At 58.7% G+C, this 128,645-nt stretch overlaps 4 protein-coding genes and 1 pseudogene across 28 annotated transcripts; 2 read left to right on the top strand and 3 right to left on the bottom strand.

Annotated features, from left to right (window-relative positions):
• Positions 1–8,538: 8,538 nt before the first annotated feature.
• PRRX2 (paired related homeobox 2) lies at positions 8,539–52,612 on the bottom strand. Its single transcript, XM_070596911.1, has 4 exons — positions 52,214–52,612; positions 11,023–11,210; positions 10,207–10,385; positions 8,539–9,018 (listed from the first exon to the last, which is right to left on the bottom strand). The coding sequence occupies exons 1-4, from the start codon at positions 52,473–52,475 to the stop codon at positions 8,883–8,885; spliced, it is 765 nt and encodes a 254-aa protein (XP_070453012.1). The 5' UTR covers positions 52,476–52,612; the 3' UTR covers positions 8,539–8,882.
• A 2,459-nt stretch (positions 52,613–55,071) lies between these two features.
• Positions 55,072–57,711, bottom strand: LOC103551902 (large ribosomal subunit protein eL32-like; annotated as a pseudogene).
• Positions 57,712–68,934: 11,223 nt separating this feature from the next.
• ASB6 (ankyrin repeat and SOCS box containing 6) lies at positions 68,935–74,433 on the top strand. Of its 5 annotated transcripts, none has more exons than XM_070596880.1 (6): positions 68,935–69,168; positions 70,775–70,956; positions 71,981–72,087; positions 72,184–72,292; positions 72,729–72,815; positions 72,943–74,433. In XM_070596880.1, exons 1-6 carry the CDS (start codon positions 69,056–69,058, stop codon positions 73,608–73,610), a joined length of 1,266 nt encoding a protein of 421 aa, XP_070452981.1. In that variant the 5' UTR covers positions 68,935–69,055; the 3' UTR covers positions 73,611–74,433. The 5 variants fall into 5 exon arrangements, with proteins under 5 accessions (XP_070452981.1, XP_070452984.1, XP_070452982.1 ...); XM_070596881.1 differs by lacking the exon at positions 68,935–69,168 and adding an exon at positions 69,226–69,578; XM_008521597.2 differs by lacking the exon at positions 68,935–69,168 and adding an exon at positions 69,381–69,695.
• A 162-nt stretch (positions 74,434–74,595) lies between these two features.
• NTMT1 (N-terminal Xaa-Pro-Lys N-methyltransferase 1) lies at positions 74,596–84,807 on the bottom strand. Of its 20 annotated transcripts, none has more exons than XM_070596888.1 (7): positions 83,611–84,807; positions 82,981–83,165; positions 82,455–82,541; positions 80,318–80,411; positions 77,247–77,460; positions 76,226–76,478; positions 74,596–75,389 (listed from the first exon to the last, which is right to left on the bottom strand). In XM_070596888.1, exons 5-7 carry the CDS (start codon positions 77,406–77,408, stop codon positions 75,133–75,135), a joined length of 672 nt encoding a protein of 223 aa, XP_070452989.1. In that variant the 5' UTR covers positions 77,409–77,460; positions 80,318–80,411; positions 82,455–82,541; positions 82,981–83,165; positions 83,611–84,807; the 3' UTR covers positions 74,596–75,132. The 20 variants fall into 20 exon arrangements, with proteins under 20 accessions (XP_070452989.1, XP_070452990.1, XP_070452987.1 ...); XM_070596889.1 differs by having other exon boundaries at positions 80,273–80,411; positions 83,021–83,165; positions 83,611–84,265; XM_070596886.1 differs by lacking the exon at positions 82,981–83,165 and adding an exon at positions 83,193–83,305 and having other exon boundaries at positions 83,611–83,748.
• A 133-nt stretch (positions 84,808–84,940) lies between these two features.
• C26H9orf50 (chromosome 26 C9orf50 homolog) lies at positions 84,941–91,195 on the top strand. 2 transcript variants are annotated; one of them, XR_545110.2, is made up of 8 exons: positions 84,941–85,610; positions 85,880–85,970; positions 86,082–86,198; positions 88,447–88,559; positions 89,312–89,420; positions 90,183–90,348; positions 90,494–90,668; positions 90,968–91,195. XR_545110.2 is itself a non-coding variant. In XM_008521602.2 (7 exons), exons 1-7 carry the CDS (start codon positions 85,085–85,087, stop codon positions 91,073–91,075), a joined length of 1,296 nt encoding a protein of 431 aa, XP_008519824.2. In that variant the 5' UTR covers positions 84,941–85,084; the 3' UTR covers positions 91,076–91,195. The 2 variants fall into 2 exon arrangements, 1 of the variants encoding a protein (XP_008519824.2); XM_008521602.2 differs by lacking the exon at positions 89,312–89,420.
• The last annotated feature ends 37,450 nt before the right edge of the window (positions 91,196–128,645 follow it).

Genomic DNA, 128,645 nt, shown 5'->3' with positions numbered 1-128,645 from the left:
CAGCAGAGCTCAGCCCCCTGGGGTCTTGCGGCTGGGTAGTGGAGGGAAGGTGTGTTGGGGGGGGCGGGTGGAGGTAAGGTGGGAGGGTGTGTGGGGGGAACGAGGCTAAAGGGGTCAGCAGCCGGCTCATTCGACACTTTGGGTCTTGTCAAGGGGGTCAAGCAGGAGCGGGATTGGTGCCGTTGGGTCTGTGTCCTAAGAGGATCTCTGAGGAGGCCATGGGGAGAGCAGTGTGGTGGTGTTGACAGCCGGCCAGCGGCCTGTACCTCCAGGTGGACAGGCCTCCAGGTGGTCAGTGCCCCGGCTGCCCACCCAGGAGCTGGAGGGCCTGGGGAGAGGCAGGTGCCGGCCGAGGGCAGGGAGGGGCCAGCCCAGGGTTTGTCAAGGGGCAGCTGGCAGGAGCAGAGCAATTTTTCCAAGGGAGAAAGAGGCCCAGGGAGCCTGTTCCACTCCTGCCCCCAGGGGACACTTAACCCTCCAGGAGGGGAAGGGCTGGGAGTGGCCCCCTGGTGGCCCCTGTCCCCGGGGCTGGACACCCAGGCCCAGGAGAGCCACCGCTTGTCACCTGGCAGCAGTCGAGCGAGCACGGCATGTGTATCGACATGGTAGGGGGTCCCTGAGACCATGTCTGCTGACCCGGCCGGAGGCGTGTGACTCGGCCACCCCCAGGACCATTGCAGGCACCACGTTCACATTGACCTCAGGCGCTGGCGAGTTCTGACCTCCTCCTTTCACCTGCAGCGCACATTCTGCCCCCTCTCCACCCAGACTTGGGGCGACCCTCCCGGCTGCCTCCCCCCTGCTGACCCAGGGTTGGGGGTGGTGTGAAGTGCAGGCAGTGCTTGGGTGGGGGGTGCTCAGCGGCAGCCGAGGGTCCTGGAGCCACAGCCTTGGGAGGCAGGCAATGACTTTTGGGCTGAGCCCAGGCCTGGAAGCTGGGGCTGTCCCTGGTTGGGGCCGGGCCTCTGGGGGCATCTTCTCCTGGGCTCTGAGGGAGCAGAAAAGGCCAGAGCCGGGCGGGGGTGTCGCTTAGTCCCAGGGTCAGGGCGCTGGCCTGCGAGTTGGGGTCCTCTCTTCAAAATATTGCCAGTTTGGTCTCTTGCTATAGAAACTTTCACCCCACCCCTGTACACACCTTCTAAGGAGGAAGCCCAAGACAGGCGACGGCTGGTGTGCCCCGTCCACCCAGGCCCCCCAGTCTCCCATGAGGGCCCCTCCGAGGAACCCCTGGGGCTCCCCCATCTAGTGGATTTCTTAGCTCGAGACTTCCAGGAGCCTCCGTGGTATGTGAGGGACTCGGAGGAACAGGCAAAGGTGACAGGAAAAAGGGGCCTGGTTTGCACAGTCCTGGAGGAAGGCACAGAACTGGGGGACCCCCTGGGGAGGCAAAGCCTTGTTCCCACAGAATCCAGGGGCTCCCGGGGCCTCTGTGTGTCCCCAGGAGGCCGTTGCCCTCGGGATTGGGTGTCCAGGCTGGCCCTGGTGGAGACTGCCCCTTCTGATTCCAGGCAGGCTGGGCCTTGGGCAGTCACAGAAGAGGGGGCTCTGTTGGGGCTGGTGGGAATCCAGGCAGGCCTCCCAGGAGAGGCGTCATTTGAACTGGAACCTGAAAGGCAGATGGGATTTTTAAAAATTGTGAATTATATGTACTCGTGAGTAATGGTCAATGTCAAAGGGTTAGAAACTACAGAAAAGCTTAAAGAAGAAAATAAACACCTCCCAACCTCTCACCACGCAGGGGCTGCCCTGGGTCATGCTGCGGGGGCCCTGAGACACTTGTTTGTGGACCTTGCCGTGAACTCCTGGGTCATCACAACAGCCTCCCAACCACACCCCTGCGTCCACCCCGGGCCCCCCGCACGGAGCCAGAAGCTTCTCCTGTGTGCTGAGCCCTCAGGTGGCTTCCGGCCCACTCAGAGGGAGGCCTCATTCTCATAAGGCCCCACTCTATCTTTATCTTCCTCAGCGTCCGTCTCTTTCCCTAGAATGCGCGCTGCCAGGGCACAGGGATTTGGGTCTTTTGTTCCCTGCTGCGCCCGTGTCCCCAGGTCTTGGAAGAGCACCTGCTCCTGGGGCGTTTCTGTGAAGTGAATGACTGGTGTGTATAATGAATGTGTGTGTGTGTGAATGTGTGTGTGTGTTTGCACACACAGAATAGAGAGAGGGAATCAGCATTATTTTTATGTAGGATGGAGTTCCACAGCAAAAAAATGTTTATCGAGGGTTTCTTGGCACTGGGGAGACGTCAGTGCGTCACAGATGTGGGTGGCGTCTGTGCTCAGGGGCTCACAGTCGCCCAGCAACACCTCAGACTGGCTCTTTGTCATTTCTTGAGATTCTCCTTAATAACCCATCCGCACTTCCTCGCAGGGCATTTGATGGTCAGTAGTGTGAACTGTAACAGCTCGCTGGCGTCCGGTCATCCTGGATCCCTCATCATTTATTTAACCCGCCCTCGTTGTTGGATAATTGCGTTTCCAGGCCACGTCAGCATAAGAAACGCTGTCCGGGCATCTTTGTACATAAATTTCTGCGCACGTCCATTTCTTTAGCGTACGTTTCTAGAAGTCAAATTACTGGGCCAAAAGGCATGCTTGTTTTTAAGGCTCGTGGCATATATTGTCCTTCAAAAAGATGGTTCCAATTTAGATAGGATTTTAAAAGAGTTTTGTCAAGTTTTAGTACCCACGTAGGGAAGTTTACCAGTGTGTGTACAAAGAATAGAGACCACCCACAATCCGACATCCCGAGACCATCACTGTTCACGGTACGCTTGGGACTTGCCAGGGTTTTTATTGTGCATATTATATGTAATATGATATTCTTGTTGGTGCTGCTGAGTCAATTCCGACTCCTGGCGACCCTGTGGACAGCAGGGCGGAACCTGCCCGGTTCTTTTGCGCCATCCTCTCACCTTCCGGGCTCTATCAGACGCTGTTCCACTGCATGGGCACTTTTTCTGGAAGTGGGTGGCCAGGTCCTTCTTCCTAGTCTGTCTTAGTCTGGAAGCTCTGCTGAAACCTGTCCATCATGGGTGACCCTGCAGGTGTTTGAAATCCTGGTGACACAGCTTTCAGCATCACAGCAACATGCAGCCACCACAGTGTGACAACCAGGGCACGGAGGGTGATTCCCTGACTGGGAAATGAACCCAGGCCAAGGTGGTGAGAGAGCCAGATCTTAACCACTAGACCACCAGGGCTGGCTAATATGCATAATATACTTATATATATCTATGCATATTAAAAATATAGATGTATATATAGATCTCATATGTACATGCAATCCTGCCATGTGGCCACCCGTGAGATAACGGTTGCTGCTCTGGGTATCGGTGCCAGCCAAGAAGATTTTGAGTCGCTTCACTTTTTAAAGTTTGAATGATGAAAATGATAGAGTTTTTCTTTCCATTTTCCAAATATAAAATGATGACATTGAATTACTCTTTTTCAAACTACACACATCTCCCCAGACATGCTGATGCATCTGCTGTCTAGAATTTAACTCGTTTTTTTTTAAAGTTGACACTATAATGTGGCATGGACTTTCACTGGCAGAGAGGGGCTGGGTGGGGAGGATGTCGCTGCATGGAGACAGCAGGAAGAGGGAGCTCGGTGGGGAGGGGGCACTGAGTTGTCGGGGCTTTCCGAAGAATCTAGGGTGGGGGCCAGAGGTGGGGGTTAAGGCTGAACATGGAAAGCAGAGCTAGATGGTGGAGCCTCACACACCTGGCCTGGGAGGGCCCTAGGGTGCCATAGGAGGCCTTAGGCAGAGGAGGGACAGGACCAAGGCTGTTTTAGGGCAGTCTATCAGCTTGACCAGAATGGCCCAAAAGGGGATGAAACAGGAGGCTGTTACTGTGGCCTGGCAGATCATTTGAGCCAAAGCTTCCTGTCTGCCCTGTAGTGGGCCTGGGGGCTCTTTGGGTGTCCCACCGGCAGAGGGAGGCCAAGCTCAAGGTGCAGGTCCATGTTCCATCGCCACCTGTGTTTCTTTTCTATGCTGTGCAACAAGTTGCCACAAACGTAGCAGCTTAAAACAACATCTGTTTATGATCTTCCAGTTTCTGTAGGTCAGGAGTCCGGGCATGGCTTCACTGGGTCTTCTGCTCGGGGTCTCACAGGGCTCCTCTGTCAGGGGCCCACCAGGCTGAGGTCCCAGCTGGACCTCAGTGTCCTCTTCTAAGCTCACTCAGATTGTAGGCGGAACTGAGTTCCTTGCGGTTGAAGTCTGAGGCCCTCAGCTGCTAGGGGCCACCCCTCCACAGGCGGCTCACAGCATGGCTGTCTGTTTTCCCAGGCGAGAGAGAGAGCATCTCCTTGCTTTCAGGAAAGACCTGGACTCCCTTTTAAAGGGCTCACCTGGTTAGGTCAGGCCCACCCTGGACGATCTCCCTTTTGATTAAGTCAAGCCCTACTGATTAGGGACCTTAATGACATCTGCTAAATCCCTTCATCTTTGCCACATTCTGTTGGTTAGAAGCAAGTCAGAGCGTCCACCACACTCAAGCAGAGGGGACAACACAAAGGTGTGGCCACCCCGGGGTGGGAATCCCGGGGCCATCTTAGAATTATGCCTACACACCACCTCTCCTTCGAGTTCTCATTCTGAGTTCAAAGTGCCCCTCCTGACCCCTCGTATCCCAAGCTCCGTCCATCCCCACGTCTCCCGCGGTGGGAGCTAAGAGTGAAGAGGCTCTCAAATACGCCCTTTTCAGCACTTGCGATAGAGACGGGAGTTACTGCTGACCACAGAGCCTCAAGATCTGGAGGACTAACGGTGGAAAAACAGCGGAGTAGTGATCTTTGGATGGGGGCCACTCCCTTACCAACAGGTGCTGTCCCCCACGGGGGACAGGGAAGGGAAGAAAGCGCGTCTTTATCTTTGAAGAGCTCCTTCTGGATGGAGACTATTACCTCGGGCTACTGCTCTTGTTTCCCTCTGAAGTTAGCAGCTACATCACAGAAAATACGTAGATAAGTGGATTGTGAGCCACTATCAAATTTAAACTATTTACATTTTGGTTTGTGTCTTCTCAGATTTTTACACTGCGTGCATGAAATGTGTGATAAACATCTTGGGACATGTCGGCTCCCTCCGCCTGCCCCGATTATGGATTATTTCTGAAAGTGGGGCTTAGAGCAGGAATCACTGGGTGAAAGCATGCCAACGGTTTCAGGGCTGTTGGGCCATTTTCTCGAAGGCCTGTGCTCATTTTTGTGCTGTGACCCCTGCTGGTGATTGGGGATTTGCTTGTTTTCTTTGTCTTTCAAAGGAAGGCTGGGTCAAGAGCCTGGGGCTCTCTGGTGATCCGGGTGCGGGTGGGGAGCCAGCGGTGCTCCCCCAGCTCCAGGCCTGACAGTGACCCCACAGCGCCCTCCAGGGGCGGGCGGCAGAGCTGCGGGAGCTGGGGCGCCATTTTGCTTTGGTCCCACTGGCACTGCCAAGGAGTGTGGGCACCGAAGGGACAGGGGGCAGAGCCCCTGAACTGCATGTGTCAGGTTCTCTGGGCAGGGAAAGGCCATTTCGCCCTAGGATGGGGGGTATTTTGACTTCCTCAAACTCCACCCCTTACCCAGGGCTCCTCCCCCGTGAACACCAGAGCCCCTGTTTTTGCAGGGTGACTCGGTGCCAGCACCTCTCAACTCAAGTCCCTTTATTTCAAATGAAAAATAGAAGCAGACACACACAACGCCCTCTTCCAAGCTTGCTTGGCCAAAGAGGCAAAAGGAGGCGGAGAGAGCAGGATTCCAAGTTCTTCCAGCCTAGGATGGGGCCTTGGGCACCTTATCCTCGTGGAAAGTTATATCCCGGGACGGGTGCCCAGGAGGCTGCCCACCCAGCCCTGCAATTAGGGCCACAATAGCGACAGCGGTGCTTGAATAGGTTTTCTTTTGCAGGGAGGGCCGCCTGCCCCCGCCTCAGCTCTCAGAGCCGCATGTGTGAACGATTAAGCCGGTTTGTTTTCTCTGGAGCGCTCCGGAGGAAGTGACATTGACATCCTCACGGGCTGACGGCAGGGCCAGTGCCTCCGTGGGAACCGGGCCCTGCTTTTTCCAAAGCTGGCATTCTTGGGAGCTGCCTTCCAGGCTCGCAGCCCGAGCCCCCGCCCAGTGTGACCCCATTTCTGCTGCAGGCCGCCCCAGCCTGGCCATGCTTCGTGGCACCCTCCGCCTGGACTGAAAATAGAAGAGACCAGATTTGCCTGCCTCTGAGCGGAGCACTGGCCAGGGACCTGGGCGGCCTGTCCCCTCGCTCGCTCCCAGTTCAGTGCTTCTGGGGAAGAAAGAGGCCCCTCTTTCTGGCTGCCCACGAGGGCACTGCTCTGGGCCCCATGGGCCAGCCCTTCGCTGGTGCAAATCCCCAGGATGGGGGGAGTGGGGAAGCTCCTTGGGCGGGGGGACCTTGCCCAGACCGGCATGGCCCCCGACTCCTGTCTGGGGGGAAGGGCAGCCAGCATCTTCCTGACTCCCATACCAGGCAGGTCTTCTTTGAGGGTCTCTAGGCCCCAGGTACTTCCATGTACCTAAGCCAAATCCTGGCCCCATGACCGCCCCCTTCTCCCGCAGCCCATCCTCTAGTCATCAACCCTCGCCCCTCCTGGATCCGGAACACATCCCAGACCCGCCCACTCCGTCCCCACCTGGCTCACACTGCTGCCCCTCCTGCTGGACCTCCGCCTCAGCCTCCCCAGGGGTCTTTCTGCCTCCACACAAGCCCAGGGGCTGGGTCCCTCCACCCGGCAAATCCCCTTCATGCTGCCAGGATGACATGCAAACTTCTAGATCTGGCCACACAAGCCGCCCATCCTGCACCAGGAGATCCGGCCTGGAACTGTCCCCATGGGCCCAAAGAGACAGCTTCTGGCTTGCCCCATGGCCTTCACACACGCTGTTCCCTTAGCCAGAAATACGGTTCTCCCTCCCCTCTTTGTCTAGTGAACTCTTGCTCCTCCCAGGACACCTCCTCCAGGAAGCCTGCCTAGATGCCTGAGACTGGGTTTGGAGCCCCCTGTGCTTGGTTTGGCCTCTGGACCTGGGGCCCCTGTGTCAGTTCTCTGCTCTCTCCATAGGGCTGTGACACACAGCAGGTGTTTCATAGTGTCTGTTCAGTGAATGAATGGGAAATGGAGGCTAGAAAGCATCTACCCAAGGCAGAGGCCAGCCTGAGCAAGAACGCACAGCTCTGGCTGCCCCCTGGGCCCCCCAGGCCCCCTGGCCCTGGCCCCACGGTCCAGGCAAAGGTCTTTCCCCTGCTCTGGCCCCCGAGGCAGGTGGGGCCCGAGCCAGCTCACAGAACGCCCCTCACCCCTTCTTCAGCTGGAGCCTGTGCCCCCCTCACGCTCATCAGTGCCCACACTCTCCCGCTGCCCAGAGTCCCAACCGTCCAGCCACAAGGAAGCCACAGGGCGAGTGGGTCACCCTTCCCCGGGCGCATCTGAAGAGGGCCACGCTCACCCCATGAGAACCATGTTTCCATGGTGGAACTCCGGAAGCAGCACGGGAAGAATAACGGGGTGAAATGGGGGAGGGGGGATGCGCCATTCATGGGTGTTTAGGAGGAATTTAGGAATTACCATTCTTTCTAAAACAAAAATGGGGACCGTCTGTCATGCAAGGATTGTCATGTGGCTCTGGCCTGTTTGAGGTCGCCCAGGAGAGGCAGCCTTTGGGTGGGAACACGGGCATTTTGGGGACACCCTAATGTGGGGCCGGCAGGGCAGACTGTGGGACTGTGAGAGGCCCAGCCTGTCGACTCCAGGAGGGTGTCATTGCTCTGTCACCATCAGGGCTGCCCCTCCGGAGGGGTTGAGCATCTTTGTCCTCTGGGGGCGGGGAGTACTGGCCTGCTTCCTGGGGGCTGGGCGAGGTTACTTTTAGCAGAAGGATCCCTTACCTTCCCTGGAGGGTGTGCCCCTCAGAAGGGGTGGCATGGGGCCAGGGGGAGGGCACTGGCTTTAGACACTGCCCCTCACCCCACAGTTTTCGGCAGACTCCTCATAAATGATGTCACCAGCTGGTGGCACCTGTGTCCTCTGTCGCCTCCAGTTACCATCTGCGAAACGCTGGGTGGGGGGACTTGGGAGGTCTTCCAATGGACGTGACTGTCAGGACCACTCCTCTGCCCTGTGAGCCGCCCAGGACCTCCACTCTGCACCCTACTTTCTGGGCCATGTGCCCAGGCCCCTCCACAGTCAAATGCCCAGAGGGTCCCACACCTTCTGCACGTCCACAAGCAAGGGATTTAATTCCAGCATATGCCCCACACACCCGCTGGCCACTCCAGGAATCCATGGTCACCCACTTTGCCCCCCTATAGGGCACAGATAGGGGAGGGGTCCTGCCCAGAGTCACACAGCACCTGGGTGTCCGTGGGGTCCAGGGCAGGTGTCTGTCCCTCCCTCACCCCCCGCATCCCCGCCCCTGAGCTCTGCAGGGTGACCGAGGACTACATTTCGAGGAAGGCACAGAGAGGAGGGCAGCTGGCCGTGCCATGGCCTGTAATCGGTTTGCTGCCCTTAGCTGCCCTCCCACAACCTTTTGGGGCTTAAAAAATTTTTTATTTTTTAAAGACAAAGCTTTTTGGTTTTAATACACAAAGTAAGTGATGTCCTCGGCGAGCTCCTGCTCCACCTTCCAGCCCAACCCCTGCAGGGGTCACGGGCCGAAGTCTCCAGTGGCCGTGGACAGGGGCTGAGCTGGGCTCCAGGCGTCTCAGCAGCTTCTCGAGGCCCAGGAGTCCGGGCCGGAGAGAGGGGCCAGGAGAGCCCACCCAGCCTGTCCTGGGGGCGGGGGCCAGAAGAAGGTCACTTTCCTGCGTGTCTGCCCTCTTTTTCATTGCTGTGAGGCCAGGGGGCAGCTGGGTCCTGGCGGGGCCGGCCGTCAGTTCACCGTGGGCACCTGGCTGTGGTGCAGGCTGAACTCCTTGGCCTTGAGACGCAGGCTGGCGATGCTGTTGGCCATGTTGACCCCCGGGGTCGTGGGCCCTGAGCCTCCAGGGCTGTAGGGTGGCACTGTGCTGGGGCGACATAAGACACAAGGACATGTTGGTGTGGCCGGCATGCTGCCCAGAGCGGACCACCGCTGGCTGTCGGTCCTGGCCCAGCCTCTTCCACCTGCCCCTCTCCTTAGCTGGCTCTGCTGGTAAGCCTGTCCCTGAGGGTGGGGGCGACCTGGCTGCAGGATTTGGGGAGGAGGGAGAGCGCCCTCGGTCAGCACTGGACACGGAGCCGCCTCTGTGCATTTGTGGGCATTCCCTGCTGGACCAGGGGCTTCCCGAGAGCAGAGCCTGGGTCCTGTTCACCCCCGGCGCCTGCACTGGGCCTGGCGCACAGCAGGATGGAGGGGGATGAACACGCACCTGCATCTAAGGATGCTCTTGGTCGTTGTCCTGCCCAGGGAAGGACGAGGCAGGGAGGGAGTTGGGGGAGCTGTGAGGCTAACGTGGGGTCACTAGGACTCAGACCCTACAAGCTGACCTGCTGGATCTCGCCTCTGACCGGACTATGGCTCCAGCAGAGCTGCTCACACAGATCAAGGGGCGGACAGCACCCCCTGGAGTTGTGGGGTACAGAAACACAGCTCCCTCGCCCCTCTTCCCTCTTCCTGCCCTGCCACCTCGGAGCCGTTCCAGCTTTCACTGGGGCAAAAGTGCCCCCAAACTTGGCTCTGGGCCCCTGCCAGGCCCCCGGGACAGGGAGGCCACTCCCTCAGCCCTCCCAGCCTCAGTTTCTCGCTTGGAGGGTCCACACAGGGTGCTGGGGCTCCTGTGCCAGCCTAGACATCCTCCTCTAGGGTCTCCACTTCCTCAAGGTGACGGGGTTCTTCCTTCCTCCTCAGATAGTCCTTGTCTTCTCGCCACTCCACACACGCACACACACGCTAACATTCGTGTGCACACGTATGCACACACACACTCCTGTGCACTCACAGACACATGCAAGCACACTCACATGCACAAGTTGATGTGGAAATGCACACACAGTTGTGCATGCATGCTCGCACTCGTGCAACACACACGTATATCCTTACACACTCACACGCACACACACACACTTACCCACACATCACTTGATGGACCCCAGGCCCAAAGGGCACCATTCACGGCTCTCTTCAGATCCTCAAAGGAGGCTGGGCCCCAAAAGGCCCCATGGGGTCCCCTGGCTGCTGCCCCTCCCTGCCTGCAGGGGGGGGTCCCAGCTCTCACCTGTAGGGGGACGAGGCTGTCCAGGAGAGATAGTCAGGACTCAGGGCAGTGGGCCGGGGAGCCACGGGCTGCTCGACGGCGGCCTCCTGGCTGTAGGACTTGAGTAGCGAGGCCGAGTGGCTGGCCAGCATGGCCCGCTCGTTTCGGCGGAACTTGGCCCGGCGGTTCTGAAACCAGACCTGCGGGTGGAAGGAGTGGTGAGCAGGGCCAGCGGGCTGCAAAGGGGACCAAGTCCTTTTGACCCTGGTGTATGCCGGCTCTGCCACCCACCCTGGACTGGCAGCTTCACCTCCCTGAGCCTTGGTTTCCTGCTCTGTCAAGTGGGCGTGATAAATGGTGCTTGCTGTGGGGTAGGGATGTGTTGGGGAAAAGGGCAAGTGAGTGAATGAAGGAATGAGTAAATGAGCACAGAGCGGGCGCGAGGCTGCAAGGAGAGCGTGCACACCGGGCACCCAGCTCAGCTGGCACAAGGTGGGTGCTGAACACTTTAAAATGACTTTTATTTATCACAACTCTTTGTGCCAGGCACTGCTCTAAGCTCTTTACAAATATATCAAGTCCTTTAATTCTCATAAGAACCCTACAAAAGAGACCCACGTGATCCTTATTTTACAGAGAGCCACCTAAGGCACAGAGAGGTTCAGTGACTTGCTCAAGCTCACACAGCTAGTAAGTGGAAGGGCTCGGATTTGACCCTCAGCCCTCCCGGCCTCCAACGCTCCTTGGTCGTAGGACACCTCCCCTTGGCACCTCCATGACCCTGGGGGGACGGTGGCTGCCCGCTCCCAGGGGGCGCCCGCGAGGCCCAGCGCTCACCTGGACGCGCGCCTCGCTGAGGTTGACGCGCCGGGCGAGCTCCTCGCGCACGAAGGCGTCGGGGTAGTGCGTGCGCTCGAACACGCGCTCCAGAGCCTGCAACTGGCTGCTGTTGAACGTCGTGCGGTTCCGCCGCTGCTTTTTCTTCCGCTTGGCGCCGCTGCCACGCCCCGGGCTGGGACACTCGCCTGCGGAGGGGCCCGAGGGTCAGAAGGGGGAGGTGGCACGTGGCGCCCCAGCGCCCGCTGCCCGAGGGCGCCGTACCCCTGCCGAGTCAGGCACCTTCTCAGCACTAAGCGCTGTGCTGGGGTCTCCCTCTGCAGACGGATGGTCCGGCCCCCCGGGCAGGAGCGCTTCCCTTAACTCACTCCTTCATTCATTCCTTCGCTCATCCCTCAACACGCATGTACAGAGCGCTTACCATGGGGCAGGCGCAAAGCTGGGGGGTGGGGATATAATGGTGAACAAAACAGCCAGGCCCCTGTCCTGTGGAGCGAGGGCACAGGCACCTGCTCCCATGAGGGACAACTGACCCGGTCAGGGAGGGCCCAGGAGACACGCGAGTGTCCTCAGCACCTGGCCCAGGCTCTGGGGCATGGTAAACATCCTCCCACCCCCACCACCCCATGGATATTTGTTGTTGATTATAACAGTACATAATAAAGAGCAGTAAGAGTCACAGTTCTCAGGGTCCACTGCGTGCAGGCTCTTTAGCCCCACAGACACCGGATGCTCATGGGAACCCTATGGGCCGTGGCTGCTGTCTCATCACGCCTAACGCATGGAGGGCGGCACCAGCGAGGCCCGGGTCTGCAGCCCAAGGTCAGGCACCCAGTAAGTCACTGCTAGAGGAGGGATTGGAACCACCATCTGGCACCAGAGTCCTGGTCCTGTTCACCAAACCACACCTGCCAGCTGCCGAGAGCAGCCTTCCAGAGGGCCCCGCGATGCAAGAGGTCATGTCTGAGCACCCGGAGCACCTCTGTGTGCCTGGGGCTGTGCGGGGTACTGGCGAGAGACGAATCGGGTGGATTCATCGGCAGGCCCCAGAAGGAGACATCCGGTGCCAGCGGATAAGGGCTTTGCCAGGGCGCGGGAGGATGCTCGGCTCTGGTGGGCAACGGGGAGATGATCGGGGAGGCTCCTCAGGAGAGGTAGTGCTTGAACTGGGTTTTGAAGGATGTACATGAGTTCTCCAGTCAGACCAGAGGGAGGAAGGGAAGGCACTCGAGGCAAGGCGCAAGAGGTGGGCGAGACCGGGGGGTGAACCCCAGCGGGGGAGCTGTTCAAGGGTCTGTGCCGGCCTGTGGTGCAGAATTAGCTGCTCAGGTGAGGACGTCCAGGGGACTCTGGGGAAAGCAGTGCCAGTGATGACACCGTCAGGACACTTCCTGTCCCTTGAGGGGACAGCTTGGAGGGCGGGCAGCTGACCATCGCCACATTTAAATTATATCCAGGAGCAGAGCTGTTGACCCTTCATCCCCGAGGGCCCAGCTTGCTGCCCACTCCTCCAGGGAGCCCTCCCGACCCCCTGGGTCCTCATGGGACCCCCTCCCCTCCGCTGCACGCACGCGGCACTTAGCAACAACACTGCCCAGTTCAGCGCTTCCTTCTGGAGCTGATTTTCTCATTAAAAATGTATATTTTAATAACAGAGGAATATCACTGCTTGTCACGGTAACAGATTCAAACACCAGAGAAGGGAAAAGAGTAAAACGAAATACTCCCCTCTCCCCAGCTCCGCTCCCCAGGCCTTACAAGATTACAAATGCACATTTTAAAAAATTTACAAGCACGGGGTCCTGATAAAAACACTGTTGCCTCAACTTGCCTATTTTTATTTAATAATATTCCCGATGCCGTTCCATCCCGGTACAACAAACCTAACTTCCTTCATTTGGGTTGTTTTCCATACTCTATGTTCCCTCTTATTCCCTCCCTCCACCTGCTGGAACTCGCTTTTTAAACTAGTTTATCCTTCCAGAACTGCTTTTTGCAAATACAGTATGTCTATTTTTTCCCCCTCTTTATCAAAAGGTAGCATGCCATGTACCATCCTGCACCTCACTTTTTTCCCACTTAGCAGTAGGTCCCAGGACCCTCCCTGCAGGGCACAGAGGTCGTCCAGGTTCCTCTCACAGCTCCGCAGCCCCCGTTGTACAACGGTACCGCGCCTTATTCACCCGGAGCCGTCTGATGGCCACTTGCCGTGTTTCCAATCTTTTGCAACTAAAAGAATAGCACAAGGAACAGCCTCGTGCAAACATGATTTTCTATTTTTTGCCAGTGCATGTCAGGGACAGATTCCTAGAAGTGGGATTGCTGGGCCAATGAGTAAAACGCTCGATGTGGCCAAGTTCCCCCATCACGCTGCCCACCAGCGGCGTCTGGGAAGGCCTGTCACGCCCAGTTTGGTCAACAGAGCATACTGTCAACTTTCTGGATTTCATCCATACCTGCAGTTTTGCTCCCCAGTTACACGTGCCCTCTATAGGTCCTGTGTTCTTTGCACAGTGTCGGGCATTTGTTCATCCGAGCTTCTAGAACATTCCAGGCCCAGCAATGGCTACCACTGCACCCCTGCTTTTACACAAGCTCCCAGGTTAGCAGGGCTTACTGACTCTTGGGCAACCGACTGATTCAATTTGAGGCTCGAGTGTTCCCTGAGACTCGTAAATGCTGGTGGCGGGGAGGGTGGGGGTTGTCAGGCAGGAAGCAGAGGGTACCTGGAAAAAGATGACTTTACAGCTGGGTTTGGACCAGTGGTTCTCAACTGAGGGCCATTTTGCCTCCAGGGGACATGTGGCGATGTCTGGAGACATGTGTGATTGTCAGATATATCCACAGTGCTGGAGGTGAGAACCTTGCTTTAGACGGATCACCAGGAGTCTGTTTGGGACTTTGTCCCCTTTGGGAAGTACTTGCACACACAGGAGACACATGTGGGGGTGGGGGAGGCAGTGGCAGGGGACACCGAGTGGCCCCACGCGAGCTGGCTTCAGGCTTCACTCCTCACCTTCTCCTCCAAGAAGAATCGAAGATGGATGAGAATGCCTTTCCACCCCCCAGCCCCTTGAGCGAGAGGAAACCTTAAACTGAAACAACAAGGGTCCGAGTGCTGAAAACCTGGTGGTGATCAATAGCCGGAAAGCGGGATGGAAGCTTCTGGAACACCAGCCATCGCAGAGCAGATTTCAGTCCCCCGTCAGGCAACGCTGCTTGGGCACACACCCAACGCAGGAGGCATTTCAGCCAAAAAAGGAGACTTTTCCGGACCTTTCTGAGCAATACAACTGAGGGTGTTGAAATGAAAACCATTTTGCAGCTTTTGCCCCGCCAAGTGGGCGCCGGAAGAAACAACTCCTCTTTCGCCCGCGCCCAGCGACCTGGAGCCAAAAGCCTCACGCAAAGGCATTTGTCGCCAGCCGCCCGCCAGCCCCAGGCCCGGCCCCACCCCGACGCCAGCTGGGCTCCACGGGGGCCCGGGGGCCCGGGCTCGGCTCTCGCCTCCTTCCCCCCCGAAGGCGGCTCTGATGGGATGAGCTCAACAAAAGTTGGTTTGGGCCAGGAACAGTGCCAAGCGCTCCAGATGCCTCCACCCACTGGCTCCTCGCACCCGCCCCATGAGCTGTTCCCCGATCTCACACACAGGGAAACTGAGGCTCTGAGAGTGGCTGGCCCAAGGTTGGTCAACTGGGATGGGAATCTGTGTTGCTCAGAAGGCGCAGCCCGCCAAGGCTGTGAGCCTGTCTCCGAGGGGTCTCCTCCCTCATCTGCCTTGCTCCCAGGGCAGGTGACGCCGGGGTCTGTCACTTTCTGAGCCCCGGCTCTGGGAGGCGCCGTGGAGAGGCCCTCTAGACTCACGTCATCTCGCTGGTGCGGAAATGCCCGTGGGTCTCCAGCCCAGCCCATGGGAAGTCCGGCCCTGGGTACCTCTTTGTTCTAAAGGAAGACCTCATCTCTGGGAGCTGTGAGGGACAGTGGCTTGCCCAAGGTAACCCAAAGTAACGGCGAGCGGTTTGGCTTAACTTAGTGCCAAGAGCCTAGTAACTGTGCGAGACATGCTTGCTTGTGCGCAAACGGCTTCGCGCCAGAAGATAAGGATCTCGCTCACTGGTCCTTGGGTCCCCTCACACCAGCCCACAAAGAAAGATGGGTCTGCAGGCCCTGCTGTGGGCAGAGGCTGAGGGAGGGGCAGCCAGGGTTGAGGAAGAGGCAGGCAGCATCTTGGAGGTGACCCAGGACTCGAATCCACAGCTCTGGACTCAGCCAGGGCTCTGGGTCAGGCTTCTGCTCCCCAGCGGATGTGCTGGATATTTATTACCACAAGTTCCTGAATCACCTCTGACAAATGCATTGTGGTGGGCGTGTGTGTGTCCCTGGGGGGGGCTCCACGCTTGGCCTTAAAGCATTTGGAAAATAAATAAATACTCACTAAGCCTCAGACCAGCCAGTGCTGGGGCCTGCTCTGTCCGAGTCGGATTGTGCCCAAAGTTTCCTTTTACTCAATAAAAGTTCTGCTTTTCTCTGAGATTAAAAATAATAAAGCCTGGGACCGCCCCCACTTTCACGGTATTGTGAGGGCCTGGATGGGGGGTAGGGATAAACGTATGCAGATGGGGGAGCCCTGCCACGTGCTCCCTCCCTTAAAACCCAAATTACTTCGTCCTCGATTACATTACAAGGAAAAAAAAATGACTGGCGCACAGTTTTCTGCCATTAAATTATTTCACACATACCATTTATTTGGCTGACTTGCGGGCTGAGGCTTAAAATCTCTGCTCTCAGCCAAATGATCAAGTGTGGCTGGCTCGCCTCCCCTGCACCCATGGTTTTTCTTATTCCGTGTAATTTAAGGGTCTAAATAGTCTGGAGGGAATTAACTGCAAATTCTTCCTAAGACAAATAAACCCAGCCTCTTCGTTTCTGCCTTTCTCGAGCTGCGGAGAGAGACACTCTGTTTGTTTTTGCTTCAAATAGTCAGTTTGCGCCTGACCCCAGGGCCGCGGCGAGCTCCAACCCAAATAAATAACTTTTATTAATTAGCATTTATTCTGACCAAATAAGTAGCCCCGCCCCCCCACCCCAGTGTGATCTCTGCCAACACGTTCTCAAAAATAAATAGCGGTCCCCAGGACCTTGATGTGGATTTAACAAATTAACACTGGGCCTTGGTCAAAGGAGCTTCGGGGCTGCAGAAATACTTACGGCCAGGAAAGTCTGAGGAAGGAAGTGGAGGTGGGGGGCATGAAGAGGCTGCACACGCTTCGGCTCCCCACTCCCAGCCCGCCGAGGTCTCTTGGTAGAGATCTGGGCTCCTTGGAGGGACCCCGGGGAGAAGAGCTCAGACAGGAATTCTGGAAACTGTGTCCTTAGCTGCTGCACAGGCGGCATCCCCGAGGACATCAGTGCATTAGGGGAGACTGGAGGGGGACCTCTCGCCCCACCCAGGTAAGAAGTGAGAGGCAGTGCAGTCTAGTGGTTAAGGAGGCAGGCGGTCCCGGGTTAGGATCCAGGTGGGCCGGCTCACCAGCAGAGTCTCTGTGGCTGAACTCCATCGCCCCTCCCAGCCTCCGGAATCTCACTGGAAAACGGCAATAACCGGAACTATCTCATTTAACCCTCACCACAACCCTATATAGGGGCTCTTAGCCTGATTTTACAGATGAGGAAACTGAGGCACAGGGGGTTGAGCAACATGCCAAAGCCATGTGGCTAGTAAAGGCTGGAGGTGGGATTTGAACCTGCAGATCAGCACAGAGTCCAGGTTCTTAACGACCTCAGCACAGCAGCTGGCCCCCAGGGTCCCCACCCCCAAGCCCGCCCCGTCCCCCTGCAGTGAGATTCTGAGGGCCTCTCAGGGGCTTAGGGTGCACGGAACACCCGAGAGGATGGATGCTGAAGGCAGCCGCAGCATCTCTGGAGTGGGGGCTCTGCTGGGGTTCTGGGGCACACAGGCCAGCGGGGCTGGGAACAGAGTGCAGTCTGCTTGGGGTGGCTTCCAGGAAGGGGAGGCGTGCAGGCTGCCCAGCCTGTGACACCTGTGAGGGCGGGGCCAGGGGCAGGCCTGGGGCCAAGTCAGGCCAGCCACCTTTGAAGGAAGAAAAGAAGGAAGGACAGAAGGGAGGAGGAAGGAAGAGAAACAGGTCCCTGGAGCCCTCTTGAGAAGGGCGCCTGGGCTTCCCCCGATGGCCAGCCCCACCCCAGCCAGAATCTCAAGCAAGTGCTCCAAGGGCTGGTTTCATCTCTGGCCAAGCCAGCCTCGGTCCAGGACGCTCAGGGACCAGGGCTCCGGCAGGAAGGAGGGGCTGGGGTCCTCCACTGAGATCACACAGGCTGACTTCCCAGCATCCCCTCCCTGGAGGCCCCCAGCCACCTCGAGAGGGGCAGGCAGGGCTGTCTCTGCCTCACAGAGAAGACTGAGGGAGGCCCAGAGAGGGGCCAGGACCTACCCAGGGTCACACAGCAAGTGAGAGCCCTCCCCTGACAAACCCCAGACCCTTCCCTTTCTTGCTACACCTCTGCTGGCCACTCACCACGGGTACAGGAGGGAGGAGGAAGCCCCGGCCCCAGCCCAGCGCTGGGCAAATCAGAGGATGAACACAGCAGAATGCAGCCTTTCTCTCCGGGGCCTTTCTGGCTCTTTCCACTGGATGGGGTCACCCACCCTGGTGGCCTGGGCCTCAGGGGGTCTCAGGGCTGCTGCCCCAGGTTCCCGGGCTCCTTGAGGTCAGTGCTCACGCTGGACATGCACACCCTGTCCCTTGTGGACCCCTGCCCGTTCCGTTCCTGGGCATGCAACTTCTCCTCTCTCCCGGGCACATCTTCAGGTCTCAGCAGAAGGAGGCCCTCTCCAGGAAGCCATCCCAGATCCCCCATCAGAGCTCTGTCACACTGGATGCTAAATGTGGGGCCATTTGTTGAGCAGGGACTGGAACTGACTCTTTTCTGTCTCCCTGGGACCCATACAGTGTCTGGCCCAAGGGAAACTCTTCACAAATATTTTTTGAGTGTTGAGTGAATGAATAATAATGAATGAATGAATGAATGAAGAGCTTGGGACTACCACACTTGCACCCCTTCCCAGCCCCCAGTGACCAGTGTGGCTATGAGGAGGCCTCAGCAGGCTTGGGCTGACCCTGGAGGCTGGAGGAGGCTGGAGGAGGCTCCCACATGTCGCCTGAAACCTTGGCAGCTGCAATGCTTCTGGGTATCTCTAGGTTCTGGAGCCACTCCCTTACATGCACAAAGGATGTGGTGTGCTTCACACACTTCCAGAGGGCTACTGGATCACCCAAGAAATCCCAGTGGAGGGGCCAGTGTGCCAAGGGGATCTGCCTTGCCAGACAGCACAACTTCCTACTCACCTCAGGGCCTTTGCACACGCTAATCCCTCTGCCTGGAGCACTGCATCCCTTTTGCCTGGCTAATGCTTACTCAGTCTTTAGTCCAAGCCTAAGTTTCCTGCCATGAGAGGCTTTCCCAGCCCCTAGACCAGGCTGTCCTGGTCTCCTTGTCACGGGTTCCCAGGCCCTCTTCCCCACCCCCCCCCCCCACATCTGTAATTAAGTCATTCTTCTGTTTGGGTTATCTGCTTCATGCCTGTCTATTCCATTTGACTCTAAGTTCTAGGAAGGTGGGGACTGAGTTTGCCTTGTCACTGCTGTGTCCCAAGAACTGGGCAAGAAGTTTGGTTTCAAAAATATTTCCAAGTGAATGACTATATAATTTAAGGAATGGCTCTTTTCAGAAAAGGATGGGAAGTCTCAACTTTGGAAGCCATTCCCTTTACCCTCAAAAGGGCCAGACAACGGTTTCTTCAATGTGACACCAAAAGCACAAGCGATTAAAGAAAAAAAAAGATAAATTGGACTTTGTCAAAATCAAAACTTTTGTGAATACAATCAAGAAAGTGAAAAGACAATCCAAAGAAAGGGGAAAATATTCACAAACCCCATATTTGGTAAGGGGTTTGTATTTAGAAAATATTAAGAAATCTTACCAACTCAACAATAAAAAGCAAACAATCCAATTAAAAATAAGTCAAGGATCTGAACAGACCAAGAAAATATACAAATGGCCAGTAAGCACATGAAAAGATGCTCAGCATCATTAGCCATCAGGAAAATGCAAATCAAAACACAACGAGATACCACTTCACACCCACTAGGACGGCGAGAATCAAAAAGTCAGATAATAACAAGTGTTGGTGAGGATGTGGAAAACTGGAATCCTCGCTGGGATGTCAAATGGTGCAGCCGCTTTGGGAAAAAATCTGGCGGGTCCTCAAAATGTTCAACACGGAGTTCCCATATGACTCAGCGATTGCACTCGTGAGCACACACGCAAGAGAAACGACAACTTGTGTCCACACGAAAACCTGTCTGTGAATGAATGTTCCTGGCAGCATTATTCATAATAGTCAAAAAGTGGAAACAACCCAAATGTCCGCCAACTGGCGAATGGGTAAACAAAATGTGGTCCATCCACACAATGGAATATTATTCGACTGGAAAAAGGAATGAAGTGCTGATCCACGCTCCGACGTGGATGAGCCTTGAGGACATGATGCTCAGTGACAGGAGTGCCTAATATATGATTCTACTTCTAAGAGAAGCCCAGGAGAGGCACGTCCACGGAGACAGGAAGTAGACTAGTGGTCGCCAGGGGCTGGGGGTGGGAGTGGGGGAGTGATGGCGGAATTGGAGGGTGATCGTTAAAGGGACAGGGTTTCCCTGTGGGGTGGTGAAATGTTCTAGAAATCTTCTAGAACTGAATAGATTAAAGTCGCTGGAGTGTACACTTTATACATGGGGGAATTGTAAGGTCCATGCGTTACATCTTGATCAAGTTGTCACTATATGAAAGAAGAACACAGAACAAGGGGAGGGGCAGAGAGAGACACTGGAGTGGCCAACAATGATAAGGAAAGGAGGTCTCCTGAGGGGGCGCCGGGAAGGGATGACAGGGAGGGAGGGACAGTGGCTCAGCCCTGCCCGGGAGGCCCCCAAAGCTGCTCTGGATCGGGGTCTTTGGGGAAACCCTCAGTGAGAGGACAGCCACAAGGCGGGGTCTTGAGACAGACCAGCTCCATGTGGGGGCTGCCACAGCAGGCCCACTAGGGGAAGTGGGGGGCACGGATGGGTGAGGCCCCAACTTCTCCCGGGGCCCAGGAGCCTTAGAAAAATGGGATCATTGGGCCCAAGAGGGAGCAGGGACAAGGCTCCTGGGCAGAGAACATTTGTGTCCTCTTCTCAGGCACATCAAAGGGCGAGAGGTCAAAGGCCAGATGGAGCCGACCATCTCGAAGGCTCTGGGGTCCCCCACCCTCCTGTCATGCCCCCAGGCCTCTGGGTTCCGGGGCCCGACCGCCTGTGCCCTCACACCAGAGCCAGGCAGTCAATGTGCCAGGCTCCTCTGGCCGCGGCTGTGGTCAGCCCCCCTGCTGCACCCCCAAGACCCCAAACCACCCTCCAGAGAGTGGGGGGACCTGGCTGGGGTAGGGGTGCCAGGGAGTGGGAGTCAGGGAGACGTTCAGGAGGAAGACGGGCCCTCTGCTCAAAGTTGGGTCTAAAGGGGGTGAGCCTTTGTCCCGTCTGGTTTTAATCTGAGGTTGGTGGCCAAACGCCAGATTGACTGTAAAACCTACATTCTCATAAAGGGCTAGTATCTGGAGGAACGCTGGCCTCGTTAACCACTTCCAGACCGGGCTGAAGCTGCTGCTCAGGGCCCCGTGTGGGCTTTCGCCTCCCAGTTAAGAGCTCCTGGGCCCCTCACGACCCACCGCTGGCACCTGCTGGGAGCCAGGGCGAGGGCTGGCGGCCCGGGGCAGAGACGGTCCGGTTTCCGGGCCTTGGCTCTGAAACAAGCCTGCAAACAGCTCTGGAGGCTGGGGCCTGTTCTTGTCTCCTCAAGGAGTCAGACCTGAAGGGACCTTAGAAATCATCTGTCAAAGCCTTTCATGTACAGATGGGGAAACTGAGGCCTGGAGAGGGGCAGGGGCTTGGCCCAGGGCTCCCAGCAAGCAGTGGGACCCCAGGTTCTGTCCACGGCAGTCTGACCCCTGAGAACACACATCTTCCCCCTCCTGCTCTCTCTCCCTGCTCCTGGGTTCCCCGGGGGGGTGGGGGTGGGGGGTTGCAGGAGCACATCCTTGACGCAGCCACTGGGCATGGCTGGGGGAACAGCCAGCAGCCCGGCTGCCTCCCCTGAGCATCAGCGAATGAGGAAGACCTCCCCCGAATCCTCAGTCAAGAGAGTCCCCTCCGGGCCCTTGGCTTCACCGTCTGTGCACTGGGGCAGGGGTGGGACCTGTTCCTCCCCCTCAGGGTGATGCAGAGAAGGGGGAACAGCCCAGGCTCTCCAGGACGACCCTTTCCAGACGACCAGGATGCCCACGGCCAGTTTTCCCAAATGAAACCTCGGCCCTGCCTCACTGGTTCTTCCCCTACGTCCATCGTGAGCCCCTTGAGGAATCTGAGCAATTCTCCAGACCCGCCCCCAAAGACACAGGCGCACACAAAAGTTTGCCGGCAACTTGGGCGGCGGGGTGGCTCCCAGACCCTCCGAATCCTGTCCAGAGACCCCACCCTAAAAAGTCAGCTTGAGGGGCTGGTCCCGTGGCCGAGTGGTTGGGTTCCTGCGCTCTGCTGCGGGCAGCCCAGTGTTTCATTGGTTTGAATCCTGGGCGCGGACATGGCACTGCTCATGAAACCACGCTGAGGCAACATCCCACATGCCACAACTAGAAGGACCCACAATGAAGAATATACAACTACGTACTGGGGGGCTTTGGGGAGAAAAAGGAAAAAAATAAAATCTTTAAAAAAAAAAAAAAGTCAGCTGGATGCAAAGTCAGTTGTTTTGCCCCAGAAGAACCTCTCTGTCTCTCTGCCCTTGTTCCACCTTGGGGGGGGTCCCCTGGCCAGCGCCCCCCCCCCCGGGCCCCAGGGAGCAGCGGCGACAAAGGCAGTGCCCATCGGCCCCCTTCGGAGGCTGGCGGGACCTCCCGCGCCCCTGGCTCGGGGCAGCGCTGTGTTCCCGGAGCAGCTGACCTTTAAAGCATCGCTGGAGGTTTTATGACCCATTTCTGAGTCCCAGGCTCGCCGGAAAATGTGAGTGTGAGGCTCAGCGGCGCTGAGGGCTGTCTTGAGGGTGTCTGCCGCTCTGCTCGGCACAGCTGGGCCTGTGGCTCCTGCTACCCCGCCCTTCTTTGGGGCTTCCATTTATTGAACTTTATTACGTGCCTGGCTCAGGGTTACAAAGCCCTGCCTTAACAATGAGGACGGCACTGCTAATAAGCCTCGTCCTCCACCGGGGCAGTGAGGTTCAGAGAGGTGAAGTGACCGACCCAGGTCACACAGCCAGGCTGTGATGGGGAAGGGGTTTACGTCCCATCTGTCTGTTCCCAGGGCGGCAGGGACCGGAGGAAAGCTGGCCTTGCTAACCATTTCCAGACCAAGGTGAGGCACCGCTCAGGTTTCCTCTCCCGTTGGAGGCCCCTGGGCCTCTGGAAGCCAGCAGCCAGCACCTGCAGGGGCCAGGGCAAGCAAGCGTGGGGACCGCTCTGATTTCCCGTGGCTCAGCCGGCCGGCCCTCTCTACTTGAATAAGCCTCAGCGCTCTGCCCACGCCACCCGCCAGGCTCAGGGCCCCGGGGGAGCCTCAAGGCTGAAGATGCCCTGCTGGGTGTCAGTGGTGCGGGCGCCTGTCTGCATCCCAGCCTCCGCCAGCCTCACCGGCGGGCTGCGCACTTGGAGCCTGGGCCCCCAGCCATCTGTGACAACTCTAACGTGTTCCCAGTCACACCCTCAAACGACAGCCAACCCTCGCTCCAGAAAATTCTCCATGAAAGTGAGCCGTAATTCCCCTGGAGGTGGGCCCCGCCCACTGTCCTGGGTTTCTGCTCTGAGGGGCGCCACAGGGCACCCTCCCCCAGGACCACCTTGCTGACATCTGAAGGCAGCCTTTCCAGCGCCTTCGCCCGTGACCCCGGGAACTGCCCTGTCCCCCTTCACCCCCCCAGAGGCCCCCGGGGGAGGGGCTGACATAGGATCATCCAGATTTCTCACAGGGGTGTCCACTGCTGGTTGCTTCAGGACTCCTCGGGAAGTTGCTGGAAAGGGGCATTCCCACTCCATCCCGGGGGATTCTGATCCGGCCGGCCGGGGACCAGCTGGGAAACTGCAGGATATCCTCCCTCACCACAAGCTTAGTAATCGCAGGCCTTGGCAGCAGACTGGGGATGACACGGCTCGACACGAACAACACCCGGCCCCTCGCCAGCTCCCCACCGTCCGATGTGGTAGCCCCTAGTGGCACGCAGGCCATCTAAATTTAAATACGTTGATTAAAATGAAACAAAAACAGAAATCCTGCTCCTCAATCACACCAGCTGCATTCAAGGGCTCAAGAGCCACACGTGGCTGGGGGCCACCACACCGGACAGCAGGAAGAGGGGACATTTTCAGCATTCCGGAAAAGTCTATCCGACACAGCTGCTCTAGATAGCCCGATTTTTCTTCTTGTTGTTTTTCAAAGGAGAGGCAAGAACAACAGCAAAGACCAGCATTGAAGGACACTGGAAAGGAGAAAAATCATCCCTAAGTCCAACCATGCCAGCATATCTGTTTAATTTTTTGTGGACTTTTTGGCCCATGCCCACAGGTATCCACCCCTTATGGTGTGCATGAACATCATTTTCTTTTCTGGATGGGGCATTGATCAAGAGTCTAGGATTGCGATCAGACATACCCAGGGAAACCATGTATGGTTGCACAGGTTGTGCACTTCACAACTCCAGGAACACCATCCCCATAGACGACAGTATGACAGGTGCCCCCTATAGTTATGCAGTGGACAACCTGCACAGTCCTACTGCTCTTTCCTGGAAATAGCTGCATTCCCATCCTGGCTTCACCACGCACCAAGTAAATGAGCTCTGCGGACAAGCGGCTGCCCCTTTCTGAGCCTGGGTTTTCTCACTGTAAATGCGGACAGCAGTACCTAAAGTGCTTAGACAACACCTGGGACCTAGTAAGCACTCCAGCAACATTAGCTATTATGTTGGTGACTGTTATTATCTCACCTTTTCACGGAGCAGATTCAACGTGACGACGTGGGTAAGGAGCTTCTTGCTGTGAGTGGCCTGGACCAGGGCTGACCCTGTGGGGACTGATGTGCACTTGACCTCCTCCGAAACCCTCCCCGTTTCCCCTCCGTGAGTGGCTGCATCATTACACCCAGTGGCGATGCCAAAATTGCTCAACCACTCCTCCTCCTCCTGGCGCCCATTTAGCTCCCTTCCAACTTTCCTCTATTGTAAACACTTGGAAAATGTCTCATTTCTTTGTCCTTCCACTGGCTTTCCAAACCCCACCCCCTTCAGGGGAAGTTCTTACAACCGCATCCTCCTCTCTGCCGGGACCCTCTGGGTTCTTTCTCACCACCAAGTCAGTCAGATCAGGCTCCCCACAAAAACGCAAAAGGCGATTCACCCGGCACGATGGTTCAGAGCTGGCCTGGACAGTCGGCCGGCCCGGGGTTACGTGCCAGCCTCGCTGCTGCGTGACCCTGAGTAAGTCACAGCTTTTCCGTGCTTCAGCTTTCCTATCTAGAAAGTGGAGACAACGAGGTCTCCCTTATATGGCTGTTGTGAGGAATAAGCGAGTTAACATGTGTGGAGTTCTCACAACAGTGCCTGGCACGTGGGGAGCGCTAAATGGCAGGAGCCATGAGTATATTTATTTGGAGTCAGATGGGTCTAGGTTCAGATCCCAGACTTGCCATATATTGGCTGTGCCACCTTCTGGCAAGTCACTTAATGTCTCTGGGCCTCATGTGTGTATCTGTGGAGCGAAGACCTCGGCGGTTGACAGCACGGAGGGCATCCATGTGCCTGGCACACTGAAGTCCCGCTCCTCAGCGACAGCTGTAGGACACCTTTCCCCCTGAGCGGGTGCCCACACACACTGCCCAAATGTGCCCGGGGAGCCCATCCTTCACGGCTGCTCCAGAGGAGCTGGGCCGGATCAGGCAGGAAGCCCTGCCAGTCACAGGCTGAAGTGGCCTCTTTATTCTCAGCCAGGCACAGAGGCGCTCGATAAACACTGAATGAATCAATATGTGAATGAACGGATGGAATCTGGGTCCCGATGGGGAGCTAAGCCCAATTCTCTGTCCCACCAGACACGTGAAGACTTCACGCATTACAGATCGGGTCAACTGTTGCAAGCTTTCCCACGTTCCGACTCTCCTATCTGTGGAAACTAATTTGTTTATGGGTTTTTTAAATTTAGCGGCCAGAGCATGAGCCAGAGAAATCTCCTCCCCTTCAGCCAGGCTTTGCTGGTGCTCGAGGCTAGAGGAACGGGGACACCATCCTTCCTGTAGGGGAAGGAGGAGAAGAGGGGGCCCCTGGGCTGGAGCCACGCCTGCTGAGCCTGCCCTGGATGGGAAGGGGTGGCCAGACCGGACTGGAGGGGCAGGCGGCTGCCTCCGATGATCCCCTCTCCAACCGGGTCCAGCACGCTCCCTCTACTTCCTAAAGGTTAGGAACAAACCGCTTTGTTCCTTGAGCTTCCAAATGCAAAGAGGATTTGGTCCCAAGCCCAAAGCTTGGTCCCGGGAGCCTGGGTTGCAATCCCACCTTCCCCATTCCCACTCTGTGACCTGCAGCCTGTCACTGCTCCTCTCTGGGCCTCAGTTTCCCGGGGAAGCGGGCACGCCAGGGTTCCAACAGGATGGCAGTGATGCGAGAGGGAGCATGCCCTGCAGCGCTGACAAACGGCCAAGCTCCGGCCACCGGGTCTCAGCCCTCTCCACTCCGCCCGAGCCCTGGAGACGCGCGGCTTCCCTGTCCACATGCACCTAAGGGGGATTGACTCTCAGGGTGGGTGTCCATGGGGCCGACACCCCTTCCCCTAGTCAGCATCCCAGCTTCTCATTTCAGGAACGAGGAATGGCAGCAGGAAGACCTCACTCTTTGGACATATCTTCAAAGGTTTTCTCTGAAACTCTCTTCTCGCAAACACAGGAAGGGCCACAAACCAAGGTGCAGGCCCCAGGCCCTGGGTCAGGCTGCCTTCTCTCACTGGGCTGGCCCGGCCTGACAGCACGGCCCTGTCCGTGTCGTACTCTCTTCTCTGCTCTCAATGCTGCCTCCATCTGGTGGGACCAAAGTGCCCCCTCCCCCGTACCTGCCTCCCCACCTTCCTAACCTGATGGCTGGGGGTGGGCCTGCAGGGGCCCCAGAGCCCACGTGGTGAGACCTGGGGTCAGGCTCTGTGGCTCACTTTACAGAAGCCCAGAGGAGGTCCAGAAGGGCAGAGCACCCCAAAGCTGCCCTGGGGGTAGGGTGGGGCAAGCGGCTGACTGGCAGCCAGGGCTGGGGACCCTCCTGTAGTTGACACAGATTTGGTGCCAAGCTGGGACAGGCCTCAGTGAAATCCTCGTATTTCCCGGTGGGTGAGAAGCCCCTTTCCGAATCCAGGCATTTCAAAGCCGCCACCCCCTACCTTTGCTCCCCATTTCCTGCCTCCTCCCCCCACCCCGTCGTGGCATTTCTCGGTATGGCCCAAACTCCTCATCTTAGGGGAAGCTCTGACTCACAACTTTAAAAAATCTTACACACTTAAGAAAACAAACTGGGAGGGGGGCGGGAAGAGTCCTCGGCCCTTGTAGGGGGTGTGGCTGGGCTTTCCGAGAGGCCATCCTGCCTTCCCGCGGGACAGGGCTGGCGGGCGCGGCGGACCCCACCCGGCGGAGCCCAGCATCCCGGGCTGGGCGGGGCGCTGTCGGCGCTCGGCTGGCAGGTGGGGGCGGCGGGGTCACCTTGACGCACACAGGGGTCTGGGGTCGGCCCGGAGACCCAGGGGGTGCCGGGCCAGGCGCGCCCGCCGCCGCCCACCCGGCCGGGCCATGTGCGCGCCAGCCCGTGCGTGCGAGCGCGCCGCGCCGGTGGCGGCCAGAGCGGCGCCGCGGCACATCTGGTTCCAGGCGAGCCCCTGGCGCCTGCCTCGCCGCAGACCCGCGGCCCAGACACACAGACGTTAATGGGTCGGCGCGCCCAGCCCCGCGCGGCCCGCCGCCGCCCCGCCGCCCGTGTGAGCGCGAGGCGGCCGCCCGCGCGGGAGGGTGGGCGCGGCACCGGGGTGGGCGCGCGGGGGGCGGGGTGGGGCCGGCGGGCTGGGCTCCCCCCTCCCGCCCCTCTTCCTGCCGCCCGCCCTCCCTCCCGCCCCACCCCCGCCCGCCCGGTGTCCGGCGGTCCCGAGCTGGAGCTGGGACTGCTCCTTCCCATCGGGAAACCCAGGGCACGCAAATCCCAGCCCGGTTAGTAACAGGCAGTTCCACGTGCCCAGCGCGTCCCGCGGGCCAGGGCTGGGCCGGGCGCACCTCGGCACACGAGAACCCCAGGAGACAGGCACGCTGCTACCATCGCCCATCCGCATTTCACAGTCGGGGAAACTCAGGCTGGAGAGGTCCCTCGCCCAAGGACACACAGCGAGAAGGCCACAGAGCTGGCACTAAGCCGGGCTGTGCCCCGTCCTCCACTGCTAACGCACACACCTGGAACCCAGGGTCACCCACAGATAGCAGCAACGTGCCTGCGCCTGGCCGCCCTCCCTCCCCTTCTCGGAGAACTTCTAAGCTGCACCCCTGACCCTTAGCTGAGATCCTCCGACCGAGGCACCTGGGGGCAGTGAGGCTGCGAGGGGCCTCCCCAGGAATTTGATTGGGTGCACCTTTTCCCTTGGCCAGGTTCCTAGACGGCTCCTTATTCAGAATTGCACCCCATATCAGACCCTAAACCCAGAGGGGACGCTCCAAGCCCACTGGTGCTCCCGAGGGAAGCTCTGCCTTAGGAGCTCCTATTCAGGGGTCTGTGGCGCGTTGTGCCTTTGTAAGGGGACCCAATCTTTAGGAGCCAGCCCCCTACTGGGTTAAAGGGGTGTCAGTCTGAGTGGGCTAAGGTGGCTGGGAGGATGGAGGCAGGTTTTGTCTTTCTGGTTCTCTCCCTCTCTTTCTCTCTCATTTATTTATTTGCTTTTATTTTTATTTCTTTCTTTATTTCTACTCTGGCCATTAGCCTCCAGGGGCTAAGTGTGTGTGCTTGCAAATTGCAAGTCCTTTGTTGGCTCCAGGTTAAATTTTAGCATTCGCCCTCCCCGAGCGGCCTTTATGGGGAAATGGGCCCACATCAAAACGCCCCACTCACCCTTAAACTGGGAGAAGAGTGTTTTTTCTGAGCTGCTCACACAATGGAGAAGGAGTTCTGTTTAGGAGTTCCCCTTTAATACCCTCTGAATTCACTTGGGGGGCTTGTTAACTCCGGCCGTCGGAGATTCTGGGTTTTAGAACAAAACCACACTTTTAAAAAGTTCCCAGCCTGCAGGTAATAAGCTTTGCAATGGCCTCGGCACACGTGCAGGCAGAAACCGACAAGGAAAGAGTCTTTTTTACTTTCCAGCCAAGTCCTACATTACAGGTTATGGCTGGTGGGGCCTCTGCTGCCCATCCCCGCTGCCCAAGGGTGTAGGGTCTGGGGAAGAGCAGCATGGTGCAGGAAGGGGGCGCTCCAGCAACATGGGGGCTCCTGACCCAACTCCCAGTTCTCAGCAGTCCCCCCCACCCCTGCCAACCCCCAGGAAGCCTGGTCCCTTCTGCAGCCCACCCGGGATGCCTGAAGGCCAGGCCACTGGCCAGGACTGACTAACACAGGCTCAGAGTGTAAAAACCAAAGCAATCAAGCAAACTGGTCCAGTGGAATCTGGAGCAAGTGACAGTGAATTTGGAAGGAAGCCGACTCCTCCAGGGTCTGGCCTCTGCTTCCTGTCCCTCCACAAAGGCAGTTTCTCCTGGTACTAGAGAGAGCTTGTGGTGATTTCTGGTCGCAGAACTCGGTCCGCCTGCCTGTCCTTCCACCTGCTGGCCTCCCCTCACTCCCACTTAGCCAGAAACCTCTGGAGGGGCTGCTGATTGCAGGCGCCCTGTCCACACTGCAGGGCCACGGGGCAGGGGAGGCCCAGAACTTCCAGGCCCCGGGACTTCATGAGGCCCGGCCACCCGTCTGCGGGGTGCTGAGTTTCTCCCTGGACTGCCGGGTGACCCCAGAAGTTCACCAATGGGTGCTGTGGCCGTGCCCCCAGGCCTCTTCGAGTGCCTGCAGCACGCCCCTGTCTTCTGTGTAATGACCCCCTTTCATCTGGAGGCTGCAGCAAGCAGGGGGCCAGGGGCGGGCTGGGGGGGCACTGAATCTCCCAGGGCAGAGGCCCGGCCCGGCCATGTGGCCTTCACTTGACCGCCAGGGCCCTGTGCAGGCACCAGATCCATTATCATGATTCTGAAAGGGGTTCGCCCGGCTGCCCTCCATGGAGCCCCCGTGTGCCAGGCGCTTCCCACACGTGACTTCACGGAATCTTCACCTGCAGCCCTAGGAAGCAGATATCACCATCAACTCATCATACAGATCAGGAGACAGGATCTGAGAGGACTAGTAACTTCTCTCAGGTCACACAGCCTTAGTGGAAGAACTGGGACTCACCCACACTCGGATGTACCAGACTCCAGCACCCTGAGTGCCTAACCACTGAACAACACTGCCTCCCGGGGGGACAGGGTAAATGTCCCTGCTGAGCACGGGTGAGTCTGCACTCACCTCCTCCCCAGGCAGCAGCCCGCACAGAGAGCCTGTGAGAGTCGCAAGGGCCTTTAGAGAGCGCTCAGACCAGGGCTAACTCATGGGGTCATCCCGCCTGCCACTTCCAATCGCCTGGTAGTAGCTGCTTGTGTTAAGGAGGATTCTGAGGAGCCCTGGAAGCTTTGTCTGCCATGCACTCAGGAATGGAGTTCTGACAAGGAGGCAAATATTCGCCACTTCTGATCCTGGTCCCAGTGTCCTCATCCCACAGATGGAAGATGGAGCTCAGGGTGGGGGCGTGACTTGCTCGAAGCCTCAGAGAGAGTGCCAGACAGAGCCAGAGAGGGCACATGGGCTTTGCTCCCTGCTCCGGGCTCTCTCCACCTCAAAGAGACACAGCAAACAGTGTCGCATGTGTCACCATCTCACCACCCCTTGGCCCCTGACACGTTCATTTTGGGAAGTTCCACAGAGGTCAGGGAAGCGCACTGGGAGAGAGCCCTGTCTGGTCTGTCTCTTTCAGGAAATAAATGAGCATTCATCTGGTGTGGCCAGGAGGCAGGCCCTCACCCGGGGCCTCGGCGCTGCAGGAAAAATTATCCAGCTCCTTCAACATTTAAAAAATAGGGACGACATCCCACCCCCTGCTCAGAAATACCACCTTGCCAGGTAATGTTGGCAAGGTAAATTTTGCCCCAAGAGAATTTTTTTTTTTTACTATCTACCATGAGAAAACTTTCTTACAAAATTAAATTATAAACAACCCGATTAAAAAATTGGCCAAAGACCTTAACAGACACCTCACCAAGGAAGGTATACAGACAGCAAATGAGCATCTGAAAAGATGCTCCATATCATGTGTCATCAAGGAAATGCAAATTAAAACAACAATGAGACACCACTACACACCTACTAGAATGGCCAAAATCCAGAACTCTGACAGCACCAAAGCCTGGCGAGGCCGTGGAGCCGCAGGAATGCCCACTCATTGCTGGTGGGAGTGCAAAATGGTCCAGCCACTTTAGAACAGTTTGGCGGTTTCTTACAAAACGAAACCTACTCTCGCCATCCAATCCAGCAAGCACACTTCTTGGTTTTTACCTAAAGGAGTTGAAAACTTATGCCCACGCGAAAAGCTGCACACGGATGTTAAGAGCAGCTTTATTCGTAATTGCCAAAGCTTGGAAGCAGCTGAGATGCCCTTCAGCAGAGGATGAGTAATAAACTGTGATGCATCCAGACAATGGGATGCGATTCGACAATAAAAAGAAATGGACTACAAAGACGTGGAGGAACTTTGAATGCATGATGCTAAGTGGAAGAAGCCAGTCTGAAAAGACGATCTACTGTCTGATCCCAAGCATATGACATTCTGGAAAAGGCAGAACTCTGCAGACAGTAACAGAGCAGGGGTCGTGGGCTGGGGGAGGGCTGACTACGTGGAGTGCAGAGGAGTTTTAGGCTGTGAAACTGCTCTGTGTGATACTGTCCTGGTGGATCTCTGTCGTTATATATCCATCCAAACCCTGTGGGCTTTGGGTGGTAATGGTGTGTCAGTTTAGGTTTATGGATCATAACAAACGGACCGCTCCGGTGCAGGATGCTGATGGTGGGTGAGGGCGGGTGTGTATGAGGGCCAGGAGTATGTGGGAATACCCTGTACTTCCTGCTCAAGGTTGCCGTGAACCTGAAACCACCCTAAAAAGTAAAGTTTATTTAAAAGGGAAAGAAAACTGGAAAATTAAATTATAGCCTATGGTGTGCTGGTAAATGTTAACAACCGGCTCTCTAGGAGAAAGGGACCCTTAATTTATCGGGTTTGCCAATTTCTGGGGGTATAAATACTTCCATCACGGCTGATTTCTAGCCACGGTGTGACATCAATGGAGGCAAAATTGGGAATACATGTGCAGAAGCACATCAATATACAGTATTTCCACCGTCCAGGGACCGTGGGCCAAGTGACCTCCGGAGCACACGTAACAGGAAAATGACTAGAGAGAGGTGAGTTGAATCTGTATCACCTTCGTCTCAAAGGTAATCTGCGTAATTGTAAATTTATATAATTTAATCTTTAATAGCATCTGTATTTGACAACCAGCTTCTGCAGTTCTGGAAATTTAACAGCTGGCTCTCAGAAGCCAGGCTGAGCTGGTGCCAGCACACCGCTACAGTTTCCAGGCCGTCTAAGGGAAGTGCTCTCACTTTTGCCGATTCCCTCTCGTCCTCATCCAAGGGCAGGCATATTTTGTGGGAGGCGGCATCATGACGTGCAGCCCATTTTTGGATGTGGAAGCCAGATTTGTAGCGATGGTGACAGCTGTGTCTGTCCCAGGACCGGCAGCCCCCAGCACTGCTGCCCTTGTCGTCAGGGTTGGGATCCTTCCATCAACCCGATGCCACGTCTGACCACATCACTTGCTGCGAGCACCGGAGGCCTTTCTAAAGTGAGCCGTTACCCTCAGAAGGCCCGCAGCTTCCACACCGACTATCAGGGAAAGAGTGATGCGCCCCCCCAAAACAGAGGCCCCGGGGGAGGGGTAGGGTGGACTGAGGAAGGTGGGAGGGAGGAGGCATCGAGGCGGAACTTGGGTCCTCAGCCCCAGCTGCTCAGTGCAATCACCAGGTGGGGGACTAGGTGGAGCCTTTAAAAGTGAGAGGCCAGCCCCACCCACCCTCCACCCTCGAGTCTGACTTAGGTTTGGGGCAGGGCCTGGCCATCAGCGCTCACTGACTGCTCTCCAGGTGACGCTTTTGTGCATCCAGAGTTGAGAACTGCTCACTGACAGCGCCAAGTGCACGGTCTTCGGGCATCAGACGGGCCCAGCGCCGGGTCCCAGCACTCTGGCCGTGGGCCAGTTACCCAGAATGAGCCCCAGTTTCTTCTTCTGCAAAGTGCAGATCTCCCTACAGGACTGTCGTAGGCGATAGCGCAGGTCACCGAACACAGTGTCAGGTACGAGGCGGGAGAAGGGGAAATAATGACGGCTTCTGCAGACAAGTGGGGAGCACGCAGGGCGCTGAGCTAAATGCAGGAGCCTGGGAGATAAGCACGATCATTCACTCCCCTTTTACAGATGAGGAAACCAAGGCTCAGGGTGAATAAGCACCTGCCCAAGGCCATCCCGCCAGCACGTGGCAGAGTCAGGATTCAGACCAAAGCGGGCAGGCTTATGCCTGAAGACATGAGTGCTCCAGGAGCTCAGAGAAGAGCTGGGGGTGCAGAAGGCAGGAAACCTTGAAAGAGGAGGGATCTAGAGAGGAGACGGGAGTGTCTCCCTGTGCCATGGGATCAGCATGCCTAAGCCATGGGCCTCTTGCAAACCAACACCCTGGAACATGGCTGTCTTCATGCATACTTTACCTCCTTCCTGTAAGACTCTCATTGCCCATCCCTTCTGGGGAGTCTCAGTAGATCAGGCATTCTCCATTCCATTCAAATGAGAAGGTGGATGTGCTAGATCCAAAGCCACATTAGTGAATAACGGGCTCCTACTCATCCTACAAGACCCCACTCAAAAAGCCCTCCCCTGCTGCCCAGAGCCCCTTGTGCACATGTCTGCTTCAGCCTTCTCACACTGGCTTCTAGGCTTGGTCCTCCATCTCCCCCATCTCAGGCCCTCCTAGGCTGTGAGCTCCCAGGTGCCTCTTTGGGCCCAGTGTAATTGAATAGAGGTAAACAGAGCAGCAGGAATGAGGACCCTGTGAGCACTCCTGACCTTTATCCTTCGGAGTCAAATAGACTGTGTCCTGATGTTGATGGTGCTTCTTGGGGAAAACATGAAACTGATGTGCTATTGCACGTGTCTGGGGGAGGAGGAAGGCACAGAGAGAGGGGCAGAGACTGAGGAGGGCAGCTCGTGGTCAGTGACCACATCGTGGAGCCTAGGTCCAGGGTGGCTCTTCAAACAACCCCCCGTCACATCACAGGACCCTTCCCAGTCCTCAAAGCCCTTCCTCATGCACCCTTGGGAACAGCGCAAGGGGGATACCGTCACTAAGTCACTTTACAACAGGGGTATGAGATCAGGCTCGAGCTGTGGCCGCCCAAGCTTGCCCGGCGGGGAGCTGAGCCAGAGTCTGTCCGTCTGCGCTCATCTCCTGGGCCAGGCCACCTTTCTGCTCCCCAAATCATGGGTTGGGTAATGAGTAGCCACCCCTACCGGGACTCGGGTGTAGTGACCAAAAGGCACTGCGAGTCAGGCTGCCGGTCTGCGACCTTGGCGAGTCGCTTCACCTCTCCATGCCTCAGTTTCCCTGTCTGTGTAGCACATGACTCATGGATGGTCGTGAGGATTCCGTGGGATAATGCCTGGAAGGCAGTCCAGACACAGGACCCACAGGTGCACCGTCTCACCTATCTGGAGGGGTGGGCTCTGCGGACCGACCTCCCTGCCAAGCCTCGGGGCCTGTCTCTACCCCTTCCTCCCCACGAAGCATCCTGAATGCCAGATGCAGCCTGCATCTCGCGGGCTCCCAGGACGTCATCTGAAGAAGCAACCCCCCTCCCCCATTCCCCCATCCCCCCACAGGGGGCTGCACCGCAGGCGACGGTCCCTCAGCAGCACCAATCAATATGGAAAAGAGCCAGCAACAGGCTGAGTGTATTTGCTTAATTCTCCCCAACCCAGGCCCGGCCCCCACCGGGCCGGCGCCTCTGATTTCATTAGCATTCTGCGAGGCCCCCCCATCGGCCCCACCTAGGCCCCCCACTCAAAAACATCAGGATGTGGGAGTTTTTTCAGAGAGGAGGGGAGGGGGTACTGGGTGGAGGAGGGGCGCTGATGAGCAGGGAACTTGTTCTGAAGGAGCAGGCCCTGGCCCGGGGTGAGACCAGCGAGGCACGGAGGGAGCAAAAGTTAGGGAGGCCCAGCCTGCCCCGCGGGGAGCACCTCTTTCCATCCGTGGCCTCGGTGCCTCCTCTCCTCACCTAGTCCTGACCAACACCCAGAGAAGAGTCAATGCGCCAGACCAGAGTGTACACTGCAGCCTCACCACCTGCCCCGACCCCAGCCTCACCTGGTGCCCCCTGCCCCTCACACGCCTCCTGCTGGCCACCCTCTGTCACCTCCTGTCTGCGCACATGCCGTTCCCTCTGGCTGGAAACAATTTTCCCAGCTCTTCAAGAGGCCCAGCCAGTCTTCAGCCCTCACCTGTAGGACTCTTCCCCTCACTGCCCCAGAGTCTCGGGGACCGTCTGCCTCCCCAAGCCACTTCACCATCACTGATTAAACTTGGACCACGCCAGCCTATTTCCCTGTGTCCCCCTCCCCAGGGTTCTCTGTGTTGTAGTGGTGCCTGGCACAAGGTGGGCTCTCCATAAACACCGGTGAATGAATGAATGAATGAATGACCCACAGCCCAGCCCTGGTTAGCCTTTAGGCCCACCATGCCTAAGGCCCAGGAGCTTTCAAAGGCCTGGGAAGATGGAAGACCTGAAATACAGTTTTTTATTGGTTCCAAAATGATGTGGATTAAGGCTGCCCCAGCTAGAGAAGCCCAAGGTGACCTGGCCTACATGCCAAACTATATGACCCAGTGGACTTTTTTTATGGTATGAATTAGGACTGCCCCAGGGAGAGAAGCCCAGGGCATCCTCACCTACATGCCGATCTATATGGCCAGATTCATATCTAAAGTTATATGACCGCACAATAACCAGACCCCATCTGCACGAAATCATTTATTGACTTTTTACATCATCTTTTCTTTTTCCAGTAAAAATAAGTCACGTACCCATGCCTTATAAAATTAGCCCTAACCCTCAACTCAGGGCAGCAGCAGCAGGAGCTCTGACTGCCTGTGGGTCCTGTCCTCACGCACCAGCTCTGCCTGCCCATGGGTCCTGTCCCCATGCCAGCGGTGGCAGCAGAAGTGGCGGCAGGAGAAGCTCTGACTGCCCATGGGTCCTGTCCCCATTCCACACTATTCTCTAAATAAAAGAGCACTACTGCCAGATCTTGAGAGTCTAAGAAATCTTTCTTTTGACCCTCGGCTCACCGACCCCGCATCAAAAATACAAGGCAGAGGGGAACGAACAAACGGTTGGTGGAATGTCGGCCGCACAGGATGGCCTGTCAACCGGTCAGCTGACGTCCACCACTGCTCTATGAATAAAGTATATTCGCCACGGAGTGTGTGATGTAACGGGAGGGGGACGCTGCTCCTGGAAGGGGGCCCTAAGCCCAGCAAGACCTCAACCAGCCGAGCGCCCCAAGCCCAGGCAGTGATGGCCCCCTCCTGCCACCGCCCCTCAGCCCAGCTCACGGGCTGCTCAGATCCTGCGGGAGCTGGACAGACCCACCGAGCCAGACAGGCACTCAGCCCAGGAAGAGAGATGGTGGGGCCGCAGTGACACGGCTGCATGCCCTGGTGGAGGGAGACGAGATGGCAGAAGGGCAGCGCCAGTGCCAGCTGCCCAGGCCTCCTGGATGGACATTCGTTACTTTGAGAGTCATGGTTGAGGCAGATACCCTGGAGTGAGTTCCAGCTCCCATCCTCAAGCTGGGTGACCTGGAGGGATTTACTTGACCTCTCTGAGCCTCGGCTGCCTCATCTATAACGCGGCATAATAAAGGTCCCTCTGTGAGGATTAGGTGAGGTAAGACACGTGAAGCCATAAAGCGGGGCCCCGTGGAGGGAACGCTTCCTCGAAAATGTGACCTCTGTTCGGTCCAGGCGCAACCCTCCGGAGAGCAGCTGCCCTCCGCTCCTGGTCCAAGGGGTTCGGCCGAAGCCCCGCCACGCCCAGCCCTGGGCCAATCAGCGCGGCCCCTCCGCGGCCGGGGTCCAATCGCTGCCCAGCCGGACGCGGCGGGGAGATTCTGGCCGCTCCGCTGCGTTAACCCTGGATCCAGGCGCCTCACGTCCCCACCCTAGATTTTTCGGTTTACACATCATTATCTTTTTGCATAAGGTAGTTGGGGCCTGTTTTCTATCCGTCGTAGGGGACAGTCCTCCCCAGCTATACCTGGACCCCCGCCCTTGCCCCAGCAGGACCAGAGGAGTGTGTCCCCGACTCGGGAAACCCCCCCACCCCCAAGTCTGCTCTGAGCATCGCGCCGGAGGGACGTGTGGCTCCTCTCTGCTCCGCTCCCAGCCCCGCCCACGCCATATGGGCTGGTCATGGGTCCCTCTCCCAACTAGTTTCGGATGCAGATCTTTGCAGCCTGTTAACAGCCTGGGGCTGTCAGACAGAGCCTTGAGGGCACAGCAGGGATGGGAGGACCCCGGGGTCTGATCCTGGGTTCGAATCCCACCTCTGCCAGGTGCTGGCTGTGCAGCCTTAGGGTGGCGACTCTGAGACCCGGAGGCCCCTGTGCTTCTCGACTTGGTGGAATTTGCTGGCACTGCAATTAGTTCCCTGTCTGTGTCATTATCAGTTAATTGCCTGCCTCCCGGGACCTGGGTACCTGGCGGCTCCTACGGGCTGACGGTGGATGTCCGCCCAGTGCCTGCACATAGTCGGGGCTCAAGAAATATACGTCGAGTGGAGGAGCCTCTGTTTCTTACCCGTAAAATGGGAATTTTGATAACCTTCTGTAAAGATGAGAGGGAACATGCATGCTCTGGGCTAAGATCATAATGGGGGCCTCTTTGGGGGGATGACTTGTTACTGTTATGAAAGGGGGTCCCAGCAGGGGCTCCCTGTGGACAGTAACTTCACCCAAAGTGACATTTAATGGTGGCAGGCACTGGCACAGCCAGGGAAGGAGGGGGAAGATGAAGGCAATGGTCTGAGGTCTCACAGTGGAGCTGGAAGCCAGAGCCCCTCCCCTGGGCTCTCCCTGACCCTGCTCTGGTGGCCCAAACTGTCGTTTGTCTGCTGTGCCCAAGGCTGGACAGCGCTGTGCTGAAGACCCCCGAGCGGTCCCCCAGGAGGGACACAGCTTCTGCTGAGAGAGGGGCCGGGACTCTGCCTGCACCCCCTCCCCTCCATCTCACCCTGACCATGCCAACCCACAATGGGAACAAACAGGCCCAGCTCTCACAGCCCCGCCCCAGGGTGGGGCTGGGGTGGAGGGAGAGTTATTGCCTTAATATGGAGCTGGTTTGGATCGGGGCCGTTCCCATCCTCTTGCTGGGGAGATGAGGGACCCTAGGGACCAGCAGCTGCCAGGGGTGTGGCTGGGTCCTCCCTGGCCCGCTCTGAGAAACCCACATGTGAGTTGCTAATAATAGCGATGGCAGTAATGATAACAGAAGCAGCAGCTGGCCATGTGCCAGGACTATGGGAGTGTTTCCTTATCTCCACATCCTCACTTGTCATTATCCCCACTTTACGGATGAAGAAACTGAGGCTCAGAAAGCCCCTTGCCCCAGGGAGCTAACTGGAGTCAGTCTGACTTGCTGGCTCCACTCTGGACCTCCTCTCCCTGGGGCCCCTTGGGCACACAAGGAGGCAACCAGGCTCCAGCCATTGGCTACCAACTTCCTGGGGCTACTGCCCTCGTGGCCAGGACCAGGCCTCCTCCTCAGGGACCTTCCTGGACCCGTGGGAAGGTGGAGGGAGAAAAATCTTTGGTGCCCAGGGCAGCCCCACCCTCCCAACCTCTCCTGTGGCTCCTGGTTTTGCAACAAAAATTTGCACCCATCCCCGCAGATCCCTGAAGCCGCCACGGACTCTCCAGAGCCTGGGTTCTTCTGCGGGGACTCTGAGCTGGCCCCTGGGTGCCGAAGGGGCCACCCCCACCTTTGGCCTCTTTGGAATGGGGCTCGCCCAGCTTTCCTCCCTCCTCCCTGAGCGGAGCTCCATCCCACGCTGTCTGCCCTGTCTGCAGATCCACTCTTCACTCAGATTTCCGTCTGCTTCTGGTTTTGGGGGGTGGAGGGAGGGTTTAGGGAGAAGCTGCGAGTTGTCACCCGATGGAGTAAACCTGACTCCTTCACTTCTTTCGAATTTCCCCCTGCCACCCACCTCCACAAACCCCAGGGCTGCTCGGCCATCACGGAACATGCTGCTGCTGGCCACTGGGACATCGGGGGCCTGGGCGGAGAAAAGAGCCAGTATCGAGATGAGCTTCTGCACCGTGCAAGCACCACGTCTAAACCAGCTTTGCTGGAGCCCAGGAATCAGCTGAGTGTGAGTGTGTGTGAGTGTGAGTGTGTGCATGTGTGTGCGTGTGCATGTTCTAGACATGTGGCGAGAGCCCGAGGGAGCACATCTGAATCTCTCTGCCTTCCTCCTCCGGCCATCTTATCCACAGACCTTCTCGAAGTTGCAATTAATCTCTAATTTGAATTTTTAACCTCAAATGCCACATTATAAAAATAGTTGTGTTGTGTTTTACAGCCTGCATTTGTCATGAAATTGTACATGGTTACAGTTGTGCCATGGAAAACAAAGCAAGATGCTCATTCTGCATGGGAGCAGCGGTCAGTTCCAGCTAGGCTGCGGCTGCAGAAAACCAGCTCCATCCTTCCAAAGGGGACCCCAGGCCCCCGGCAGGGCTGGGCAGGGGCAGAGGGGTCTGGGACCCTGTGTGTGTTGTGGGGGCACATGGAGCTGGATAACCTGTCTCCTTTTTGGAAAGCATAGTTAGGTACCAGCTGGGCACTGGGGCCTCTCCATCTGTGGAGAGGGCTTAACGGTCCTAAACCACACATCTGCCTCCTCCTCCGAGAACCAGGAAAAGTGAAAGTGAGAACAAACTGGTGTCTACGGAGCACCTCCCGAGGCCAGGGGGGCCCAGAGCCGAGCCCCCACTGCTTGACGTCATCAACTCCTCTGAACGACCCGAGCCTCGCGTACCATCATTATGCCCATTTTGCAGACAATGAATTTGAGGCTCAGAAAAATGAGGCACTTTCCAAGATCACCCAGTAAGTGGGAGTGAGGCCGGGGCCAGAATCCCACGGTCAAGCCAGGCCCCTACGAGCAGCATATCCTGCCCTGAGCAGGCGGAGGACCCACTGGAACTCTCTGGGGCCGGCTCTCCATTTCTCTGCCTGTGTCACCACTGAGCCGCATGGGGGACAATTGGGCTCTCCCTGTCCCGGGGTCCTGGCCTGCCTGGGCCGGGGCACAGCTCTGGCTTCTGCCCAGCAGCCCTCCGCTCCAGTGTCTCCACATCTCTGACCTCTCCCTTCCTGCAGAAGCCTGGAGGGCCAGGTGAGGTCGGAGTGAGCACTGCCTGGGGGCTCCAGGCCAGCAGGGGTGGGGAACACCCCAAAGACAAACACCTAAGGCTTGGCACTCCCAAGTCCTCAATACATAGGCCATCTTTCTGGTCCTAGCTTCCACGTCTGGAAAATGGGGCCGTAAGACTGCCTACCTGCTAGAGCATCTGGGAGGAATGAATGAGATGACCCCCATGCAGGGTTTAGCACACAGTAGGTGCACAATGAATGGTCCCGACTGTTGGGATCGCACTGATGATGACAAGGGTGAAGATGACCACACTCACAAGCCCCTCCCAACCGTCATCAAGCTCCACGTCCCTGACTCAGCCACAAGCGTCCCCAGCTCCCTCCATCCATCCAGGGGCACAGAACCCGGAGCCAGGCAGCCCGGGCCGACCTTGCTCATCTTGTTGACGGGTCTGCTAGTCAAACTTCTATCTCAGGGCCGTTGTGTACCTCTGGCACGGGGCCCCAGGGTTGGATCTGTGACTTCAGCGCAGACATTCTGCAAATGGCGGATTGGTGAGCCTGACGCTGGGCGTGGGGCCCTGCCTGCCTCTGCTTCTGAATGGCTCCTGGAGCCTCTCCTCCCTGACTCAGGATCTCAGATCTCAGAGCAGCTGGGTTGAGGTGGCCAGTTAAGGCTTGTGATCAGCTCTTTTGGACACAGGGGCACTCTGGGCAGCTGGGACCCAACTGTTGGTCCCAGTTTAACCATTCGCTTCCCACACAACAGGGAACACTCACTCACCAGGAGCACCAGTGGGGGGGGGCTGGGTGCTCCGGACATTCCAGACCCCCACAGGTGCACAGAAAGCATTCCCACCACTCTTCATATAAAAACTGCAAATCTTGAGCCAGGCCTGGCTCACTGGCCCTCTCCCACCGTGCTCCCTCCTACCCCCTCTGCTCCTCGGACAGCCAATCTCTTTCTCACCTCAGAGCCTCTGTATCTGCTGTTCTCTCCACGTGGAGCATCCTTCCCTACCTCCTCTTCTGGCTAACTACACTCATCCTTTAGGTCCCTTCTGAAACTCCGCTTCCTCCAGGGAGCCTTCCCTGAATCTCCAAGACCACGTAGGAGCCCCCCTCTCTTCTCTTAGCAGCCAGGACATCTCCTTCCTAGCGGGGACCATGCCTGCCTTGTTCCCTGTTGGGACCCGAGTATCCAGCCCGCAGCCCGGCATGGAGTAGATGATCGACGAGCATTTGTGGGAGGAAGGAAGGAGGCAAGCGTGTCCATAGGACGCCTCCTCCATGTTCGCCCCCCTGAGAGAGAAACCAGCTCCTGCTAAAGGCAGCCCCTTGGAGCTCGGCCCCAGACTTGAATTCGCTGCAATGGAAAGCAAGTTTTCTTTAAACAATGACCCTGCTTTTGGCCACATTAGATCTCCGCCTTTTCCTTTCGCCTCCCCAGTGAAAGCAGCATAGTGGGTTTTTACCTCTTGTCTCCAGCAACTCCCCACTTCCAGCCCTGACACTCTCCCCGCCTGGGGGATGTGGTGGAGGGCAGCCCACTCTACGGGAGAGACTGGCCTCCCAATTAAAACAGGATGTCGCTCAGAAACATGTGCTTCCCAAACGCGGGGGTCCCTCCCCGCCCCCAGCCCCAGGCCCTCCACCCCAGCGCAGCCCAGCGCCCTCCTGCCTGGCTGTTGTGGGTCAGGCTCTGCACAAGTGTGCCCCTGGAACATGGCACCTTCCTAAGGGCACTGCAGAGGTTTCTGGGTGAGAACCGGGGAGGCGGGAGGCACAGTCCCTTCTTGGGAGGGCCAGGGCTGCTTCCGGCAAGAGGACACTGCCCCTCCATGGACACCTGGGGGCCTGGCAAAGGGTGGTCAGTGTTGTACCTGGGCTCTGGGGATCATTTCATATTTCCTGGGTGACGTTGGGCAAGTCACTTTGCCTTTCTGAGCCTCAGTTTCCTCATCTGTAAGATGGGCATAATGCTTCCCCTCCCTCTGAAGCTGCTGAGAGAATTCAGCAAGAGGCTGCACTTGGAGCGCTGAGCTCGGAGCCAGGCAGACGCGCAGAGCCGGATGGCAGGGAGCCACGCCGCCCTCGTGCTCCAGCCCCCAGTTAGGGACCTGCTCCTGCCTGTCCCCTGGGGTTTTCCCAGCACAAGGCCTCCAAACGACACACGTGTGCACTGAATGAATGAGTCGATGAATGGGTGAATTAATGAATCCCAGCCAGTTTTCTTGGAACCAAAAGGCAAGGCGTATCGTGGAGGGGGAGGGGCTGGGGCACGGAGTTCAACACGCGGTCTCTCAGCGGAATGCAAAAAGGCCTGTTTCAGGGGCTTCATCATGGGGGGAGTCAGGGAACAAAGTGCCGCCCTGCCTCTTCTCCCACTTCTCCCGCTCTCAAAGGTGAGCTCCTCTGCCCTTGGCTGTAGCCTCGAAGCCCTCTGAGGGCAGGGGGCTGCGTCAGACCCACTTTTGAACGTCCACCACAGTCAGCACAGCACTCGCTCTTCACGGGGTCGGGAATGGGTGCAGACTCTGAGGCTCCAAGCCCCGCTTCTGCACCCATTGTGCAACCCCGGCCAAGTCCCTTCACCTCTCTGAGCCTCAGTTTCCCCAACTGCAATCATAACAGCAGATACCCTTTCTGAGCACTTCTCACGTGTTCCTCTGCTTCCACCATTTCCCTAAATCCTTAACTCTACCCTGCAAGGAGGCACGATTCTTCTCCTCTTGCGGAAACTGCTGAGGTCACACGGCTGGTCCGGGCCCCTCCTCCAGCAGAGGGCTGTGCTGCTTGCTCTCCAGGGTCACTGTCCTCATCAGCAGACCCTTGGACGACGGAGTCTTATGGTGGGAAGAGAGGGGTGAGCGACTGGAGGAGGCCCCCAGGTCCCATCGGGTGCAGGGGGAGGCCCAGCAGAGAAGCAGAGCCCCGCACCCCCCGGGGAGGGGCGTGGGCAGCTGAACCCGAGCCCCGCGCTCCTGGCTGCCCGGGGCTGGACCGGCCGCCCGCGGCCCCATCTTGAGAGCATTAGGGGCTGCTGTTAACAGATGTTTTGGGTTACGTGTTATTTGTTAGTCTAATGAAAGGAGGTGCGCTCGCTCTCCAGGCCTGGGCCGGCGGGGCAGCTGCAGGGGGCCACGCTCGGGGCCCGGCGGCGCCCGCTTTGACTCCGAGGTTCGCAGCCGTCCGCGCGCTAATTCCAGCTCTGGTTAAATGTCATTCTTAATAACGCCATCTCTGGCGTGTAAACGTCTGCGCCCAGGGCGAGAGGGGAGGCCGGGAGAGGGAGGCCAGACAGGGAGACAGGGTAGGGGGCCAGTGGACGAAGCCCGGTGGAGTGGCTGCCCTTCCTGGGGGCAGCGGATGCCCGACCCCAGGGGCCCCCTGCAAGGGGAGCCTGCAGGATCTAGGGGCAGGGTGACTGAGGGGCGCAGGATGCTGGGAGGGGCTTTTCCAGTGACCAGAGTGACAGAGACCCCCAGCTCAGTCATGAGGATTCTGACCACCCCAGCCCCCAGACCACCCCCCTCCGGCTGAGCACAGCTGGAGAGAGTCAGGATGCGTGAGAGGGACGGACAGAAATCTCCCCCGATCACAACACCCCTTTCATTCCAACTCTTTGGGCTGCTTTGAGCTGGAACTCAGTAGGTGCTCAATGAATGCTGGTGGACGGCGGACAGCAATTGTTCCCTCCTAGACCCGGCAGTGGGTCAGGTCTCTGGGGATGCTGGGGCTGGGCCTACGGAGCAGCTCCCCCCGACCCTCCGCCGTATACTCAAGCCTTCCAGGTAATTCCGATCGATGCCAGCCTCGGGCTTCCCATGGCGACTAGGCCGGGCCTCTCCAGCGCCCCAAGAGGACCATTTTCCACTCAGGCCAACTGAAGAGGAGGATGGAGGTGCCGAGGATGGAAGGAGCCTTCCAGAGCATAGCGACACTTTCCCTTTAATGCACATACAAATCACTGGGGGCCCTGATAAATGCAGATGCCCAGGCCCGGGCCCCAGAGAGTGCCATTCCATGGGGTGGGGCGGGGCCCAGGAACATGCAGTTTATGTGGGTGATTCCAATGCACTGATTCCCGGGACTATACATTGGCAAACAGATGGTCCAGCCCCTCCCCCCAGATGGGGACACTGAGGGTCAGACCAGTGACAGGGTGTGTCCTGAGCTGCAGGGCCTAGCAAGTTCCAGTTTCCTGACTCCTAGTCCAGGGCAGTCTTACTACCACCTGGGCAGCAATGTCAGGGGAGGCGACACACCCTCACCTGTCAGTTCTCAAGCAACCGAGCTGCTTGCTCAGCCCTCGGGTGGAGGGACCCTCTGTGGAAGCTTCCAGGTCTCACAGCCCCTGGGCCTCCTGCTCTTTCACTGCTCCCTTCCAGGACCTGCTCCAAAGACCACAATCCACCCAGCAGCCCCCTGTCCACCTCTCCGGCCTCGGGGTCCCAGCTTCTTGGCTTCTCCGTAACTCATTGCCCCTGCTCCCTCCTAACCCCTCCCACTGCCCCCCAAACCCAAAGGGCCCGGCTGCCCCTCCCATGCACAGAAAAGCAGAATGGATCACAAAGAGGGACAAAAATAATGTCTTCCAGAGCCTGTTTCTTTATAGGATGCAATAAAAGATGTCATTAACCATAAAGGGCCCCATGTGGATGGCATCCTGTCATCACGGTGGCCCCTCGAAGCTGGGCTGGGAACAAGCAGCTTCCCAGATGTGGAAGGACACAGAGCAAGGGGGCCAGATTCACAGCGACAGAGCAAGCATAGGAGTCATTCAACCACCTCCATCCCCAGGACATCTAGGATGCCGCGATTCCCGGGGTCTGGCCAGGGCAGGCTTTGCCCCTGTCCCCAGGTTGGCTGCTCTGACCCGGGTCCCCTCGCCTAGTTCCTGGAGGCTGCCGGGCACCTTGTCTCCTGTCCTCTGCTGGGCATGGGAGCTGGGCATGGTAACTTTCCCCGATCCTCTGTCTAAACAGGAAGCTTGTGCGATGCTCTCCTACGCACCACCTTGCAGAGGGCCCTCGACCCTGGGCCCGGTCCAGCACAACATGGCTGCTCATATGCCTGCGACCGCCCTGCCATCAAGAACCTGAACTTGATCGTTGGGGCTGGATCGGAGCCCTGACGATGGGGGTGGTGTGTGTGTGTGGTGGGCGGGTGTGTGCGTCTCTGTGTCTGGGAGTCTGGGAAAGCCCGTCCACCATGTGGTTCCCAAATGCCAGCCCACGACAAGGTCTTCACCGACCTACCACAAAATGAGAAAAATAGGGGCACTTTGCAAACTTTTTGTTAAGCAAAATTAAGTCAGTTTTGAGAACATTCTTTGCTCTGGGATTAAGATGCTGCAGGTTCTTCCTTGGATAAACGGATAAGGGCAAAAAGATGGTAGTCATTGTGTGTAAATGGCTTTTCTTGGCAAACTTTCAAAACTGCCCGTGCTATGCCAGTTCCTCGTTCCTGGAAATTCCCCCGGGCCTTGAAATCTGAAAGTCTGGGAACCACAGGGCGGATGGTAGGAGCTCAAGGCCTGACGCAGGACACACAGTCAGTGCTCGGAAAATGACTGTTGAATGAATGAATGAATGAGTGAGTACGAGAGCTGGGAGTGGGCTGCAAAAGGGCGCCTGTCCTATCGATGTTCCTCAGAGTCAGTGACCCTCCACAGCTCTCCCATGTCCGGGCAGCTGGAGACTGGCCTGTGGAGGGTGAGGGAGGCCATTCTGGATGTTTCTGGGCATGAGGAGCAGAGGACCCCCTCTTATACCTCCCAATGCCCCCAAAGCCGAGCAGTCCCGATGCTGCCAGGCCTGACTCATCTCCCACAGGCCTGTGACTGGAGCCAGGCTGCTGAGGAGATGGAGGGGACCCCTCCCCTGGCCACCTCATGGCTCCTGGAATGCAGCCCACACCTGCCTGGGAGTGGACATCTCTGGCCGGACCACCCAGCGTTCCAGGGGCTCCCCGGAGGGCTTTAGAAAGTGGCAGAGAGCAGGGGTTTCAGGACAGGACAGGCCTGGGCTGGAATTCCATCTTCATGAGGGAGGAGTGACCTTGGCAAGTAGCTTGACTTCTCTGAGCCTCAGTTTCCCTCTCCATAAAGAGGAAAAAATAAAACGACCCACTTCTATGGTTGGTGGGAGGACAAGGCGGGGTGAGGCCAGTGGAGCCCCGGCCAGCGCTCCATGAGCACTTGGCTAACGTGCCTACGAGGGTCACGGTCCTTGTCAGCACGCCCCCTCACGTCCTCCTGCAGCTCCATCACGGGCATGTCCCTTGTCCTCCACTCCCACAGGCTCCGACCACAGGGCAGCACCCTGGCTGGGTTCCAATGCCAATGCCCCGTTTGTAGGATGCATTTGGGGGAAGCACTGGCTCCTCCTTAGATCAGCCCCCAGGTCCACTTCCACCACGGTCAGCCACCATACTTTGAGTCCAGGACACCGCAAAAGGTTCCCAAGTCCTGCCTCGTCCAGGCTGACCTCACATCCCTGCCCAGGACAAGCCACTGCAAACCCTTCCTCCCGTCTCTGCCCACTGAGAAGCCCTCTCACGGCACAGGTCCCTCCCAGCAGCCCCGCCCCGTGCCAGCCCACAGGGCCCGTCTCCCCAGCCTCCCTGCCCCCGCGAGTTTCCCAAACAAACCTTGGCCCTGGTCTCCCCAACAACCAGGTGGGGCTTCCCCTCCAAACACCAAGCTGTGTGGGAGAGAGAGGCCTGGACTTGGGATCTGAAAACACACCTCACACCTCCCTCCCCAGCTGGGAGACCTTGGGCAGCTTGCTTTGCCTCTCTGGGCCTCCGAGAAAGGGGATGGCAATTCACCAGTCCCGCTTATTCACACGGTTGCCTGCCACGAGCATCTCAGCGAGTTGGAACAGGGACCTTTTACTGAGCACCTGCTATGGGCCAGGCACGGTCCCTCACACCCACACCCACCACGCCCCCAGAAAGGACATCACTGTCCACCGTTCCCATTTCACAGATGGCAACACTGAGCCTCAGGGGGATTTTAGGCCTCCAGGGTGGCGTGCAAGCCGGCATTATCACAACTGCTCCAAAGTCACTTTTCCGGAGACTTCTGACAAGGAACAGTGACAGTTCCAGCCCTGCTGGGCTTCTGCCTACAGGGAAGGACCCTTCTGGGGGTGCTAGCCGGTCCGAGGCCCCTGTGCCAGGCCCCCCAGCTCCCCTCAGATGACCTAGTAGAAAGAGGAGCGAGACCACCCTGGAACCAGGAGCAATAAACTGAAGAGCAAGTGCCCTGGCTGCTGACGCAAAGCCAGGGATGCGGACCAGCGTGCATCCCCCAGCCACCCTGGCAGACCCAGCAGTTCTCGGATGGAAGGCCTGGGGTGGGGGGGCGGGGAGGTCTCAGCTTCTAGGCCTGGTTCCTCGGCCTCTCCCTCACCCTCCTCCCTCCCTGCCCCCGGGCATGTGCTGAGAGACCCCTCACCTGTCTGAGGGCCAGGTGCAGCCAGGACCCCGGCCGCAGAGACTCCATGTTCCCGGGGAGATGGCCCCATCACAGGTCACTTTCTCAGCCTGGGTCATATCACGATGAGGGGACAGGAGGGGCCTCACACACATCCTGTGCTGCCTCCCGTTGTTCAGTTGGGGGACTGAGGCCCAGAGAAAGGATGTGACACACCCAAGGTCCCATATGGAGATGGCAGCAAAAACCAGGGCTGGAACCCAGGTGTCCTGACCCCCGTCCAGGGCTCATTCAAGGCAGATGGCTTGTGACCCCAGGAAATGGGTGAAGGGAAAGACGGGAGGGAGGAAGGAAGGAGGGAAGGAAAGCAGGCTGGTCTGAAAGGCCGGGTTCTGAAGAAACCCTTCTGTCGCTTCCTCACCAGCCCCGCTCCTGTCTCGGCGGCCGCCTTCCTCCCGGCTCCCTCCTCCAGCCGCACAGGCCACACTGCCACCTTGCAGGGCCAGTTACAGCGAGGCCGGTGAAAAACGGAAGTCAGCTATGGAAAACAGTAGGATGCGTCCTCAAAAAATTAAGCAGAATTACCACATGACCCGGCAATCCCAAAGAACTGAAGGCAGGGACTGGAAGGGGTACCTGTGTGCCCATGTTCTTCGCGGCATTATTCACAACAGCCAGAAGGCGGAAGCAATCCAAGTGCCCATCAACAGATGATGGATAAACAAGAGGCAGTCCACCCACACAGTGGAGTATTATTCAGCCATAAAAAGGAGGGAAGTTCTGACACATGCCACAACATGGATGAACCCTGAGGACATTAGGCTAAGGGAAATAAGCCAGGTACAAAAGGACAAACGTACGCTTCCACTTAAATGAGGTCCCTGGAGTCATCAAATTCATAGAGACAGAAAGGAGAATGGTGGGTGCCAGGGTCCAGGGGTAGAAGAGAAGGAGAGTGAGTGTTTGATGGGACAGAGTTTCAGTTTGGGAAGATGGGAAAGTTCTGGAGATGGATGGTGGTGATGGTTGCACGACAATGCGAATGTACTTAGTGCCACTGAATTGTGTGCTTGAAAATGGTTAAGATAGTAAATCTTACGTTAGGTATCTTTGACCACAATAAAAATTTCAAAATTGGAGGCGTCTGTCAGTCTCTCGAACTCAATGGTCCCTTCGGGCTCTCCACTTGGACACTCAGCCCTGCCTGCCACCACTAGCAAGGAGGAAGAGCAGGTCCCCACCCCAAATCAGACTCTCCCTTGGCACCTCCTTAGCAGACGCGGATCAGGGAGCAGCTCTGTGAAGGGAGCCCAGCCCCATCCAGGGCTCCAGCCCCTCCAGGCTCAGCCTGTGCCCTCGGACTCCAAGCGCCCCACTGTCCCGAATCTCTGGAGGTGGACCCGCTCGGTCCTGAGGTTTTCCCAAACAGGTACCAGCGCTGCGGGGCTGGCAGCCTCCCAGGGCTGGGGGCCTCGGCCACCCGGCTCCAGGGGCTGTGTTTATTTTCCCAGTGTGTCCGCATCCCTGTTTCCGCCCTGCCCACAGGAGGGAAGGCTTTAAAGAAAATCTCAGTTATTAATGTGGTTTCTTTTGTTGTAAGTCATCGCAAAGGCAGCGAACGAGGGTTTATTTTCCTAACGTGCCCGGCATAGCTCGGCGCCCGGCACGGACCTCAGCACTTGATTTGGGAGGAACCCGAGACCCTGGTTTGCTCTGAGTCACCAGCAAAGGCACAGCCTTCCCGGCCAGTTCTGGGGGGGCAGCCGGGTCTGGGAAAACCATTGGCAAGAACAGGTTCTATCTATGGGTGGCTATGTGAAAACAAAAGATTAAAAACTATTTTTTTAAAAATTTTGAGCCTGCTAACCTGGCAAGTTGGAAATATCTCAATTTTATAACTCATTAGTTTCCCCATTCACCCATAGTTTTCTAAATGGGAGTCCCTATCTTTCTCTGGTGTCAGTCACTTTCTTTGGACCCGGAAACAGCTCCAGAAGCCCCAAGAAAATTCCCTTCGGAGCGTGTGTGAATCCTCAGCGAGGCGCTCCCTGCGGGCCCAGGACTGGAGGACAAGCACAGCCCAGGCCCACACCTGCTCGCCGGCCTGGGGTCCAGAGTCCCAGCTTCCGGAAGGTTTGTTGCCAGCTTTGGAAAGGGGTCCAGGGATCTGTGCTGGGTTCCCCAGGATGAGGGGATGGAAGGTCCCTTCTCTGGCAGATTTGGGAATCCACATTCAGTGGCAGTGGGAAGGGGCACCTGCCCAACAGAGAAGGAGAGCAGGAAGCCGGGCTCCCTCCGTCCACCTTCTGTCTGCGGCGCAGACTCAGAGAGCAAGCCGAGGGCTTCTCGCAGGCCTGGGGGCAGCCACACAGAGCCCCCACCCTGCTCCCTCGCCTCTCCGGGGGAACGTCGCCTGGCAGCGGGCACCCCTGGAATGCACCCAGTTGGCCTTGGGGAGATGGCTGACGCTACAGAAAACATTTGGATTTCATGGACTAGTGATGTGTTTTCAATCTGAGGAATGAGTATAGGGTTACCTCCTTTTAATTTTGCCAAGTAAGGACATTAAAATAAAACAATTTCCAGTTATTACCCCTTATTTCATAAAAGAAAGGGTGTTTTAACACCCAAAATGAATAGGAAAGACATAATCTCACACACAAGAGAGCCTTGTACATCGGAATTCTTCACTTCCTGAAGAACTCTCCATATTGTCCACGTTGGCTTCAATTTGCAGAGGCCCGGAGCAAATCTCCCCGTGGGCCAGGAGCACCCAGCTGGACCGCCTGTCCCCAGGGCAGAGCTGGGCAGGTGCCAAGGTGGGAGGCAGCCCTGAGCACATCGTTCAGCCCACCTTGAGCCTGGCTCTGACTCTGCCTGTGGCCCCTTGTCCCTCACAAATGAAGGAGGAGATGCCAATCTCTGGGGGCAGATGGACCTGACCCCATGCCCAGCGCATCCGCTGTCCCCAGGGGCTGGGTTTCCCCATTGTGCAGAAGCCCCTGCTCAGGAAAAAGCCTGCAGGCCTCCGGGGCTCCCACTGAGGGTGGCCCGGCCCCAGGATCTGCCAGGGATGCCCACTACCCGCCCAGCCACCTGGGGGCCACCAGTGGCCCTGTCCAGGCACTCATGTCCCCAGCTGACAAGAGCTGCTTTGGGCCTCCCCAGAAAAACCTTCCGTTTGGAGACCTTCTATGCTGTGTCCAGGAGAAGCAAGGCCCTACACGGCCTGTCCCCACGGTCAGGGGCCAGGGCAGAAACGGCCCCATCCCCTGGCTGGGGCTTGAGTACAAAACGCCAGGGCGGCCCTCCTTCTCTCCCCATCACTCCTGTACTCCTCCCTTCCCTCCTCTCCTTCCTTTCTCCCTTCCTTCCTTGCTTCACCTTCAATCTGCTCATCCTTTTCTCTCTAACCCCCAGGGGTCCCCCCGTCATCCGGGTCAAATCAGAGACCGCTCCTCTGCCTGGCTCCGAGCCAGCTGCTCCTCCCATGAGACCTGAGGTCCTCAAACAAACTCAGGCTGGCAGGGCCCTCCTCCCACACGAGAGGGCACCCCCACCCTACCCCTGGCCCAAACTAGACATCTTCCTTCCACTTTTCTATCAGGGATAGCCCAGCTCCCAGGGACGGGTCTGCACACCTCAGGATTACTCCAGAGGGTGAGGACAGATGCCAGTGGCTGTGGCTGGAGGGTGGTGGATGCCACTGAGAGGGAACCAGAGGCCGCTGGACACAGCTGGCACCGGCTGGGTGCTCTCTGAGGTGCATTGTGAACTTAGGTGTATGGCAGGCATCCCCCACAGGCACATGGGCTCCTGGACGAAGTTCCAGACCAGGCTCCAGTCACTTCAGTTTCCCCTGCACCTCCTGTCATCTGGGAAGTGGGGCATGCAGCCAGCCGGGGCTCCCCTGGGACCTGGAGGCTGGTGCAGGAAGTGGGGGTCCCCAGGGGCCGGTGGGAGGGCCGCTGGAGTCAGGTAGGTGGCTCTTAAGGGGCCACAGCCAACAGCAGGCCAGCCTGCTCCCCGGAGCCGGAGGACCGGGCAGTGGTCTCCTCCCAGGATGTGAGTGAGCTGTGGGGACTCCGATCCTCCCTCTGCCCCCAGGGAACCGTCCAGGGTGGAGCCCCTGCTTCATCTTCATCTCTCCTGCTCTAGTGTCCCCCGGCCCCCCCCCCCCCCCCGCCGCCCCCAACAGCGCTGGCCTCTTACCAAGGGCTCAGGACCCTGCTATCCAGTGCGACTTTTTGAAAAAAGCCACTTGGGTGGGTTGTTTGTTTTTAAAGCCCCTTCCTGATGACCTTTAACCTCGGCAGGGGAAGAGCGGCCTAGCCGGCTCTTTAGGGCTGGACCGTTCCACCTAGGGAGCTGCGAGTGGGGCAAACTGGAGGCCGGAGCAGGCATCCTATCGCAGCCAAGGAGCCCATCTTAGGACGCCCTGGCAGTCGCTGGGGTGGTGTCGTGGAGGAGGCGGGGCAGAGTTTGAACCCCAGTTGGTGGTTAGGTCATTTTCCCCTCCAAGCCTCAGTCTCCCCGGCGGTACCAGGGCAATCGTCACCCCCCTGTCCCGGCTACTTGGGAGTGGCGCCGCGAGGGCTGCCTCCCCGGCTGGGCACAAAGGCAGCGCTGCTGCCTGAAGTTCTTACGACTTGAGGTGGCTCTGGGCAAAAGACGGCGGCCTCCCCCGTGGACAGCTCTGGTCACCGCAGCAGCCCACCGCGGACAGCCGCGGCTGCGGGGCAAGCCAGGCACACGGGCGGCGGCGCCCAGCGCCCGCTCCGCCCAGGTCCTGCCGCAGCGTCTCCGCGGGCGCCGCCGACCCCTTCCCAGGCCCGGAGCCCGCAGCCGGCGCGCCGCATCCTCCCTGCCCCACGCGCGCCCCTCGGGCCCTGCGCCCCCCGGGCCTCGCACCCCTCGGGCGCCGGCCGCCCGCACCCGCTGCGGCCCCGCATTCCGTTCCCACGGCCTCTCGGGCCCGCGCCGCCCCGGCCGCCCCGGCCCGGCCCCGGCCGCCCCGCTCACCGTCCTGCGGCGCCGCCTCGCTGCCGCTGCTGCCCCCGGACGGCTCCCGCGCCGCGCCCTCCTGCGCCTCGGCCCTGGGCGCGGGGCGCGCCGCCCGCCGCCCGGCCGCCGCCACCTCCTCCAGGTCCAGGAGGTGGCTCACCGTGAAGTTCTTGCGCGCCTGGGCACAGTCGCCGGGCCCCAGCGCGGGCGGCGGCGGCGGCGGCCCCGGGCCCAGCGGCGGCTTGTCCAGGGCGAAGGCGGCGGCGGCCGCGCTGTCCATGCCGCGAGCGCCCGGGTGGCCGGCGGGTGCAGGCGCGGGTCGGAGCGAGCGCGCCCCGGCCGCCCGCGCTCTGCCCCGCTCCCGGCCGCCTCCCGGCTCCGCGGCCGCCGCGGCCCGCCCGGCGCTGACGTCGGGGGAACCAACTTTCCGCCCTCCCCTTCCCCGCCGCCGCGCTCGCTCCCAAGTTGCTAAAACCCGAGCTCCGGACACACGCCCCTTCTAGAAACAGACCTCGCCCCCTGCCTCCCCGCCTCCCCCTCCCCTTCGCCCGGCCGCCCGCCCCCACCCCTGCGGCTGCTGCGGGGAGGGAGGGGGTCCCGCGCCGAGTCCTGCCGAGGCTGGGGGCAGGGAGCGGGGACAGGAAGGGGTGTCCTCCTTTCACCCTCCCCACCCACGTTTTAAGGAGCGGGAAAGTTCAGCGTTTAGTTTTTTTTAAAAAAAAAAATCCCCAGCAAGTGTCTGGGGAGACCACAGTGGAGGGATTAGCAGGCCCCCTCCCCCGTTCCATTTACAAAGTCCTTCACAGAGATGGGGGGAGCGACTCTGACACCGTCGACAGGGAAGATCTGAACTCCCAACTCCCCCCCACTCCCCCCATGCACCCCAACTGTGTCCCTCCCGCGGGAAAGAATGCAGGTCCACCTTGTTCACGCCACCTGGCCCCAGGGCTCACCCCCATAAAGCAGCACATTTCAAGCTCCAGAGGTATATGCATCTCCCTCACACACACACTCACCCCCCTCGGACCCCACTCACAGGATGCGCCAGGCCCTCCCCTAAGAAAACCAACCTGGCGGGAAAGAGTTTCCCTCCAGTCTTCCTAGTGTAATTCCTGTCCTGTAAGAGCACAGACAAGCAGATGACAGCCAGACTGACAGACGCGGGCCAGGCAAAGACGAAGGCAGGCTTGGGTCTCCGCTCTTATTTTCGTTTTTCCAAGAAAGCAGAAAGAAGATGCCCCTGGTGATGAAGCTGAGACGCTAGCCCTTCAGATGCCACAGATCTTTGCCCAGAAAGGCTGCCTGGAGGCCTGGTGCTCTGTCCTCCCCGCCATCACCACAGAGCCATGATGTCATAGCCACAGAAAGCCACCAGGAGACGGTCCTTTCTGAGCTCCGGCACAGAAAAGCCATCCCGCACACACCCTGGAAAACCTTCCGACCCGCAGCCTGGGTTCTGCCTGAGTCAGGGTTTTTTTTTTCCCAGAAAGGACTCACCTCCCCAAATGAGGCTGAGGTCCCCCAAGTGACGTCAGCCACAGCAGTCACGGAGGTGCACGCATGGGTCGGTTGAGGGTTTGGAGGTGATGGGGTTCTCCTTTGGAAAGCTGCCCAGAGGAGCGTCCAGTGAGAAAGGTTGGCAAAGGAGGCGATGGCCTGCCTTCTCCCAGGGGGGTGTTGGGAGCCCAGCCTGGGTGCCAGGGGGTCCCCAGGGCTGCCCACGGTGTCTGCGGCCGGGCCACTTTATGAGGGACTGAGCAGGGAGGGGGGACAGTGTGAGGGCCTCGCCCCTGCTGGAGTACCCAGTGAGCCCAGAGTGAGAGCCCACGCTAGAAGAGGCGTCCAGAACAGCTTTGGGTCAGAGACCAGGTTCCAGGCCAGCTCCGCCATGCACGGCCGTGTGACCTCAAACATGTCACCTTCCCTCTCTGGGCCCAGCTTTTCCCTTGTAGAATGGGCCTAACGAAGTGCCTGTCTCCTGGGCACTATGGGGATCCCATCACAGGCGAAATCCTGGGCCCGGTTTCTAGAACATGGGGAGGGGGTCATCGACATTGGCCTGTGGGGCTGGAAAGGGCCTGAGAGATCATCTAAGTCTCATCCCCTTGGATGACAGATGGGGAAGCTGAGGCAGCAAAGGCAGAGGCTCCTTCTAGAGCTGAGAGAACCACTGAAATTGTTTGGTCCCAGGCCTCTTGTTGAACAGATGGGTAAAGCAGGCCCAGAGCTGAGAAGTGCTGCGTTAAGGTCTCTCGGTCACAATGGCTTCCTTCCTCCGCTCACGCATTCACTCATCCTACGTGTATGGACCAGTAATATCCCACATCTCTGCAGCATGAGGGTGCTCTGGCCCCAGCCTCCAGGGTCCAAATCCAAACCTTGCACTTCCTGCCTATGAGTCTTAGCAAACTGCTTAGCCTGTTCCTCTCAGTTGCCTCATCTGTAAAATGGGCTTTAGGAGGTTTAAGTAAGTTGATAAGTGGGGCACCTGGTACCTAGTCAGCACTCCATAAGTGTTAACAGTTATTATCTTTTAAACACTTATTGCAAGAAGTAGTGCAGGGCAGTGATGGCAAGCTCTGCTTCTGGAGCTGGGGAGACACAGGTTTGAGTCTGTTCACTGCCATTTACTAGCTGTGTGGCCTTGGAGAGGTCGCTCGCTGGTCCTCTCTGAGTCTGACCCGACATCTGTACGATAGGCGTAATAAAGGGACAAATCCAAAAGGATTCTTGTGAATTTGGCATTATCATTATTGTTGTTCTTATTGAGTTGTTGTTACCTGTGCCAATCCTGGGGGCTGGGGGCTGGGGGGTGGGGCTGGGGTGGTACAGGGATGGCAGAGTAGGGCAAGAGGCATAGTCTGCTCGACCAAAGCTCAGCCCTTGAGGAAGAGTTCCAGGCCTGATGCAGCCTGGAAATGCACCCAAGGACACTCCAGTGAACCCATGGAGGACAGAGTGCATCACCCCAAAGGGATCCAGCTAAAAAATAGATAACTTCCATGGTGATCTAGGTGAATCCTGCGATACTAACCCAGAGTGGAGAGTGGAGGGACACTCGGACACCAGTGTGGAAGCTCTCGGTTCAAGGAGTGGTTATTGACCAGGCCCTGCCCTAGGGAGCGAGATGGGGAGGAACAGACAGGGGCCTGCTCTCCAGAGAAGATTCCACGGAAAAGGAGCTGATCCTTAATTGGTGGCTCTGTCGGAGGTCGGATCCCGGGTCTGACCATGAGTAAAAAGGCATATTTGCCTCAATCTCAAAAGCTCGTGTGCTTGGGGAAAAAAAAAGTAAGGGCCGGCCCTGTGGCCAAGTGGTTAAGTTCATGTGCTCCACCTCAGCGGCCCAGGGTTTTGCCAGTTCAGATCCTGGGCGCGGACACAGCACCGCTTGTCCAAGCCATGCTGAGATAGCATCCCACGTGTCACAACTAGAAGGACCCAAGACTAAAAATAGACAACTATGTACCCAGGGGCTTTGGGGCGAAGAAGAAGAAAAAAAAGAAGAAGATTGGCAACAGATGTAGCTCAGGTGCCAATTTCTTATTCTTTAAAGTTTACTTTTGTTATTACAGAAGTAATATGCTTATTGTGGAGACTTTAGAAAACATAAGGAAAATTTAAAAACTAAAAATCACATATATCCCCCTCCTAGAGATCTCTGACGCACACTAGGTATTTGAAACACTTTTTTAAAAGTTGGTTTAATGAAAGAGATTGAAGATAATCATCCTATTAATTCAATGTTGAATTGAAGACCTAGAATAAGCAATAAGACAAGAAAAAGAAAGGAGCTAAAAATAATGTTAGAGTGTATCTTTCTAGCTTACATCTATATTCTAGAAAGATCGAGAGAGACAGTCATATATATTATAAAATTTGAACTATCTTGTGTCAACATTTTTATAACTTGCTTACTGTGTCATTAGTCTTGTCTACTGCTATGCTTAATGAAAGCTTCATGATACATTATTACCTATTGTTATACATCCAGAGTTACTTTCTTAATAATAAATACCTAGAAATAAGATATCTGGAAGGTGGTAGGCAGTTAACAGACTCCCATAGATGCCCACATTGTAAACCCTAGAGCTTGTTGATGCGGCAAAGCAGAGTTAAGGTAGCAGATGGAATTAAGGCTGCCTATCAGGTGCCCCTAAGACGGGGAGATGGTTTTAGATTGTCTGGGTGGGCCCAATGTGATTCCAAGGGTCCTTCAAAGTGGAAGAGAGAGGTAGGAGAGTCAGTGGCAGCGTGACGTGATGTGAGAAAGACTCGACTGACCAGTACTGGCTTTGACGGTGGAGGAAGGCAGCCACGAGCTGAGGAATGCAGGCAGCCTCTAGAAGCTGGAAAAAGCAAGAAAATAGTGTCTTCCACAGAGCTTCCAGGAAGAAATGCAGCCCTGTGGACACCCTGATTTTAGCCCTGGACTTCTCATCTCCAGAATGGTAAGATAATACCTTTATATTGTTCTAGAATACTAGGTTTGGGATAATTTGTTACAGTAGCAAATAGCAAACTAACATAGTGAGTCAAAGATTCTGCAGATTTAAGACTTTTGATAACGTTCCATGTAGCAGCCAGAAAGGTTGTATCAATTTCTACTTCCAAAAGTGCCTCTGTATCCTTGCTAACATGAGCTCTTTTATTTGTTTATTTATGGCAGCCATCTTTAGGGTTTTGTTTAACACAAATAAAACATGCACAGGAGCTGTCTCTTCATTTTCTTTGTTGCAAAGCCCGGCATTGGGAGGGGTGACTCTGAAGGCCAGCTGGCTGGCTGCTCTTCCCAGGACAGCTTTGCAGTTCTTAGAGGAAACACTGTGAGCATTCTCAGTACAGTAAGGTTTGTGGCACTTCAGCAACATTGTTACTTCCAGCTCCTTGATGTTGCAGACCAGGAACTCCCAGTCTCCGCTGGGGAGCGCATGCTTCATTTTCTCGTTGCTCCCATAACCCCTGTGGGGCATCAAGAACCACTCTTGAATCTTTTCTGCATCCTGTTGTCAGTGTGCCCGGGTTTCTACCAGCTACACTTAATTCTGACATATCAGTCTGACTGGTACTGGATGAACTTCTTGGTTCTCTTTTTGATTATCTTGGGCTTCACCCGGGGTCTGAGGACAGCGTGATGCGAATAGAAGACGGCTGCCACCTCTGTGGGCGGTGCCGAGGAAGAGCGGTAATGATAATTAAATTTCAAAAGGCATTTCCTTGATTTAACCTGCATACCTTGAATTATTGCTGAAGGTAAATATTTTTGGTATTTAATGGCCACTTGCATTTCTTCTTTGTGAAGTGTTTCTACTCACTGCCCATTTTTCTACTGGAACAGTTCTCGATTTTTATGGAGTTAGATCAGTGTCATTCTTTAGCAACGGTAACTTCTGCAAGACACTTGACCGTCAATCACTCAAGACCGGGCCCATTTCACAGATAGAGAGACGGAGACCAAGGATGACGCGGGATCCTGCAGCTCTTCTCGCTCACCTGGCCAGCCCCTGTGGCCCCATGCCCAAGAGGCCCCTCTGAAGGAGACAGTCCAGCAGGGACAGCATGCGGAGGCACACAGGTCAAACCGTGTTCACTGCTGCACGTCTGGGGAACCATAAACACCACAGGCCGATGTGACCCAGACGTGACCAGGCGTGACCATGACAGATCACAGGGTTCTGTAAATATCGTCTCAGCCTGCAACCACAGCGAGGCTCGCTGCTCATCCCAGACCTGGTCCCCACTGTGGGAAGCAGAGCCGAGCCCAATGGGGCAAGACATTTGGCTCTCAGCTCACTGCCATAACTTTCCCGAGCCTCAGTTTCCTTCCTGAGGATCTCCTAGCTGGGATTGCCTGCTGGGGTCACTGGTTCTCTGCTCTTGGCAGGGGCTGAAATATTGTACGCTTTTGAAAAATGTTTCTGCCCTCCCTGCAAATCCAAAGATAGAGCTGTGCTCCAGAACAGCAGGGGCTCACATTTAATGAGCCTCAGTGTAAGCCAGCGATGTACCGAACCACATGGTCTCGCAGCATCCTCACAACTACCATGCAAGGAGGGGAAACTGAGACTCAGAAGCTTAAGCTCTGTGTCCTGGTAAGTTTGTCAGGCTCCTAACCATCATCAAGTTGTTCCGTGAGAATTTAGGAATTTAGGACTAAGACGTCATCTCTTTCTCTTTAAGAATTATGGTCTCTCTTTTTAGAAAAAGAACTAAATAATAAGATTTGGCTAACCCACTGCATTTCCCTTTTTGCCTTGGCTACCAGGAAACCCAGAGCTAATGTTAAGACATGATCACAGTTACTATCTGTCGAGGTGGCAAGTCAGTGTATTAGTTTCCCTTTTCTTCTTCTTCCATGTGGCTTTTTTTGTTTTCCTGTTTTGTGTTAAATCTTTTTGCTACAGTGGCCCTCCATTCAATACTTTCCAGCAGCAGGACACTGATTAAGTCACTTAACCTCTCTGCATTTTAGTTTCCTTGTCTGTAAATTAGAGGTAATGATGGCACTTGTCTCACAGGGTTGTTGTGAGAATCAAATGAAGTGATGTATAAATAAAAAGCTTAGCATGAGCCTGGCACACGGAAAATGTTCAATAAATCTCACCTACGGATGTGAAAACAGCCTTTGATAAAGCCAAGAGAGCCTGTCCTAAATGGGAAGACTTGGCTGGATTCAAGGCCAGCCCGCTGTGGACCTGCTGTGTGACTTTGGGTCACTTGCTTCCTTCTCTGAGCCCTGGCTTTCCCTTTGTAAACTGCCTGTTCTGTCCTTTTCACCATCATGTCCCCAGAGCTGGCACAGGAGAAGGGAGGAGAAGTGATGCAGGCCCTGGCCTGGCACACAGTAGGGCTCCATACGTGGTTATTCTAAGATTGAAGGGCTGGTGGTCAGATTCCCTGTGGCCCAGGAGATGGTGGCCAGCATGGTGGACTACGACTGGGCCAGTGCCAGGGTGGCATTAAGGCGGGTCTGGGGTCCCGAGGACATGACAGGGCTGGGACAGGCCTGGATCAGGGTCTGGGGCCAAACAGCAAGCTCCTGTTTGGCACCTACTGCATACAGGGCTGCCGGTGGGCACAGCCTTTGCACACACTCCACTCTAGACTCCCCTGCTGCCCTCAGGGGGCTGCAGGCTTCACAGGACAGACTGATGGACATCGTCCTGAACAACTCATTCTACAGTGATTTATTGAGTACCTACTGTATCCTGAGGCATCCCCGGTGAGCAGCAGGCCATGGACCCTGGCAAGACTGTCTGAGGAGATGCTGTGGTCCAACTGCGGCAGCTTGAGCACCACAGACTAAACTCAGATGGGCCGATCATTCTGTTACAAGAAAGACAACTTCCGAGCCGTGGGCTTTGGGTTTCTGGCACCGCTGTGACTCCCAGGACAACCCTTGCTGGACAACTCCCTCCTGTTACAGGTGGAGAAACTGAGGCTCAGAGGGGAAAGGACCAACCCCAAGCCTGGGACCCAGCCTGAACCACAGCTCTCTGGAATTCTCTCCTGGCGAACTGCCCTTGCCCGCTCCCACCCTGCCTTCCCCCAGAGTCAGGCGAGGGATGCTGGGTTGAGGGGCTCAGGCCAAGGCCTCGGGGAGCCGGAGCCATCACAAAGGCTTGCAGAGCCCCAGGCCCTGCCCTCGCTCCCTCCTGGGCCTGCAACATCTTGTTGTGATTACTCTGCGGTGAGCGGTGAGCGGAGGGGAGCCGTGCGAGGCTCTCCATCACACACGGCCCCGGGGGGTGGGGGGGGCAGCCACGCACAAGGATGGGGGCGCCGTGGCCGAGGACAAGGAGGGGCTGAAGGACGGGGACGGGGCTCTCAGCTCCCCGGCTTAATTGGGGATATAATAGTTATTATTATTTATAACTTGCTCTTGAAGCCTCACCAGGAGAGTGCGTTCACCGCCTGCACCATCCAGGCGGGCGTTAAATAATTACACCGAGACCTAATCGGCGGTGAAACTCCCCGTGGGCTCCCACTTCCTTAGTTCGCTGATTGCTGATATTTTGGGGGTGAAATATGACCATTTTTTACGATCAAAGAGATCAGAGTTGCAAAGGAAAGAAATGGAAAATGGGGGGGGGGGCCTTTCCAGTTTTCTTTTCCTCGGACTTCGTGGTCTGGTAAAGTTTCTTTAGACGTGCAAAGATTTACACACCTTTCTGCAGGGAGCCTTCAATTACAGGCGGCTCCTCACACATTTCCCCGGGCGGCGCGGGAACAGTAAGTCATTGAGGAATGGACAGGCCTCCGCGCTCACTCCGGGCCTTTGAGGAGAATGTCTAATGACTTTTTTTGAAGTGGAGGTCAAGGTTTTTTAAATAAAACAATCTGTATTAATGCCATTTCCTTTTGAGCTGTGGCTGTGGATTTTTTTGGACACGGGAGGCAGGGGTGGGGAAGGGCATCATTTTTCTCTCACCAGACAACGCGTCCCTAATGAGATACATTTATTAAAACTCTGTATATCATCACCCCGTCAGGGACGCTGAGCGGGACCCCGTCTCCCTCGTGGCTTGTTTCGGGTTAGCGGGCTGTGCGGATGGCCCCGCAGGCTGGCTGGCTCTCGTTGCCACTGGTCTGCCCCCATCCCTAGTGCAGCCTTCACCGCTGCATTTTGCGCCCGCTCCCCAGCCCCCATTCCCTCTGGTCACTCAAATCTTGGTCCAGCCCATCGGCCGCAGGTCCTTTACCTTCCCACCCCACCCCGGCCTCCTGCTGCTCCGTGCTGGCCCGTCAGGTTCCTGGAGGCCTTCCTCCCTCCCCAGGAGGAAGTACGCCTCTGTGGTTATGCCAAGGACTCTGCCCGAGGCAGAACTGAGTTCCAGTCCCAGCTCGGCCACCAGCCCTGTGACCGGAAGCCAGCTACCCAGTTTCCCCAAACTTTCATTTCTTTATCTGTCTAACTCTTGTTATCTCTCCACCCCCGGGATTCCCTGAGGCTGCCAGAAGGTTCTGCTGAGCATCCCTAGCATCTGCCTGGTGCCCGGCTCACGGCACATGTCCACTGACGGCAGCGGCCGCCGTCCCCACCTTCACTGCTTCCCCAGACCTAGAGCAGAGCTGAGCGCAGGGCCCGTGCTGTGCCCCGCTCCCTGCAGCTCACGAGCTGGACCTGAACGGGGGCTTAGCACCTCTATCAACACGTTTTTATCCAGGGCCTGCACAGCGCTGGGGCACAAGGGAGAGAGCAGTGATGCAGACAGCCCCGTCCCACAGAGACGGCAATACGCCAATCTGGGTAGGGAAGTACGCAGCAAGATGAGGGGAACTGTGGGGCATGGGCTGGAGGATGGGTCAGAGAGGACTTCCCGAAGGAAGGGGTGTTAAGCTGGCTCTTGCAGCATGACCAGGACGTAGCAGGTGACAGGGGGCGGGGTCTCGGGGCCACCAGGCAGGAGACCCAGTACATGCAAAGGACCGTAAGGCCTCCAATCTTACCTGCTCCAAGGGGCCAGGGCCAGCCGGAGCATCCTTTCTGGTCTCACTGTGCCTCACTTTCCCCTCCAGGCCAAGAACTCGAATTATGTTTTTAAACTGCTCTGCACGCACCAAGGTCAGGAGACATCCCTTCCACAAGTGTGCACTGTGCTCCTTCCTGTGCCCACTCTGGGCGGGGCCAGGGGCTGCCCTGGGGACCAGGTTGGAGCTGGCCCCTGTCCTCGGGGCTCACAGCTTACAGAGGAAGAGCCAAGACGATGTTCAACTCAGAGCTGCCTTCAGCCATCCAGTTTTCTGAGGAGGAGGATGGTCATGGGCCCAGAGTGGAGAGCGTATTCTCCGCCTACAGCCCTGTCTCGAGGAGCTGTGGGAGCCCTGTGTGCGCCTGGGGGCTCGGGGCGGGGGGGAAATGGTCTTGGAGACCCTGGGCAGGATTGCTAAATTCGGGAAGCTGGCTGGAGGCCGTGTCCGAGGGTTTGGCCATGGGGGTCAAGGCTGGGAAGCCATCTACTCATTCCAAGGTCCACAAGCACCCACTCTGGCCCAGCTGTGGGCTGGGGCCTGGGGCCTGGGGGGTCCTGCTCCACAGGGGCAAGAGAGAGACCAATGCCCCTGGCCCCACCTCCTCTCTCAGCCAATTCCTGCCCACGCGTGGCACCCGCTGTCACCACCGCTGGCTGCCCAGGCAAGGTCAGCATCTCTGGGCCCGGCTGGGAGCCCCTGCCTGCCTCCCTCACTGCTGCCTCCCGAGAGCCGAGCCGGGTGCCGGCACCACGAGCACAAAATAAGCAGCTGCTGAGGGAAGTCCTGACTGTCCCAGCAAGCCACGCGGCGCATCTGGACAGCATCCAGACAGGCCTGGGGGCAAACCCCAGCACTGCCACTCGTGGGCTCCGTGACCTTGGGCAGGTCATTTCCGCTCTCATCTGCAAATGGGGTGAATACAGGCATCTACACCTCAGGGGTGTCGGGAAGAGGAGTCCCCATGATGCGTGTGTCAGGCAGGGCCTTGATAAACGCTGGCACCAAGGGACTCTCCTGGGCCTGGCGATTTCTGGAAACCTCTGGAACTTACTCTCCTGGTCTGTCAAGTGGACCTTTACCTCTTGTCACTGCTGACACCCCACAGCCAAATCCCAAGGCACAGGCCGGTCACACCCCCTCTCCCCTCCTGGCTCTCCCATCTCTGTCTCTGGCTCAGCAGTCCTCTCTCTCTGCTCTCCTGCCTCTGTCTGCGTCTCCACCACGGTTTCCCTGTCTTTGGTTTCTCTGTCTCTGCCTGCCAGGAAGTCTGTCCCGGAGGAACCAGTACTCCAGGGCTCGACTGCGTTCTCTCTTACAGCAGTGGGATGGGAAGAGGGAGGGAGGGAAGGAGAGAGACAGAGAGGAGGGAAAAAAATCAAAGCCCACATATTGGTTCCAGATGTGGCCCTCTCTCACGGCCCTCTCCAGCAATTTAATTAAATTCCCCCAGACAGCCAGGAGGGTTTCTTAATGATCAAATTTCCCGGCTCCCCTCCTCGACCGGCCCACTCTGTCTCCCTGACGGATGGCCGACGGGACTCTTCCTGCCGTCAGCTTTGCCAAGCTGCGCCCGTGGGGGTGGCGGGGGGCTTCCTGGGGAGCACAAAGGACCCTGCCCTGCCCCCACCCCGGCCCTTCCTCCTTCCCCATGGGCTCGGAGCCCTCCTGGGCTCTCCTTTGGCAGAGCCCGACTGGGCCCAGCTGCGGTGGCTGGAGGGGGCCCACCGGTCCCTTCCTTTGAGGTCTGTCTCAGGTCTGGCCTGCCAGGGACTGATGCCAAGTGGGCACCAGGGGCTCCGATGGGGGAGTCTCTGGGATCAAGACTTGAAGCTCACAGACCAGCCAGAGAGCGGGCAGCCTCAGACCTCCTGGGCACCCTCCCCCCATCCATTTGGCAGCCTGAGAGACCAAGGCTCAGAGAGGGCAGGGCCTGGGCCAGGATCACACAGATCTGCTCTTCAGGGCCGGGAGAGGCAGAGGCAGGTTGACTAGAGGTTAGGAGGGTGGGTCTGCAGAGGGGCCCAGACTATTTCTTGGGATGGTTCCCCCATGTGGAGCTCAGGGTGACTCTCAGTAGGACCTCTGATGCCGGAGTGGGAAGGAACCTAGGCAAACCTTGGAACCAGCATCTTCTTGTGTGAATGGGGCAGGGGGCTAGGAGAGGGCCAGGCCAGAGCCCAGGCCCCAGACTCCCTCCCGTCTTGGGATGAGGGATCTGGGGGGCTCTGTATGGACTGAATATTTGTGTCCCCGGCCCCCAAATTCATATCTGAAGCCCTAACCTCCAGGTAGGGGTGGGGCCATTGGAAGGTAGGCAGGTTAGATGTGGTCATGAGAGTGGAGCCCCCACGATGGGATTAGCGCCCTTCTAAGCAGAGGAAGAGACAACAGAGGGCTCTCTCCCCGCCCGCAGGCAGGACGAGGTCGTGTGAGCACCCAGCCAGATGGTGGCCACCTGTGGGCCAACAGGCGAGGCTGCAGGATGGATCCTACCTTGCTGACACCTTGATCTTGAACTTCCCCGACTCCAGAACTGTGAGAAATGAATGTCTGTTGTTTAAGGCCCCCAGCCCACTGCATTTTGTACAGCAGCCTGGGCCGGCTAAGACAGGCTCTAAGCACCTGCTCACGCTGTTCTCCTGGGCTTCTGAGGCCCTGAACGCTCGCCTCACATGGAAGAGGCTGAGGGTCAGGCAGGGCCTCTGATGTGGGCACACGGGGACGGCAGAGAAAGGCGGGTCCCTCAGTGTCCCCTCTGAGGCTCTGGGCTGCCTACCTGGGGGCTTCACCAGAGCCCCAAACTGGCTCTCACAGGCCCCATGGCCTGGCCGAGCACCAGGACCACCTGGGCGTGTCTGGTGTGGAGGGGGGGGCCACATGAGCGAGGAGGCTGGTCTTGGAGCAGGGGGCTCTGGCCAGCAGGGGCAGGTGTCCTGGAGGGGTGTATGATGGGGAGGAGCGGGGCAGGCCCCTGGGAGCACAGAGGTCCCTAGAGCTTGACTTTCCTGAGCGTCGGGGTCCCCAAAGTTCTCCTGGGTGCCCTTAGAAGAGCAAATGGAATGAGGAATGGGACAAGAAAGTCTTGCCCTGGCCCAGCCAAAGTCCTACCACTGGCTCCTGCTCCCAGCCTCCTGGTGCCTCAGTTTCCCCCTGAGCCCATCGAGGGCAGGGTGTCTGGGAGCAGAGAATCGGGGCCCTGCCCTTCAGCTGCGGGCCCCGAGGGCGGGCTGGGTGGGCAATAGTGTCCTGAGCTGGGCTCTGAGGAGAGGGGAGCACCAGGCTCTGGGTTCGAATCCCACCTGGGCCTCAGCAGCCGGCCAAGCTCCAGTTGGTCAGTTCTCTCTGAGCCTCGGTCTCCTGGACGATGACACGGGACTCTGCTGTCGCTTCCTTCCTGGGTGTGAGGACAAGTCAATGAGGTGACGCGTGTCAAGCTCCCCATCTAATTCCTGGGGCGCAGGACGCACTCAGCCAAAGGCTGCTATTGTTCTCAACTGATGGTTTGTACGGCCCGGCTGGGCCCATGGTACCCAGAGCGCTGGGGAGGTCAGCGAGTGAGGCACAGTCCAGGCTGGGAGGGCCCCAAGGAGGGCCATTCAGGAGGGCCTCCGGCAGAGGTGACCTGCATGCTGGGAAGGATGTCACTAGACGGAGTGGGGAGGAGAAAAGGCTTTGTGGGCAGCCCAGGCCTTGCTCTGCTGTTCATGGCTGTGAACCCTGAACCCCAGGTATCAGAGGAGTGTGCTGGCCTGATTCCCGGGCTGTGGCTGATTTACTGTTCTGAGTCTTAGGTAAGACACACTGACTTGTAAAAAGGTAGAAAATATCTTCAGAAGCACAAAGAAGATAAAGGTTCCCCGGATCACAGCCCTAGAAACAATCACCGCTACCACCCCAGCATGTGGCCGTCAAGAATTAGCCCCGCCCACATGTACATGCATACATGCACACACGCAGGCGGGCACACACACGCTTTTCCTCCATGGGATCACACAGTACCTACTATTCTGCAGCTCGCTTTGTTGAGCTGCTGTGGGGCAGTCTGGCACCTAGTCAGTCCCATGCGTCAGCTGTTATCACTGTTGGTGTTGGACAGCTGGAGAGGGTAAACCCTCCTTATGTGTGTTGATGGTTTTTCATGCTTTGTGACTCACCTGTGTGTGTCCTTTGCCCATTTTTCTGTTAGTGTTTTTTGCCTTCTTCTTGTTGATTTTTCATAATTCTTTATATATGAAGGTTATCTCCCTCTGTACATTGGATAGTCAGAGTGACTCCCAGACTCCCTGGGGAGTAGAAGGCAGGGACAGAACCTGCCAGGATCTGAGCACTGGGGGCTTGGCCCCAGGACCCCCAGCCTGTGAAGGAACCCTGGAGTTGGGCAGCAGGAAGTGGCAAGGTTATCAGGGCAGTGAGAGGCAATGACAAGGAAAGAAGAGAGAGGTCCAGAGCTGAAGTCAGAGGCTCTGAGAGACAGAGCCTTAATGGGAGGCAGATGGAGGAAACGAGGTTGCTCTTGCTGACAGGAGGGAGGTCAGGGGTCACAGAGCTTTCCAAAGATAGGAGGCTGGGCGACAAGTCGGCGGCAGGGCCTGGCTCCAAAGGGTGGTGCCGAAGGGCTGTGACAGAGTGGGGGTCAGCTCCCCCCACCCCCGCATGTCCAGACCCTCTCAGGCCCAGAGGCGGAGGAGCTGCAGGGAATCCAAGCCCCAGAGGCCAGACATATGCAAGAGTGCCCCAGATCTGAGCTGGAGTCCCAACCTAGCTGTGCAACATTGGGCAAGCACCTAATCGTCTCTGAATCTCAGTTACCCTGTTGGAAAAATGACAATACCATCACCTACTTAACAGGATCTATTGAGATTGTGATGTCAAGCCTTTAGCACAGCTGGCACATTGAAATGGCTCAGTAAATAAAAGTTAACTCCTGGGGCCAGCCCAGTGGTGTAGCAGTTAAGAGAGCACGTTCCTCTTCAGCGGCCGGGGATTCACTGGTTCGGATCCTGGGGGCGGACTCGGCAGCGCTTGGCAAGCCATGCTGTGGTAGGTGTCCCACATATAAAGTAGAGGAAGATGGGCACAGACGTTACCTCAGGGCCAGTCTTCCTCAGCAAAAAGAGGAGGATTGGAGGCAGATGTTAGCTCAGGGCTAATCTTCCTCAAAAAAAAAAAAAGTTAACTCCTTATTGGTGCTATCCTGGTCACGGGACAGCGATAGTTTTCCTCTTGGCAGAGCCCACCAGCGACACCAAGGACCTCTTCATTGGCTCCAAGGGTCTCCAGGTTACAGGAGAGGAAACTAAGGCCCAGAGACCAGAAGGACCAAGCCTGGGGTCCTCCATTAGAGCGGCTTCGTGTCCCCGAAGGAGGTGAATCCAGCCGTAGCCCCTGACCCCCAGGACGGTCGCCTCACTTGGAAATGGGGTCTTTGCAAATGTGATCCAGTTAACATGAGCTCATACTGGATTAAGGTGGGCCCTAAATCCAATGACTGGTGTCATGTAGAAAGGACAGGGAGATCTGGACAGAGACACGGACACAGGGAAGAGGGCTGTGTGAAGACAGAGGGAGCCAGAGACAGGAGTGGCGCCACCACAAGCCAGGGACACCAGGGGCCGCCAGACACCGGAAGAGGCAAGAAAGGAGGCTCCTCTGGCACCTCTGGAGGGAGCACGACCCTGCCGACACTGAGTTCAGAGCAAGGGACCCTGGATCAAATGACAGAGGCTGTGAAGCCCCTGGGTCGCCTGTGAGCTGCTGCGCCATCCAGGGCCTGGGGATCAGTTGAGAGATGGGGTGTGGAGCCTCAGAACAGGGAGAGATATTCCCATGCCCCAGGGCAGTGCCTGGGGACACTGAGGCACCTCGGAGCAAGTGCCCCGTCCAGATGCTCATTGTTGGCAGACAGGAGTCTGGGCCGGGTGCCCTATCTCCTGACTTGACAAGATAAGCTGGAAACCTCCATTCCTGTGTGAGCAAAATCTCCTGATTTCAGCCAAGGAGCACACACTTCTTTCCTAGAGCAAGAACCCAGGCAGACGTGGGCTGGGAGCCATGGACCCTGCGGTCCCGAGACCCTTCTGGAAGCTCAAGGTGGCCTGTCCTAAAGGGGCTTCACCCTGGCTGCCCACCCCTCCTTTTTGCCCCTTTAGGTAATGGAGGGGGAGGCCAAATGAGGCTTTGGAGCAACGGGGGTTTTGATAGCTTGTCTTTTGATCTGCACCACAACCTTGCAAATTTAATAACAGCGAGCAATTTATCCAGCCCCTGCTGCATACTTGACCTACTGGGTCCCCACAGCTGGACCTGGGCATGCTTTGGATTGGGTTTTCTCCTGAAATCTGTTTTGCTCTTGGTGGAGGAGACCCACTCTCCAATTTTTTATGGTTAATCCTAAAACACATCCGGTTGTCTTTAAACGTGCCTCTAACTTTTTCTCCTCCACTGGACAACTTTCCTTTCCGGTAGGTTGCAGCGGGAGAGACCCCCAAGCCCGCATGGTCGGGGGTGGGAGGCCAAGGCGAGATGTGCACCGCTGGGACGGGGACACCTCTTCATAACGGACTTTCTAGAATCGCGAAGACATCACGGCTCCGCTGTGGGACTCGAGGTTGGGGAGGCCTAAATGGGTGGCCTAAGGGAAGATGCCCAAACCCCAGAAAAGTGGCGCCAGGCTTGGTTCCTTCCTGCTCGACTCCACTTCACCGACGCTTACAGAGCTCTCGATCCAAGACCTTGGGTGGGTGCGATGATCCCGGTTTTGCAGATGGAGAAATTCAAGTTCACCGAGTCCATCACGCAGAAAGTGGGAGGAGCCAGCAGCCTGCTGGGCCACGAGCTCCCGGGACAGAGACCAAGGAAGGGTCAGGGTGGGTGGGCGTGCAGTCAGCGTTTGGGGAGGCGACAGCCAGGCCACGCCGGCAGGGGCCGTGGTCCGATCCGTGTCCAGGGTGGCTCGGGGCCCGGGTTCAGTCACCTCCTCCGCCCGGGGGAGCCGGGCCGCGGCGCGCGATGGGCGGAGCTCGGACGGCGCCCAGCGGCCGCTGGCGGGATCGCAGGGTGGCGCAGGGCCAGGCTGGGCCGGGGCGGGAAGGGGCGGGCCCGCGGCGGGGTTCCGACGGGCTGGGCAGCGGTCCCCGCGCTCCCTCCCCCGGCGCCGCTCCTCCAGGACTGCGCCAGCTCGCGCTCCCGGACGCGCCGTGGTCCTCCGAGCCCACAGGGGGCGCTGGCGCCACCGCTCGCTGCCCCGGGCCGGCGCGGACCGGAAGTGCGAGGGCCACTTCCGGCGCGGGCAGGCAGCGGGTCGGGCGGGTGAGTGGGCCGGACGCGGGCGCCGGAGAGGCGGAGGCCAGCGGGGCGGTGGCCGCCGGATTGCGCCCGGCCGCCGAGATGCCGTTCTTGCATGGCTTCCGCAGGATCATCTTCGAGTACCAGCCGCTGGTGGATGCGATTCTGGGCTCCCTGGGCGTCCAGGACCCCGAGCGGCAGGAGCCCCTGGACGGGTAACTCGCTCCGCTGCCACCGGCGCTGCGGCCCTTTCATTGTCACTGCGGGCGGGGCGGGGCTGGGTGGCCATGTCCCCACCTTACGGAGGAGGAGGCCGGAGTTGCGCGGCTTCGAGCGCGAGCTCCTGGGCGCCGGCTCGGCTGCCGCGCCTTGCAGGGCGGAGGGTGCCCCGGGCCGGCGCGGGCGGGCAGGCGGGCAGGGAGGGCGCGGGGCGGTGGGGGGGAGCGGCGGGTGTCGGCAGGGCCTCCGCCCCGGGGCCCCACCCCGTGCCCTGCCTGTCCTGTGCCCTCCTCCTGCAGCTGCAGAGGAGCAGGCTGGCATCTGTGAGGCCCTCAGCTTTCACCCCAGAGCGGCGCGAGAGGGAACTTTCTGTAGCTGAGTTTGCACTTGATGTAGACAGGAGCAGGTCTGTTCGTGAACCTGCGGGGAATGTGCTAGAACGTGAATTGTTCAGGGTACATCAGTGAGCTAGACAGAACGCCAGCCTCCGCGATGCTTGTGCTCCGAGGAGCGAGCCTGTAATGTAAATACAGTGTGTAGTGTGGGAGGTGTAACGGGGAACAAAGCAGAGGAAAGGGGGACCGTGTGTGTTGGGGGGGATCCTGTGGAATTTCAAACACGGTGGTTATTGTGAGTCTCCTCAGGACCTTGGGTGGTAAGGGAGGCTTTCTTTGTCACTATTCCGCTCCCTCTGAGGTTTGTCCTGAAAATGCACCGTGAGGTGTTTCCTCACCTCCATGGTCGTCCTGGGGGAGGGTGGGGCTGCCTCGGGGGCTGCTTGGCCTTTTCTAGCCCCAGACATGAGGCAGGAGTTCTGACTCAGGATGTTTGCCTTGCAACCATGGGCACTCTTGGCTGGGGGGTGAGACGGAATCCTGCCAGGCAGTACGATGGACCCTTGATCCCACTAGTTGAAAGGGTGCTGATGGGGAGACTAAGGGGGTGGGGGGAGCACCCGAGGGGAAGGGGAGCCTCCCCAGGAGGAGGAGATGGTGGCCTGAGAGGGGTCTGCGTGCGTGGTCGTGGAGCTGCCCCCAAGCCTGCATTCTGAGGGAAAGTCGAGGCAGTTCCTAGTGGGCAGTGCTGGCGGGGGAGGTGGGTGGCTGGGGTGTGAAGGGCCTGTGTGTATTCAGCCTTTGGGAGGCCAGGGGCTAAACGTGTGGGTACGCGTGAGCCGGGAAGGAGGGCCGCTGACGGCTGCCTGGGCTGGGCTGGCACCCTCTGCAGCTCAGGGACGGTCAGTGTCGGAGGAAGCAGGGTCTGGGTCTGGTTCTTGCTCCTGCCCGCAAGGGTGCCCTTCAGTCCCGACAGCCCAGGTGGGTGAGGGTTTGTACCCAAGCCAGGGACCAGATTCTCTGGGCAACTTGGGAGGAGGCTGAAGACACCCCCAGTCCTTTCTCAGCAAACCGGAGGAGTCTGCTCCAGTTACAGGGTCCACCTGGGCCCGCCCTCTCCCAGCCCTCTTCCGAAGAGACTTTCTGCCCCATAGAGCCAGGGCCCTGCTGGGGGGCGATGGCAGCAGGAGACTAAAAGCCACCACCCACAGGGTGCCCAGGCTGGCTGGTCCCACAGCTCTTTCCACCCTCGCCTCTCTTGCCCCAGGCCCAGTTATGTCGCCAGCGAGGAGAGCCGACTCCTTGTTCTCACTGAGCTGCTGGAGAGAAAGGCCCACTCTCCATTTTACCAGGAGGGCGTGAGCAACGCCCTGCTGAAGATGGCCGAGCTGGGGCTGACCCGCGCAGCCGACGTCCTCCTGCGGAACGGGGCCAACCTCAACTTTGAAGGTCAGCTGGAACCCGAGGGGCTGGGTGGGTGGGGGCCCAAGTGTGGGCGGCCAGGCCTCTGGGCTCTGCTTTCACTGTTCTCCTAGGAGCTAGCGTCCTCACTTCTTCCGTGGGTGATGACGAAGGAAACAGGTCGGTGGCCTGCCGTCTCCTGGGGACTTGCAGATGGCCGCAGCCACCTCTGCTCCGAGAGCCAGTTTGTTGCTGCTTCTCTCTTGTGATGGATTTAGCAAACCTTGCCCAGCCCCCAGCCAAGTCCCCGCTTCCATTAATGTGAAAATGTGGCTGCTGGCCCCGTGCCCAGAGCTAAGGGAAAGTAATTTTCTGCCACTTATTCTGAGCCATCTTGCATTTCCGTTCCTGCCATAGGGAGGGGGAGACAGATAAGCCACGTTGGGTGTAAGTCACTGCAGGATGTGTTGGCTTTTAGCTTGTAAGTTCCGGGGGGTGGGGGCGGGTAGAGCCATTTTCCTTTCTTCTCTGGCTTTTGCCAGGAGAGGGCAGGGAGACATGCAGGGGGACTGTGACCGAATGGGGTCTTTGTGCTGACACAGGATGTGACCAGGCCCCTCTCCCCTCCCTATCTGAGGACAGGCTCCGAGACTGCTGGGCTCCCGGAGCATCAGGGAGCGGAGGAGGGGGAGGCTGTTCTGAAGTCCGTCACTTGAAGAGCCGGCTCTGAGAACTTGGCTGTTACTGCCGGGCTTAAGGAGCCGGCACTCTGGGTGTTCCTCCCAAACAGCCCGAGAGGAGATGCCCTGTTTCATGGTCCCATTTCCCAGAGGAGGGAAGTAAATCCCAAACAGATTGAGTGCCTCGCCCACTAAAATGCCCCCAGGGCCTGAACCCAGGTCTGACTGGAACCCACGCTCTGGCATCCCCTGAGGACAGCTCTGTCCTGACCCTCACGGTGACCGGAGCCTGGGCCTCTTCAGGTGGGAGTGCTGGGGCTGGGCTGCCAGGCTGGCTCCCGGGATCCTGCGAGAATGTGCCGGACTGACGTGAGCTGTGTCCGTGCCTTCAGACCCAGTCACCTACTACACAGCCCTGCACATTGCCGTCTTGCGAAACCAGCCGGACATGGTGGAGCTGCTGGTGCGCCATGGGGCTGACATTAACCGGAGGGACCGGGTGAGCCAGCTCCAGCCTGCTCTGCGGGGGCGTGGTGGGGGCCGTGAGCAGCCTCCCAGGCTCCCGGGCCAACCCGGCTGTGCTTTCTTGGCTCAGATCCACGAGAGCAGCCCTCTGGACCTGGCCAGCGAGGAGCCAGAGCGCCTGCCCTGCCTGCAGCGCCTGCTGGACCTCGGTGCTGACGTCAATGCAGCTGACAAGCATGGTGGGTGCCTCCCACGGGAAGCAGGCGGGCTGGGCCCAGGTGCCCCAGGACAGCGGCAGGCGGGCAGGCTGGCTGCGGCCTGTCTGAGGGTGCAGCATGGCCAGGCACGCAGGGGCACTTTGCTGGCTTTCAGAGGCTTTAAAGAGGCAGTGCGGTCATCGTCTGCCAACCCCTTGAGGCTGTCAGTGGGAGGAGACACCGTGTGCATGCCCCACCTGAGGGTGCTGTGTCTGGGTCAGGAGTCCTCCTTTGCTGGCCCTTCTGCTCCTTTCCTCTATGAGTGGAAAGAGAATGGCCAGGAGCCTGTCACCCTCAGCCATAGCTGAGGTCGGTCCTTTTTCAAGGTCATTTTCTGACCCCGAGCCGCTGTATCTCCCCTCCCTGTGGGTTGCCCTGACCTCGGCTCCCGGGCCTCCGCTCCCCTCTCCCTCCGCAGGAAAGACTGCTCTGCTCCACGCCCTGGCCAGCAGTGACGGCGTGCAGATCCACAACACTGAGAACATCCGGCTCTTGCTGGAAGGAGGTGAGGCGCGTCCCCAGGCTGTCCAGCTTCCCCCTTGGCCCCACACTCCCGTGTCTGCAGGCTCCCCCCGTACGCCGTCAGCGTTCCTGTGCCGGGGGTGAGGCCTTCTCCCTGCTGGCTCTTCCAGGGGCAGACGTCAAGGCTACCACCAAAGATGGGGACACCGTGTTTACCTGCATCATCTTCCTGCTTGGCGAGACGGTGGGAGGGGACAAAGAGGAGGCCGAGATGATCAACCGCTTCTGCTTCCAAGTCACGCAGCTGCTGCTGGCTCACGGGGCCGACCCCAGCGAGTGCCCGGCGCACGAGTCCCTCACCCACATCTGCCTCAAGAGCTTTAAACTCCACTTCCCTCTCCTGCGCTTCCTGCTGGAGTCCGGAGCCGCCTATAACTGCTCCCTGCACGGGGCGTCCTGCTGGTCTGGCTTCCACATCGTCTTCGAGAGGCTGTGTTCGCACCCGGGCTGCGCTGAGGACGAGAGCCACGTGGACCTCCTGCGGAAAGCCGAGACCATCCTGGATCTCATGGTGACTAATTCCCAGAAACTCCAGCTGCCGGAAAACTTCGACATCCATCCTGTGGGCAGCCTGGCAGAGAAGATCCAGGCCCTGCACGTCTCCTTGAGGCAGCTGGAGAGCTACCCGCCGCCCCTCAAGCACCTGTGTCGCGTTTACATCCGGCTCCACCTTCAGCCGTGGCCTGTGGACGCGAAGGTCAGAGCCCTCCCTCTGCCCGACCGGCTGAAGTGGTACCTCCTCAGCGAGCACAGCGGCAGTGTGGAAGATGGCATCTGACAGTCCGGACTGAGGGGAGCGGGCTGGGCGCTCAGCCTGTTGGTGGTCAAGTCCCCACAGCCACCTTCGGGGAGGACCTGGGGTCCCAGCTGTCAGAAGGTGCAGGCTGAAGCCAGACTTGGTCCTCTGAGACGGAGAGCCCAGTGGAGTGCCGCAGCTGCCTTCAGTCCGGTGGGAGAAGGCTGCTCTGCCCCAAGGTGACAGCCCCCTCTCCGGTAGCACCCTCAGTCTCACCCACCCTGGAAAGAGGAGAGGGCTTAGATTCGGGACAAGCTCACCCCTCAGCAGGGAGGCTGCGGGTCTGGGTGCTCCTGAGCTGCAGGAGGTGGTCCGTCCCGCACGGATGTGGCAGAAGCTGGCAGGAAGCGGGGCGGGGCTCTGCGGGTGCAGCCTGGCTGAACCCCTTCCCTGCTCTCGACTGGCGCTCACTGAGGCTTCTGGTGGGCTGGGGAGAAGGCTGAGCTGACCCTGCTGGCTTCTGCAGCTCTGGGACCAGGTCCCCGGGGAGCCCCCTGGCCAAGGCACACGGGTGGGCTTTGGTGGCAGCTGTTTGTGCCAAACCTGAGGTCTTGGGGACCACGCCTTCTACAACAGAGCAATCATGCATGACCAGGGATAACCCTTTCCAAAATGTCTTGTTTTGTGAGGGGTTCACCCAAGTGGAAGCTCCCAAGACTGAAAGCCGACTGTCCTGCCCCAAGCGGAGCCCCCACAAAGCTGTTCTCAAGTCACAGTGAACTGTGTAAACACCTTAGGGATAAGTGGAGGCAACAACGTGATATATTTATATTATAAAATTAAATGGATTTCTCTCGGCCAGCAAGCACCTTGTGTACATTTCCGCCCCCTCCCCGCCCCAATTCACAGTGAAGGACCCCCCTTCGCCAGTCAGAAGAGGTGGTGGCGTGGAGGTGCAGCACGTGGGGGCGGTTTTGGGGGAACGTGGCCCCGTGGCCAGTAAAGGACAGCACCACTGCAGACTGGCTCAGGCCTTCACGGCACAGGGGTCACCTTTTATTTTTGATTGAAAATGCCCACCAAGGAGGAGCCTCAGGCACAGCCAAGAGTGAGGAAACAGACCTCTCCCCATGCTGCAGGCTGTCGTGACAGTCACTGAGGTCACCAGAGCCCCCTCACCAAATAGGACTCAACACGAACGCCCCCCCAGCTGCAGGAGACAGCAGGCTCGCAGCGCCCGGCCCATCCCCCCGAGGTCAAGTCCTGCACAGCCATGTTAAGGGCTCTGCTGCTCTTAAGGCCGCCAGGCCCGAGGCCATAGGTGATCCGACGGCCTATTTCTATGCAGGGCCTCCCTGCCCAGGCCTCGCCTCTGGAGGCTGCACAGCCAGGCTACCGCCTCACTGCCCCGTAGCCACACCCCTCCCCGCTGGGCCCCATTATGCCTTTTTAAAAAAGCCTGTATAGTGAGTGAACAGCAGACAGGTATATTTGGTGGCCTCACTCCACACTCCCAAACCACCAACGTGGAGCCTCTGGGTCTCGCCCGGCAGCCAGCCCCCGCTCATCGCAGGGCCAAGCTGTAGACGTGGTAGATCTCGTCGGGGAGGTTCTCCTGCCGCTCCTGTGCCAGGAGGCTGAGGCCCGCACTGCGGATGATGCTGCGGACCACCTCGAGGTCCCGGCACACGCTGCTGTCCACGTCGTCCAGGATCACGCCCTCCTGGGCCATGTTGTCTTTGATGACAATGATGCCATTGGGGCGCAGGCCCCGCTTGCAGCGCCGCAGGAACTCAGCCAGGTGCTGGTCGGTCAGGTGGCCTGGCGAAGACAGAGGCATGGTCACCACCGCACGTTTCTTTCAGCCACCACTTAGCACTTACTCTCTGCTTAACACACAGGGCCTCACTGGCACTCTCAACAGTCCACGGGGGGTTTACTAAGCCCCGTTTTATGTAAGAAGCTGGCTCAGAAGTCACCTACCCGAGGGCAATCGCCAAGTATGCAGCTGGGAGTTTGCCTCGACTGGGGTGACTGGCAGGCCCCGCCCGACACCTACAGCCCGTGCCACCCGCCCCTCCCAGGCCTGGATCACAGGGAGGGCACCAAACAGTTCCTTCCCTCCAGACTGCAGCTTCTCAGGACCACAGAACACAGGGCCAGACCGAGGGTGTTCCCAAAGGGCTGCACTGTTCCCCGTGCAGCGGCTGGCCGACCGCTGGCACAGGCTGCGCCAGGCCCGCAGCCCAGGAAGGGCACCCTGGGCGCACTGCTGGGCTGCGCGGATGCACGGCAGGACGGCAAGGCAGCACCCCCCACTGCCAACAGCAGAGACAGCCAGGGCTTCCACTTCTCTTATTTAAGAAATCCTTACTATAACGCACCTCCACATTTCTGAATGAAGTAAGTTATTGGTCAATTAAATTTTTTCAACAAAAAACTGCCCCTAAATGGGCTGCAGCAGGTATTAAGTTGAAACAAAGGAAAGAAGGAGACGTCCTTTCTAGGCAGGGTCTCCGCCCGTCCTGGGAGCCCTGGGGGAGCTGAGGAAGCCCCGCGGCCCGCCTGCTGCAGGCGCCCCGCTCCCAGGCCCGCATGGGCAGCCCGGCTGCGCAGCGGGACAGCGCAGGGAGGTGGGGAAGGAGCGGAACGCGCACCTATCACCCACTGGATCCAGATCACGTCGTAGGAGCTGGGCTCGGGGCTGAAGTCCTGGAGCCCGCAGCAGAAGTAGTTCCGCACCCTCTTGCCCTCCTCCCCCAGGTAGGTCTTAGCTTTGACCAGAAAGTCCTCCGTCACGTCCACCATGTCCACCACTCCGAAGAGCGGCAAGAGCAGCCGCTTGGTGATCCTTCCAATGCCGGCTCCGCAGTCCAGGGCGCAGGAGGTTCCCGTCTTGTTTGGGCCTTCCTAAAAAGCGGAGCACAGACGCTAAGGAAGGGCTGGAGAGCCAGAGGGACGCTGTCACTGCAAATTCCTCATGAGCCCCAGAATCACTCAAATAGGACTGGGCACAGGCTGGTGGCCGGCGCTAGTGGGGACATCAGTGGGTATGAGCACCGCACACACTTTTCCTGGGCCACACGCTTCTAAAATGAAAGCCACTTCTACTTAGAGGTGACAGCTCGATCAGGTGCACTCATCTCAGTCCTGAGGCCCATTGAAACGACAGCAGAGAGAATGAAAAGAACTCAAGCAGTGAAAGAATGGAAGAGGGCAATGAGCAAACACCAGATTCTAACCAACTGGGGAAGGTGGCAAGTGGGTGGGGAGACCCTGGACAGACGGGGCAGCAGCAGCCTCCCGTGCTTGCCAAGGGAGAGACGAGAGGGCGGCGGGGGCAGGGACTCAGAGCCTGTGTTCAGCAGAACAGCCCAGACGCCACGGACATGGCAGAAGAGCAGAGGTTTCGCTCCTGGCCAAACCGACAGGTGAAAGGAAGACTACTCTGTTCTGGCCTCCGGGAGTCGCCAGCATTGCGGCCGGCTCCTGCCTGGTCACTTGAGCACAGAATAGCAGCTGCCCCCGCCCCACCCTGCTCTTCCAGGCCTGGGTGGTAGACACTGACGGATGACCAGAGACCCTGCAGTGTACATGGAAAGGTGGTGCCCCACGCAGACGGGCAGTGCCACCAGCGCCACATCCTCTCCTCCTGGAGAGCACACCAGACCTGCCTACCCTCAAAAACCTCTGCAGGAACTTCCGGGAGCTGTTGATGTCGATGCTGGAGATGTGGCCATACCCCCCGAGCATGCCGTCCACCGTGGGCGGGACTTCTTTCCAGTACGTCTTGGCCTTCGAATAGAATTGTTTCTCATCTTCTATCACCTCGCTCGTCATGCTGTCACCAGCCACGTCTCTGCTCAGGCACCCAACTCAGCAGCGGCACCTCCTGAATGAAGAAAAGGAGTGAAATCAGCCAGGTCGAGAGCCCCGGCCTCACACCGTGCTTCTCGCCGGTCACACAGTCCTGCCTGAGGCAGAGGAACGTCCAGTGTCCCCAAATCTGCTGCCCCTGGAGACAGTGCCTTCTGTCTCTTCAAGTCGTTTTGCAAAGCTCTCTTCCTATCAGAGCAGGGGAGCCAGCGTCCTGGCTTCTAGTGCTTTCCTTACTCTACATGACACTTGACTTAATGGCTTCTGATCTGAGAATACAGAAAACCTGATCTACACTCGAGAAAGGAGAGCGACACAGGGAACCCAAGTGTCCTGCATGGACATTGCCTCGGGTCCTGGAGGGGCCGGAGGAGTCCCCATGCCTCCCTCCCTCTCACTCCAGCGTGTGCACAGGAACAAGCTCACTGAGGGGGCCGGTCCCTCGTTAACCGTGACCGGCCCGTGTCAGGCACCCTGCTGAGAACCGGGGAGACAGCCAGACGGAAGATAGCTACAGACACAGGAATCACAGCTGTGCGAGGGCTGCGGAGCAGTACGAGGTGCTGGAGGAGCAGACCCCGGAGGAGCCCGACTTCACTGGGGTCAGGAAGGCAGCCCAGGGAAGGGACACCCCGGCTGAAACTCGGGATGAGGCAGGGCTGGCTCGGCAAACCGGGTGGGCAGACTGCTCCAGGAAGAAAGGAGCATGCAGGGAGCCCCTGTGGGTCCCATGGAGGGGATCAGACGGCGCCCTGCAGGGCAGTGGGCATGAAGAGGTATGCTCTGGAAGACTGCTGGCAGCTGTGGGGACTGTGCAGGCAAGAGTGCAGCAGCCCCCGGGAGCGTGTGAGCGGAACGGACGGAGGGGCATGCAGAGCACGGCCGGGCAGCGGGGCGCAGGCCCACGGCGGCGCTCAGAAGAGGGAGGACGGCCGGGCAGCGGGGCGCAGGCCCACGGAGGCACTCAGCAGAGGGAGGACAGCCGGGCAGCGGGGCGCAGGCCCATGGCGGTGCTCAGCAGAGGGAGGACGGCTGGGCAGCACCACGTGCAGCAGCCTGGCCACCTCACACCAGGGGTGAGAGAAGGCCCACACCTCTCCCCCAGGCATGGGCACTCCCCAACAAACGTCCACCACGTTCAGGTGCGCTCCGGCTGCTGTGAGGCTAGTTGAGAAAGGCTGACCCCGAGAGCTTCCCGTCCACTAGGAGAGATGGGGAAAATGGAACCAACTGAAACACTTCACTGTTCAGGGACAAGGGTTGGCACCACAACGAAGACAAGTTCCAATCGCTGTACTGACTGAAGAGCCCTCTGGGCTAACAGCCAGGGGGCCTCGGTTCTAAATGCTGCACCCTCCCATCCTGGCTCACGAGCGTCCCACAGGGTCCCAGCACCTGAAGCCGTCCTCCCCGACCCGGGAAGAGAGGGTGGCACACTGCTTCCAAGAACGAACTCTCACTCCAACCCTGAGGTGCAGGGCAAGCAGAAGAATGTGGAGGCCGTCCAGCCCCCAAGAATGCTCCCTGCAGCAGAGTGGGCCTCCCAGTAGCTCCCGGAGGGCTGACATGAAGGGACCAGTCTGATGTCACCACATAGCTGGGTTTGGGGGCTGCTTATGTGGGTGCGGTCTGAAAGGTCAAGTGGCTGCCAACAAGCACCACAGCACCCGTGTCAGCCCCTCCACCACTGCCCAGGAGGGACACCGTCAAAGCCGACTCTGCCAGGCCGCACCCGCAGCGCTCCCACTCAGACTGGAGCTCAGTGACGCCGGCCTGCCCCATGCTCCTCCCTGCCCCCTCCCTCAGCAAACTTCCGGTTCTGTATTCAAATCTATCTCCCCACTGGACTGGGAGCTCCTTGCAGAGGCAACACCAAGATGTAATGCTGTATTTCTTTTGCATCCCACGCAGCACCTAGGTATTCAACAGAAAGTTCACTCAGAGTAAATCTGGAGCCAAACACGTACCTGGCTGTACTCTCTCTGCCCTGTCTGCCTTCCCGCCCAGGATGTACGCTTCCTGGGGGCAGGGCCATGACCTTGTACACCATTAGCCCAGTACCTGATACAAAGTGGGTGTTTACTAATCAGCTGTTGAACGAATCAAAGAATGAGCTTTGTGCGGCTACAGTCCTTTTCCACTTTTAAGAAAATCCTACAGCCAAGAATCTAACCATTCAGAACTGACAACACTGAAGGCCGTTACCGACAATATAATTTTTTGCTTTACCAAAAGCCTTTAAACATGATTCCTTTAAATGTCAAGGTTCCCCGAATAATTTAATTTACAGGAATTCCACTTACAGGCGGATTCTAGGAACAAGCCAGGGGAGGCATATCTAGGCCGGGAAATAGCGAGTATAACTTTGACATTTGTTCTAAAAGCTGATTCATTAGTAAACATGACTCTGGGGGCCCTGTCTGCACTGTGCCTCCCGGTGTCCAGATTGGAGTGGGCAGGGGTGGAGGAACGGCGGGGTCATCACATAGCAGCAAGTCCTTCCATACTCTGTCCACAGCACAGCAAGGCGCTGCATGGCTGCAGGGATGGGGAGGGGCCTGGGCACAACCTGGCTCTGTGTGTGCTCTGGGATAGCTCGGAGGGGAAGAGAAATCCTTCGCTCAGTGAACTTCTGCTCCTCAATGGTAGAATTTGTCTGCGCATCCTTCATGGTCATCTGGCCACCTCCCCCCGACCCCAAGGTATTCGAGGTGACACCTGGGCAGCCGCCCCAGCCACCTTCTCTTTTCCCAAGATCCATGGAAGAGAATGGTATTTGAACGGTCACCATCAGTGCTCTGCAGAGTCATCTCATCCTCCCCATTTACCTGCTCTAAGAAGCGGCCTGGCAGCAAGAGGAGGCAAGAGCCTACCTGAAGTCCCCTCCTCCCTCTCGAAGCCTGCTGGACAGGGCTGTTCCCTGGATCTGTGCGGGAGCAGCTGCACAGATGAGAATGGCAGGGTGCTCTATGAAAAAGAAAGAAAAGGAGGGAGGGAGTAAAAATAATAGAGGAAGAATGTAAAAACAAGGCTCTGATGGAATCAGGTCTGAATCCTGGCCTTGCTTCTCACCGGTTGTGTAAGCTCAACTAAGACACCTAAACTCAGTTAAGTAAGTTTCTTTATCTACAAAATGGGAACAGCAATATTGACTTTACAGGAAGGCTGTGACGATTAAATGTGGATATAAAAGCATAAAGTGATCCAGACAGTACTGGGCACATATTATCTTGACTTTATAAATCTCTGTCAAATGAGAGTCTCGTCAATTTTCTCTGCCAATTGTGAAGATCAAATGAGAAAAATGCACTGAAATGCCTTAAAAATTGTAGGGTGCCGTACACATCTCAGGGATCATTACTGTCACGCTGGGTGGTCAATCCAGCACACTCAGCTCTGCCAGTCTGCAGAGGAAGGGAGCCAGCTTCCCATCCGTGTAAACACAGAAACACCGCAGATTCTGGAGACAGCTATCTCTTGTGATTCTGTGGCTTCCGGTCTCCACCAATGCTTGTACCTCCAACCCTCCCAGTCCCCGGTTTACAGGACAGAAAAACGGTTCCACTAAAGGAGTGATGCACCTTAAAAAACACACAGGGAACCAGGAACAGAATAAGGAGGGAATCCAAACTTCTCACCCCAGTCAAAGCCCTAGTCTTCCCAGGGGCTCATCCCCTCTCTCTGGGCAAAGATCCTGTACACTCTGACCATGGGCAATACCGCCCCACCCACCAGCAGGGCCTGACCCACTGTTTCTACTCCTTATTGTACAGACGGAGAAACCAGCGTCCAGACAGCGCACACAGCTGACGGGCAGCAAAGCCTGGGCCTTTCGATATGGCAGCCTCTCTGCCAACAGGCTGACCTTGGCTCCAAGGGCTCTCGGCGGCCAGCTGTCTTTTGAGCGGCACCTGTGTCGGGCCGTTCCTGGGGCTGGGTCCAAGGTGAAATCCGACAGCAACTCCTATGCAACGGGCGCTACCCTGTGCCGCTCGGAACTGGGCACTGCACTGAATCCTCACCCTCACGCTCCGAGCGGGTGCTCTCCTTACCCCCGTCTCTCAGAGGGGAAACTGAGGCTCAGGGAGGGAAAGGGACTTGCTGCGGCCCGGGGGCCGGCGTGGGGGAGCGACCACCCAGGCGCTGGGGGCCTCAGCCTTCCTCCTCTACCCCTACCCCAGCCCAGGTCCGGCTCGCGGAGCCCCCGGGCGCGCACGTGCGGCCGCGCCGGCTCGCGCCCGGGTCACGTGACGGGCCGGGGCCTGGGCGCCGGGGGGGGCCGGGCCTCCCCTCTCCCGGCGCCGCCGCCCCCGCTCCGCCGCGCGCTACTCACCCCGGGCGGGGGCTCCCGGGACGCGGAGAAGAGGACGCGGAACAGGAAGGGGGCGGCGGGGAAGACCGCACCAGGCCACACCGGCTCCGTCAGACCGCGGCCAGACGCGCCACCGCGCGGCGCACGCCGCCTTTGTCTGCGCACGTCACTTCCGGTCGCCCGGGGGCGGGGCCTCGGCGGGCTCCGCCCCGCGATCGGCTTGCCCTGCCCATTGTGTCCTGACCTGGAAGGACCTCCCCGACTTAAAGGGGCCGCCGCGCCGACCCTCTCCCGACCCCAGCACCCGCACCAGTTCTTTTGGAGGCTGCAAGCCTGGACTTTTAAAAACGAGAGTTCTAGGGGTTTCCCACTGGGTAAAAAGGGGAGGAAAAAGCCTTATTCCTCAAATCCAACCCTCAACGATTAGCATCTTAAAATAATATACACATCCAAAAAACAAAGCCAAAAAGAATACCTTTGGCAGTGCCAAGGGGTTGCCACCCCAAATAAGCAGAACAAGTCCATGATATTTCTATTTCAAAAAGGTTGCCCTCCCTAGGCTCCTGCCATATATAGAAATTCTGGCGCAGTCCTTGAAGCAGCCTTGATGGAGATGTAATTTTGCAGGTGGCTAGACCTTGTGAACCTCTCCGAGCCTCAGTCTCCTCTTCTGCTAGACAGATGTGATAATTACTCACCTTTCAACGCTCCGAGGGTTAAACTTGTGGGATATTGTAGTCAAGCCTTCAGTCCTGCGCTTGCCGCTGGCTCTCAGTAAACAGAAGCTGTTATAATGACAATATTCATCATAAGTTCATTTTTCCTAAACTGACATCCTGGTTTTAGATTTACAGTGCCTTCTTCCGGGTGCTACACATAGGAGGTGCTTAAAGTGTGTACACTCTAATGAAGCGAAAGTTATGGGGGTGTGAGGGGGTGTTGAAAAGCCCCACCCGCAGCAGAGTCCCCCACATCTGCCTATGTACATATTATCTGGCACCCTCTCTAGCGGACTCCAGGTCAGACGTGGTTCCCTGGCCTGGGCCCCTCTCCCAAGCTTCATTTTCCACGTCTCCAAGGGAAAGGGATAAAGCCTGGGCTATCTCAATTGCTGGGGGTGTCCATAATCTTCTTTTGGGGGCAGCTCTGAGCTCTCCTGGGATGCCTGAAAATCCACCCTACATTTTTTTCCTGTTGATGGAAGATAAAGTCCCTTCCCCACACCTGGGTTCCAAGGCCTTCCCAGGTCTGGCCAGCCCCTGACCTCAGAGCCTCTTGCATCGAGTCCCCGAACATCACACGTAGTAGTTGCTCAATAAATGTCTGCGGCGGGCGAGAGCTGGAGAGCTCCTTTGAAATCATCTAGTTAATCTGGCGTTCCTCGTCCAGTTCTTAAAAACTCACATGCCCTTAGAATAAATATCAAAATTTCTCACCTTCCCCATTCACGATTCTAACTTCCCAAGGAGGTAGCCCTTCCATCCCTAGGGGAGGAGTATTTGCAGACAATGGCACACATTGTCTGTCATGCCTCCTCCAGGCAGACGCCCTGTGATTTGAATTACAAAGTCATTTTTTTCATTTTTCAAATTATAAAATTACACCAGGCCAGTGAAATTACTGGTCCAAACTACCCTTGTCCCCCACTCCATTTTCACAGTACAAGCTTCTTCCCTGCCCCTGCCCAGCCGAGAATCACCAACGCGGCCCACCAGTCCATTTGACCATGGAGCCCTGACAAAAGAGACTTGTCCAGCATCACACAGCAAACACAAGCACAGCATGGACTGGAAACTGGTTCTCTTTGTTTCCAGGCCCACTGCGTTCCTACCGCCCAGCCCAAACATGACCCACCTGGGCCTCCGGATCAGGAAGGGGTAGTGGGACCCTGGGCCCTCTGTCCCTCCTGGTCAGGAGTCCTGCCACGGGCTTGTGACTGCAGTCTTGGTATCCTGAGCACAACAGCCCCGCCCTCTGCCCCCAGGCCTCAGTGCCCTCTGCTCCTTTCCTGGCCTTGGGTGGGGGCGGATCACAATGACCCTGAGGAGGCCCTGGAGGCAGCAGGGAGGGGCCCGCAGAGGGACCAGACCAGGAAGATGGGCTCTCCCAAGGACCGGCCCACCTGTTAGGGGGCTCTAAACTCATAGCACCTTCTCTGGCCCCACCCAGACCCCACCAGGGTGAGTGGGATGCTAGGAGCCAGCTCAGGGCTGACAACAGACTGGGAGTGGGCGTGATGGGGAGGGGCACACTCGAAGACCCCCAGTGACAGAAGCAGGCGGCAGGTCTGGGGGGTCTGCCTCACATATAAAAATACGTGTCTTGGGGGCTGGCCCCACGGCACAGTGCTTAAGTTTGCACGTTCCACTTCAGTGGCCCAGGGTTCGCCAGTTCAGATCCCGGGTATGGACCTATGCACTGCTTGTCAAGCCATGCTGTGGCAGGCATCCCACATATAAAGTAGAGGAAGATGGGCACGGATGTTAGCTCAGGGCCAGTCTTCCTCAGCAAAAAGAGGAGGATTGGTGGTGGATGTTAGCTCAGGGCTAATCTTCCTCAAAAAAAGAGAAAGTCTTGGCCCCACCCCAGACCTACTGAATCAGAATCTGAGGCACCTGTATTTTCAACAAGTGCCCCACCCCAAGGGGCTCTGAGGCTCCAGCAGGACCAGACAGCAGCTGGGCTGGTCTCTCCTTTCAAGATGGTTCTGGTTTCCCAGTTCCCAGTGGAGCGCCCCCAACAGTGACAGCCTCCAGGACTGAACACTCCAGCGCTAGGCCCTCCCTACTACATAGAGAGCTCTCTCCCACGATGTTTATTCCTTCTTACAAAGGAGCAGGTGCTCTGTTATCCCCATTCTACAGATGAGGGCGCTGCGAGAAGGGAATTCATTGGCTCCCTAGGTTACAGAGTTACAAGGTTAGGTTACAAGGTTACAAAGCTACTAAGTAGTGGAGCTGAAATTAAATCCTAAATAATAATAAATTTGAAAGTAAGAAGAAGAGCGGCTAGTCTTTGTTGCAGCAGGTACGACGTGCCTGCCACTATTCCAAGCTACTGACACGTGCTTGCTCATTTAAACGTCACAGCAGCTCAGAAAGGTGGGTAGTCTCTCCGTCACCATTTTTCAGGTGAGGAAACAGAAGCTGGCGAGCTCCAGCCTGAACCACTCACTGTCGGGGGAGCCGGCGGGCCTGCCCCCAAACCACACTGCCCCGCTCTGGGCACGATGGCCTGGGGGCTGGTCCATGCCCTCCTCTCCACCTCCCACAGCACCTCCCCGCCCCCACTGACGTGAGGATGCCCTGAGCCGAGAGCAGGGCCGGACATGCCCAGGCGTCACCCCAAGCCCGGGGCCCAGTGGGTGGCGCCCAAGGGGTTCCCGGGCGAGGGCGACGGCGCCCGCCGCAGGAGACCCCCGCTGCTGCCCAGGCTGCCTCCGCCCGAGCTGCGAGCATCTTGGGGCGCGGACGGCTTAGGGGGCTCGAGGGCCTCGGGGGGCGGCGCCGGGTGGTGGCAGACCCCCCGGGGCCAGGCCTCGCCCGCGGCGCCTGGGGAGGGCGTCAGGAGCCCCCCGCCGCGCCTGCCCGCCCTGCCCACCGTGGCCCCGCGGGCGGCGCAGGACCGGACGGGGCTGAGGTCGCTGCTGCTGCCGCCCCTGTTCCTGGCCCGCGCGGCCCGGGCACCGGCGCCCCCGCGCCCCGAGCCTCGAGAGTGCGAGGACCCCCGGAGGGGCCCGGCCAAGGAGGCCGCGGACTCCTTGGGCGCCCTCCTAGGAGAGTTCCTCCCCAGCAGGTTCCGGGAGTTCCTACGCCGGCTGGGCGTGGAGCGTGCGGAGCAGCCGCGGCCGGGGAGTGAGGCCCTGCCGGGGTCCCCAGGGGGCGGGGCAAGGGCGGGGCTGAGGCATTTCCAGCGGGGGCCGCCAGGATGCGCAGAAGGATGCTAATGTTGGTCTGTGTGCCTAGCAGAGCGCTGGCAGCCCCCCCTTGAGGGCGGGTCCACCATTGCCCCTATTGTACAGATGAGGAAGCTGAGAACCAAGGCCATATGACTAGGAAGAGCCTAGTAAGGACTGTCCCCAAGCAAAGGCTCATAACTCTTTCCACCTCCTTCTGGCTCCCAGCATCCTCAGCAGCGCAACACCAAAGGAGTGTGTCAGAGCGCTGCCAGAGGTGTCCTTGCTGTCCCAGAGCCTCCTTCCTCCCAGACCTGCAGTAAGTGTTGGTGACCTGTTGGTGGGGACAGGGTGACCGTGGACGCTCGGGGTGGGGGGTGGGGGGGCGACTCTGACCACTCATGCCAGGTGTGGCCTATTTGTCTTCAAGGGGCAAGTCATCGTTCATCCGGAACAGTCTTAAGAAGATTTTGCTCCATCAGATACCTGCCCTGGGGACCTCGAAGAGAGACCACTTGCAATTCACTACGATCAAGAAGGCCAGCCAGTGAGTTCTGGGAGGATGGGGGTAGGAGAGTGGGGAGAAGAGCATTTCTTCCCTTCCTTGCCTTTGTCTTTCACCCATGAGTTTATACATTTAGCCACCTATTCATCCATCTATGTGTGTGTCCATGAATCAGGTCTTCTGCCAAAGCACCCATAATCCATCCCTGAATCTCCCCATCCCTCCCATCTAGCTAGTCATCCATCTGTTCACAAACTCCCAGAATTCTACCCACCCATCCATGAATCCAATGAGCAGTCATCTACAAATCCTCCCCTCCACTTATAAGTCCAGGATGCTGTCCATCTCTGATCTAGTCATGGAGCCACCTGCAAGTCTGCATACCCATTTGCATAATCATTCATGCACCCTCCATACATCCACCCATTCTCCTAAGATCCGGTCCCTCTATTCCGACCTTTTCGTTAATTCATCCATCAGTCCACCCGTCTACCCACCCACCCACCACTCTTCCACCCTTTTGCCCATGCCACCATTCATTCATCCATTTCTTCCTCTAACTTTTATCAGGTTTTACTATATTTCAAATCTTGGGGGGAATAAAATAAGGAGTGGAGATAGGAGAAGAGCCTGAGCCTTAGAGCTTCCTGGGCCTGGATGCCGTAGCTCTGATGAAGCAGGAGAGAATGCAGAAAGAATTCCTCCAGCTTAAATAGGCTCAAACGGGGTGAAGGGTGGACAGCACTGCCATGAATTCAAAGACCAGAGAGAGCAAATATACTGTAAAATGTACAAATGGAACATACATGCCATTCCTTCTCATTCGGGACCCATGGCAGACAGTACCTGTTGATCACAGCACTTTTCCCGGCTGGGCCTCAGAACCCTTCCTGACACAGTGCTCCAGGCAGACACCACTGATGGATCAGAGTAGGTGCCAGAAATGAAACACATTTGCCAAACCAGGAACTTTCAATCAATCAGGCCAAATAAACACACTACTTCGCACAAGATATGGTAAACGAAAGTATGGAATTCATTATCTCAAATGCAAGTAACAGCAGGGCTGGACATGTTCCCACTGTTTCCTACTCAAGAGCTAATACATGAGCACCGTCCGGTGTGTGAGATTGGCTGGTAGGCCCTCTGGGGGACACCGGGAGCGTTAGAACGGGCCCCAGCAGCCTTTGAGAGGAGAAGCTGAGATTTCAGACCTGTGGGCAGAGCTGGGGCGTGCCTTGGCCTGGCCTGGAGGCCAGCGCAGAGAAGGATTGATAAGCAGATAGCTTGGTAACCAGGTCCCAGTGCCTGTAGCCAGGGGCTGTCTGGGACACCGCCTGGCCACCTGGGTCTTCACTGGGCTGGGGAGAAGCATCCCGTCTGTGTCCACACAGACGTGAAGATGTGGTTAGATAAGTGGATGCAGATACATCACTATGTAAGTACTTGAGGTCAAACACGGCATTTCTGAACCACAGAGCCACGGACGGATCAGGCAGGCTCTCCTGCAGCCTTGCCCTTGGGGCTGAAATTAATAACAACAGAAGTAACAATAACAGACACCCTTTACTGAGCGCAGGCCCGGCGCCAGGCCCTGTCCTGGATGCCTAACGTAAGTTATGTGATACTCACCAAACTCTTACGAGGATGCTGTCATCGTGCCTACAATATATAATGCATAATTTAAAGGGGAGACCTGCAAAATGGAGACGGGAGGGTGGTCTGCCCAAGTCACGCGCTGGGCAGGGGCGTGACTGAGATGGACGATTATATTAAGAATAGTTCCCAGTTGGAGATGTTTACTGTGGGCCCCGCGGACCCTGGGTGGGGTGCTCTGCAGCCCATTTCATCTCTTCACAGCCCTGTATGGTGGGCACAACGATGATCCCCATTTTACAGATAAAGAAAATGAGGCTCAAAAGGGTTAAGACTGAAACCCAGGACTGCCTGAATCCGGAGTTCATATCTATTCTCTCTGCTGAATGGCTTGATGTGGAAGAGCACTGGCTCTGGAGTCAGGATTCAAATCTTGGCTCTGCCCCTTACCAGCTGTGTGCTCTTCGGCAAGTTGCAAAAAATCTCTGTGCCTCAGTTTCCTCATCTGTAAAATGGGAGTAATAATCGCGTCTCACAGGGCTGTGTGGCTGAGTGGGCTGATGGTGTCCAATGCTTGTGACCTGACACGCTTGGTCAGCTGTTGTGACTGTCAGGGGCCTTCCCCTGCCCCCGCGCCTCTCAGCAGGCCCCACAGCACACAGGCCCCCCCGGCTCAAGGCTGTGTCCCCCACAGCTCCTCGGAGGAAGGCTCAGGGCACTGCAGGCGGTGCTCTCCATTCCGAGTGCGGTTTGCTGACGAGACCCTGCGGGACACAGCACTCCGCTACTGGGAGCGCAGCTGTGCGGGTAAGCAGACAGGATGGGGAGCCCTGGGACTCCAGAAGGTTCCAGCCTGGAGCAGGGAGAGCAGAGGCTAAGGCCCTGGCTCCCAGCGTAAGGGAGCAGCCTGCAGAGGTTAAGAGGCTACTGGCCCTGCCGGGGAGGCACCTGAACTGGCCTCTCCAAAGCATGTCAGGGTGACCTTCAAGGGCCAAGTAGAGGGTCCCAGGCCCAGCAGAGATGTCCCACGGCAGGTGGCACCAGAGGGCAGCTGCAGTGGTGGCCCAGGAGACACAGGCTGCCCAGGCCTGGCCACCACTGAAGGACTCCTCCTTGCCAAGGGTTCCCACCGCCACGTCTACCCACCTTGGAAGCTGCGCCTGCAGCCCCCAACCCCACGCCTGGCCTCACACACGGCCTACAGGGGCTGGAGATGGTTGGAAAGCACCAGAAGCATCTTCTCCCCATATCCAGGAAGGCAGACCTCAGGGACCTGGAGGAGGAGGGGCCCAGAAAGGTCCAGAAGATAGAGTCTTCTCTCTCCTGGGGAGGGGCAGCACCACATGGTATGGCAGAGAAACTGGGAACCACAGGCCAGGTCCCCCGCAGATGTGCGTGCTCAGCCCTCTGGGGATGGACGCGATGGTGTCCGTGGGCACAGTTTCCAGTGTTTTCTGAAGTGGGCGTCAGGAGGCAGGTGGGAAGATACCTGTCTATGCTCTGGTGTGCCCTTCACCAGCCCCCCCTTTCCCCCTCTGCCCGGCCTCTTCTCTTCTCAGCATCCAGCAGCCCCAGGGCTTCCAACAGTCAATCAACAGCTTGCATCCATTTACCAAGCGCCTACTGCATGCAGTGTCAGGAAATAGCTGCCCCAAAGCCTGGCTGTGGGTAAAGCTCTAAAAATCCAGGACCCTCCCTGATTCAGGAGGGCCCCTGCCCAGCCCCCTGGGGCCACAGGAAGTTGGAGATAGAAGCTGGAACTTTGCACAACTTCTAGTTGTCTGCTGGGGAAGCCGAGGCCCTGGGAGCAGGTGACACGGCAGCCTAGAAGCCAGGTGCCCCCGGCCACTCCTGGGAAGCCAGGGAAAGGAGGAGGTGCCGGAGAAACAGTGTCATGCGAAGGGCAGTTGGCTGGCCTGGGAGACGCTGCGTTGTCAGCCAGTGGCCTCGAGGGGCTGTGGTCACACCCCAGGGCGGCAGAGTGGGGCTCGGCTGGCTGCTTCCCAGCCCCCTCCATCCTGAGACAGCCGCTGGGGAATTTGGGGTCTCCAACCAGCCAGAAGGGCAGCTGTTGGACAAGACAGACTCCGAGCCCCGAGATACCCTCCATCCCTGTAGGAGTCTCAGCCTCAGATTTCCATAGGGGAGTGACTGGCCCCCCTGCTATGGGAAAGGGGGCCCTTTTCGGGCTGGAGCAGGAGAGGGAGGGTGTGTTTGGGGGGGGGCACAGCTTGGGTAATAAAGGCAGAAACAGTCACGCAATATAGTTTTAAAACCGGAGGCTTCTCTGGAGGCAGCCAGAAGGCGCTGGGGAGCCCGGGGTTGCCATGGAGACAGGGCTCTGCCTGGCTTCGCCTGCCAGAGGGAGGAGAGTGGGGGCGCGGGTGCCCCCTCCCGGTAGAGATCTCACCTGTGCCCTTGCTCCTCCAGTCCAGCAGGGCAGCCTCAAGAACGGGACAGCCACCCGGTCGTTGGCATCAGAGTGGGCGTTCGGGAGCCTGGGGAGATGGCTGGAGAATCTGCCCAAAGACCTGTACTCCAGCGCCAAGGCGGAGGCCGTGGCCGGCTCCCCATTCAGCTGGAACTACCCCTGCCGGTGAGGCGCCATGCACCGTGCCGGGCCTCCCCCTCCTCACCCTGTGGACCTCCCATCCAGCCGTGGGCAGGCTGAGGGTCTGGGCCCTTGAGGGTGGATCTGGCACTCAGGGTCCATGCAGCTCACAGGCTCCTGTCCCCCTCAGGTGCACCCAGGAGCCGCAGGGCCACCTCTCTGAGGACGCCTCCATGAGGAGCAGGCTGCCTGTCATCCCCAGGGCCACCACCCAGAGGCAGCAGGGGGACCTCAAAACCTTCCCGGACACCCACAGAATCCTGGAGCAAGTGGGCAAATCGCCCTGCTCCTGGAGCCAGAAGCTGGTGAGCACCTGCCGGCAGCCAGCTGCCTGGAGCTGGGTGGGGTGGCTGTCACCGGGTAAAGCCTGACCTAAGCCCTTGGCTACGTGGTGGCTCCAGAACTGGGCTGCCTGGGTTCAGGTCCCAGCTCCACACTTGCAAGCAGGGGGGACTTTCTGCGTTTGTTTCCTCATCTGTAAAATGGGGCTGACCACTGTGCCTGCCCCCTCGGGCTGCGGTGCAGAATCCCCCTGTGCCTGGGGAACCCCATCTCCTGCCTGGAGGTCCCCACAGCCCCCAGCTGGTCGTCCTTCTCCCTCTAGGAGTCCTTCCTGCCCAGCTTGGTGCTGCACACAGTCCTGAGGCAAGACTGCCCTAAGGGGTACCAGCTCCTCCTGCCCTCTGCAACCTTGCAGCGGGCTCAGCGGTGAATGGCCACCGGAGCCCAAGCCCAGGCCTGGACACGGCCCAGGGGTGAGGGGAGGCCTTCCCTGCCCTACAAATAAACGCACAGCCCAGGCCGGGACCTGCTGCTTGGTCTCCCCCTACAAGCCTCTCCAAGTGCCTGGTTGCTGGTCTCCCGGGGGCCTGGACCAAGGGGAAGGAGGAGGCGGAGTGGGCTGGGATGAGTCTGAGAGTGGGGTGAGGCATCCCCAGGGGTCAAGGTTCGTTCAAGTAAACCCCTCTTCTGGAATGTGGGAGACCCTTCACACACCTTAAACCTGGGACCAAGCCTCTATCGACCTAGATCAGCCCATACCTGAAACAGCCACCTGCCCCCAGCCTCTCTCTTCAAGTGGAACCAAAGGCTGCTTGCTGACCTCCACTGTGGGGCGAGGGCGTCCAGACTCCCCAGTGGGAAAGGAGCCCTGTGTGGGCATGAAGGTTTGTCTTCTGTGTTCCCCAGGCCAGGGTCACACCATCTGGTCCCTGGTGGGCAAGCATCTGGGTGCAGCTGGGCCAGATGCTTCCCAGTCGTGGGGGGAAGCGGCAGTGTTCAAAGTGGCCACGTCAAGAGGTGCAGGTACCGCCCGAGTGTATCTGACCGCCGTACTGACCCCGCAGGGCCACCCGCATCAGCCTGTCTGCAGGTTTCGCCACACCTGGGTTCTAACTCCAGGAGGAGGTCGCGCCCCATCCCCGCCCCTCTCTCCTTGAAGCGGCGCCTCGGCCCCACCCCTCGCCAGGCCCAGGATCCGGGTCTTTATCGCCGCCTCCTGGCCAGGGAGGAAAGAGCCACGGGATCCAGGCCCAGGCGCCGCGCTGATCTGGGAAGGGTGGGATCTGGGGGGACGGGCGGTGGGGATCTTAGGGCCAGGGCGGCGTGTGGATGGGGGAGGCCTGTCTTGAAGGGGTGCTCTGGCTCCAGAAGAAAGGCCACAGGTCTAGGCCCGGTTTGCAGAAGCCCTGTGGGGATGGGAGGGGGCAGGGCTGCAGCCGCCCTTCACTCGGGGCTGGAGTGGGGTTTCAACCCGGGGCAAGAACTCTCCCCTCCGCCTCCTTTTCTGGACTGGCGCGCCCCCGCCCAGGGTTTCTATTTCCGGGAGAGCCGGCGGGTCTCAGAGGACCCCTGCTCCTACCGCACCTCCCCCGGTGACCTGGCGCAGCCCGCCTCACCCTCTCCGAGCCTCAGTTTCCCCCGGGGGCTGCGCCGGGCCCCCGCCCCTCCGCCGCCTGCCGCGCCGCGCCGCGCCCACGCGGGGGCAGTGTTGGCCTGGCTTTGGCGCCGCCCGGCGCGGCAGAAACTTCTCGGCCTCTGGCTCGAGGGTCGGAAACTTTTCCCCACGCCCCTCCCGCCACCTGCCCGGACCAGCCTGTCTCTCTGGCACCAGAAACTGCCCCGCCTGCGACGGCGCCGGTGCGGTCCGCAGCGAGCACTGGGAGCCGAGTCCCGCGGGGGGCGCGCAGGGCCGGGGCGGCTGGGGAGCCCTCGGCGCGTCTGGGGCCCCCGAGGCGGGGCGGCGGCGGGGTGGCCGGGCGGATGGAGGGGCGCCAGCGGGCACCAGACGGGGGTGGGGGGGGACTCGCCAGCCTGGGCCCCTCCGCGGAGGCGCAGGCGGGCGGGGGGCGATGCGGCGTCCCTGCACCCCCTCGCGCCCCAAGAGCGCGGCGGACCCCCGCCGCCCCCTGCCCGCCCGCCTTGCCCGCCTCGTCCGGGCCCCGGCCTCCTTTTCGAAATCCTTCCCGCCCCGCTGTCCCCGCTCCGCGCTGCTCCTCCTCCCCCTGCTCACGAACACGGATTCTGTGTCAAGAGGACCTTGAGCATCAGCTCGAGCCTCTCATCCCGCCAGTCACAGCGCAGACCCAGCGACACTCGGGGACACCCGCGCACGGGGCCGCGGAGACGCACCCGACACACACACACACACACACACGCACGCACACACACACACGGCAAACACGCCGCACACACAGACACCCGCAGACAGGGCCCGCGGAGATGCACACTGTGCACACCACACACACAAACACCTGCACACACACGCAGACACACACACAGACACCCACAGACAGGGCCCACGGAGATGCACACTGTGCACACCACACACACAAACACCTGCACACACGCAGACACACACACGGACACCCACAGACAGGGCCCACGGAGGTGTACACTGCGCACACCACACACACACAGACACCCACAGACAGGGTCCACGGAGATGCACACTGTGCACACCACACACGCAGACACACACACACAGACACAGACGGGGTCCATGGAGATGCACACTACACACACACACACACAGCAGAAGGCAGGGCCCATGGAGACACACATGGCACACAGACACCACACACAGCAAATACACCACACGGAGACACCAGAGACACACACACAGACATCAGAGAAACATGCACTACACAAGAGATGCACACTCCACAGAGACACACCCCACAAAAACATGCCCCCCAGACACCAGCCACGCATGCACACACAGATAGACACACTACAAGCACGTGCCCACACCTGTGCATACGCAAAGACCCACACCACACACACCTGGAAACACCATACACTTACAGACACACACATGCCTACCCTCCCACAGTTAGCGTCTCCCAGTGACCGCAGCCCCCACATTCTGGGGTCCACCTGCTGACCTGGAGGCTGAGATGCGCCCCCCTCCCCCATGCCACCCTCCTAGGTCTGTCCACCGACAGGCCCCTCCCCCAGCACAGGCGCAGCTTGATCCTGACCCCCGGCGACCAGGAAGGCTGCGGGGGGGGGGGGGGGGGGGGGGGGGAATGCAGTGAGGGCTGGGCCCCCTTCCAGCTGTCCCAGGTCCTCAGTCTCACCCCCGCACCAGGGCTCCCAGTTAGGGTCCTCTTCCTGGTACATGTCCACTCAGGATGGCGGGTGGCGGTCCCTCCTGGGCTCCAGGGGGCAGTGGCTGGAAGGCCCGGAAAGTGGGGCTCCAGCTCCTGCTCCCCAAACCTCAGAGCCCCTGGACGTCTGGGGGCGGGGCAGGGGCACCCCCCCTACTGGCCTCTACAGTTCCTGTCTGTCCTTCTCACTCTGAGCAGTCCCTCCCCGCCCTGCCCTGGCCAGGGGCAGCCCTGTGCCAAACCGCCCCTGTGCCAAACTGGAGTGCGGGGCAATGGGAGCTGGGTCTGGTTTGGGGGTGGCGGAGGGGGAGGAATGACTCCCAGCCCAGGGTGGAAGGAAGGGATGGGGGAGGCAGGAAACCACTGCTCCTTTCTCCTGAGCGTCCCCGCCTCACTGGGCCTCTCCACCCACTGCGAGGCCATCTCCTTAGCAGATAAGGAAACAGGCCTAGAGAAGTCAGGGAGTCAAGTCCGGGCTGTGGTGTTCTCTCATAAGCCACTGAGATGAAGAAACCAAGGCACAGAGAGGTTAAGTCACTTTCCCAGGGTCACACAGCTGAGCTCCAGATAGGATATCAGTGATGAGAGCTGGGACGGGGAAGCACAGGCAGGTGCTTGGGGAGCCCAGGGCAGCTGCCTCCTCTGAAACTGAGGTTCCAAACTCCAGATGGTAAGCTCTGTGCACACCTCGGTTCCGTTCCTTCTTCTTCATTCACTGAACACAGTTTTTTGAGCCTCCACAAGTATCCAGCTTCGTGCCGGGCCCTGTGGACATGTGTTCCCGCCTCAGGGAGCCCCCTTCTTGGCGACGGAGACACAGGCGTGTGACCCCCACCGTCAGGTGCACAGAGCTCCTAGGTCAGAGGGGCCCTGCACTGGGTTTGATGCCCTGCTGTTGTCATCTTGAAACTCTTAATCAAATTTGACTTACTTTTATTTATTTACCTTTTTGAGGCAGATTAGCCCTGAGCTAACATCTACCACCAATCCTCGTCTTTTTGCTGAGGAAGACTGGCCCTGAGCTAACATCCATGCCCATCTTCCTCTGTTTTATATGTGGGACGCCTGCCACAGCATGGCTTGATGAGTGGTGTTTAGGTCCGTGCCGGGGATATAGAACCCCGGGCCACCGAAGCGGAACGTGTGAACTTAACCACTGCACCACCGGCCAGCCCCCAAATTTGACTAAATTTGACCCTGCGTTTCCATTTTGCCCCAGGCCTTGCAAATTGTGTAGCTGGCGGTGGACGCAGACCTTCAGCTGCTGCAGAGCTGGGCTGGGGCCTTGGGGAGGGCGGGCCCAGGGTCCAGGAGGGTTTCTCAGAGGCAGTAAGGGATTGGCCCGGAAGTGGGCTTTGTCCTGACCCCAAATCCTGACCTGGGTCCCTGGATCCCTGGGGGCAGCTCCCTGGGAGCTGGGCCGGTGTCAGACAGGAGGTCAGGCCCAGCTGAGTTCCAGAAGGACGTTAGGAATCGCCCTGCCCTGTCTTCCGGAGACAAGGCCGTGGGCGCCCATGTGTATTTCTGGTGGTGATTTCGCATCTCGCTGGCCGCACCGCTTTCCTGTGCTTGGCCTTCTCATTTCACCTCTAACTTCGAGACCACTGAAGGCTCTTTTAGGGCCTTTAATTGTGTAGATGGAGAAGTTGGGACCCAGGGGGTCACACTGCCAGTGTGGGGGTTCTGGTCACCCACGGGCGGCTCCTGGCCTCGGCACAGTGCACTCTGCATCCCTTTGTGTGATTCCGCCCCAGCCCTCCCCCTCAGCCTCCCTCCTGTCCTAGTTTCAGGACTACAGTGGAAGGAGCCAGAGCTCTGTCCTGAGAGGGAGGTACTGTGACGATCCCCATTTCTCCATGAGGCTCAGAGAGGTGCACCCACCGTCCTGGGGTCACACAGCTGAACCAAGACTGGAACCTGCGAAGCTGCACTACCTGCCAGGAACAGGTTCACATTCCCAGGGGTACAAGACTCCTTGCCATATACTCACAGCGTCCTCGGTGCCAGATGGGGAAGCCCCGACTTCAGTGGGTGAGAATTGGGCAAAGGACCCTTCCAGCTGACAGCCAGCAGGATGAGCTGGCGGGCGTCCCAGCAAGGCCTGGGGGGCGGGGCAGGTGTGGGTACCCGGCCCCCTAGGCCCCAGCTGCACGGAGGCTCCTGGCACACCCCGGGGCGGCCCGCGCCTGTCGCCAGGAAGGCTGGCATCAGCTGGTCGACCGTGCCTGGGGCTTCGAGTCAGCGTTTGGGTTCGAAGTGGTATTTTCATTGTGTTTTGTTTATTCCACGCTTGCCTTTGAAATCTGTTTTCGCACCTTCCCATCCCAGAGAAGGGAGCTGGTTTGGCTACAACATGCCGTGTTGTCTCAGCCTTAAAAATGATTCCCCTTGAGTTGGGGGCTCATCATCCCTGAGCACAGGTGGCCCCTCAGGTGCTGGTGTCTGTGGTGGGTCTGCAGGACAGGACGGCCCGACACCCTTCTGCTTCGGCCGCGCTGGGCCAGGCGACAGGCAGCCCTCAAACCCTGTGCCAAGACGGAACCTCCAGGTACCAGGGACGCCGTCAAGGCTGGCACCGGAGGGTCAACTGATGGGGGGGGGGGTCATGTGATGAAAGCTAAGGGCCTCATCTGTCCAGAAAAACGTACCTGCACACAGAGCTTTCAGCCAATTCCAGGAGCTTCTAGGACCTTCTGAGGCCCATTCAGAGCCCTCCCTCCAGCTTAGAGCCGGTTCCTAAGGGAATCCCACACTCAGCCTTTTCCTAATCATAGTCGCTAAAATTGAGCACTTGCTCTGTTTCAGGGACTGTACCGTGGGCTTCCTCAGATTAACTCATTTGCTCCTCATGATTGAGGCACAGAGATGTTGGCTCACTTGCCCAAGGTCACACAGCTGGCAAGTGGCTAAGCCAGGATCTAAGCCCAGCCAATCTAGCCCAGTCTGTACTCTCAACCTAACACGCACACATGCGCACACAGGCATGCACATGCACACATGCACATGCATGGTGCCTGGCCCCTGAGTAAACCTGTGGGTTAGGCCCAGGGTGAACCCGGGGTGGAGAGCCCCAGGTAATGCGCCTGGGCTTGGGGTCTGGCCAAGCTGGGTGACAGGGTGTGGTCCTTGTGAGGGTCAGATAAGACCCGCATGGAGTCTCGGCCCAGCGCAGGGGCTCCACTTGGGGTGGGGGGAGCTGATAGTACTGGGATGAAGGAACAGACTGGGGGGGCAGGCCCCCCTCACAGTGACTGCCATCCACACAGACTCCTCCCTCCTCCCCTTCCTCCTGCCCTCTGATTCCCTCCTCCCTCCCTCTCTCTCCTTCTCTGCCTCCCCTTCCTGCTGGCTCCCCCCCTTCCATCCTCCTTCCCTCCCCTCTGCCTTCCTCCCCCGCCAACACCCTCCCAGAGAAGGATGAGCCTTGCTCGCCCCCTATAAGCAGCCGTGCTCAGCCTATGGCCTAATGGCCCGGCCCTGTCCACAGTGCACTTCTGAGAAGCCCAGACCACGTGAGGGGGCCACTGCTTGTTCCCCATTTGCACTTGGCTGAGCCCACAAACCAGGCCAGGCCGTCCCCCCCCACCCCCCAACGGAGCCTGTGCCGCCCTCTCTCCTCCCCACGGCAGGGCGGACGCAGCAGCTTCCACCATCCAGGCCGGGATCGCCAGCGTTTGTGGAGTTAGGGCCGTAATAGTATTTTCCAACAGCTTTTGGTGGTTTAATAGAATTGTGGGTAAATCTAACTTGTAAATTTTCCCTTCTGATCTTCCTCCTTCTTTTCACAGCAGCTGAGCAGGGTTTAGAACAGGACTGGAGCGGGCTCCCTCCTCAGTCCTGCTCCCAGCCAGGGTTCTCCTGAGGTGTGAGGTCCTGGGCTGGCCCTGAGGTGGCCGCTGCAGGCTGGATCCCTGGTTGCCAGTCTTGACTCTCCACCCCCACCCCAGCACTGACTGGCCCAGGCAGGCTGCTCCTCCAAGCCCCAGGTCCTGCGGCTCTGCCTCCTCCCTGACTCCTCCCTCCATGCTCCCCCTCACTCTGCAGCAGGCTTCTCGCTTCTTTTCTACTCTCCTGAGCCAAACTCCTTCATGCCCCAGGGCCTTTGCACATGTTTCACCCTCTGCCTGAAATGCTCTTCCCACCAGCGTCACCAACTCCTACTTAACATCAGGTCTCAGTGAAGCTGAGGTCCCCTCCTCAGGGAAGCCCTCCTGGATCAGAATTGAACAATGGTAATAGGACTGGCTCACAGAGGACCCCTCTCAGCAGACCCTGAGCTCCGGGAGCGCAGGGATTGAACAGGCCCCTAACACAGAACCTGCCACACAGAAGACCCTCAATAAATGCTGGGCAAGGGGGTGGGAGCCTCTCTGTGGGCTCTTCCTGCTGGGTTCTGAGCCTCAGTTTCCCTGCCTGTAAGACGAGGGGCTGGGTCCCACTCCTGCGCTTCCCGTGCGTTGATTCCCCGGTGCTCCCTCTGGGTTTCTGGCGAGGATCACACTCATTTCACGGTATTTGACTTCCTTGATTATCTGATTTCCTAGGGAGGAATGTTAAATCTCTGGGTGGGGTGGCATCTGCCGGATACCCGGGCGCCCAGCCCATCCCCCAACCACATTGCACCTGACACCCTGGGGCGGCCTCCTCTTGGCGGGTGAGGCCTGGCACCAGAAACCCTTCAAGGGCTCGGCACCGTGTGCTGTTTGGCCCGTGGGGGATGGTGGGGGGGTGGCACTGCTCTCTGTGTCCAGAGCTACTGAGCCGGGCACTAGCACTCAGGAGCCAGACAGGCTGGCTTCAAATTCTGGCTCGGTCCCTTCCCTTCTCTGTGCCTCGGTCCCTCAGCCGCATAACGGGCAGAATATCAGCACCTCCCAGCTGGGGTTCTCAGGCTGACTGAGATGGGTCCCTGCCTGGGTTCTGGGGGTCAGGGGCCCTGCAAGGCAGTGGCTAAGCCTCAAGTCTCTGGAGGCAAAAAACCCAGGTCAATACCCAGCTCTGCCGCTTAGCTGGCTGTGTGACCGTCTAGTGCCTCAATTTTCCCACCTGTAAAATGGGGGTGAGAGGGACACCTACCTGCACTCAGTGCCACATCAGTGTTTGCTGCCGTTATTCCCAGCCCAGCCTCACCCCACCACAATGGTGATCAGCAAGGGGGCAGCAGGCATGCGCAGTGAGGAGAGAATCCAGGGAACCAATGCGTCCTCTCCTGGGCTCGTGTCTGGTCCCACTTTCCAGGCTGTGTGACCTGGGGCGAGTCCCCTCTCTGAGCCTCAGGGTGTTCACCCGAGAAAGGCTGTCTTTAATGGACCACATAGGGCACTGTGATGCCCATGTGGGACCGGGTGTGGCTGGTTATAGGAAGACGCCATTGTTATTATTACTGTTGTTGTTACATCAAAAAGAAGGGCCATTTCCCTGAACCCCTAGTTCACTGATGGGGAAACCGGCCTCAAGAAGGGACGGTTCGGTCTCATCAGTGAGCAAGGACGTTCAGTGTCTACCCCATCAAGCTTCTAGGAAGCTGAGCCCAGAGCCGGGACGATGGGTCACATAGAATCCCTGAGACACACCACAGTCTCGGAGAGAACCCTCCTCTTGGATGGGGTCGGGGGAGGGGGACTAAGGAGCAGGCACCCCGAGGTGAGCCCTGGCTTCCTGCTGGATCTCAGCCACCGGACACCAGGGCATCTTCGCAAATGCTCCTCCCCAAGAAGGTCCCCGTCCCCGAGAAGGTCCCTCCTTCCTCAGAAGGAACCCCCCCCAGAGGGAACACCCCCTCCCGGAGAACGAACCCCTCCCGGAGAACGACCCCCCTCTCCGCGAAAACGACCCCCCGCCCCGGGACGGAACCCCTCCGCCCCGAGAGGGATCACCCTCCCCGAGAAGGAAAGCCCCCCCCGCCCCGAAAGGGAATCCCCCCTCCCGGAGAACGAACCCTTCCTCGAGAACGACCCCCCTCTCCCCGAGAAGGACTCCCCTCCACGAGAAGGCTTCCTGGGCAGGGAGGAGGTCAGCGAGGCACAGAGAAGGGCCGGCCCGGCCTGAGGCCGCACAGCCCGGCCGCGTCCCCAGCGGCGCCGCCTGGTGGCCCCGCAGCCCCTGCCCCGCGGCCGCCGGGCCTGCAGGGACGCGCCCAGCGGGGACGCGGGGCCTCCCGGGGGTCTGCGCCGCCGAGCCGGGATGAAAGGGGCGTCCGCCGAAAGCTGCCTCCCGGCCGGTTCGCCCGCCCTTCCGCAGCCGGCTCAGGCCCCGGCGGCGGGCTTTGATGTCGGCGAGCGGCCCCAAGCCGCCGGCTCGGGAGCCTCCGGGAGGCCGACTTGAAAGGGCAGCCGCGGGCCGCCCAGCCTTCCCCGGACCCGCCCTGGAGGGGGGGCGGGAGGAGGCGGGAGAGGGGGCGCCGAGGCCCCGAGAGCCCCCAAAAAGGGGCGACGCGGGGGTTGTCCTCGGCATTCAAGGCCCTGCCTCCGCCACCCATTGCCACGCTCCCACTCGCCCCTGGGCCATACAGAATAACCGTGGTTCCCGGGTTCTGCCCTATCTCGGGCCCTAGCACACGCTGTTCCTCCTGCCTGGAACGCCCTTCCCATCTTTTCCTGCCGGCCTCAGGGTCAGCTCCTCGGCTGGGGCTTCCTCTCTTCTGGTGGCCCTTCCTGGAAACCCCGCTGCGGCGGCAACCCCCATGGCAGCACAGACTAGTGATTTCCCCACCCAGGGTCCTGGCTGTGAGCTCCAGGAGGGCGTCCTTCCATCCCCAGCCCAGCCAGCGCGGTGGGTGCCCGGGAACCAGGGAGAAGGAGGCCTTCTGATAATAATGTCTTAGGGCCGTCAGTCTGAGGGGGCTCCCCCCCCCCAGAGAATCCTGGAGTACATCACAGGTTCCTGGGGCGCCCTATCCTCGGATTACAAAGCTGGGTGGCCCGTGTCCCCGCCTCCCGCCCGGGCTTGCCCTCCCTGTGAGCGCCCCCCTGCTGCTGCCTCAGCCCTGGGCTCAGGCCGGGACAGCCCCGGCCTCCTGCTGCCCTGCCCATGGTCCCAGGATGCTCTGCAGCTGCCTCCCCGAGCCCCCCCCCCCCCCCCCGATTTCCCGGGCCTCTCCCAGCACCCAAGAGGCAGGCTGCGGACGGAGTTTTAGTTCCGAGTTGCAGATGGGGACCCCGAGGTCCACAGAGGGGTCCAGGTCCCAGAGCTGGAGGGACAGAGCTGGTGGTGATTGGCCTCAGGAAAGAGAGGACCACCCCCCGGACTCCATTCAACCGGGGCCTCCTGGGAGAGCGGGAGGGCCCAGGCACCGTGCTTGGGGGGGCTTCCAGATAGCAAACATGAGAGCAAACAGGCTGCGTGCCTCCAGGGAGGTTCCAGGGCTTCATCTCAGGAGCTGATGCTCACCGGGTGCCACATAACTGGCTGTCAGGCACACAGATCCCAGGCTCCCCCACCCCCAGACGGGCCCTCCGCTGCCTCCCCAGGAGGGAAGAGCGTGGGGTTAGGGGGGTGTTGGGGTGGTAGAGATGCAGGGATGGTCTGGGTGGGTGAAACCAGGTGTGAGCATCAGCCTCCCTCCCTCCCCGGGGTGCTGGGGCTTCTGTGTGCAGCTCCCTGCCACCACCGCCTGCACCCCCCACCCCCAGCCCACTCTCTGCTCTCTCTGGGGTTCAGCAGACAGGGGGGAGGGGAGAGGGAATGGAGGGCTGGCCCTGGGGGTGGGGGGAGCAGGCAGGAGCCCAGATGGCCCCTGGGCCAAGCTTCTCAGCCTCTTTTCTCATCTTTCCTGGAGCGTGCTAGAGTAATTCTCCTTCTTTCCTTTAACAAATGCTCACTGAGCACCAGTTACGTGGCAACCCTGTGCTAAGTGTGCAGATTCTCTGTGGATGGGATAGAGCACAGAGTTGAGCCAAATAGACCCATAAATAAGGGCTAACTGTGGGACTCCAGGCAGCTCTGAGAAAAGGCTGTAATCCAGACACAGACATCAGGGAAGGCTTCCTGGAGGAAGTGGCACAGATGACTTGAAAACAAAGGCCAGGGGGAGGAGAGTGAGGGGTGGGAGGGGAAGAGTGTGGAGGCAGAGGAGTGAGTGGGCTAGATTGTCCAAGTGGGAAAGCGAGGAACGACTTGTTGGAGGATGGACAACAGAGGCCTGGGGGCAGCAGGAGTCTGGGCAGGGCCCTGGCTGAGCAGGGAACCCACAGACTCTGGCCCAGCGTGTGCCCACTCCCCAGCTGGGGGAACTCAGTGAGTGGGACCCAGAGAAGCAGGAGAGGTTCTGCTGGGGTTAGAAGAGACTCCCAGCCTGGATTTCAGACCCCGCCTGGAAGGGACTGGCCAGAGGCTGAAGCGGAGACACCCACGCCAGGCTCTGAGGAGGGGCGATGGGTGGGGCTGGCCCCCACTGGAGGGCAAGTGGAAAGAGCCTGTGGCCCACTCTCCTAGACTACCCTGCCTTCCCGCCACCTTGGTCAAGCTCCTCCCTCCCCCAGGACCCGATCTAAATGGCCCCTCTCCTGGGAAGCCTCCCCAGACCCCCAGGCTCTTCCCCTCTGTGGTCTCAAGATCCTTAGAAAGATCTAAAAACAGCCATCTGCCACTGAACACCTCCTCTGTGTCAGGGACTTGCTGAGCGCTTTGCCTCAGAGAGAACCGAACCCGCTGGCCCAGGTCCCACCGCTGGGAAGGGGTGCAGCCAGGCTGGGGGCCAGGACCACCTGACGCCACCCTGGCCCTGAATGCCGAGCTGGGTCCCCTCCCTCTGTGCTCCGGGCAGGGTGGGGTCACTTGCAGACCTACTGTTCCCTGCTGCTCCCAACTGCTAGCTCTCAGCCCAGGGGTCCCCTCCTCCAGGAGGCCCTCCCAGAGTGGCTCTGCGCCTCCACCACTCCCCAGCATGTTCTCCCCCCTCCTTCATCTCCTTCATAGCTCTTTTCACAACTGCAGTTTTTTCCCTGTTTATTTATGTGGTTATCAACTCTCCCCAAGCACACAGAGGTTTCTGGAAGGCAGGGGCGGTGCATCCTGCTCACAGCTGTGTCCTTGTGTTAAAAAGGATTTGGTTGTGCTTCAGATAATGGTGATTTAAACAAGAAAAGGGTTTGTTTCTCGTTGGAGGAAGTAGAGGCAGTCAGGGCTGGTATGGGGCCTGGTGGCCCTCAGGGACTGGGGCTCCTAGTGTCTCGGTGCTCTGCCATCTTCAACGCGTGGTGTCACCCTCATGGTGCTTCGTGGCTGCTCCAGCTCCCGTCTCAGTGCTCACATTCCGGTCAGCAGAAGGGACAAAAAGGGAGGAGGTGTCCTTCTGTCCTTTAAGGAAACTCCCAGGAAGTGATCCAAACCACTTCTGCCCACATCCGTTGGCCAGGACCTGGTCACGTGGCCACATCTAGCTGCAGGGGAAGCTGGGGAATATAGCCTGCAGGCCAGGCAGCCAGGTGCCCAGCTAAGGACTGGGGGTGCTGTTCTCCTGGGAGAGGGGAGAAGTGACCCACAACCTGTGCCACAGCCTCCACCTCCTGGCTCATAATGATAATGAAAATAACAGCTGACGTGTGTTTAGGACTTTATTTAGGGTCATTCATTTAATCCTCATGATAACCCTCAAGGTGGGGACCCGGGGGGCAGTATTGGTGCAGTTGCCCACCTCCCCCCGCAGGGCCACCTGGCTAGTGAGGAGCGGGGCTGGGATCTGCACCTCGGCCGACTGGCTCCAGAGCTCACATGTCTGCTTCTCTGCAGTGCCCGCTACGTCGCGGTAGAGTGAACCACTGACTGCACTGAATTTCCTCTTGTCCCACGTGCCCCATAAGTGGACTGGGCGTCCCTCCGTGTGGGTTCCTCTCTCTGTCCCTCGGGCTGGCTCAGCGCCTGGGCTGTGGCCCCCAGGACCGAGCCTGGCCTGACGGAGGAGACTAGGAGAGGCCAGCTCCCGGTTGGGGTGGGGGCTTTGCCATTGGGATGGAAGGGACAGCTGTGATGGAGAGTTCCAGAGAACCAGGGGGAGGGGGGCATGGAGGCAGCCTCTGGGACTGAGCCAGCGTGGACAGAAGACCTTCCCAGGGCAGGGCGGAGCCTGGGGTGGCGCTGCCCGGGCTTCCGGCCGCTGGGGTGTCCTGATCCTGGGGGGACAGGTCGGAGATGCAGGCGGCGTGGGGGCTCTTGCCTGGCCCTGCAGGAGCCTGCCCAGCGGTCCCCCAGCGCTCTCTCTGGGCTGGGGCTGTGGCTGCCTCCCCCACAGGGTCTCTGCCACGGAGCGCCTCCCCGGGACGTTTTCCTGCTCAATCCCCCCAGCCCCTCGTCTCTCCCCCCACCCCGGCTTCTGCCCCCCAGCCCCACTTGGACACCGATCGCCCGGCTGCCAGGCCCCTGCCAGATTCCCCCAGGCCTCCCGCCTGCACTCCGGGCCCGGAGGTCCCCATCCCTGTCCCTGCACTGGGGGGTCGTGACTTTTTCTGTGCCACGGACCACCCACCGTGGCATTTGGGGACACCTTCGTACCCCGTATTGTTTGTAAACACATAACGAATACGTAGGATTACACCGGAAGCCCATTAATTTGAAATACAGCTATCAAGATCTTTCTTAAAACCACATTTGTGATGAAATAGTGAATACGCTTCTTCCTTAAGCATTAACAAGATCCAGCAGCGGGTCTAAAACGAAGGAGCGATGGGCCAGACTTTGAGAAATCCGCATCGACTTTGATGTGGTCTGAGGATACCAGTGATTTCGACCGGGGTCAGAGCCGCGGGTGGCGCTGAGGTCAGGGCGCGCCCGGCACGTTGTCACTGAAGGAGATGCTGAGCTGTAGTGAGAAGGCAGTGAACGCGAAGATGTCAGTCTCTCCCAAGGCCGTGAATGCCCTGGGTTCTCTCCATGCCACGCCCCAGGCTAAGGACCTCTCCCCTGCTCCGATAAGTGGGGTACAGACGTTCCCCCCCAAGTGTGGAATTCTGGGAGGGCAGGAAAGGGAGGTTGGGGGCGGGGCCAGTAGCTAAGGGGGAGGAGTCCTGGACTCCGCGGAAATGGAGGGAGAGGGCGGAGCCAGCTTGCTGACTGGCTTCCAGCCTGGGGTCCCTGATGGAAGAGGAAGGTCAGAAAGAGGGCAGACAGGAGTGCACCAGCCCGAGCTGGACCCCGCTGGGAGACGGAGAGCGTCAGCCCCTACCTGGTTCTGCTGTGCTACCCACCAAGCTGCAGGTGCAGCGGCCCCTAACCACCAAGGCCTGCGTCTTGCTCGAGTCAGGCGTCGGCTGAGCTGCAGGTCGGCAGCAGAACCTTTGTACCACCTCCTGTCCGGAATCCAGGCAGAGACATTGCTGCTTTCACGGTAGAGGGCAGGCCTCACGAAGGCCTCTGTCCCGCTATTTGTCTCCAGCATCCTGAACCATTCCTGATACGCAGTATGTGCTCAGCCACCTGCACTGAATCCCCCTGAGACCCGGGAGGAGGGCTCCATGCTTATCTCCATTTTCCAAATGGGTCCCTGGGGCTCAGAGACGGAGCAAGACCCCCCCAGGGGTGGCCCAGCAGGTACATGGCAGAGCGGGGATTCCCTGCTCCAAGTTCCCTGGAAGTGTCCTTGGTCCCAAGTCCTGGAGTACTGTCCCCTTCACCCCTTGGGGGAGAGGTCCAGAGCCTGGTGGGGCCCAGCTAATTGGCTCCCGGCACCATTTCCCCAAAGCAGGAGGTACCAGTTAGGCCTCAGGGACTCCATACAGGACGTAGGAGTCCCCGCCAGCTCAAGCTTCAACTGCTCCTTAAGCGGCTCTTCCCTCTGCAAGGGAGTGGGGAGGCGGTCCTCCGGTCTGGGCCCAGAGAGCCCGAGACCTCGGAGCATCCTGACGCCTTCCCAGAGGGCGCGGACAGGGTCTGCCTGACTTCTAGGCAGCAGGGCTGGGCCGTCCCTGTCCCGGGCATGAGTGGTGGGTGGGGAGGGGGATGCCGGAGAGGCGCTGCTCAATCCCCCAGGGGTTTACAGGCAGCCTGGGGGGCGGGCGCATGGTAATCACAGAGAGAGCAGGAAGGTCAGAGCCAGAGAGAGCGATGGAAGGTGCTGTGCTGCTGTTTCTGAAGGAGGACGGGGCCACAAGCCAAGGAATGTGGGCAGCCTCCAGAAGCCAGAAGAAGCTAGGAAACGGATTCTCCCTAGACCCACAGAAGGAACACAGCCCGGCCGACGCCTTGACTGTGGGACTTGTGGCCTCTAAACCATAAGAGGATACATTGGTGTTGTTGAAGCCACTAAATTTGCGAGTGTTGTTTCCGCAGCGACAGGAAACTGACACGGAGCGTTGCAGCAGCTCTTCTGCCAGGCCTTAGCCAGCTCCGATGTTCCCGAAAGAAAAGAAATAATGTGCTGTTCCCTTTGTTTGGGACACTTGTCCCTTCTCCTCCTCACCGACTGGCTCCTCAGTCTTTGGATCTTGGAAAGCTGCGGCCTCCTCCAGGGAGCCTTCCCTGACTGCCACCCCCACTGGAGCGACTGCCCCTCCCCTTTGACCCTGTGGGACCTCCCTCCCGTGTGCTCCCCTGGTCTCAGCACTAACCACATTGTACAACGATCACTCCTCAGGTTGCTTCTTCCCTCCAAGGCCCTGTGCCCCCTGAGGGCAGGAAGCCAGGATGCCTCGGTCTCCCCTGTCACCCAGTGCCCAGCACAGGGTCCAGCCCAGAGCAGATGCTCAGAACACTGTTGAATGACGAACAAACAAATGAATGAATGAATGCTGTCTGGCTGCATGAGCAAGGAGGCCGCATTACAGACATGTGCACGTGCGTGCTTGCTCACCGCAGGACAGTGTACAGACGTGGGCTCCTGCAGTGAGAGCTGGGTGACAGCAATTTGGCCAAGGAGGGGGCTGGAGCAGGGGGAGGCCAGAGCACCGGCCCCCCTCCTGGTCACCTCTGCCTGCGCAGACAGTGGACTCATTGCGGTTGCTGCCTCGTTGGAGGGGGAGGGTAGTGTGGAGGGAGAGGGCAGCGGATGCCGGCAGCCTTCAGTGCTGACACGGTCTGCTCCTTCCTTCCTCTGTGACCTCCCTGTGACCTCCATCGCCAGCCCGGGCCCCTCCACTGAGTTGGAGAAGAGGCAGGGACGTCCCGGTGGCCCCAGGGGATGCCCAGCCCAGCTGTGCTCCGGCCCCGCCCCCTGCATCATCACCCCCCAGCTCCACCTGGGCCCTGGGGAGGACCTGGTCAGGCCCGAGGCGGGCAAGCCGGGGCCCTAACTCCGGGGAAGGTGGGGCGAGGGCTCAGCCGGCCTGTAGTCCGGACAGCCTGCCCTGTCCCTCACTCATGCCTAGGCGAGGCGGGTCACTCCCCCTCTCTGACCCTTAATCCCGTCGTCTGTAAAATGGCACAACAGCACTTCCTTGCCGCGAGGAGCGATCAATGAGATAATGTTTACAGAAGGCTTGATGCCGTGGCTGCCGTGGAAAATGCTCAGTAAGTACAATTTTGTCATCGTCACGATTGTTTCCCCTCTCTCTCCCTCCCCCTTCCTCCCTCCCTGTCGCCTTCCCGCATTCAGGACACGCAGGTTTGGCCCCAGTGCACCCCTGGCAGAGGGACAGATTTGTCTTCTCTCTATCCCCAGCCCCCAGCACAGAGTCTGGCACCTAGCAGCTGCTCAAATAATGTTTGTCGAATGAATGAACCAGCAGAGCCATTGCGGGGTAAAGCGCTTCCCCTCTCTGGGCCTCAGTTTGCCCGTGTGTAAAACTGTCCACAGGAGCCAGCCTGGTGGCCCAGCGGTTAAGTGCGCACATTCCGCTTTGGCGGCCCGGGGTTTGCCGGTTCGGATCCCGGGTGTGGACATGGCAGTGCTTGTCAAGCCATGCTGTGGTAGACGTCCCACATATAAAGTACAGGAAGATGGGCACAGATGTTAGCTCAGGGCCAGTCTTCCTCAGCAAGAAGAGGAGGATTGGCAGCAGTTAGCTCAGGGCTGATCTTCCTCAAAAAAAAAAAAAAAAAAATTGAAAACTGTCCACAAACCAGGAATCCCCAGTCCTTCTGCTTTGAAATCAGGACTGGATGTCATGGTCGCTGCCATGCCGAGTCTTGGGTCCTATTTTTTTGAACATTCATGCCAGCTGATGCGTCCCCAAGTCTCTCACCTGGACCACGAGCCAGCCTCTCACTTGGCTGCCTGCTTTGCGCTTTGACCCGAGTCTCTGTCACACAGGGCCGGCACACGGGTCTTCAAAACAGAAATCTCTGCCCGATAAAGACAAGCGTCTTTAACGTCGTGGCTCGCAGGGCCCTTGGGAGCCTTTCCAGCCTTGTGTTGAAGCCCCCAGCAGCTCTACTGCCCAGGATCCCTCTCTGCTCCTGCTCCTCCCCGTGGCCCTCCCTGTCCAGGCCCTTGGCACATGCTGTTCCCTCAAGCTGTAATGCTGTTCCCTCCCTCTTCAGCTGGGTAACTCTTGCTCATTCTCCAGATCTCGGCTCTAGGCCACTCCCTCTGGGAAGCCTTCCCCTACCTCTCCTTAGACTGGGTTGAATCCCCCCATTATCGACTGCCTCAGCCCGCCCCCTCTCCCTCCCAGCGTAGGTCCAGGTCAGAGAGTCACAGCTGCCTATGGGATAACGGGTGTGTTTCCGCCCGAGGCCGTGTGCTCTGTAGGGCAGCCCGGCTCGGCTCCCCCTGCAGTCGCTAAGCAGCAAGGAGCCTGGCATGTGGGAGGTACTCCATAGAGACTGGCCATTGCCGGCATCCTCCCCCTGGAGAGGCGTCTCTGAGGCTGTCTGCAGAGCACCCCGGTGCCAGGGGCCAGGCGGCCACACAGTAGGCAGCGTGGACTGGGTGGAGGTTCACACTTGTCCTTCTGGGAACGGAGCACCCATGGGGAGAGGATCAGGGCAGTGGCAGGAGCAGGGTGACCTCTGGGTCTGCGTGCCCCATCCCTGCCCTCTGCCCCATGTCACAGCCTGCCCTCAGGAAGGGCCTGCATTAGCCAGGACATATGGAAATTAATCCACTTCTCTGAGTTTGGCCCCTGCTGGAGAGAGCCAGGTCTTGAAACCTGGGATGAATCCCAGCTCCACCACTCATTGCTGTGCATCCTTAGGCAGAGCCCTACCCCTCTCTGGGCCTTGGTTCCTCATGTAGAAAATGGAGACAATACTAGTCCCCACTGCGAGGGGTGGGAGTCAGCAAGACCATCTGTGCTCGGCTCCTGGCATGGGGCTCACACAGCACCCTGCTTGGGCAGGAGGGCACTCACCTGGGCAACAGGTGCCCACGGGGCGATGGGGGGTGAAGTCTTCAGGGGACGCCCCAAAGCCACGCTGCAGCTGGTCTGCAGGAGGCATTAGGGAAGGCAGTAAAGAGCACCCAGACAGGCTGCCACAAGGGGTTGAGGCTGAGTGTGTGAGTATGTGTGTGAGTGTGTAAAGCTGGCAGGGAGGGAGGGAAGGAGCTGGAAAAGCTCAGCACTGCAGCAACAGAGAAGCCGGAGGCCCAGGGGCGGGAGGGGGCCTCACAAGGCCCCCCACAATCAAGCAGGAGAAGGAGGGTGGGCCTGGATGGACCGGACTTCCCAGACCTGGGGGACGAACCGAGGGATCCAGATCTGAAGACCCGCTTGGTTCCGGGCGTTCCTAACGCCGAGCGCCTGCACTCTGCCCCCCCAGAGACCCCTGCTTGAACCTGGGCTCTGCCACTTACTGCCTCTGTGACCCTGGGTCCTTTGCCGCTCGAAGCCTCAGTTTCTTTGGTTGTAAGATAGAGATGACTGTAGAAAATGCCTGTGTCTTCGCTTCCCAGCGCCCCCACACCAAAGGACCCCAGACCGGGGGGCTTAACTACAGAAATTTACTTCCTCCCGTTCTGGAGGCTGGAAGTCCAAGACCAAGGTGTGGGCAGGGCTGGTTTCTTCTGAGCCTCTCCCCTTGGCTTGTAGGCGGCCGTCTTCTCGCTGCATCTGCACGGGGTCCTTCCTCCATACGTGGCTGTGTCCTAATTTCCTCTCCTTATAAGGACACCAGTCATACTGGACTAGGGCCTGCCCATATGACCTCGTTTTAACTTCATCACCTCTTTAAAGACCCTCTCTCCAAACATAGTCACATTCTGAGGTCAACCTACAAATTGGGGATGCAATTCACCCCACAACACTGGTTTTGGTCTGGGCTCCCTGAAAGTAGGCTAAAATAAAGGCTGATGTACGTGCCGTTTGTTTGGGAGAGCATTCCCAGGGGCAGGAGTGAGGGATGAGGGAGTGGGGAGAGCAAAACAGGAGAGGAAAGAGAACTGATACCCACATGAGTGGAGGTCTGGGCGCCTAGTCCCTGGAGCATTGGCGATTCCTTGTGAAATGTGTCTCAGGACCTCTGCCCAGGGGTGGGGGAAGGGGGAAGCATTTATCCCCTGCCTCCGTCTCCCATGGATCGAGGGTTGGCCTGTAGGGTGTTTGAGTTGAGCACACTGCCTGCTGAGCAGGGGCCTGGGGCGGGTGGGTATCCCACCCTGGGGCCTCGGGGAAGTCCCAGGGCAGGAAGCGAGATGCAAGTCGTGGGCCTCGGGAGCGGCATCACCGGGGACAGCCGCCTGGAGCCGGCCAGAGCCTTCTGAGCTGTTCACCTGGATTAGGAGGCAAAGCAAGAGGATTGAAACAGTGCATGAGAAGGGTCCAACGCAGTCCACCCTTTGCCCCACTCAGCTCCACCCTGCCCTCCACTGGGTCCAGTCCACTGCAGTCCCCTGCAAGGAGCCAGCTACCTGCGGTTCCTGCAAAGACTACCCAGGACGCTAAACAGGCAGCAGCCTCCGGGGCTATCTACCCACCCCTGAACGGTGACTGCTTTCTCTGCCTGCTGGTCCCCAGCACAAGGACCCCAAATGGTCAGATGGCAGTCGAAGCTTTTTAGTTCAGTGGGACCCAGACTGTGCCCCCTGAGCCCTCCACCTCTCTTCCCTGCTCCCTTCCCTCCTCTCCTGTCTCAGGTGACCAGGACCTCTTATCTGACAAAAGCCAGGGTTGCAGGGACGAGAAGTACAAATCCCCAAGTGAAGCCCTGGACGTGATGGAGAGGGGGCAATCCTATTTCTATAGCTTGTTCCCGGACTGTGCATCCTAGCTCCTGGGGACAGCACCACTGACTGGCCGTGGGCTCCATGCACAGGGTGTCACATGGGCTAGCGGCCCCAGCATTCCCTCAGGCCCATGGCTGCAGGTGAGACCAGTGGATACCTTGCCCGTGAACCCACTGGGCTCCCCCTTTGCCATAAAGTGTGTCCCTTGATCCGAGGCACAGGTGGACGGGATCCCACATCTCCAGATTCTGTAAGGCCGTGGATGTGGCAGTGCTGTGGCATTCTGTGGGTGGTCCAGAGCCGTCGTTGCGGCTGGCATACGTGCAGGGTCTGGAGTTCTGAGGGGTGCAACAGTGGGTGGGTGCAGCACAGTGTCTGGCTCGGTGGGCCCCTACTGAGCCACGACATGCCCATCTTCCAGACAGGGACCCTGAGGCTCAGGGAAGAGAGGCAGTTTGCACAAGAGCACAGTGCTAGTGGACATCAGCCACGTGGGGACCCAAGCCTTACACATCCTGTGCCCTTAACCGCGAGGAAGGCTGTCCCGCCTGCCTCTCACAGCTGACTGAGCACCCGTCTCCTTAGAAAGGGAGAGTGGGTCTCTGCCTGGTCGGGCTCAGCGAACAGTGTGGGGGCTGAAGTTGCCCTCCATGGCCCCCGGGGCCATCAGCCACGCTTGGGGTGGGTGAAGGGGCAGCTGCGAGGCTGACCCACAGAGGCCTTCCTGAGATGAGTGGCAGCCAAAGCCACTGACGGAGCGGCAGGACACGGGGACTCTGAGATCCCTTGGTCCCCACCCCATGGCCTGGCTTCTGCCCAGGCTCCTAGGGTCCTTCCTGACAGGATAACCTTCCCCTCGGGCCCAGACAGCAGGCAGGGCTCTGGTCAGACAGCCTCCAGGCCGTGGGACCCTGGATGAGTCCTGGTCTCTGTTCCTTCGTCTTGCCCCATGGGGGACTGAGGGACAGATGAGCTCCCAGGAGCCAGGCCCTCAACTCGGTTGTTGTTAGTCCAGCCAAGGCACAGAGAGGCCACCCAGGGGTCCTGTGTCCCATCTAGACTCCCAATGCTGAGAAAATGTGGGGGTCGTGGGGAGAGGGAGAGGGTAGCAGAGGTGGGGACCTTACGCCCGCCCCCCTCCATGTGCCTCATACATCATAGGTGCTTGCTAAGTATTTGCTGATTGACTGAATGAATGTCTGGGTGGGTGGATGGATGGACAAACGGACAAACAGGTAGGCGAGACCCAGCTCGGTGCCGGCCGGTCTCTCCCTCCTCTGCTAACCTCATTTGGTTGCTAGGCGGCTCGCTCTCATTTCTGCCAAGTCACTGCTCTCAACCCCGTGATGGGGCCGGTGTGCCAGGAATTTGGAGGGAAGAAAGAGTGACAGAACCTGGGAACCTCACCATCAGCTCTGCTTTCAAGATGAGGAAACTGAGGCAGGGCGAGAGTCCTGAGGTTTGCTCAGCCCTGGAACGCCCCACCTCCCCAGCAGCCTCGGGCCATTTCCTGCCTGGCTCGCCCACCACCACGGGCAGCCAAGGACTCCTCCCAGGTGTTGGGAACTGGGGGGGACGGGTGGGGGAGTCCGGTCAGCAGATTGGGTCCCCTGAGTCATTCAGAGTCCTTCCCAAGATGTCCTGGCACAACCCAGGTAGCTCCAAGGTCACTCTGGCTGGCCTGTGAGAGGCACAGCAGGGCTCCCAGCCCCCCACCCAGCCTGTAGGCTGCCCCCCACCCCACCCACTCCCCTCCATGAGTCTCTCTTCTCTTCTCTCTGGCCCTCTCACCCTTCTCCAGGGTCTGGAGGCAGGACCCAGGAGCCCACCTCTGTCCCCCACTTGTGCTGTGGCCTTGGGCACACCCTTTGCCCCTCTCTGAGCCTCCGTGGACCAGCTGAGGCAGGCCAGCTACCTGAGTCCCTCCTGACCTTGACCCTCCCTCCAGGACTCTCCTGTCAGCTGTCCTCCCTTCTCCCTCCGTCTGGACCACCTCTCTTTCTCTCTGGATCCCCTGCGGTCCCCACCACACCTCTCTCTCTGGCCCCTTAGGGACTCCCTCCGCCCCACATCTCACATCTCGCCTTCTCCCTCCTCTCTCTCTCCCCACTTCTACACCCCCCCACCCCCCCCACCCCCCCATGCCAATTCTACAGCTTCCCTCGACCTTGAGCAGCCAGCAGGTTGGGAGCCAGCAGCTCAGAGCTTTGCAAAGGGGCCCCTCCCCATGAAGCCCTGCCCGGGTGGTCCTGGGGTCCAACCCTGCCTTCGCATCCCCCCAGGCACACACCGTGTCCCACTTGCTCTGCTTTGTTTTTCTCTGCGGCGTTTCTCATCTTCTCCCATTATGTGTTATGTCTATTGTCCACCCCGCGTTAGAATGTCAGTTCCACAAGGACAGCGTTTTTTTGCCCAGTGACCACCGCTCTGTCCCCAACGCCCAGAAGGGTGCCTGGCACACAGTAGGTGCTCAGGGAACAACTGATGGAGGAAGATTTCCTCAGCTTTCTGATGACAGCCACCATTGACTGGCGAGCGCCTAACTCTTGCATCACGTGCTGCCTCCAATCACAGCTCTGTGTGCTGGGGACTGTGCCAGGGAAGTGGGAAGATGGGGAAACTGAGGCTCGGAGAGGAAGAGCCCAAAGGGAAGAGCGAGTCCGAGGTCACGCACTGGTAAGCGGTGGGGACTGGATTAGAACCCACGCGTCCAGGCCGCAGCGCCTGCGCTCTTAGCCCTTGCTCCCAGCAGTCAGGGGCGGTGCATCGCTGGCGGGCGCTGGACCCGCAGAGGAGGGCGGGGTCAGTCCAGCAGCGAGGCCATCGGCCACGCCCCTACTCGTGAAATAGGGAAACTGAGGCTCCCCGGCTTCCCTGGGAGCCACCTTCCCAAACCCGAGTCCGTCCGGGAACCGGCCGCCTCCTCGACCCGCGCCGGAGGCGGAGCTCAGCCCGCGCTCCCCGGGAGCAGGGGAGCTGGAGAAAAATGAGTTTTCCTGCCGCCCGGTGGCGGTGTCAATTGATCGGGCGCGGGCGGGGGCCGCACGCCGGGCTGGGGGCCTCGCTCGCAGCTGCCGGCGCACAATTATCGGGAAAAAACTGGGGCGGTTGCTGCGGTGAAATTAGTTATCGATCCCTCGGCGGGGCCGCGGGGCCGCGCTCGGCGCTGACGGCTGCAGACCCGGCCGGGCCCCGCAGGGCTGGGGGCCCTCCGCCCTCCCCCGCCCTCCCCCGCCGTCCTCCACCTCCTCCTCTGCGCACCTCCTCCCCGCGCCCTCCCTGCCGCTCTGCTCGCTCCTCTCCCATTCATCCCACCGCGGTATCGACCCACGGCCGCCCCCCCTCCGCCCGCGGGCCTGGCACCGGCGCCCCACACGTGTGGGCCCGGCCCCGGGGGAGCCCGCGAGCTGGCGGGAAGGACCGACAAACGTGGGCGGGGGGGGGGAGGGGAGGGTGCAGGGTGGCTCCCACGGAGAGAGGATGGCCGGTGCAGGGGTGGAGCCAGCCGTGCCCCGAGTAGGCCCGGGTTTGGAGCCTTGCCGCCTGGGAAAGTGCGTGACCTGTCTGAGCCTCAGTTTCCTCATCTATAAACGGGGGTGGTTGTTGGGGATGAAATGAGGGGGTCGTGAGAAATGCCAGCACTCCTCGCTGCCCGGAAGCGTGTTGGGGGTTTATATGGCATTTATACCACCGAGTCTTCCCAGCGACACTAGTACATGGTTCCTATCCCCATTTTATGGATGGGTAAACTAAGCTCAGAGAGGGGACACACATAGTCCACGGCCACACAGCAAGCGAGCGGCCCCATGACTCCAGAACCCAGCTCTCAGAGGGGAGGTGGAGGCGGGTTTTCTCAGTGGGGTGCTGACATGTGCATGCCTGGGATGGGGGCGTGGTCGGAGGAAAGGGGTCAGGTCAGGGTCTCCCAACCCACCTGGTGCCTGGCTTTCCAGCCTCCAGGGAGGAGGGAGAGAGAGGGGAGACAGGGGACGGCTACTCTATTCCAGCACTGGGGAAACTGGGAAAGGCCAGTGCGCTGGAGGGCAGGAGAGGAGGGGCAATGGGCGGGGCCAGGCCAGGGAGGGCCTGGGGTGGTGAAGGAGGTCAGCCCCAGCCCAGCAGCAGGGAGGGGTTGGAGCAGGAGAATGGCAGGGTCAGGTTCTGCCCCAAGCTGCAGACCTGGCTCTGTTCTTGGCCTCTCTCAGCCTCAGTTTCCTCGTCTATAAAATAGAGATAATGATCCCCACTGTTATAGGGGCTGTGGGCTTTGAGTGCGTCAGCCCTGGGTTTGAGTGTTCCCTTGAAGCCGTGGGACCTTGGGCCATGTCAACAAGTGGCTCAAAGGGGCAGGGCAGCATAGAAACTCAGGGTCTGTGTGGTCCTCCCCAGCTTTACTAGCTCCCCAAATGGAGCTCTGGGGGGGGCTGGTGCTTAAGACCCAGAACTCGGTCTCCCTGCCCGGGGAGGCCGCCCCTCCGCTGGCCGCAGGAGCCCAGGCCTGGCCTGCGAGAGGCAGGACAAGGGGGCTGCTGCAGGCTGACCCGCCTGTGGGTTGCAGGGACCTGGCCAAATTGAGGAGAGGGTGGGGTGGCCCTGTGGCAAAGGGGTCCTGAGTAGAGGAGACCGCGTGTCCCCTGCTGGCTGCAAGGGAAAGCAGAAACCTAGGGGAACAGGCTGGCCCGTGGGGACCGGGTCTGCTTTATGTTCTGTAAAAACGGCCCCTCACCTGGCCTCTGGGGACGTGTTCTATTTCTTGATGTGGATGCTGGCTAGTTATACAGATGGGTTCACTTTGTAAAAATTCTTACGGCCAAACACGTGGGATGTCCCTCCGTGTGTGGGGGATACCCTTCAACAAACAGTCCGACTGGTTCTGTCCTCGGAGCTGCTAGTGGCTCACGACAACAGCCTGTGACACAGGAGCGAGCATCCCATTTGGCAGAAGACACGAGTGAGGCTCAGGAGAATCGAGTCCTCCTGGTTCGACCTGCCCGGGCGTCCAGAGGGAGCCAGGCCTGTGCGCCCTGGAGAGGGTCCTGCCGCCAGCTCCCCCAGGCCTGAAGAGCCCACCTTGCGGTTCCCAGGATTCCTGGGCCCTAGCTTGTGCTAGGAAGGCCACCGAGGGAGGAAACTCAATGGCATCTACGCATCCAAACCATGTGGTCTTCCCACTGGCCGGGTAAGAAAACAGGCACAGAGACAGTCAGTGGCCTGAGCTGGTCGCCAGCACTAATGAAGCCGAGATCTGAAATAAGACCTGCCTCCCTGGCTGCAAGGTCGCATGTTTTCTGTGACCCCCTCTCATGCCTGCCCCAACTTCCCCTGCTATGCCGACACCTGACATTCCACCTGCTGTCAGTACACAGAGGGGGAGCAGAGGTGTGTGGGTGAGGAAGGAGGGGAGGAAGAGGAAGTCAAGGAGTAACCAGGCCCTGAATGCCCCTCCCCAGCAGGACACCCAAGGCCATGGCCACCCAGGCCCGTCCCACCCTCATTCAGGCGCTAGGACTCCTGGCCACTCTCCAGACTGTCCGTTGCCCTCATGCCTCTGAGCCTTTGCTCAGGCTGTTCCCTGATGTCCCACCTAGCAAACCCCTGTGCACCAGGCCTGCGCTGGGCATCAGGGATGCAGCCGTGAACCAGGGGACCGTGGTCCCTGCCCTCATGGGGCTTTCCATGTAGCGTGCAAATGTGCATCTGAGTGTGAATCCGCAGGGACGTGTGTGAGTACCCACAGGTAGACTTTGATATGCATGCAGGTATATCTGAGGATGCGTGTGCATTTGCAGGTAGATCTCTGTATGTGTGGAAGTTTTTGTGCATTGTGTACATGGGCAAGACTGTGCGTGTATTGCTGATTCCGCATGTCCGTAGGTCTAAGTGTGAGCAGTGCCACATATGCGTAAATACTGCGCATGTTCCTATGCACGTGTGCATTTATGTATAGGTGCATCTTTGTGCGTGTTTTATGTGCATCTTGCATGTGCCTGCGTACATCTGTTTGTACTTGGTTTTCGCTGTGCGTTTAGGTTGGGGGGGGACATCTTCCCGCACAAGTGAATGCTTATCAGCTCGTGGAATGGGCATTTGCCTGGATGCACAGAGTTGCCCGGATGTAAGGGAAATGGCCGTGTGTGCACGTCTGTCTGATGTATGTTTGCATTCTGGGTGCATATCGGTGCACACTGGCACACGTGTGCAGGTGCACATGTTGCATGGACCCACCTCCGTGGTTTCACGCATGTGCTTGTTTGTGTATGTCATTTCTCTACACGTGTGTGCATTGCTGGCGGTAGCTGCTCCCAAGTGTGTGCACATTTCTGAGACTGCTTGTGCTCACGCCTGTGTCTGTTCTCTTCCACGCACATTCTGAGCATGGGTGCCCTGGGTGTGTGTAATCCCGTATTCATTTGGGAGCACAGCACACTGCCGTGGGGAGGAGACTATTTCTGGATGTTTCAGCAGAGCGCTAGAGGACTGAGAGACCGGGGCGGGCGGGGGAGTGGTGCTTAGCGGCTCCTTGCTGGGGAGAGGGAAGCAGAAGCCGCCCCCTGCGCCCAGCTGAGATCCAGGGAGATGGCCTCCTCCCCGCTTGCCCAGACCCCCAGCGCTGGCAGGGACAGGAGACAGCAGGTGGCCTTGCCGAGCAGGCTGAGGCCTCCCCGGGCCCCTTGCCAAGGGAGGCTGTCCTGAGCCTCTGAGCTTCAGAGGCACACTGCTACCTGCCGCATCCTTGCTCGGGCCTCACGTCTGCGCCCAGCTCCAAGCTTGGAGCGTGGGGCTCCGGTGGCAGGCTGTGGGGCCTGGCTCCTCGCTCCTCACCTGTCTCTCCATCCTGCAGCCCTGGCTTCAAAGCCCAGGCTGGGGTTGGGCCAGGGCTCTTCGGAGCAGCTGGAGCTGCCCATGAGGCCAGATGCACAAGCGTATCCTTCCTCAAGCTGCCCATCTGGGTGGCAGCGACGGGGTCCAATGTGCAGAAAACCAGCTCGCTCTCTCCCTCTCTCTCTCCTCTTTCTCCATGATTCCTAACCGGAGTCTGTGATGCCCTTCCATCCACCACAGCTCGCCTCTCCCCCACCCCTGCCCGACTCCCTCACCCTTTTGTGAATCCTGCATCCTGGTCTGCGGGGTCACTTACTCATCCCTGGCACGACCCTTCATCCTCAGAAGATTTGGGGGCCTCCCAGAGTCCTCTTCCCCCCACTCAGAATGTCCCTCCTGGGTACCATGAGGACCCCTAGCCAACATGCTGGCCTCTTTCTTTCTCCGTCCTGTTATCTCCAGGGCCCTCAGCTTGGCCCCTGCACCATGGTCCACCCTGACTGGTCACTGCTTGCTCGGCTGCACCTCCGAGATCTGAAATTCCATCTTCCCTGCCTCCACCCCACCTCCCACCCACCCAGCCTTCACTCTCCTGAGAAGTACCTTATGCCTGCCACCCTCTTCCAGACCCCGCTGTCCCCTTAGGTCCCACCCCTCCCCAAGACTCCCCACGTCCACCACTTCCTGTACAATATCCTGAGACAGTCCCGCCCTAGGGCTGAGCCAGCCTCACCAGACTTGCCCTCTGAGTGTCAGCATGGCCACTGGACCAGTCTCTCATCATGGTCACTCCATCTGGACACTGTCCTCCTTCTCTGCTTGTCCCTTCTCAGGCTCCCCATGTGGCCCGTCTGGCTTTGCCTCTTGATTAACTGATGGTGTGTCCTGGGGTCTGCCCCTGGCCCTCAGCTCTCCCTGCAGTGCCCACCGTGTCCATGGCCTCCTGGGCTTCCATCCTCAGTCCCTTGCCATCTGAACACCAGACCCATCACGTTCGCTGTCCTTGCACACCTCTGTCTGTGTCCCTGCAGCCTACAGGTCCTTCCCACCCCGATCCCACCCTTCCTGCCCCTCCTCCAGGCCTCCCCCTCAGAGAATGGTCCCCAGCCATGGTCTCCCGGGCAGGAAGCTGGACATCACCCTGGCCTGCCCCTTCTCCCTCACCCTCCGCATCCTGTTGGTCACCAAGCGTCTGTGCTCAGGGGTCATTGAGCTTCTCGGATATAGATTTCATTGTTTGGAAAAAGTTAAATCTTTATTTCTTCCAATATTTTTTCTCTTCCCCTTCCTCCTCTCCTCTGGGACCCCAATTATCCCTCTATTAGGCTGCTTGGAACTTCCCTGCAGCTCACTGTGCTCTTTCCATTTGGGGGACCAGGGGGTCTTCTTTCCCTATGTTTCATTTTGGATAGTTTTTATTGCTCTGCCTTCAAGTTCACTAACTTTTTCTTCTGCCTTGTCTAATCTGCCATGGATCCCATTCAGTGCCTTTTTCATCTCAGACGTCGTGATTTTCAACTCTTAAAAGTTCAATTTGGATCTTTTTTATATCTTCCTGTCTCTAGTTAATGTTTTCAAAATGTAGAATACAGTTATAAAGACTTCTTTAGAATCCTTCTCTGCTAATTCTAACATCTGGGTCAGTTCTGGGTCAGTTTCAATTGATTAATTATTGTTTTCTTTATGGGTCATGTTTTACTACTTCTTTGCATGCCTAGAAATTTTCTGTTGGATTCTAGACATTGTGATGTGGGCATATTTTGTACTCTTGTAAATCTTCTCGAGCTTTGTTCTGGGAAGCAGTTGAATTACTTGGGAACCAATTGATCCATTTGGATTTTGCTTTATGGTTTGTTGGGTGGGTTTCTAGCAATGCTCATCTGGGGCTAATTATCCCCAACCTGAGGCCACAATCTCCTGAGGGCTCTACCCACTGCCCTCTGACTTATGGGTTTTCCAGTCTGGCTGGTGGGAACAGGCACTATTCCTAGCCCTGTGTGAGCACCGCACACTCTTCCCTCTAATTATTGATTAGAGGTTATTAGTTGTTTCAAGTGGGATAGTAAATCTGGCCTCTGTTGCTGGATCTTGGCCACAAGTGGAAGTTAGTCACCAAGTTCTGACGATTCCACTTCGTAATAACTCTTGAATCCATCAACTTCTCTCCCACTCTCTGCCCTTATCCAGACCCCATTACCTCTTGCCTGGGGGGACACCATAGCCCCCCAGGGCCATGTCTCTGCTCCATTCAAACCATCTCCATGCAGCAGCTGCCAGAGGGACTTTCCAGGTTGCAATCTGGCCACTCCCCTCCCCAGCCTCTAACCTTCTTGCTCCTCATCGTCTTTGGGTTCATTTCATACTCCCACCCCCTGCTCCTCAGGTCTTGATACAGCCAACCAAACTGAACTGCCTGTGATTTTCCCAGGGGGTCCCTCTCTCTCTGTGGGGCCTGTGCTCGTGCTGTTACTCCTCCAGGAGCTCCTGCTCCCCGTCTTTTCTTCCCCTCTAGGCCTTAGCATAGATGACACCTGCTCCAGGATGCCGTCTCACCTCTCAGGTAGGGGAAGGGGCCCCTCGCCTCTGTGAAGCTGCCCCTGAGCACAAGTTGCTCTGGATGGCAGCCGCCTGGGACGGCTGACCTAGTCCCTGAAGGCAAGACCCCCTCCCCTCATGCTCAGCCCTGCCTAACATATCCACTGAATGCATGAATGAGTGAGTGAATGAATAGAATTGACTGATGGGGAAACTGAGGCCCAGCGGGAGGAGGATTGGGGATGGGGGAGAATAGATGGGCCCCCGGGTCGCTTAGCACATCAGTGACACAGCCCAGCTCGAGGCCTCTGTGCCCACTCAGTTCTGCTCTTCTGGGCTGTGGCGAGGAGTGTGGGGAAAAAGAAGTCCCCGCTCCCCGTGTCCTGGGGGATGGCCTCGTGGGTAGGCTGGGGCAGGCTTGGGGGCTGGGGCAGGACTTTGTGGTCTGAATCCCCAGGATTCAGAACCCACCAATAGGGAGGAGGAGGAGAAGGGTCACTGGGGCCGTCACACATCAGACTAGGGGAGGACTTGCCGGGGAGGCTCAAGGTCAGCCCGAGGTCAGCCCCTGTCCAGCTTAATTATTCATTAACCAACAAGTCCCGGCACTGAGTTAATGACCAGCACAAAGCTGGGGAGGGGGCAAATTCCTCCCCGGAGGGTGGGCATGACCTGCAAGGGCAGGAGAGCCTGTCAATGTGGAGAGGCTCTTCATTCATTCATTCCCTTCTCACTCTGTGCTTGATGATGAACAGAACTCTGGAGATTCAGCTGGTGAGCAGACCGGGCAGTGGAGACAAGGACAGTCCAGAGGGGTCAGTGCTGTGGCAGAGGCAGCAGGGGAGTCTAGGGGAGCACAGAGGAGACCCCCAGGCCAGCTGGGTGAAGTTGGCGAAGCTGCCTGGAGAAGGTGAGGCCCGGGAGAAGACATGCCTCTCTGGACCACAGGGATGTGGCTGGACCACATGGCACTGGTTTGCGTGGTGTGGGGGGCCGTGGTCAGGCTCTCAGCCCCGCCCCATCCCAGCTCAATTTCTGCAGCATCAGGGATGGTACCATCAAGCTGACCTCTATCCTTGCTTTCCTCTCTCAAAGAGTCTAAGTTGGAGATTGCCACCCATGGTTCTGCCACCCCACCACCTCCATCCCACCACCTGGCCTCAGGCAATACTCCTGGCGGATGAGGAGGGTCCCAGGGAGGCCTGACATACAGGCTGAGAAGGAGGGAGGGAGGGGTCGCCCCTTGGGGTCCAGTGGGTGCACAGCTGTGGTGGAGGTCCTGTTCCAGGGGAGGCTTCCTGGATGGAGCGGCTCTGGGGACCATCTGGAGGTCTTGTCCCTGGCACGAGAAGGGGACAATCTGGGCTCGGGGGAGTCTTGTGTGCTAGGCCTGGGGTACAGGTGGGAATTGGGGGGTAAAGGTGGGGTTCAGCCATGAAAGGGCAATGGGAGGGCAAGGAGGGGCTTGGAAGGAGGTGGGTTCTCAGGGTGAGCAGGGGAGGGCAGGGAGGGGAGACAGAAAGAAGGGGAAAAAGAAGACTGAGCACAGGAAGACGGGCTAGCGATGCTGGGACCACGGCAGTGGGGGCGGTGGGGGGCCAGGTGTCTCCTGGGAAAGTGGTGGGAGCCATGGGGGCTTCTCAGAGGACACTGCAGGGGTTCAATTGTTGGGATGGGCCTGGGAGCTGGGGGGCAGTGCGGGGTGGGGGGCGGCGATGGGCAGGCACTTGTGCACCTGAACAATGCTTGTGCATTGTGTGTGTGTCTCACTGCGTGTGTGTACTGCTGGTTCCTTGCTCTCATGCCTACGGCCTGACTGGCTCCATCACAAAGGATGTCTTGTCCTGTGAGGTCTGCTTACCAGGCCCCGCTGGGCAGCCTCGATCGCTGCGGGAGGCTCCCCCCACCACCCCATGGGGCCGAGTCTGCATCCTGACGGAGGGCCCAGCATTAGCGCCCCATCAGGTTAGGGAGCAGGCGCAGTGGCTCCCACTCTGGCCCCATGGGAGCCGGGCGTGGGCTTCAGGCAGCTGGGCCTGGAGGATTGGGGGTTGGGGGGGAAGCCGCCACCCCAGCCCGGGAGGGGGAAGGTTCAGTGGCGGAGAGGCGGGCTCCATCCACTCCCCACAAAGGGGAGGAGCGGGCGTGTCGGCTCAGCTCGGGGGCTGGCGGGGCAGGAAGCAGAATTTCAAAGCCGCTTCACCCTTTGTTACCCCTTCCCGGCCCCACCCCCACGCCCCAGGCTGCATTCCAGAACCGGAGGGGGTCCTGCCCCGGGAGAAATCCGCTTAACCGGAGGCTCGGGTTACAGCCCGGCTGCTCGGGTGGGAGCCCGGCCCTTCCCAGCCTGACACTGAACATTCCGGAAGGCTGGTCTCAGGGTCCACCCCATCCCTTTGGCCTGGGGGTGGGGGTGGGGGGTGGGGGAGGAGCTGGGGGGAGGAGGGAGAGATGGGCAGAAGGACAGACCCCTCATCCTGACAATGGGGGCTGGGTTCCGGGTTCCTTTTTTCAGGAGAGGCCAGGACTCCTGTCTCCTGACCTCAGATGAAGCTGGGGGGTGACTCCTGATGGGCACGAGGCCGGCTGGCAGCAGGGGGGCACCTTTTCTTCCCAAACAGGGCAAACAGTATCTACCTTATTTTCAATCCTTTCTCGGGGTCTGCTTTACCTGAGATAAAATGCTCTGGTTTTAAGTGCACAGCTCCACGATTTCTCACATTTGTGTCACTGTGTGACCTGAGCAAGATACCGAACATTCGAGTCACTCCAGAAAGTTCCCAGTCACACCCCCACCCCAGACAGAACCACGAGTCTGATCTCCATGGCCATGGACACTTGCCTTTTCATACAAATGCAATCGGAGCATGTTCTCTCTTGCGCCCGGCTTTTTGAGAATTTGTCCGTGATGTTGCCCGTATCACTGGCTGTCCTTGTTCGTTGCTCTGCTGTGTTTTGTTGTTTCTCTCTTCTCCCATCAACGCCCATCCAGTCATTTCTGGTCTCAGACTCCGATGAGTGAAGCTGCCATGAACATCTGTGTACCTGTCCTTTTGTGGAGAGGGAGGGACTTGACGTTACACTTTTGTTTATACCTCAGTTCCTGCCTAGGTGCATGCAAAGACACAGGACCTTTGCACATGCTGTTCCTTCTGCCTGAACGCTGCTCCCTGTCCTTGGTGTGGCTGGTTCCTTCTCATCCTTCAGGTCTCAGCTTAAATGTCACCTTCCCAGAGATCCCTCTCTGGCCACCTGGTCTAAGGATGTCCCCCACCCCTCAGGTCAGATTTCATTCTTTGGTTTTGTTTCCTTTGTATCGTTTATTGCCATTTGCAGCCGTCTTCTCTCTGTACTTGTTTCTTGGGTGCCAGGCCCCTACTGGAAGTTTCCTGCTCTCTGAAGGCTGACACTTCTGCCTTGTGTATCCCAGTGACCAGCACAGGGCGTGGTGCTCACCCAAGCATCTGTGGCTGCATCTGTAGGCATTGGGAGGTGAGGACCTGGCTGGGCCCAGAAGTGCCGCCTTCTCCGGGGAGGCTTCCTGCAACCATGGCCTGTGGCCCAGAAGACCAGCCAAGGAGGGCTGGGAGCCCATGGGGGCTGGGAGATGCGTGGACCACTCCGACCTTGGTTATCTTTTAGCTAACGGTTTGCCATCAGGCTTGTGCTTCAAGAAGCGGGGAGGGCGGGGTGGAGTCCATACTCTCCCCTCACTTCTGCCTCAACCTGAGCTGCTCAGCTTTCGTTGTTTCATAAAAATACGTGTAGAAGGACAGTCTCCCTGCTCGAAAGGGAAGTCTGGAAACTGGGCTGTAGGCAATGGGGAGCCATGAAGACTTCGAGGAGGGGAGTGATAGGGAGGTGGCCAGCAGTGCCAATCAAGCCTGGGCCCGTCGAGAGAAGGGCTGGATCTGATCCTTTTGCCATCAGCTTTCTGTGGGCTGGGAAACTGCCACACGTATCTGCAAGGTCGCTTTATGGCTGGGAGCAGGCGGGGAGAGACCCACAAGTCCTTGGAGTTGGGCCAGTTCAGCGGGGGGAAAGCGGCAGGCTGAGGTAACAGCAGGGGCCGCAGAGCCTGCTTTGAACTGGCGAGTACGTGTCCCCACAAACAACATTAGCGCTAAAAGCAAACACTTGGACATTGTGCCTTCCAACGGCATGCAGGGCCCGGCTCCAGGCTTTGTGGGGCCCCTGGGGTTGAGCCCCATTGGCTGGAGGACGGAGGACCGGAGAGGCGAGGGGACCTGCCCGTGGTCAGTCAGCCAGCTGGGCAGAGGCAGACACAGGTGAGAATGAGTGTCCTGAGTCCAGAATGGAGCTGGCTCCCCTCGCACTGCCTTCCCAAACGCCCATCCCTTCCAGCCCCAAAGAGCCAGGCTGCAGGGGGCGGGCTCCTCTACTCCTCTCCTCTCTGCTGGCCAGCGGCTGCCCAGGGTGGGCGGGGGCAGAGGCAGGGCGGGTGTGAAGGGGCTCTGCCTGCACTCCTGTGTGGCTCTCAGGGGGCCGGCCTGTTCTGCAGGAGGGGGCAGAGAAAAGGGACCGGATAGCCCCACCCCCGCCCCACCGCTGGAAGCTCGGTGGGTACAGAAGGGTCAGTGACATCATTGGCACGTTCAGCGTTTACTGGGCCCTTAGAATGTCACGAGTAACGTGACCAGGTGGGGACACCTGGGGGTCAAGCTAGACCCCGGCCCACCCTGGGCGGCTCACAGCCTGGGACAGGAGGCAGAGCTGCAGGGCTGGGACGAGGGACCCTGGCCGTGTGGGAGCACTCAAGGGTAGAGGAGGGGAGCGGGAGATGAGGGAAGGGGGGAGGGGCCGCAGGCTTTCCCAGGCCGGGAACGGGCACGGCGCATGCGAGGCCTTGGGGCAGGGCTCCCAGGAGAGCTGCAGGTCGGGCTGGCCTGAGAACTGGCGAGTTCCCCAGGACTGAGTCCTCAGGGCCCCAAAGAGGCTGCCAGGAGCCAACGTTAATTCTCGTCAGTGTTCTCCTGCGCAGACCAGGCCTGGGTCACCCTCTGCTCCAATGCAGAGCTTCTGGTTTGGACAGTTTGTGGGAGGGACCCAGTAATCTGCGTTTTGATGACCGCCCTGTCTTCGTGTCCCTTGGCCACCGTGACAAATGACCACGGACTGGGTGGCTTAAAGCAACAGAAATTGGGCCGGCCGGGTGGCACATCAGTTAAGTGCGCACCTTCCGCTTCAGCGGCCCAGGGTTCGCCAGTTCGGATCCCAGGTGCAGACATGGCACCGCTTGGCAAGCCATGCTGTGGCAGGTGTCCCACATATAAAGTAGAGGAAGCCGGGCACGGATGTTAGCTCAGGGCCAGTCTTCCTCAGCAAAAAGAGGAGGATTGGCAGCAGATGTTAGTTCAGGGTTAATCTTCCTCAAAAAAAAAAAAAAAACCCAGAAATTTGTTCTCTCACAGTTCTGCAGACCCAGGTCCAAACTGAGTCTTACGGGGCTAAAGTCACGGTGTCGGCAGGGCCGGTTCCTTCTGGAGGCTCCAGGGAAGAATCCCCCTCCTCTTCCAGCCTCGGGCGGGGCCCCACATGCCTGGGCTCCTGGCCGCATCACTCCAGTCTCTGCCTCTGCGCGCACATCGCCTTTGCTGCCCGTGTATCCAATGCCCCTCTGCCCTCCTCTCATAAGGACACCTGTGATTACATTAGGGCCCAGACAACCTGGGTGATCTGCCCAGCTCAGGATCCTTCGTTTCATCACATCCACAATGTCCCTTTTTCCGGGTAAGGTTCAAGGTTCCAGGGACTACAACCTGCATGTGTTTAGAGGCAATTATGCAGCCCATCACCCAGCCCCCTTGTGACTCCAACGTAGAGGGTCTCGGACATTCTCCTGAGAAAACTTAGTCTGCAGGTCTGTTTATTTAACTGATGGCTGCTCTCTTGCAATGCTCTGAACTTACAGAAATGGCGCACCATTCAGCATTCATTTAACAAGCCTTCACGGAGCGCCCACTCCAGGTCAGGCCCTGGGCTGGATGCAGTGGACGCCAAGGTGAGGTGGACTCAGCCCCTCGCACTGGGTAGAGGGAGAGGTCAGACTCCTGGCCCCTGACCCTGAGGCTAATGGTCTTTGTGAAACAGGACAAAAGACCCTGCTTTCTGATGTGTCTGGTGTCCCCCCACCATCTACCCAGCCCTCCCCATGTGTAGCAGTCCTGGGTGGGGCTTCCCCAGCTGCAGGGAGGGCCTCGTGTCTAAGCCAGCTGCTCACCAGGTTCAGGGGCGCTGTTCTACGCCAACCAGCACACGCGTCTCCTGGAGACCTAGCCTGGCCCGTTCAGAAGGGAGGCGGCACGGCGCACCCTCTCTCCCACTGGACTCAAGGAAGGAGGCAAGCAGGTGGCCTCCACTGTCCCCTGAAGCTTACAGTCTTGCTGGGGAAGGGCCAGCACCGACCCCAAGGCTGCCCCCACCTCTGGGCTGCCTGTTAGGTTTTGTTCTGGTGTTCTTATTGCTGACGCCAGCCTGAGTCAGGATGCCTGTTACCTGCAGCCAGAAGCATCCTCACCGATGCAGCGTATCGTCCAGCGGGCCTGCCTTGTGTGGACCTGAGGCTGCCCAGATCCTGGCCCACTCTCTTCCTTGTCAGCTCCCACTCACCCACCTGCCACTGCCCAGGAGCACCTTCTGGCCACCACTCTATTTCCTGGAACTCTCCAGTCTTTGTCCTGCAAGGTCCAGCTCAAAGGGTGCCTCCTCATCCTGACTGCCAACCTTCCGGGGCAGAAGAACCACCGTAACAGAGGCTCACCGACAGAGCGGAGCCCTTGCTGGGGCCCGGAGCTGGCCAAGTCTTGTCCAACACGATCAGCTGTGAAGAAAGCGCTGTTTTCATCACGCCCATTTTCTAGACAAGAAGTTGGAGCCCAGACAGCAAACCTGGGGCTGCCTGACTCCAAGGCCATGCTGGGAACTAACCAGCAACCGTGAGGTTCCTCCTTCTCCAGGTGCAGCGTTTGGTTCCCGTCCTCGGGCATCCCTTGCTCCTCGTCTCTCCCGCACCGCAGCCCGGGAGCCCAGGAGAGGCTGAGTAAATTCTAGCTGAGGACGGGGGCGGCGGGCAGAAGCTCCTCCTGGCCACCTCTTGAAAGGCAAACCTGCAGATGGCACCAATGAGAGCCGAGGGTGGGGAGGTACACGGTTGCCAGGTGCCAGGGGAGGCGAGCGCAGAGGGGACATCAGGCAGTGTCACCACAGGCCCTTTAGCAAAAGAGTGAGGCAGCCCATGACTGCCGTTCTTGTTTATGCCTCACAGCAACAAAAAGAATCCTGCCTAATTTTCACCAGGCTGGAAACCACTTCGGTAGTAACACTTCATTTAATCTGGCGACAGCCGTGATGTCACTGAACTCTTTGTGGGGGCAGAGACCGCTGCCAAACACTCTAGGTCCTTGACCTCCTTGGCCTGCCACCTCAGGAGAGGTGCGCCTTTATCATCTTCGTTACACAGAGGGGGAAACTGAGGCCCGGAGAGGGTAGGTGACTCGGCTGAGGTCACGCTGCTTGGAAGAGGCGGACACAGGATTAGAACTCGGGCCTCCTCGTCCAGGCTAGAGTGCATTCCACTGCACACTGCCCCCCACTGCTGCCTCCTCGAGGGGTCTGCTGGCCAGTCCTCAGGAGGGGGCCGGAGGGGCAGGAGGGGAGAGCAGAGAGTGTGGGGGGAAGGCCTGGGTTCCAGGGCCTGCTCTGCCCGGTCCTAGCAGAGGGACCCCAGGCCAGAAGGAATTTCACTGTGCTGAGCCTCAGTTTCCTGATCTGTAAAATGGGCACAGTAGTGGTATCCGCCTCCCAAGGTAGTTGCGAGCATGGCAGTAACTTGTCACGGACTGTCCCCTCTGCCTGGGGAGTTCCTCCCTGACTCTTCAGGGGACCAGCTCCTTCTCACCCTGTAGGTCTCAGCTTCAATGCCTCCTCCTCGGGGATGCCCTCCCTGACCACCCCTACCCAAGGTCGCCACCACCCCTTTCCTGCCTGGCCCCCTGTCTCATTACCGTGCTTGTTTCATCCGCAGCCCTCGTCACAGACCACGACCTTCATTAACTCATTTGTTTGTCTGTTGTCTCTTCTCCACTAGACTGTGAGCTCCACGAGGGCGAGGAGCCTTGAGGTGGCGAGCAGTCCTCAGCACTGGCGAGGGGCCGGCGAGAGGGGGCTGCCAGACGCTTGTTACAGGGGCAAAGAGACGAGCGAAAGAGGATGGAGGTCAGTTGCTTCTCACAGTGACCGCCACATAGCAGTCGCTCAACAAA

The sequence above is a fragment of the Equus przewalskii genome, chromosome 26, assembly GCF_037783145.1.
Source record: "Equus przewalskii isolate Varuska chromosome 26, EquPr2, whole genome shotgun sequence".
NCBI classification, from domain to species: Eukaryota; Metazoa; Chordata; class Mammalia; order Perissodactyla; family Equidae; genus Equus; species Equus przewalskii.
Note: the sequence above shows the minus strand (reverse complement) of the source record. Positions and strands in the feature narration are given on the sequence as shown.

What these genes read in the sequence shown, in the direction of transcription:
- PRRX2 (XM_070596911.1), bottom strand. Translation starts at nt 52,475, where the DNA reads ATGGACAGCGCGGCCGCCGCCGCCTTCGCCCTGGACAAGCCGCCGCTG. An exon ending in TCAGCGAGGCGCGCGTCCAG is followed by an intron (nt 10,386 to 11,022) that starts GTGAGCGCTGGG and finishes TTCCACCCGCAG; the next exon opens with GTCTGGTTTCAGAACCGCCG. An exon ending in ACAGCCTCGTCCCCCTACAG is followed by an intron (nt 9,019 to 10,206) that starts GTGAGAGCTGGG and finishes ATGTCGCCCCAG; the next exon opens with CACAGTGCCACCCTACAGCC.
- ASB6 (XM_070596881.1), top strand. Translation starts at nt 69,241, where the DNA reads ATGTCCCCACCTTACGGAGGAGGAGGCCGGAGTTGCGCGGCTTCGAGC. An exon ending in ACATTAACCGGAGGGACCGG is followed by an intron (nt 72,088 to 72,183) that starts GTGAGCCAGCTC and finishes TTCTTGGCTCAG; the next exon opens with ATCCACGAGAGCAGCCCTCT. An exon ending in CCGGCTCTTGCTGGAAGGAG is followed by an intron (nt 72,816 to 72,942) that starts GTGAGGCGCGTC and finishes TGGCTCTTCCAG; the next exon opens with GGGCAGACGTCAAGGCTACC.
- NTMT1 (XM_070596888.1), bottom strand. Translation starts at nt 77,408, where the DNA reads ATGACGAGCGAGGTGATAGAAGATGAGAAACAATTCTATTCGAAGGCC. An exon ending in TCCTGCAGAGGTTTTTGAGG is followed by an intron (nt 76,479 to 77,246) that starts GTAGGCAGGTCT and finishes TCCGCTTTTTAG; the next exon opens with GAAGGCCCAAACAAGACGGG. An exon ending in CTGGATCCAGTGGGTGATAG is followed by an intron (nt 75,390 to 76,225) that starts GTGCGCGTTCCG and finishes TGTCTTCGCCAG; the next exon opens with GCCACCTGACCGACCAGCAC.
- C26H9orf50 (XM_008521602.2), top strand. Translation starts at nt 85,085, where the DNA reads ATGCCCAGGCGTCACCCCAAGCCCGGGGCCCAGTGGGTGGCGCCCAAG. An exon ending in GGAGCAGCCGCGGCCGGGGA is followed by an intron (nt 85,611 to 85,879) that starts GTGAGGCCCTGC and finishes TCTGGCTCCCAG; the next exon opens with CATCCTCAGCAGCGCAACAC. An exon ending in AGCTGGAACTACCCCTGCCG is followed by an intron (nt 90,349 to 90,493) that starts GTGAGGCGCCAT and finishes TGTCCCCCTCAG; the next exon opens with GTGCACCCAGGAGCCGCAGG.